Source organism: Melospiza melodia, chromosome 3 (assembly GCF_035770615.1).
Source record: "Melospiza melodia melodia isolate bMelMel2 chromosome 3, bMelMel2.pri, whole genome shotgun sequence".
NCBI classification, from domain to species: Eukaryota; Metazoa; Chordata; class Aves; order Passeriformes; family Passerellidae; genus Melospiza; species Melospiza melodia.
This window is the reverse complement of record NC_086196.1, coordinates 6,776,849-6,905,490: the sequence shown is the minus strand read 5'-3', so window position 1 is coordinate 6,905,490 and position 128,642 is coordinate 6,776,849. Positions and strand designations below refer to the sequence as shown.

Here is a 128,642-nt window from a genome sequence, read left to right as displayed (position 1 = left end):
GCTCCAGGGGCTGCATGGTTCTCTTGTCCTGAGGAGCCCAGAAGTGGACACAGCACTCCAGACGTGGCTCACTGGGGCTGAGCACAGGGACAGGGTCACCTCCTGTGACCTGCTGGCAATGCTCTTCCTAATACACCCCAGGATATTATTTGCCTTCTTGGCCAGAGAGACACACTGCTGGCAAGTTCATAGTGCTTCTGTGATATGAATTACTGCATGGAAGGTAATGACAGGCAAATCTCAACTCTAGAAAAAACAGCACAATTCTTTTACACTAAATATAATAAAAAGTTAGAGAAAGGCACAAAGGCACACTGTTGGTAAGGTATCACTGCAAACTGTTTCTTTCACTGCTAATGTTTACCACGATCTATGTCTGTCTCTCCTCTCCAGGTGACTGTCCACTATTATGTCAACACATAGTTCCAATTTCCTTTTTACTTCATCGCCTTTTGAAATATCCTCAAAGAATCATTATCTTATTCAGATATCTGAAAAATTACAATTATATAAACATCTAAACCCCAAACTTGTTTTAATTATTTGGTTTTTTTCTGCTATGGTCACAGAAGTCCTGACTTCTTTGTGCTAGTAGGCTGCACTGCCAGGATAAAATCAGATACCTATTGTTTCTGCACTGCCAGAATACAATCAGAAAGCAATTGCAGTGAAATAGCAGTGGGAATGTGAAGTTTGAGGGTTAGTATGTGAGCACCATCAGAGGAACAAAATACTGTGGTTTTTTTAAATCTGAGAAGCCAGCAAAAATCTACTGTGTGGAAGGTAAAGCTAAGCAAATTTAAATAAAAAAGGCACATTGTTTTACATACAGTAAACAATTAAGAGTTGGAGAAAAGCATGAGCAATAAGTAAGGATTAATTCCTGGATACATCCAAATTAAGACCCATTTCCTTTTATAGTACAAGTACTTCAGCCAGCTGCTGTTTTAACCATATGTTTTATCAATTGTGTGGCATCACTGCACAAAAGTAGCCAACACTACTGAAGAGACTCTGAGGTATAAATAAGACAAGGATGACTATGACACTCTGGCCTCAAATTATATGTGTCCAGTCAAGAGTTCCTATACTATGCACTGGAAATTCCAGGCAGCTGATTTGGGTCCCTTTGTCAGGTAAAGAACAAGGATCTATGGCTCACAGAACTCACTGGGGTTCTAGGCAACCTCAGTGGTTTGTGATGTTGCTGTTGTCCTGTCATAAATACCCAGACATCTTGACGACCACACTCAGCTCAAGATTTTTTCGACTCCTGTGCTGCTGCAGTATTTGTGTCACTTGGGAAACAGTGCCAGTGGATGGGATTGGGTGCAAGTGTAATCAGAAAGGCCACGGAGGCAGGGAAGGAGGACAGCTGTCCTAAGCATTCAGAGCTTTACATTCTGTGCCGTTCTGATGTGACGTAAGCCTCAAGGTATTTATTAAGCTGGATGAAAGCCTGCTTTGGTCGTGCAGCTCTCTGAATCTGCCTAGCATTTATTTAGGATATGTTACAGTAGATACCAGATGCTGGTGGTACCTAATGCTGCCTAATTGCAGTAGAAAATCAGAGTAAAAGAGGTGGTGCAAAAATATTACTGCCATCTCAAGCTATCTGTGTATCTGGAATACATATCTATCTCAGATTAAATAGAAAAATAGTTTGATTCAGATATCAGTAAGGTAGAAATCAAAATATATGTACTTAGATCTGCAAGTTCTTCAATCAGTAATGTAAACATTACCTCGTGATTAAAATAAAGTTGCAGGCCAGTATGTGAAACAAGACCTAATCTGGATGAATGATGAAAAAAAGAGAACAAATTAAGAATAACTTTTCTAAGTTTTGTTTTAATGTGAACAGTGTTTGAGTGGGGAATCCTACAGTTTTTATTTGGGTAAAAGCACCCTTTGAAAGGAAATGAGTCTTTGACTCTAGGTCAAATGAGTCAAGGACAATAGTGGACGACTGATTTAGTGACAACTTAATGACAAAGAATGAGAAGATTAAACAATCAGTGAAATGGCATGGACAAAGAGTGTAGCAAAACCTGCCCATTAGGAATACTCACAGCTGTACAGGGGGAGCAGTAGCAGCAATAGAGAGAACTGGTGACCTCCAAAGGTAGCTTGACCTGAAGCACCATAATATGGACCATGGACAGAAACAGTAGTTGCAGATTGGGATGGATAATCAAGCAGGTCTCTTCCATAAGATGTAATGAAGTCCTGCTTTGTTTTTTATGCACTATGGCATTACTTTTGAAGATCTGGAGAAGCAACTACTGAGCAGTTGGAGAAGATTCAGCATGGTTCATTAAACATTCCTGCTAAACAGTTGTTTCTTTCTTGGTTCTTACTAAAAATATGCAAATCTATCAAAACAGTGTAAATTTGGGGCCTGCCTGAGACCATCAGTCTTAGCACACTTCTCGTTATATCTACCTATGGTAAACTCATTCTTTTGCTTATAGCAACTACAGAATCAAAGATATCCCACAATAGTGAGGAACAGGAATTAAGGGGTCCAGCTGATATAACTCCTTAATAAAATTGTTCCTGATCTGCATTCGCAATGGTTCTTGCCCATTTACAGTGAAATCTTGTCAGATCTTCATTCCTTGGAGCTGCTGTGGATGTAAGTCATTTAGTTCTGAAAGTAAAAAAACCAATTGTAATGCAAGTTACCTGCTTCCAGGAATACAGTAAAAGTTCATTATTCTAAAGTATAGTAATGATCATATAATGTCATTGTGTGACAGGGGACATCACATCACAGATATGTGCTTTCAGTGACATGAACTGTTGGAGATGCCAGAAAAAGTTCAATGACCTTGAACAGAAGGATATGCCTGAACTTGATACTGTTTGAGGCTTTCATGTCAGCTCTTACGTTGGACTCATAATCAGGCACTGCTGTGTGATGTGTGTATTCCTTCTCCTTTTCCTCTGTGAAACAGGAGCAGATGATTTCCACATTATCTGTGTAAGGATATGTGGAGTGTGAGAAGATTCTACCTGGACATGTTGAGATGGGGTATGCGAAGATCCTGAGCGCTGGACCAGAGGTGTGAGAATTGGTAGACCTGCATGAAGTGAAGAAGAAATGTTTAGGGGAAGAAATCAGAGGAACAAAAAGAGGATCAGCCAGAAAGGGCTATCAATGGGGCTGACTGTACTTTATAAAGTACACCTATCTGAATAAGCACTGTGCCTGGTCACCACAGTCTGTCCTAATTTATTCAAACCTTTCTTAACTATCTCACTCTTCATCCATGTGTGTGAGTACTGCGTGGAGTGGCTGCCAGCTAATGGTGTCAGACTGGGGGTTTTAGGTGCCCTTATAGTCTACATATCTGGGGGCACCCATGGTTATGGGGTGCCTGCAACATCAGCCATCATGAGAGTGTGCATCTGTTTGCAGCAAGCACTGACACAGAGAGAGAGGAGGTAACCAGACAGCGAATGTGTGAGTGCTTGTGAACCTGGAGGATGTCATGTCTGACCTTCAGCTCCTGCCAGCTCAAGAGGAGAAGGGGACAGAACCAGAGACAGTTCCAGTCAGAGACACAAACTCAAACACAGAGGTTATGAACATTAGAAAACTTTCCCCCCCTTCCGTGAGAGTACCCAAGAGCTGGCCCTGGTTGCCCAGAGAGGTTTTGTATTCTTGTCATGGTCTAACCCCAGCCAGCAGCCAAACCCCACACAGCTGCTTGCTCACTCCCAGCAGCAGGATCAGAGAACTGGAAGGGTAAAACATACTCCTGGGTTGAGATAAAGGTGGTTTACCAGGAAAAGCAAAAGCTGCACACACAAAGACAGCAAACCAAGGAATTCACTGCTTCCTATGGGCAGGCAGTTGTTCAGCCATCTCCAGGACAGCAGGGCCCCATCACACTCAGCAGTTACTTAGGAAGACAAATGTCAACACTTCAAATGTCCCCTCCTTCTCTCTATTTTATGTACTGAGCATGATACTGTATAGTCTGGAATATCCCTTTGGTCAGTTTGAGTCATCTCTCCTGGCTGCATCTCCTCCAAACCTCCCATGCACCCCCAGCTCCCTCACCAGCATGACAGCATGACAAGCAGAAAAGGCCTTGGCTCTGTATAAGCCCTGCTCAGCTATAACAAAAACATCTATTATCAACCCCATGTTCAGAAAAAATCCAAATCACAGTTCTATATCAGCCACTGGGAAGAAAAATAATCCCACCACAGCCAAAACTACCACAAGTCTTCATCTATGGAAATATTCAAAATCTGGATGTGACCCTGGACAACAGCTCCAAGTAGCTTTGTTGGAGAAATAGGCTGGATAAGATGACCCTCAGAGGTCCCTTCCAATCTCAAACTTTCTTTGATTCTGTGCTTCAGTTGTCTGTGCTTGTCTGATGTGAATTCTGTATGCAAATGCTGTTATGAGAAGTAATCCCCACAGCTGACAGCTACTGAAGCCTGAGCACATTAAAACAGGCATTGAATGGTGCTGCTTAATGGTGGATTTTGAATGGCAGCTTCCTTGCCTTCATTTCCAAGCGTGGTGAAGCCTCTGGACCACACCAGTGCAGTGTTAGTCCCTGTCTCTGCCTTCTCACAGCCTGTGCTTCTCTCCAGATTCAGTGTGCTGTGGGTGATACTGGGGTTAGTTGATAAAGATAACTGTGGCAGCAGCAGGTCCCTGCCAAGTGTGCTGTGTGACACTGGAATAAATACACCAGGATAACACAGACATCTTCATGGTCCTTGTCTTTGTACAGGTGTCATTGTGAAGGTAAATGAAGAGATGCCACTGAGCTGATATTAAATCAAGAAGGATATGAATCCGAGCTTTCCTGAGTCAGTAAACCTTAGCACTGACTCTGATGGCCTTTGCAGTACCTTCTTGGACAGCAGGGGGACACGTTACTGTTTAGGTATCTGAAAAAAATAATTGATTTGCTGTAACTCAGTGAGTTGTGGCTCAGTGGTTTGTTTGTCTTAGATATAAATGAGGATACTTACTAAGAGATTCATTTTGCCTTATGTTGCAGGGAAAAAAAATCCCAGCATTTTGTATGCTCAGGTATTTTAGCGTTTGTAAAAGATTTATGCTAAAATTGTTTGATGTTCTGGTTCAGATGAATTGCCGATTGAAAATCCTTGTCTAGGTGTTTAAAACATCTTGTATCTAATGTGGGGGTTTTGTAGTTGTTTTGTTTTCCTTCAGTCGCCATTGTCCTCTCTCCTGGGAGTTGTACACCCTTCCCTTAGTTGGAAGTGTATTTTCCTCCTCCTCTTCCAAATTACTTGACTCTTCTCTGGTCTCCTCTCCACACAGCACAGTCTCATTTCTGGAAAGGGTAGTTTAAGCTTTTGACAGTTTTCAGCTGCATGAAACCAGCCTTAAGATACTTGCAAGTTGGGCATTGAAAAAGAAAATCAGGAAGTTCTAGTACAATAAGAGAAAATGCATCAGGAAAACCAAGAAAATAAGCAGAAAAGAGGAACTAGAGAGATAAATGCTTAGGCTTCTTAGAAGTCAGTATGGGTTTGTTCTCTCCCCACTTGAAAGAAGCAGCAAGGTGTATTTCCCTTGGGGATTTGTGCTCCATTGCACATTTACATGCTGTCAGCAGTCAAGTGCATCTGTTACTGCTCTCTTGCTGGCTCATCTTCATGAACAGATGCAGTTCCTCCAAAACTGTTTTGAGTTCAGTCTTTCAGGTGCTGGCACTCTCCTCTGAATGAGACACATTCACACATTCTACTGGGTTCACATGAGGACCCCATGACCAATAAGCCTGAATTTCTGACCTCTTGTTATTATATTACAAAGGTTCCATTTTGCTAGAGTTTCACACCTCCTTGATGTTTCTTGCAGGCAGCTCCTCCAGGCACTGACTCTTCCTTGTCCTCAGAGCAGCCAACTGACTCCAGTTCCCTCAACCACCCAATCCACTCTTTTATAACACTTATTGGCTGCAGCTGTGGCCTGTTAACATCAGGCCAGCTCCTAATCCTTAATAATTAACCCAGCTGCAACTCTTTAGGGGGTAAGATTACTTTCTATGCCACCTTTGTTTACTTGTGTTCTGTCCCCCTACACTGACCAAAGGCATCAACAGAGCAAAGAACATGATTTATTTTTTATGGGGTTGAATTTGCATGCACTGTTTTGTCTTTCATTTGTAATACCAAGGGAGATCCTGGGACTTGGGTAACTGTGAAGAGAGACTGCTCTAAGATCACCAGTGCACAGCATCCATTGTTCCAGCATGGCTTTAGAAACCTCACCACAGGGCTGAGTGAGTAATTAGGACTGCTGCAGAGATGAGGAGCCTCATTGCTAGTTACCAATCTTTTAATTTATATGAAGCTATAAATATGCAACAAGCACTTGAGGAAATTAGCAGTTAACATATCAACAAAGCTGGCCTTCAGAAGCTGCCATAAAAAGATGCATTAGGCTTTCTTGGAACTGGAGAAAGATAAAAGCATAAGGCCACTATTAAGGCACCCTTATAGGCTAAAAACATACCTCTTCTAACACTATTACGTTTTATTTCATTAGTGTTTTGATGTTTAATCCAATGGCTAAAATGATAACACCTCTTTTTCCTGAGCTCCATTTCAGTTCATTGTCTTTCCCTTTGCTGGAGTAGCTGAGACATTACTTAGGCCTATATCAGTTAAGCAACCCACATCAAGGGACTGGCAGAAGATAAAGAAGTAATTCTGAAATACCAAATTCACAGAAGGATTTTAGCACATGCTTAGTTTACAATGCTTGAGTAATCCTTTTGATACCCTGTTAAATCTCTGCTTTAGAAAAGTTCTTAGGGAAGATCTTCTATTTGGGAAGTGGAAGGATCAGGAGAAGGCCCCTTCTCTGTTAGGAGAGAAGTAGGAATATAATGTAAATTATTTCATAGTTAAAATGATGGATAATTTTTTGTGCTCTGCTGCCTAAATTTCACCACCAGTGAATAACACAATATTGCAGTTTTCTCTTCTGTCTTATTTTGTAATGTCTGTGAAAAGAAGAAGAATTTATTTATTGTCTTTCCTGGAAACAACCTGGAGCTGGCCATCCTACCTAGCCTGTTCTTGCCTTTGGCATTTTCCCCACAGTCCTTAGGATGCACTTCCATATTTTTGTCATCCAGCCACACCCTGAAGAAAACTTAAAATAGAAGAGTGCTCAAGTGTAAAGGCAGACAGGGCAGGCTGTAAATGCCTCCATTTCTGTAGAGATAATAAATATAGAATGAGAAATGAAAAGTAGAGCGCAGTGAGAACTTTAAAGTCTTCCTGAAAAATGACCTTTTACCTCCCACAGGAAAATTCAATAGGAGAGAATAGATGGAGCTGGGTAAGTAAAGTGGGTTTGCTCTGGATTATTACATGCTAATTACTTTGACAGCTGCTTCTGAAGCAACATCTACATTCAGGGCATATGCAGTCATTCCACTCTGTCTGTCTCTGTAGATCTAATTCTGTCAGACTGAGTTATAATTCAAGATCAATGGGAGGAAGGAAGAAGTCTGTTTCAAGCAAATGGTAGCCCTAGATGATACAAAAGTAAGAAAGATCCTTACCAGAGCTATTTAGGAAACTTGGATGAACACTGCAGATGGGATAAGAATCAGTGATTTAAAGGCTTTTCCACCTCTTGCTCTGCTTCCCTACATGTATACATCAGAAGAATATATGACTTAAAAAGAATGTTGTTCATGTATCAGTCTCACATACCATGCAGTGGAAGAGATTGTCATTTAGTGACTTTGACAATGACTGGATTTCTGTATAAGTAAATTGAAAATAGATCTTTTTATTCTCAAATAATTTTAAGATCAATGAATTCCCTACTGTTTGTATGTTGCTGACTCACTGATTATTTGAGTCATTGTGGGCTAAGTCATGAGGTGTGATTAGTCTGCCATAAAGCCAGGTTTTCTTAGCCATGTTGTCCTATTTCCAGACAGAATAAGAAGAGGGTGATTAATTATTCATGCTTGTCACAAAGCCTTGTGAGAGGTCTTCCCTTCCCTTCCCTTCCCTTCCCTTCCCTTCCCTTCCCTTCCCTTCCCTTCCCTTCCCTTCCCTTCCCTTCCCTTCCCTTCCCTTCCCTTCCCTTCCCTTCCCTTCCCTTCCCTTCCCTTCCCTTCCCTTCCCTTCCCTTCCCTTCCCTTCCCTTCCCTTCCCTTCCCTTCCCTTCCCTTCTCTTTTCCCTTTTCCCTTCTCTTTCAGGATGGGGCAGAGTGACAGATCCCAAGCCTTCCCACTCTGCAGAGCCAGTGCTGCTCCCCTCTGCCATCTGGACATGTCAGAGCCACCACAGTGGTGCCTTCTGGACAGAAACCTGGGAGCCCTGCAGGCAGCAAGCATCCATTTTAGTCAGTAATAATCAGGAAGCATCAGGGACCACCGAGGTCTCACAGAGTGACTGCTCTGGCTGTATTTTTTCCTCTACATGCTTATGTCTCTATGCATATTAAATTCTTCCTACTTTACCTACAAGATGTAGAAAAATCTCTCTCCAATTGACTGGTGATGTATTAGAGATGGAAATAATAGGGGTTTTATACAACTGGTATGCCTTCATTTGTTGCAAACATTCTCACATCCAGGGAGCTCTTAAGGAAGCAATAGGGAGGCTCATTTTACAGCCTGAAGCACCGAGGGGATCTCATGTCTCTACTAATAATATTCGGGAGTTTATGTCTCCTCACTGGTCTTCTAAGTTATTGATTATTTTAAAACTTCAAACTTTTCTAAATAAAAAATTTAAACTGTTTTCTGGCATTCAGTTGCTTCCCATGTGCTTGGTGTTGCTGGGGAAAGAAACCCCACTTTTAACATAAGCAGCTGCTTTTTTAAAGAATGAGTTTGCCTTTTAATAAAATTCAGTATTAAACTCCATATAGGCTAATGCTTTTCTTTTGCCTTTATATCACTCCCTTATTACGTATTAGGCTGACCCCAGTTTTGGGAGAATCACTTGGTTGGTTCTAAATATAGCACTGCATCTGCCCTTAAATAGGAGTGCAGGGGCAGTAGCTTCAGAGAGGAGAATTATTTGTTTTCCTTAGGCAGTGTTTGCCAAGCTGGGAAAGGCTGGTCTTCCTCTCTGGTTTGCAGTTTTTCTATATCCTTAGGTAAGTCAATTTTCTATTCATGTTTTTCTTGTACAGAACAAATGAGAGCGCTTGTAGGAGGAGGTTGAGTGCTTTCCTGTGGAAAAAAAAATTACTTTATTCAGGAAAAACAAACGATAAGTAGGACACAAATTGATTCATGAAAAGCAAAACAAAAAAATAAAGTAAGATTGTTTTGTCCTGTCCAAAGTCACCTTGATTTTATTGTGCATTCCCTCTGTTTCTTTCTGCATATAAAGAACTACACTGCAGAAATCCATAGCTCTATTGGTATATGTGCTTTTCCAATTGCACAAATATTGGCAATGCCACATTCTTGTGTGCTTATACTGTATGATTTTTTCTGAAGTCTGTGTGTAAATAATTAAGTATAAAATCCTATAGTAGCTAGCAAAACAATTTGGCCTGCTGAAGAATGGGATGTAGGTAGGCAAAAAAATCTACTTTTATTTTGTGTCTGCCATGTTTTCAAGTACATGTTTCCAGAAGATATGTTTCTGGTGTCTGTATTACTCTAAAATAAGTGGTATGTTCTGTGCCACATGAAAATTCCAGCTAAATACCACTGATAGAGTCCTGGGAAATCAAGTTCATGCTCTTGAAATTGTACCTGTGTGTTGACAATTCCTATGAGCCAATAAAAATACCATAACAAAGGATAGTGAATGTTGGGATGGTGGGAAATGATTTTTATCATCTCACTGTCCAATGTTCTTAGCTGTCGAGTTGAAGGGATAGAATACACTTGCCAAGTTAAGGGAACTCTTCAAACTTCATCAGAACATGTTTGAACATTTGGAATGTTGGGGTGGCAAGGATCCAAGCCAATGTGGACAAATTTAGCCTCATTTATATCCCAGTCTTGTATGATCATGAATTCACAAGGTAACAACCACATTAGTACCCTACCTGGGATATATACTGTTCAGCTTCTACTACAGATATGGAAAGAAATTCAGTTTGGAAGCTTCCACTCCTCTCCTTCATGAGAGTCACAGAAAATACAAAATTACATTATTTTATAGACTCACTAAAACACAGGATCTGGTGCTTCCCTCCACAACAATTACCTTGCTGGAGGGAAGGGTACCCACGACCCTGCCTGCTGCTCACCTCCACAGAGCAAAGGTCCCTGTCCAGGGCTGGGATATGACTGTGACCACCCATTATATATTTCAAATTACCTCCACACTAACTGTCCTGGCTAGAGTGTGAAGCAAGCCATTCAGGGACTATTACAAAATCAAAGTGTTCAATCTAACTAATCATAGATGTGCTATAGTGAAATAATTGCATCAAATTTACTTATTCAGAACATATGAAATTAGGAAAAATTATAGACCTGTGATTAGTGAAAATGAAAGATCTGTGATGGCTGGTACTGTCAGCTGCTTAAAAATGTTGCTTTATCGGGTATTCAGATAAGTAGAAATAGAGAACTTTTTTTTTGTTGTTATTATGTTTAATAACAAAAGTAATGCATGCATTTTGGGGAATTATTTGAATCTGTTTAAAACAATTGGTGAAATGAGGAAAATAATATTTCCATGAAAATGAGGTGTGGTCAGTAAAACATAAAACTAAACATGATGTAGCTAAAGAAATCAAAAAGAAAAACACAAAAACTGTTCAAGTTCACTGAATGACGTCTGAAATTCAGCAGAGTAAGCAAGTGAGAATTCCATATGATTATTTTTTTTTAATGATGAGCATGTTTGTTCTATTGTCAAAAGAGCTAAAACTGAATTATTATGTGGTCTGAACAGGATCTTCAACAGAAGTCCTGAAACATTTTAAAATGACAGTATATTTGAGTAGGTTTTTCATTCACAAAACATAATTTTCTGTGGAAGATCTAAATATACACATGTGTACAGAGAAAAAAGACTGGAGAGACATATTAGAAATTTTGTCATATCATTTTTTATCAAATTAGTTTCTTATCAAAATGGAGAAGAATTACTCAGATCCTCTTTATACCATTCTGTTTAGACTGCAGTGTCTAGAGCTGCATAATGACTCATGATGGTTTTACAAGATTTACACTAAAGTCATTTTATGGGAGAAAATGATAATATGTTATTAAGTCTGCAATGTCTGCAGGATATAACCATCTGGAAAGGATTGCATATTTTTTGAGGCAATATGGTAATTTTTTATACTGGTAATTAGGAGCAATTAATAGAAGGTGGGGTTTTTTTTCTATCTTTCATTATGGTATGTAAGTGATATGGATTGAAATGTATTTTATCAGTTAAATATCAAGGGCTTTTATGCACCATAAAAGTATAAGTTGGCAGCTTCCTGAAAACATTTAACTTTGAGCAGTGTGGAGAACAGCTAGCAGAACAAGAGACAGACAGAGAAAAAAATGTCAAAGTCGTGGGAAAAACAGGACAAGCCCTCAAATCTGCAAATGGACAAAGAAATTTCTGTCTACGTGAGGACAGGCAAGAACACGTGAATAATTTTGGCACTTGTGCAGATGGCCAGGAACAGGGATGAGCTCAGAAGTGCATGTTGCAGGGTATAGCACAGGCAGGTCAGGCTGAGAAAATACATGCTGTACAGTGCATTGCTCATGACACGAGCCTCCTGAACCTGGGAGTGAAGTTATCTATCTATGGTGAGTGCAGCCATGTTCCTCTCACCATGGCATTTGTCAAGCCATCCATCAATTTAGCTGGATGTGTGCCTGCTCTCTGAGGCAATGTAAATGATCATGCTACAATTTACTGCTTGTCCTTTAAATCTTAAATTAACTCACTTATCTGACTAACAATGTTTATATCAGACCCTTGGCTTCTCTGCTCAAGAATGTGGCCCCTTGTCACGTGGTCCTAGATTATGGCTTTCTATTCAGATCAGTATTACTGTGTCACAAAACTATGCATATCCTGACCCGGGAGCCTGGCCTTTTACTCATGGTCAATAAAAATTGTTATATACATGCTACAAAACATGAAGAAATGTATGTTTTGTAAACTGACTTGAACAGTCTAATTCACCTGCGGTTGATGTCATTAATCCTTAAGGAGATTTTGGCTGAGGTAATATTTTTCTTTGTGTTTAATAATCTTCTGGACGGTTTATACAGCACTTAGATTAGTGCACTTTAGGTCCTTTTGATGTCCCCAGCATTTACAGTAATAGAAGAAACAAATAGGAATAATAATAATAAAAAGAAAGGAGTGCAATGATGCTACATTGCACTAACAATGTAAAGGTCAGATGAGACACCAAATGTTTTAGGATCATCTTTTTCCTGTAATTCTAGGTTTTTTTCTTGAAGTCCAGGGTTGTTAATAGGATGTGCATGGATGTAATTCATGGATTGTTTGTGACACACAGGCCATGTATTTCAGCAACGCCTCCAAAATTCTTGTGGTAGAACTTGGTAAATAAGACTTGAGATTTCCTTTTTAATTTGTTGTAATCATTCAGATAATTAATTTGCCTTTCTCTGGACTTATGCTTTTTTGTCGTTGTTGTTATTGGACCGCTTCCCTCATCTCACTTTTGAGTCAGTTCTACCAATTCACCTGCCAATATAACTAGGTCTCCAGACACTGTCATTAATAAATTTGGTTCATCTAAATCAATAAATTCACTGGGGTTAAGCTGTCATCAGCATATAATGTTCTCTGTCTTAGTGGTAGGTTGTCTAAATATTAGAATATATTTCAAAAATCTCATATAAATGCGTATCAGTGGAAAACTGGTAAAACAGTCAACATATTGTTCCTAGGAATACAGTATAAGCTTCTTTTTTCAGGAGCTCAATACCCTATATGCTGTTTGACAGTGGGACTTTGATTTTACTCTTCTGATACTTGTCTTTGCAGCACTATTAAGTATTAAATACATACTCTGAAAATGTTGTTGCAATTAACTGATGATTATTATTACATTTGCAATTGTTGCCAGGCAGCTCCCCTCTGTGTTAACAGAAGGCAAAGTGAGTCTGGCTGCTAAAAAGCTCTCTTAATTACTTGCATGAAGGATGTGAGTGGATGGCTACCCTTGTTTCTATACTAAAGGTGTTTGGGTAAATTGAAAAATATATGAACCAAAATTTGAGGAGTCCTGGGTGCTGACAAATAGAAGAAAATACACTAATTAAAAAGTAAATTTTACATTTAGTGAAAAGGCTGGACTGTAAGTGACAATGGTATTTTCTCCTCTCTCAAAAATGAAAATAACTTAGACTGATCTATCTGGATAAGTGGACATTACTCTGTAATCCTTATAAACTGGATCTCAGTGTGAATTATATACGTAGCAACATTTACATTGCATGTTGATAAATTCACAGAATTATTTAACTTGGCCACATGTGAACATGAGTAACGCTTAACAGTGGAGTGAGCTTAATCTGTGTTTGACTTTTGCACTTTCATTTAGGCAAAAAGGCTAATTAAAAAGAGAGAAAAGGGAAAATTATGCCATTCATTGTCCAGTTAACATAAGAACTAATGTGGAAATCCAGTGTAATACACACAGTCACACAGTTAGCAGGAAGAAAAGCAGTGTTCAATATCTGCAGATGTAGAATCACATGATGTGCAGATCAAAACTAGAAGAAGCCAAGGCTGCTCGTGGGTCTGTGCAATTCTGCTCATGTAACCAAAACATTTTGTCATGAGATGGGTTAATAGGTCCATGAGGGGTCCATGTCAGCTCAGCATTGTACGAGGTCATCTTACTGAGCCAGCATCTCTGTGAGGTACTGAACTAACTTGGGTCATGCTAACTTTCATCTTTCTCGATAAATATGGCAATATTTAATGCCCCATAGTAATGTTGTCAACCTGTCTAATTTTTGTTTTGCAGTGTCTTGTGCTTTGCCTAAAGCTCTCATTACTGAATCTGTGACTGGTCATTCTTACATCTTGGAAAAGAACTGAAAAGGTAACTGTAAGTTATGCAGAAGCTGCAGCTATGAGGGGATAAATTGTAAAAATCTCTTTCGATCTCCGAACATTATAAAATAAGAAGTGACTTCTATTAAGTATACCTACTGTTTGCTCCTTAATTTTTCTTGGAAAAGTAAAAGTAGCTGATATGAGAATATCATAATTTGGGAGCACCTAGCTCTGCCTTTGACTATCTGCAAGTAACAATCAGACACAATTACAGTTTTTTACTCTTCTTAACCAATGACTATCATTTCCTTTTTTTGATAAATACTATGTGCTGGAAATATGGTACATATTAACTGTCATTTTAACTTGTTAAATGTTTTAATGAGTTTATAATATTTCTTTTCAAATCCCTTTGAGCTTTCATTTGATATACATCATGACACTGCTTATTTATGTGACTTTTTATTAAAAATTTGAAAATTTGGACTTTTGGTGCGGATCCAAGGCAGGTTCTTCTTGCATGGTCTAGATCCAGGCAGGGCCAGGCTGGGGGGAGTTGGAGTTGTGTTGTGTCATTTCTGGGGCAGAAACTGATGGCCCTGGGGACTGACATAGGGTCCTGGGCTGTGGGCAGGGGAGGCTGGGCTGGGACACTCAGGTCCATTGCTGTCCTCAAGACCCTGACACACTCCTAATATGTGTTCCCTGGGTGAGCTGGTGCTGCTTCCATTGCCATGGATGCCCTGAGGTGGATCCCAGGCTGTGCCTCAGCCTGTCCCTTGGGTGCTGGCATGGAGCTGGCAGCCTGCACCCAACAGGGAGCATAACAGCAGGGATGCTCCTGTCAGCTTTTAGTAGGGTATTGCATGTTACTGCAGTAATTTACTTGAGTAAATCTTCATCTGCTTTATGGACTTATACTGGGAGCTTGCTTCTGTTGTCGCTGAAGTGTAGGTGCCTTGTGGGGGAGGTTTTGGCTGTTCAGTTGGGATCCCTCACCACTGTTGGGACAAATGACCCAGGAGTAGAGAACCTCATATCCCACTGAGACTGCAGTTACACAAGCTGGCACCTACTCACAACATGGCTCGTGATATTCCCCACTTTTGCAAAAAGCTGTAATCATATTTCTAATGAGCACAAAGGGATGTAGGTAACTCCATGTTCTTTCAATAATGTGGTTGGTAGTCTGCTTAAATGTAACTCAGTGGGAAACGTGGTTTTGTCCCCCACACTGCTTCTAGGGGCACCTAGAATGTTTCTTAGACCCTTCTGTCCAAATATTGATCAAAAACTATGCCATGCTTTGGAGAAAGTCCACAAGAAGGAACCCAGAATGATTTATAGTCCAGAAAAAATAATCCACAAGGGAAGATTGCATAAGCCAGCTTTGTTGAGTTTAAACAAGAGAGCAGGAAAGAAAAGTAAAGAAAATCTTCAACAGGCTGCTACAAAAGTGAGAGAATATTGTCTATTTGTTGTCATGGTGAATTGAACAAAACGCAGTGAGCATAAATTGCCAAAGTGGAAAAAGTGAAAGGTTTGAAGAATAGAGAGCTGAACTGTCTAACAATGGCCAAAAAGCTGTCAAATTTCCATCCCTGAAAATTTCTCTGGAGGCGGTAAATGACATCTGCAAAGAAGGAGAAATATGATCTGCTGGAATATCTTTCATGCTATCATCTGTGATTCCATAGCTCACACTGCACGACTGATAAGATACAGCCTGAGGTGTGTGACTGATGGCTCTATTTGTCACAAATTGGTGCAATTTTATACATTTGGACCTATTCATACACATGTCTACATATCAAAAAATATCAAACCAGAGTCTGGAATATATGGCTAAATGTGTGCATGGCTAAAGGTATGGCTAACTCCACTCTCTGCAGAAATTACTGGCTGTCACAGAGGAAGCATGTCTTCAGTAGCAGTGCCGTTTTACCAGAGGAGGCACAAGCACTTTGATCAGTCCTATCGCAACATTCAGACAAGATATGTTCTTGAGGAATATGCAGCAAGAAAGTAAGTGCTGTGTACTTGAGCATAAGCAGGTCTCTGTTTTGGGTAGTCAGTACTTAGAATCAAGATACTTACCTTTCCCCTCCACCCCAAAGACTGTGATTTATACAGAATGATAGTTTCCCACTTCCTTCCATTGGCATGCTCCTTGTCTGCAGCCTCCCACCAGCACAGCTAAACTTCCTAGCAGCATTACAAGATACCTACACAGGCCTTTTAGCTTAGGATCTGTCCTGTTTGGTACCTCTAAACTTAAAATTATTCTTTGTAGGCTAAAATTGAAACTCTGACTTAAGAAAAATTGCCGTGAAATTTATTGTAACTCATAGAAACAACTTTTACCCCTTTTTCTGTATGACATGATGATATTCCTTCTCCTGAAGTTGGCTATAACTAATAATAGATTTTGTGATTTAATTTCATTTTTAAACTTAAATGAAAGCTTAATGCTTCATTAAGCTCTCAAAATCTCTCAGAGTTTTAACCAGGAAAAACACATTCTTTGTATCTCAAAGCCTGAAACTTTGTATTGTGGTTGCTTCAGAATCGCCATTCTCCCTACTTAGTAATTAACATGCTTACCTAATTGTCTAGCTGGTCCAGTTTCCCTTATGAAAGAGGAAAGTTGCAGAAAGATCTGTGAAATACAGAAAAGCAGGAACACTTTGAAACACACAATGCTCTGGGGAATCTTTAGAATCTTTATGATTTGTGTATTAGACAGTCTGGTACCCTTGGAGTTCACTGAAATGCTATCATCACACCTGAATGATTGAAGACTGAAATAAATATAAATTTAATAGAATGAAATAAAAATGCCTAATGACCCCAGTGACAGATGATGGGCATTAAGCCCTGGAAGGACAAGTGACAATCACCACTTAGTGCAGTCAGTGAGAATGCAAAGGTTTCTCGCTGAACAGTGCTCAGTCACGGTGTTCAGCTCATTGAGCTCAAAGTAATTTCTTTGACATTTGTGAGTTCATGTTTTACCTGAATTGCTGGGTTATAACAATGTCTTTTATATTTGAAGGGCTGCTTCCAGACAGGCTGCTTATTATGAATCGACTGGCTTGGGCAAAACCACATGCAGACTCTGTGCCAGGAGGGCACGCACCTTGGCGCATGAAGCAATGCAGGAATCCAGGAAAAGGTAAAGCTCTCTTGGTCCACTCTGACCTGTGTAGTGGCTCTGGTCCCAACTCTTTTGCCAGGGCTCTTTCCAGAGTTGACAAGATTGGAGGCTTCTCTGTCACTGTTCTTCACTAATCTATTTTGGCTGGAACACTAAATGACTGAGTGTCACTTTCAGTCTCATATTTCAACCAGAGTTGTTCCCCTGGCCCCCACTCTGACCCTTGAAAACAGCTTTAAACCAAAAATAAATTAGAATCCACCTAGTACCCAGAACTCATTTTGAACAGAGCTACTCTACTATTCCTAAATTTCTAATTTGGATCCATTTAAATGTTTTAAATTCTTTCCTGAATATCAAAAGGGTTTACTGTCATGTCTTAGTTACTGCCTTGATAAGATGTCCCAAAGTAACCATGCTGATGGCAATATTCCCCTTAGTGAATTTCACTGTTTCTGCTCTGCTATGCTCTGCAGTTACTGCACCAAAGACATAGAGGATTTATGTTATGAGAAGGAATTCTGTCTTATTTGTAGAAAATATGTTGTGCAAATCATACACATCCATATGGTTCTGGTACTTGGATCAGTTTGAAATATATAACCTCAGAACAGAAATCTCTAGGAAAATCAAATGATTTCGTATGCTTTAATTTAGGTTTTAAAAACTGTTTTAAAATTCAACAATATAAAAAAATGGCAAGACATGGCTGGTATTTAAAGTACATTGAAATGGTAGGTACAAATATTTTTTTTTTTAAGTATCAGACAAAAAATTTCTTGATTCACTGAATTTTGTGGAAGTTTTCTTATTTGGGTTATGCTTTTAGAGTCATGCCATATGTTGACTATATTGACAGACATGTTAGAAATATCTGATATTCACTACCTTCTTTTGTCCTGGGAAAGAAAAGAGAATCAGCATGTTTACTGAATCAGCATGAATGAAGGAAACTGAGCTAGCTCCTCCTAAAAACACTTATGAGTTGGGGTATTTTTAGGAATTCTGGAAAATCTGTGGAATTAGGTTTTCAGGGAACAACTCACAATTTTTCCCAAACTTTATATTTTTCCTGGTAGTTTCTATAATATTTCCTGCTCATCCTTGTCAAGGGACAGCTTTTTTTGCATGCAACTCTTCATCAAATCCTTGTGAACTCCTTGGTCTGTATCTTTTAGGCAAGGTCAGATGATACAGCCCATGGGGTTACAAGAGCTCCCAGGTTCTAAAGCTTCTAAAGCTCAGGGTACTATGTGAGCTAGGCACAACTTTTAAAAGGTTGTGAACAGGCACAGAACTTGCCTTCAGTTCTCTGCCTTCTTGTGCCCACGGGAAGGAAAATCAGGGGCCAGAAGGAGGCTAGGCAGGTTCTTGATCTTGATTACCGGAGGACTGTGGGGAACCATGTCAATGTGACCATAGCAGAATTCAAGACTTAGAGATATGGCCCCACAAATACAGAGAGAAAGAATATGAAGAAAGTTCACATGGTTTTGCATGCTCAGTATATGCACATAGATGCAAAGAATGATTCCAAACCTAAATTTTACATCCTACTGATACGGTTTCATAGCCCTTGGTGCCCTGAAGTGTATGAGTGACAAACTTAAACCTTCACAATGGTTACCTGATTTTTTTTCTTGTCCCACAGGACTCATGAGCAAAAGTCTCATGTAAGTGATGAGAAAAGAATCCGTTTTGCCAGTGAGTTGTCTGCTTTGGAAAAAGAGATTCACACTGCCAGGCACCGAGCTCGAGAACATCTGGATAGACTTGCTGTGCAAAGAATGGTACCTGCTGAATCTTTTTGCTCCTATGCAAAAATAATTACAAGGTGTACTGAAATTTAGGCCTGTGCTTCAAATATGAGTAATGATTAAACATCTTTTTGTGAATTTAAGGTTGGATCTCCTACCTTATTTGAGTCTGGTGCCAGATGCTTCTTTTCTTTTCCCATGTTTAATAGGTAGAAGAAAACATGGCTCTGGAAAGACATATCATTGAAGAAAGAATAAGTCGAGCCCCTGAAATTCTAGTGCGCCTGAGGTCTCACACCATCTGGGAAAAGATGTCCGTGAGCCTCTGCTTCACTGTGCAAGGATTTCCAACGCCTGTTGTACAATGGTAAGAGACTGGCCTTTCCTAGCCCTCTAAAAATGTTGTTAAGCTTTTTTCATTTGAAAGTTATGCCATAACTGATAAGTGTCATGTGTATAATGGCTTTGTTAAATCCCCTTTATAATCCTCCTAGATGTGCTGGATCGTAGCAGTTGATACTGCAGTGGAAGGAGTGGGAGGAAAACTTGCTGAGTGGCCCCGTGCAATGTGAGAGACAAACTCAAGCACTTCAGAAGGCAGACAGTGGAAGGCATTCCAGTCTTTCTGGCCATTGAGTTTCCTGAACACAAAGTAGCAAGTGGCAAAATACACAGCACTCACAGGCTACTTTCTAAGCCTGGGTTAATGTGCACAGCAGCACTGTTGTCACAGGCTGAATCTGTGGTCATTGAGGACACAAAGGTTCTTTCAGCTGCCCTCCTCCCTGGACAGGTGCTGTCCTATAAATATGAAAGCCTCAGGCTGGACTATAAAGACCTGACATGAGGCATAATTCTGTTGCTGCTCCCCTTTATTTGTGCTGAAGATAAAGTTTGCTTCCCATCTTGTGTCAGGGTTAGTGGATTTGAAAGTTCAAGCCCCACGCCATCTTCTCTTCACTTCTTTTTCTCATCTTCTAGATTGAATGCACATCTTCTCTTTCCACTTCCTTGCTGCTATGATGGTCCTGCTTTACCTTCATGGCCCAATATTTACCTATCTACACATACTGGAAAATACTCTGTGCAAGCAGAGAGAGTTAGAGAGTTCAGATAATAGTAAATTATATGTTGATCCAAAGATCTACCATGTTAAGGAATAGTTGCTGATATTAATGAGTTTTATTTTTTTCTTGATTGTCAGGTACAAAAATGAGGAATTGATTTCTCCTGCAAGTGATCCAACAAAGTACAGAATTGAAAGCAAATATGGAGTACATGTGTTACATATAAACAGGTAAATCTTTCTGGAGAATAAACCAGCTTTTTTATACTCTATACAGAGTATTTTATATCAAATAAAATTAAAAATTCACACAAGGGCTGTAAGAGAATTGTTAAATTCAGCACACTTTTCTGTTGGCACTCACTTTTAGGCTGGGGAAGGTTCACTGAGTACCTGAATATTAGATTATGAAAATGAAATGGTAAATTAGATATTTGTATTCATTAACTTCAGCAATCTATGAGATATAAAAAGAAGAGGCAGGTAGCTGAAAAAATGGTAGTTCCTTTTTATTAGAATTATATATTCTCAGCATTTGAAGTGGAAAATTATATGTTCTTGTCATCATGAAGCTCTTTTAGGTAAACAAAATTACAGCTGGGCAGGGCAGGGATACATGGCTGTATTTGTTTTACTGTATGCTAGGTCCTGCTTAATTTTTCAACTTCCTTTTTTTTCTTCTTCTGCAAAGTAAGGAAGTGTAAATAACTTTTTTAAAAGGTTCTAATGAAAGTAATTTTATTTTTTCAAAATGTTAACTTTGTGATATAGAACATGTTTGAGTATAACAGCTTCCCATAAACTAATCCCATGCTTTCTGAAACGATTAAAATGTTACATGACTTCGTGTGTGCTTTTTAAAAAAATAAAAAACCGAATAAAAATGAAGAAATTACTACAATATTTAAATAGAAAATTAATATCTAGAGCAGAGACAGAAACCTCTTCTTTAATTTCTCCAGAGCATGAACATCAGCTGCGCTGGAATATTTGTGGCTAACACTTGGCTGGCCAAACATTTAATCTATCCTGTCTCCATCTGTCAGCAGTGGAAGCAGCCCTGAGCACAGCCTTGTGGCATTAGTACAGAAAATAAGTGCATCATTTCTTCTGTCTTTGGGAAAGACTACTTGCCTTTGTCATCCTGCAGCCAAGTCCAGCCCAACTCTCAACCTTTTCGTAGCTCAGGATGGGAGAAACACACCCCTGTAGAGAACCTGGCAGCAAGAATCACCAGATTGTTGCTTCCTAAGATGCTTCAAAGGCACTCAGTCCTCTACCCCCAGGCCATGCTTGCTAACTGCTCTCTGTACCCATGGAATCTGTTCATACCACTGCTTCTTCCTGCCAAGATCACTTCTGAAAACAATAGCAGGAGGTTAAAATATAAAACCAGCTTGTCCTTTCTCACTCCTCTCCCTTTTAGCAGGGAAATGGAAAAGTCTCCCCTTTGTCTGGATATGTGTGAGTGCCAGTCAGGAGATGAAACTTTGGTCACTTCCTGATGGTGAGTGGCTGTGACTGTTTATTTCCCTTGGTAGCGCTCCTGAGGAGCTGCTTGGAGACTCCAGATGCCAGTTATGTAGTAGTAGGTCCCCTTGTGACATTTTGGGAGTAAATAGCTTTTAGAAGAAATGAGAATCGGTGCTGATGCTACTTTCTGAACACCTGTAATCATGAGGCTGAAGGATAATAATGGCTTCCATCCCCATGGTGATTTTTATCTTTTCTCTGCTGGTTATCAGTCATGTAGACATAACCAGCTTTGGGAGTGTGCAGACGCAGCTGTATTTCAGGCAAGTTCAGACATACCACAGAGTCATTTATGGGCACCCACTCAGGTTTCCCCACCCGTGTCTGCTAGTCCCAGACCTGTATGTCCTCATGCAGGCTCCCTCACATTCAGCCAAGCTGCCACCTTCAGAAACTCTTGCTCCATTTCTCTTTCATTCTGTCTGGCAGTGTGGTCTTTTTGCCACCTAAAGATTCCTAGCTGCTCTCCCACAGATTTCCCTTCTACACTTAATACTGAGGGACGGTTATGATTGATAGACCTTATTAAATTAAAATTTCTAATTAATTTTTTTCTTTGTTACTAATTCATTTTATTACAAAACTTGATAATCAGCTGTATTTTCTGTCCTAAAAACACAGAAGATGGACATGCAGGAAATGGAAGAAAATTTTGTTAGAGCATAATTAAGCATATCTTGCATTGAAAGAAATAGATGGATAGATAATGTTTTAATTTTAAGTTATTAATGCTTTTATACAAACATATAGATTAATTCTGTATCTTCCATTAATATCTTTGTGCACCTACATTTTGTATTTTATGAATAATTTGTTTCTCTGGGAGGTGGAGCCATCAGGAGTTTCTTCCTATCCACTTCGTGCTCTTCTCAGCTGTTCATACTAAAGTGCTGAGCTGAATGTAATCTTATCCACAGTCGCTCAGAACGGCCTTGGAATTTCTTGGCTACTTTTCTAGCACTTCAGCGAAGCCCAGGGAGTGAACTTTTTCCTTCTGATGCAAGTGTGTTATTTATTCCTGTGAGTATTCCCTGAGCCCAGTGGAAACATTCTTGAGGCACCAAAACCTTACCGTCACCTTGTTGTCTTAAAGTAGTAACTGGACACAATTTCATCCCTCCCATTTGCTGTTCCCCAGAACCTATAAGCCTATACAGTAACCAGATAATTTTCATTTCTCTGTCTCATATTTTTTATGATGCTATGTTCTCACATTTTTTGCATGCATTCAGAGCTATCATGATCATATAGTAATTCTTTCTTGCTCTTTTTAAACTTCTTCAAATTGGAGTGTGAGCTCAAGATCTCCCTTGAGCAGTGAAGAAAAGGAGTTTAGAGTTTAATTCTGTTCTTTGCAGATCTCATAATGATTGCAGAAGTGATATGCACTGGGGTAGTGGTTCATCCCATCTTTCAACTCACATCTGATAGGTTATTAGGAGGAGACTGTGAGGAATACTTGGAGGGAAAGCTCCTGGTAGTTCAAATAAATCATACGTGTCTGAGAATATGTGGGTTTGTTTAAAATGTATTTTTTTATCTCACATAATTTAACTATGGATAGGCACATAGTAAAAGAAAAGATTTCTGTATCAGTGGTAGTCAAGATGAGGGCGGCCATTGCTTTATGAAATAGCTGAAAAATATTTTCTAAGTGAATGTCTTAGAAATTCAAAGTTGTAACATTTTAAACTTCTTGGTCGCTAATACTCGTTTAGCAACAGAGTTGGGCTTTTGTGTTTGTTTACTGTGAAGACTTATTAAATGGATCACCTGGTTTTATTTAGCTGTGATTGACTGTGTTATACTCCCAGCTACATTGGCTGGTGTGTAGAGAAGACGACAGGATGCTCCTCCCTGGCGGCATTCCTGACTCCCACCCCTCAGCGAGCAGGAGGATGAGCTGAGCTGGGCAGGGAACATTACACATTCCAGGGCACTGCCCGTGTGGTGTGGCCACACTGATTCCCATATACAACTAATTCATATATATACGGCTCAAGGTCTGACAGCATTTTGCCTTTCCTTAGGCCCCTCTCCCTTTCCTGTTTGATGAAGTCCCAGCCCAAGCAGTGGCAGAGGAGCAGGTTTGGAGCTGCAGCAGCAGCAGCAGCAGCGTGCGGCAGAGCTGGCAGAGTGCAGTGTGACTCCTGCCTGCAGCAAACAGAGTGCAGAGTAATGCAGTGTAACTCCTGCCTGCAGCAGGCAAAGTGCAGTGTGACTCCTGCTGGCACAGGCAGGGCCTGCAGAGTGCAGTGTATTGCAGTGTAACTCCAGCCTGCAGAGTGCACTGTAACTCTGCCAGCACAGGCAGGGCCTGCAGAGTGCAGTGTAATGCAGTGTAACTCCTGCCTGCAGAGTGCACTGTAACTCTGCCGGCACAGGCAGGGCCTGCAGAGTGCAGAGTAATGCACTGTAACTCTGCCGGCACAGGCAGGGCCTGCAGAGTGCAGTGTAATGCAGTGTAACTCCTGCCTGCAGAGTGCACTGTAACTCTGCCGGCACAGGCAGGGCCTGCAGAGTGCAGTGTAATGCAGTGTAACTCCTGCCTGCAGAGTGCACTGTAACTCTGCCGGCACAGGCAGGGCCTGCAGAGTGCAGTGTAATGCAGGTAACTCCTGCCTGCAGCAGGCAGAGCCGGCAGAGTGCAGTGTAACTCCTGCCTGCAGAGTGCACTGTAATTCAGCCGGCACAGGCAGGGCCTGCAGAGTGCATTGTAATGCAGTGTAACTCCTGCCTGCAGAGTGCACTGTAATGCAGTGTAACTCCAGCCTGCAGAGTGCACTGTAATGCAGTGTAACTCCAGCCTGCAGAGTGCACTGTAACTCTGCCGGCACAGGCAGGGCCTGCAGAGTGCAGTGTAATGCAGTTTAACTCCAGCCTGCAGAGTGCACTGTAACTCTGCCAGCATAGGCAGGGCCTGCAGAGTGCAGTGTAATGCAGTGTAACTCTGCCGGCACAGGCAGGGCCTGCAGAGTGCAGAGTAATGCAGTGTAACTCTGCCGGCACAGGCAGGGCCTGCAGAGTGCAGTGTAATGCAGGTAACTCCTGCCTGCAGAGTGCACTGTAATTCTGCCGGCACAGGCAGGGCCTGCAGAGTGCAGTGTAATGCAGTTTAACTCCAGCCTGCAGAGTGCACTGTAACTCTGCCGGCACAGGCAAGGCCTGCAGAGTGCAGTGTAATGCAGTGTAACTCCAGCCTGCAGAGTGCACTGTAACTCTGCCGGCACAGGCAAGGCCAGCCTCTCTCTGCGCCGGCGCCCCCGCACTCAGCAATACCCGCGCCGCCTCAAAAAAAGGAATGCTTAAAAATTGAATGAACCTTCTCTTCTAGCTATTCTCATTTAACAAATGACCCTGTGCGGTCAGTAGAGTGCTATTTTAGTTTGATTAGGCACGAAAGGCTTGAGATGATTGAATCGGGAGAGCTGGAGAGCGCGGCGCGCCCTTTCTCCGCCGGAGGGGGAGCAGGGCAGGGCAGAGGTGCTGAGACAAAGGCGATCCTCCGGCAGAGCCCGCAGAGCATTTGGCTGTGCCGGGTGGGTGGGTGACACACTGCAGCTCCCTGGGTTTTGCAGGAATGCAGTATCAGTGGCTGTGCAGGCAGCAAAATGGTGTACTGCTCTCCTTTCCTTGCTGAAAGGCAAACAGCCCCCAAACCCGTGATCTGCTGGTTTGTCAGTCACTGTCCCCTATAAGCTGCTGTAGCTGGGGGCTTCAGGAAATGGGGAAATGAGGTCCCTCTTCCCTAAACATGAAATCCAACCAAACAAAAAGAATCAGTCAGATTCATTCTGACTGGAGAATCAGGGCAGGATATGGCAATTCTGCAGAGTGTTTCCACAATTGATGTCACATAGCGCTGAAAATTTTGTCATTTGAATTCAAAGGAGTAATTTTTAACTCTGTAATTTACTCTGAACTGCTTCGTGTTCCTTACATGCACTGAATTGTGTTCTAATTCAGGCAAAGATGCTATTTCACTCTTAACTCTTGTGTTTAAATGTACACTAGGCAGTTGGATGAATATATGCATTTTAAATAGATATATCTGCCTGGGGAATATTCCCCACACAAGTATTAGCACTTCAGAACCTCATGTGGATTCAGAGCAATTTAATATTTGCAAAAAAGTATTAGTACCTTGGGACAGATACAGTTCTGCAGTCACATTTTATGCTATCTAAATGTACTCTATGCATATTTTATCTGACCTTTGTAAAGGCTGAAAAACACATTCTCCATCATAAAACAAGAATAACTGTTAGACCACACCTTGCCTCCTGAGTACTACAAATGTAGATTCTAGCAGGTCTTGACTCAGTGCACTTTACAGGGCAATTTAGGAAATATAAGATTTTTTTAGCATACAAGGAAATAGATAATTTTCAGGATAATCCTCTATCTGAGCATTATCTGGCACAAAAGAAAAGTCAGAACATTATGTAACTTACCATCCTGTCCAACTTTCTTCATAGTGAATATGAAACAAAAGTGCTGTCTAGCTCCTAGCCACTAAAACCCTACATTTCCAATATAAGATTTAAAGGGATCTCAGTGAGTACTAGGCTGTCTAAGATTATTTCTCTTCTGGACAGTCAGAGGAGTGATCGTAGCAAAGACATATAAATTGCTTTCAAAGCAGTAAGCTACAGAAAATGGGTAGAGTTGTTTTGACCTCTTAAATAGCAAGAAGTGCCTGGCCTGTGGAATTATGTGTTTGTAATAACTGTAAGAGCCTCCTTTCTCTTTATAAAAAAAAAAAAACAAAACAAAGGATGCTGTAAGAATGTGGTCAGCTATTTGGTCAGTTACTTCTAATGTTCTTCCTGAGAAAATTAATTATAACTCTATCACTAACTTTTGTGAAATATTTACTTTTAGATTTTGAGCTTCATTAGGCTAAAGATATGACCCTTTTATGAATCTTCTGTCTGTTCTAGAGACATTTAAGATTATATTCTGTTTTCTCTACCTTGGACACCATCACAAACAGAGCTCATCAAAAGATGTGTTTTGCTGTTTCTTAGGAGAGCAAAACTATGGGGAGAGGATTTAGATGAGCACAGATATATATCCATTTGAAAGGTTAATCAGATATCTGCCATTCTTCTTCATTTTTGGGAGACAACTTTGCAGTTCTTACACCTTTACATTTCTGACACTTTGAGTGGTTTAGCACAGTTTGGGACCCCAAGTTAGTCCACAGTACATGTTTCTTTATTTTCTGGATTACTTTTAGGCCACCTGTTTTTTAAAAATAAATCTCTCTTTAGATCCTAGGTCCTGTGTAATTCTTACAGATATTGGTCCCTATTTAACAATTTTATCTGGTGTTCTACTGGAAAATGAAGTCAACACTGAGAGCAGATGATGACTGGTTTAAAGTGAGATTTAATCAGAGTTAACCACAGTCAAGCCATGCTGTTTTTTTATCTTTGTTGTCAGCACTCTATAGGAACAACAAAATGTTAGAGAGCAGTTAAGTTGGATTTAAGAGAAGTGAAGCAGCCTGAAGTAATGCTTTGTTTATGTGAGGGAATGGCCTAGTGCAGCAGTGCTGGTGAAATGTTCATCACTCGTTTATGAGCTGGGTGCTCATAAATGTGTGCTGTCTAAAGCATGCCCAGGCCAGGTCAGCACACACAGGATGGCTCTCCCAGCAGTGTCCTGCCAGGACAGGTCAGTGTGCACCATCCTTTGGGAGGGTCTGGCTCATCCAGGGGAAACCTGGGCTTGCAGGTGGTAGGAGGACACTGTGCACCTCTGTGGGTCTTTGGCAGGATGTGGGTTGGGCTGTGGCTTGAAGGGCAGGAAGCCTTTGTAGGGCAGGTACCTGGGGACAAGGACTGCAGGGCATGCTGTGACATATTCCTGCCACCAGTGCCTAGGAAATGCACTCCTGGGCTCTGCCTGCACAGCAAATTAAAGACATGCTCTGCCACAGTGACCTCCTGGTGTGAGATCGACTCATTTTCTCACCCTTCAGGACAGGGCTGCCAGACATCCAGACTGCTTTCTGGAAAAGGTCCTTCACTGTCTCCTGAGCTGTGTGTGGGAATCCTTTTGGTGAGCTGGAGCACACCAAGGCTTGGCAAGGCGTGTTTAAACCATCAACATAAGGGCAATCAAGATCCAGTTTCTGGGGATGAATGCTGTTTAATTTGCTAATTTGTAATATATGTTATTAAATATACTACCTACTATATTTACACTATTTACTGTATGTGCTAAATGTATAGATTCTTAAGTTAGTGATATAGCAGAGTGACAAAAATGCCTTAAAGCTACAGAACAGTTAATTCTGCAATGCCCCTTGTAAGAAATTTTTGAGCTTCTTCATTTGTTGTTAACTTGCTATAGTAAGATACTGTACGAGGCTGTGATAAATGCACGGACTATGCACATTTCAGTATAGAGGCATAACATGCCTTAGGAAATTGTCCTTTACTGCAGTTTTATATTACTTTTTGGCATTTTATTACACAAGTGTTAAGCAGTGTGAAACTGGGATAGTGAAAAAAATGTTCTGCTTTTAAAAATTCATTGCGAAGAAGTGCTGTCGAGTCTGACATCTCTCAAACAAGTCCAGAATCAGTTAAGCTTTATATAGCTCTGGGAACAGGTATTGTAATTTCCTTAAAATGCTTAATGGAAGCAAACTGTTAAATAACATCCAGCTCAGAGAATGGTGATGAATGAGATTACATCCAGCTGGTGCCAGTCACAAGTGGTGATCCCCAATGCTCAGTGCTGGAGCAAGAATTCTGATACTGTCATCAGTGATGTGGATGAGGGGAACAGGTGCAGCCTCAGTCGGTCTGCAGATGTCACCAAGTTGGGTGGGGGTGCTTATCTGTTGGAGGGTGGGAGGGGTCTGCAGAGGGATCTGGACAGGCTGGATCAATGGGCTGAGGCCAGCTGTGTGTGGTTCAACAAGGCAAAATTATGAATCCTGCCCTTGGACCAAAACAACCCCAAGCAAGCTACAAGTTGGGCACAGAGTGTCTGGAAAGCTGCCCAGTGGAAAAGGCCCTGGGGTTGCTGGTTGACAGCAGCTGAACATGAGCCAGAGTTGCCCAGGTGGCCAGGAGGGCCAATGGCCATCCTGGTATGAGCAATAGTGTGGCCAGCAGGAGCAGGGCAGGGATTGACCCCCTGTACTTGGCACTGCTGAGGCCACGCCTGGAGTCCTGTGTTCAGTTCTGGGCCCCTCGCTGCAAGAAAAACACTGAAGTGCTGCAGTGTGTCCAGAGATAGGCAATGGAGCTGGCGAAGGGTCTGGAACACAAGTCCTGTGAGGAGCAGCTGAGGGAAGTGGAGGTGTTTAGCCTGCAGAAAAAAAGAGGCTCAGAGGGACCTTATTGCTCCTACAGCTGCCTCCAAAGGAGGTTGTTGCCAGGTGGGGCCAGGCTCTTTGCCCAAGTAACAAGTGACAAGACAAGAGAAAATTGCCTCAACTGCACCAGGGAGGTTTAGTTTTTAGATATTAAGAAAAATTTCTTTACTGAAAGGGTTGCCAAGCATTGGACCAGGCTGCTCAGGGAAGTGGTTGAGTCCCCATTCCTGGAAGTTTTCAAAAATCCTGCAGCTCTGGCCCATGAAGTCATGGTTTAATGGTTTAACATGGTGGTAGTGCTGGGTTTACAGTTGGACTTGATGATCTTAGAGGTCTTTTCCAAACTTAACAATTCTGTGATTTCAATTCTTTTAAATTGTTTTTCAGTCTCACTATGCCTGTCCAGACTGTACTAGGGTTTCCTACCCAACTGCAGGCTTTTTGGTTAAGACTGTAGTCTAGTCTTAGGACTTACTCTTATGTCTTTGATAATTAATTGTATGATAGACTTTGCAATTGATTTCTTGATTTTGTGAAATATGTGGCTGTAGGGTTGCCTCCAGGAGGAGCTGTTAGACCTGTAAATTTAGAGATAAATTGCAATTTAACGGGATTTTCATCTAGTTGTGCTTTAGCCATCACAGTACTGATAGTACCATTTTATGATATGACACTGTCCAGAACATATGCAAGAAGTGAAAAATAGGTGTCTGATGTCTCTGTGACAGCTGCTATATACTCCAAAATTGGCATCCTGTTTTGCAATTTCCATAAAACCCCCTCACATATTCCCTCTCCCGCATCTGGGATACATGACCTTTTAGAGGACAAGTACAATCAGAATTTCATCACTTGGCAGTTTCCAAGAAGACACAAATTTGTTCTTCTGAGAAGAAACTAAATGGATGCATTCACACTATTGTATCTCATAACTGAAAACTTTTGAGTGGCCTCCATTAAATTTATTACTAAATAAACTATTCATGATGGACTCCATTTTAAATAAGAGAAGAACTGGGGCATCAAGGTTTGTACCTATACCTTAACTGGTCACATATGTGCTCATGGAACTTCAAGGAAGGATGTATTGAGACAATCTGTCAGTGTTTTGTACCAAGTAATTATTTTTTGCTTTATATTTGTTTGTACTGTCCTTGCAAAATGAATTTTTTTCTCACTAAAATATCAAACAAACCAAACCATATATGCACATAAACAATTTTGAGCAGTGTTCCTGAGTTTTTATCATTTTCCTGGATTGAGATATAAGAGAGCAAAAAATACCAGTGTCTGCCAGATGGGAATAGCCACAGAAGGCACAATTTTAGCAAGAATGACATGTACTTTTATTCTATGTCTCTTTTCTAAAATATGGCAGAAAGGCAAGATGGATTGAAGAAGGTTACATACAGAAAGGGAATAGTCAGACTGGCATTGTCCAGCTGTCTCCTTTTGATCATTCTCTAAAGGTCATTTCCAGTTTGCTAAAGTTAATGCAGCCTGCACACTAAACTGAGGTAAAACTGCAGTTAAAAACAGTTGCAGCTTCCTGATTGTCTTTCATGGATTTCTTGCACTGTGTAGACAGCAAAGAGCTTTCTACACTTTTCCTACCAGTAAAGAGCTTTATACACTTTCCTGATGGTTGACATAGTTTAGCTTGTCATATCAAGCATTAAGAGAATTTTTCTTTGCATAAAGAGACATCTGTTTTTCTCCTTCCCCTTTTCAGAGCTGACTTTGATGATTCTGCAACCTATTCAGCAGTTGCAACAAACGTCCACGGTCAGGCATCAACTAATTGTGCTGTGATTGTGCGAAGTAAGTCCTACTTCATATTTAGAACAATAAATAAATATAATGCTCATGTCATTGAATGTTTCTTCTATGTTTATTCATAGGGTTCAGAGAGGAGGAAGAGCCTCACCCAGCTGCGCTAATGCCCTTCCACTGTAAGCCTTTTTTTTCTATTTGCTTAGATAATTTATGTCCTCTTGTCAGGGCAATGTTTTACAGATGAGAAAACTGGATACAACTTGCTTCTTCTGACTTTGCTTTCTAAGCATTGAGTTACAGTAGGAGCTGTCCAGATACTCCTGCTATCCTGGTTAAATTTCTAGATCAGCATACAATATAACAGAAAACTCCATCTCCTGCTCAGATCAGACACTAATCTGTGCCAAGTGCAATTTACTCGTACTCAAGAACCCTTTCATTTTCTCATGCATAGTGCCCCTGTCACATGATGTTTGCTTCACCCACATTGATGTCCAGTTTCTGGAGAAGTTTGGAGTCACTTTTGCAACTGAAGGTGAAACACTGACCTTGAAGTGTTCTATGTTGATCACTCCAGAGTTGAAAAGGCTACGACCTCGTGCTGAGTGGTATAGAGATGGTAAGTTATTACACTGGATAGAATCTACCTGAAAAATGCTGGAGGAGACATTGAGGATGCAGGTGAGGTTTAGAGCGTTATATTATCAGAATTAAATTTGGGATAGAGAAAAAAAATATCTTTAGTTAGAATTTATAGTCCTGCACTCTCAATTAAGTGACTTGGTCAACATTTTTTTGAGCACACATTAATAGCAGCAGGAGGTAACCTCATATTGTGATAGTACAATAGTTAGAACATTTACTTGGAAGAGATCCAAAGCCAGTTCTTAGATTTCAAAATGACTCATAGTTGAATACTGTGACCACTGAGCTGAAGGGTACTCACAGGGCAGTAAATTAAAGTTTGAAGTACTGAGGTATGGCTCTCCACTTTAATCTTGCTCCAGCATTTCTTGTGAATTTTATATTAAAATCGTATTAAATCAGTTAGGCAATACTTATAGAAGCCAGGCCTGATACACATATGTTTGCTCTGCTTTTTATGTGCCATCTTAATGGGTTTCTTCCTTGTCTCTTTTGTCTGTGAAAACCTGTGTCATGCCAGGTGAAACAGTCTTACCTTGAAGCACTCAGAACAACATTGCTAAACTTATCATATACTGGGGTGACTGGTACACAAACCCTGGATGAGTACTGTTTGTTCACTGCAGCAAAGAAGGGTTTTGAAATATAAAATTAACTACTTAGAGCTTAGGATAGCAGCCTGTTGTCGATATTTAACCCACCACTTTTCACCAACCACAACCTGTGTAGGATTGTAAAATAATTATTCTACCTGAAGATTTAAGGAAAGCCTTGGCTATTTTTGAGTGGTTAGACCTTTCCCTAGATGGACCACATTTGAGAATGGTGGACTTCCAAGACTGGTGTTCAGACTGGTCCCAAAAAAATTGGCCGAAATTTCCATAGTGGATAAAATGTGATGAATAAACTAAGAAATTACAGTAAGATTAATAAGGCAGTCAAGAAAATTCAAGATTACAAAAATCAGAAGAAGAACCATTTTGTTACTGCTTTTTGTGCCTTTTGTTTCATGTACATTATGGTTTTACACAGATTCACATCTGACTCTTCAGGGAAAAACTGCTACTGAATTTTTCATTCCTATTTTTCTATCATTGTGGATGCTTCCTTGTGATGAGCTATTAGATGTCACTAAAGTAAAAAATATGAGATAATGAAAATTACTTTTTCTGTTTGAATAACCTAAAATCTAAGGCTGATACTTTAATTCAGATTCTGTTCCTACTGAAAGATACAGGAATTTTGCTATATGCTTCAGGATTTTTAAAAATAATCTCTTCACTCTCAGATGAACCATCAGATGATGGTTCATCATTTTCAAGGGTACCTTTGCTTTGTGTCTTACTGGGTGCAGTTTCACAAAGTGCCAAATCTCTCAAATTCTAGATCTGAAACTTCAGCTAAGAAGAACTTCTAATTTTCAAGGAATGCGTAGTACTGTTCCACTTTTCATTGGACATGAAATTTTCTTGCACTATGAACCAAAGCTCATGACTCTTTTTCTTTGTTCTTTCATAATGACAAGATAATTCCTTGATATGTAACAGTACTATGATCTTTTTTTCTCCCCTTATTTAACTTAATAAGTCCTTATTTGTGAAAACTTGAGATGAAAACTTGTTCTGTTTTAAGCCAATAGATTTTTGGTAGGGAGTCAGATAGGTGTTCATCCCATTATTCTACTTCTGTGAAATAAGACGTTACATACAAGCTCAGATTTTTCCTTCATTCCAAGTACGTGGATCACAATATTTCCAAGAGGTATACAGATGCATTAACTGGCAGAACTTTTTCCAAAACTCAGCAGGAATTCATGCATTACAAACCTTTGTTATGTGCTACAGTTCCTTGTGTTGAGTCCCTTGAGAGCTGGAAGCAATGCATAAATATGAGCAATGAGAAGTTAATAACTTGTCCAACCTCATGTGCTTAAGACATTCTGGTTCTTTACAGAGATAATATTTAATTCTGCTCTTGCATTAAGACTGTACTCTGTTGAATTATGAGTGGGTCTTGAGTCTTCAAAGAGACAGGAGCTGTTGTTGTGAAGTTGTTTATTGCATGAATACAGCAGCCTCGAAGGCGAAGAGTTGAGAGTATCCAGGTCTGTGCTAAAAGCTTTCTGGCATTGAGTCCCGATGTTCCAAGCAGAAGCAGCAGAAGCAGTAGCAGTTAGCAGAAGTTACTGCCACCTCGTTTGCATCCCAATACAGGGGGATTTTATTCATGAATCATCCAATCGGCTGAAAACACGATTCTAAAGCATTCTTCCTACACCTCTCCGACCTTAATTCTAACGTGTGGAAGTAGTGTCAATTCTTACACAAAATCTGTGCACGTAGTTCTATCTGTTCATGCAAATCTGTTCTATCTAGAAATGCAAGCAATGTTCTGCTATGTTTTCCTTATGTCTGGAGCTAAATTAATTTTCTGAAAGGTAACACTTCTGAACTTTAAAGTAGGCTTCAGGGCTTTTTGCTAGCTAACACAGTCTCGTAAGGCACTTAAGATATGTTTCTACTCACTTAAAACTGAAACTTACACTCCTACTTCATGTCTGTGTGGTTTAATATATTCCAGTTTCTCTAAAGGTTCCAATTCAATCACTGCCCTCCTTTCTCTCTCTGAGGGACTCAGAGAGGCTTCTGTTTCATGCATTCTAACAGTACTCTTCCTAAAATTTTTTAGTTTGTGTTAATCAAATAATAGCAACTAAAGCCCTGAGATGGATATGTATGATTTACTTATAATTATACACAGGAGAGGTATGTGTTTATCTAGTATAAATAATGTTCACACTAGTGAGTCTTACTGAGGGTATCTAGTAGACTCCTAGGGGCATATAAGTCAGCTCAGTGAAATCCTCTGAATTGATTTGGGATTTCACAAACATGAATATGATGTCTATTATTCATGGCCCACTTAGAACAATTTAGGATACTGAAAGAACCAGTCAAGATACTGAAAGAACAAAATCAAAATAATGCCTCAGGAATGTATATCTAATCTGGACATGACTTCAGCTGATAACAGGAATTTTCCATTATTGATCTCTAATGTAATATAAACACTATAAAGCTTTGTGTACCAGCATTCTGCAGCCATTTATATTGTAATATAGAATAAAATAATTGATTTCAGAAGGAAAAATCATGGAGTGAAGAATCTAGCTAAAATTTCAGCAGAACAAAAAAATAAATGATGAAAATAAATTTCAGTATATAGTAGTTGCCCGCTCTTTGTATGAATTTTAATCAAAGTCATGTATTAGGAAAATTATCTTACATATTATAAACAGCCTCTGAGGTTTGAGACACACTGTTTCTGAGGATTAGTCTTCTGCAAGTAAATTCTGGGAAAAATAACAGAGCACAACACATGAATAGACTGTGAAGAGTGAGAACTTGTATTTGTGATATTATTATGGCAGGCTTATGGATACTTGTTCTATTAGAACTTTTAAATATGTCCAAACTTTATTCTAATTGTCTTGCCTACAAAGTCATTCATCCAGACTGCATTAAAAAAGCAGGCTTCTGTTAATTTCTGGTGAATCTTTGGCCTTGTGTGGGGAAGAGAAGTTTTTCTGCCCTTACCAAACACAACTGCCTCCTCAATTTCTGCTATCAGGTACACTTAAAGAATGGAAATGGGTCATTCTGGCCTTAGTAGCATTACAGGCTTGCCTATATTTCTATATACTCAAACAATGCTGGCTACCAATCCACTGAAACTTTGAGTCTAAATAAGTGACCAGCTTTTCAGAGATGCTGGTTAATCAATATTTTTATGCTTAGGATTTTCTGCAGAGCTCGTGCATTGGTTAAAGTTTCTAGATGAAGATATTTTCTGATTTAATTTAAAGTACATCATGTCTCTCTGCACAAGTCTGAGTACCACTGTGGCAGGCATGACAGAAAGGGGACACTCAGGTTTTCTGGGTAAGGATCTCATGGGAAGGAATGTGATGGAATTTAGTTTGTATGCTTCTCATAAAACCACTACATGCTTAGCTGATTATGCAATTTACTGCTGCAAGATTAAGTAGCTTGTGTCTTGCACATGCTTTGTTATTGAAATGTGTGTCATGTTTTACACCTGCTTATGAAACTCAGCTGGTAGGTGAGAGCACTGATTCCTTTGCAAATGTTTGAGTGTCAGCTCCAAAATCTATTTAAGCTATAGAATAATGAACATTCATAGATATTCAGATCTTTTAAATACAGTTCTGCTGCATTGATTACAATAAATTTGTATGTGATTGGCCTTAGGGAGTTAAAAAATCAAAAATAATCCAATCAGTTATTTAAAAGGATGACATGAGAAAGCCCCTTGCCTAGCATAAAGCATCCTGTTCACTTTTTGCTCTGGTTTCACTAGGTAATCAGATTAATGTGCATTAATCATGGGTCACCACCTCTCACCTTTGAGAGGTTTAAATTTAATTTAATTCAATGCTTAACAGGCATGCCTTGAAGATCAAAGTTTGGTGTATATTTATAGCAGTTTTCAGATTAAATTGAAATCTATTTTTTTAAATTTGGAAGAAAAAATTGAGTAAACTGGAATTTGACCTGAACAGCAAGCAAAACTTATTAAAAATGAAACAAGGTCCCACCCTGCATTCATTATAGGGTATGGCAGGTTTTCATGTTAGTATTTCTAAATGTGAGTAACATTTTTGTCTCTTAGTGTATTCAAAAGAATAGCGATAGAAATTTTGTGGTTGGCACTGCATAGTATATTACTAGACCTCATGTTCTCTAAAAGTCACTGATCAAATAATTTTAGAGAGATGCAACTTACTCTCTGTAGAGTTTCCATGGCATCCAAAGCACTATAATTCTGAATAAAACTGGCATAAATATTAGTTTGTGTCCCTGGTTGGCAGAGAACTGCACTAGGATGAAGGTTGTTCTAGCAGCACAGTAACGTGTCTGATGGGTCTTCTCTTCCAGATGTGCTGCTAAAGGACTCCAAGTGGACACAGCTGTATTTTGGAGAAGGCCAGGCAGCTCTTTCCTTTTCTCATCTGAACAAAGATGATGAAGGTTTATACACCCTGCGCATGGTTTCAAGAGGTGGAATCAGTGAATGCAGTGCATTCCTGTTTGTAAGAGGTAAACTTTTAATCTGGTTCTTGAGGAGAAATTAAAAAACATTATACAGTTTAGTTTAATGAAAAAGACCCGTGTAATAACTGAAGTATGAAAGAAATTTAGCCCTGTGGAATTTCATAGTAATTTCATTTGTATATAGTAGTCTGTACTAAAAACCAGTCACCTCACATGAATGGGGAGCTTCAAGAGGAGCATGCTCCTGATGACATGTTGTTTCCTGGAGAAGCAGAGAAACAGTACTTGTGAAGAAACAACTCATTTCTTTATTTTTCATCTCCTTTCCTGGTAGGAAATAAACATCTTTGCATACAATCAGTTCTCACTGTAATGGTTTTGGCATTAGAGATTAGACATTGGGAATGAGCCTTGTTGGGCATTCTTGTATCTTGTGCCTGGTCTTAGGGATATGTGTAGGAGAAAGCCAAAGAAATATTCCCACCACTATACCAGTCATAGTCATGTCATTAACCAGTAAGAAACTAGCTGACTGAAGAAATACAGTTTTCAAAAGAGACATAGATAAAAGGAGGTAAACGTATTAAAATAGAATAAAGGTTAGAATTTTTCATCACATTTCCATGCACAGCTCTCAGTGAAGTAAAAATGAACTTCTACATGTACCTGTGAGCAGAACTTAGTATTCAATTTTATATTTTTTCATTGAAAGATAAAAATATTTCTGGTTGAGCAGTTCTTTCACTCTCTTAAATGCATTGGACAACATCCTTGATGTGGGCAAACTAGAACTGCCCCACTGAGGCCACTGTAGCTGTATTAATTTTAAACCTTGTTCTTCTTGGAAACATATTAGAGCATATGTGCCTTGTGAGAGTGTCATCCAGACAGTTTGTGTGCGGTACAGGTAGTGAATGTCTTTTTCAGAGGTCTGAAATCCAACTGCCTCACAGGAGTAGTGCAAGGGCTTCATCAGCTTTGCAGTATGTCTTGAACAAGCCACTCTGGCATCCTGATCTCATTAGGAAAATGAGATCAATTTGCTAAAGCTATTTCTGTCCAGGTTACATTCCACAAAATACATTATTCTGGTGAAAAACACCCACTAATATATAAAAAAAATTCTTAGAAGTTTTTGTTGTAGTGATGGCTATATTTTAGGCATCTCTCTTGTCTATTTTATACTATATGTGATGCCTTTGCATGCCCAGGACCCTGGCCTTGTGCCATGTCCTCTGGAGTCTCTAGTGTTGTCTGTTGGCCATTCTCTTGCCTTTTTTCATAAGGGCTGTGATCTGATACTGAGCATGAACTAATTCACAACTGATTTGGTTTAGACTCTATAAATTTAGACTCTCTACAGGGTATTTTTTTGTTATAGAAATCTTCCTTTGAAGGGAGAGAACTTTACCTGTTAAGAGATTTCGTTAGGAGTTGTGGGTCCAGATTAGTCAATATCTCTCAAAATGAAGCCACAAAAAGGTATCTTAAAGGTGGTATTTAGGACTATAAATAAAACATAGCGTTATAAATGTTCCAGGAGTTTGCAAATTCTTCATTCTTAAAGAGATTTTTTTCCTAATCTGCATGTTTTTTATTGAGTACCTTGGTCTGATTGGTAACACACTGAGTCACAGCTTTCAGTGTGACAGAGCATCAAAAACACATGGGTGGGTTAAGCTTTTAATTCTCATGAAAAACAAGATGTTTTTGGTTCCTAAAAAGCTTTTCTGTTCTCAAAAATATCCTTGAACATTTTGTCTGTATAAGAATATAGACATTATGGTTCTGAATCATTTTTGCAGCGAATTAGTACATCATGAAATGTTTGGGCTTCCATTCATATAAACAAGTAGCACAATGAACTGAAAATATTCTCTTTGACTTTTTGATGTGTATCAGAGGAGTTGAAGTCAAAACCAATTTATTTTAATTTGTGGTCCAGATGCTGATGCATTGATCGCAGGAGCACCAGGGGCACCAATGGATGTTAAATGCCACGATGCTAACAGAGACTATGTTATTGTTACCTGGAAACCACCGAATACAACCAGTGAGAGCCCTGTTATTGGATATTTTGTTGACAAGTATGTAAATATTAGCATTTATTTGATTTTGTTAATTGCCAGAAATATGTATATACTGAAGAGAAAAAAATACCATTATATCATTTCAATGTGTGTGTTCTCTGGATGTATTTTTACAGACACTTGGCACTGAAACTCAGTTACACACTGCGTTAAATTACGAGATTGTTCCCTGGCAAACTTTTGGCCCAGATGATTTAGTACTTTCACAGGCAATTCTGGGCATAGTCTGGGAATTAGCAGGGGCTGGAGGCCCTTCCAAGTAATATTTGCAGGCAGACACATTTTATCATATGCTTAAAACGTTCAATAGTATGGATATGGGCACATCAGAGAATGAGCCCTGACAGTATTTAATTTATAAAAGCTAGAATTCATGGGCATCTTGAATTAGATTTAGCCTCTTTAATCTCTATACTGCAAAAGCTGAAACCTAGGAGTTATTACATTATGTTTTTATTTCTTTCTTAAATGTAGTACATCAGGAGTTCAAGGCCTGGACTCCTGGGAGTTGGTAGTTTAAATCAGACTGGCAGGCTTCTGTCCCTCAGTGAGCTTTGCATTTTGCTGGGGGTTTAGTTCAGTGCAGGCAGCTGGTGAGCAGGGGATCCAAGCACTGTTTTTTATGTTCTGTTCTTGCTCCTTGTAGCCAGAGCAGATCATCTGATCCTTAGTGTCTGAAACTGTCAGTCAGCAAAGCCTTACTGAAATGATTTCATCATGTATACTGCTGTGCACTTAAAAGCAACATTTGCAGCTCATTGCTATTTGCTTCCCTGTCATTTGGTGTAATTCAAAGACAACTGTCTGGGAATAACTGGAAAAATAGAGGTTTATGAATGGCAGTCAGTATGAGGAAATTAACTTGAGACCTGGGGACTCTACCATCTATATCCAATTTATGCAGTACATAGATCATAGGAGTATTTCACCTATATTGTGTATAATCTAGTCAGATGTGCCATTTGACAGGTTGCTTGTATCACTGCGGTACCAAGGAGCTCTTGATCATGACATGACGGTTTTCTGGTACAGTCAGGGCAACAGAGAATTTTCTACGCAAAAGTTTATATTAGTAGGACACAAACTGTATATGTACACACAAAGGACTCAGTATGAGAATATCACTCTTCTTCTTGATGACTCCTATACTCTGTGGCCCAATCATTTTGGGAGGGAAAGACACAAAGAAGTTTGCTTGAAAGTATGACAAAGAAGAAATGAAAACCATTAGGTGCATCTTGCAAATTCATCGTGTTCTGTGGAGATGAATATTAAAAATGAAAGTGAATAATTTATTCTTTATATGACAAGGAAAAAAACCAAACAGAAGGGAAGCAGATAGATTTGAAAAGGCCAAAACCCATGGAAGAAAAGTGATCTTTGCATTATGAAAAAAATATGAACAGAGTGGGGCTGACCAGAGAAGAGTGTATAAAGTGTGTGACTTTCATTAATGAGGTATATGGTTTATCTCCTCAGTCTAGCAAAGGTGACTTCTGTGGTTCTGACCTGGTGTGGGTATCATGGGGCATATTTATTGTGAGGTGATACTAACAAAGTCTGCCTTCTGCTATTCCAAGATGTGAAGTAGGTCTGGAGAACTGGGTCCAGTGCAATGATGCTCCTGTAAAAGTCTGCAAGTATCCTGTGACTGGTCTTCAAGAGGGACGGTCGTACGTGTTCCGCGTGAGGGCAGTGAACAGTGCCGGCATTAGCCGGCCTTCTCGAGCCTCCGAACCAGTTGCAGCACTTGACCCCCTTGACCTGGAGAGAACACAAAGTAGGTTATTCAAGGCTTCTTTAAAAAAAAAAACAAACTAAATTAGGATTCTGTTTTCCCAGTTAACCTAAGGAGAAGAGTTTATTTCTTCCTTTGATTGAATATCTCACTGCAGTCTGCAAAGTAGCATTATAAGAGCTTCTTCATGAATAGAGCAAGCCAGCTTACCCTGGGGAGTAGTTTTGTTGATTTAGCCTTGTCCTAAACCCCTGTGCAGATTCTGTATATCAGGTACTGGCACATCTTCTGTTTCATGTGCTTCTTTTGGTCAGAGGGGAATTAAAGTAATTATGAATACCTTAAAGCACTGCCCCAGTGTTGCCTGTAAAATCTGAGCTGAATATGCTCAGATTTCCTTTACATGTGTTTTATGTATGTGTGTGTGCTTTATGATTAATTCCTATAAAAAAAGTGAACTTCATGACACAATTGATTACTAATCTGCCTCAAATCCATCTACTGTGACTATGACTCTTGCTATTTAGCACATCTTTGAATAGTACTGTCCTATCATGCCCTGCTTTCCTATGAAAGTGAAAAAACCAGTATATGACTTCAAGTTGACTCTATCTGGGGAAAGATTTAATAACAACATTATAGAAACAGAGGTATACAGGCTTTTGAACACATGAAAAACAATAATTTGCAAAATTTGTAAATATATTGAACTAGTTTGAGAAACTAATTGAATATTTTGATTAACAGTTGTTCATGTGGATGAAGGGAGAAAGATTGTGATCAGTAAGGATGACCTTGAAGGTATGTAGAATTTCTGCAATTTCACTACATCTGCTTATTCACCAGGAATTTTGCATCATAGCTAGAAATATAACTTGAAAAGAAATCCATGTAGTGATAAAGTGATATTAAGAAATACATCCACATTATGACTTGCAAAGTTGAAAGAACACAAGAGAGGAGTGATGTCTAAAAAGATAGAGAACATCACATTCTCAACAGCAAAACTTTTATATGTCAACAGCATTTTGTCACTTTTTTGCTTTTACTAGTGCTAAGCTGACTTAAATGGCTGAACATTTAAATGCCCATTTGATTGGGCATTTGATTGCTCATATTTCCTCTCTTTCATACTTAGCTTTCTGGGAGCTAAGTATAGTTTTTAAACTGATTTTGACTATTTGAGCAAGTTATTGCCATTCTCATAAAAACTTGCACAATCCATCTCAATTCTTTAAATAATATATATCTACCTGAATACGGAGGTTATTCTTAAGGTTAAAAGTATAGACTAAATAGTGTTTTTCCTCAGGAGAATTGGAGAGATCCCTGGCAACTTTTGAGACAAAGTTTGAATTTTTTCTGGTTTTGGTTGTTTCTCTATGGAATGATTTGTCTTTTATACTTGAATAATGACTTTCTTTACACTTAAACTGTTAAAATTATTAACTACATTGGATCAAAATTAAAAAAAAAAAGTGTCTGAGAACAAATGTGACTGGAAGGAGAATCAGACATTAAATGGCTTTCCTGGAGCATGGACAGGACAGATGAAGTTTCTCTATTTTTATAATAGTACCCTAAATTAATTGATATGGGTATTACAGGATCAGAGGCACATCACAATATCAGATTGTAATTGTCTTCTTTGGCTTCACAGATCATTCTTCTGCTCTCAGGATTGCCTTAGAATGATCAGGTCCAGTAAACGGCCACTCTGGAATAGTCATAAATAATGATATTTGGATTTCTGTCACATGAATATTCATATTTAATAGAGTATAAATATTGAAATGTAATTTTTTATGTAAATCACTACTTTCATCTGCAAGATTGGAGACTATTTCTGAAAGAGCAATCTCACAGATCACAGGTGGTTTTCCTTTTTAGTGCAGCCTGATATCCCATTCTGGCAACCGTTCTCTACTGCCATGTTATATCATTACAAAGTATGGAAGTTTTTGGTTTTTCAAGAATGAAAGAAAACATGTTGAGATTTTATTACCTGGAATCACTTGGAAGCCTTTTGTCTTAATGCTGTGAAGGATTATTTTAATTTTCTTGACTATATGTCATCAATTTCATCTTAAACTCAGCTGATTCATGTATCTTTCTGAAAGAAAAAAATAGATTTGTAGGAAATCAAATATAGAAAGCATTGTGAGAAATAAATTTTCATTGGATATGTCAGTTTGCTTTAAAAAAGGTTTGGTTTTGATTTGGTAACTATATATGATGAAATAGTACTAGTGTAAATTTTGAGTCTGGTTCATTCTACAGATATATATAATAGTTTAAAATATCACTGCCATGATTTAGAGATTATTACTGAAATATTTTTCTCTTTTTTAAAGACAAACATTTAGAGGATATATGCTCTTTTCTGAGCCTGAGAAGTTGAAAAATTTACCTTCAAAGAACAAAGATTTTTTCTTTTTCTATCACAAGCCACAAAGAAAAAAATTTTAGTTGTCTGCTGAGTTGCTACTTCTGACCTACTACCAAGTCAAAGCTTCTTCAGGGCTGTGTAGAGGTCCATCACAGGACCATCACAGGTCACTCTCCCATCTGGTGCTGTTTTACCCCATTGCAATCCCTTGGATAGCAGAACCAGCTTTTGCTCATATTGCAGTCAGTGAGCAGGACCATGAAAGGAGCTGGCCCAGGGTAGGCAGGTTGGTTCTAACCCTGCTGGTGACTCTGCAGAGTGAGTGGGGAGAGGGGTTTGATCAGGCCACACTATGTGGTAGGGCCATCAGAGGGCTGGTGACATATTTTTGTGTCTCTGATTCACAGATTTTAGAAATGCTTTAGACTATACAGCTGATAATGCCATTATGTTATAGGATATATTGCTCATAGGTTCTGCTCCTTTTCCCACTTTTCTATTTGTTTTAAAGCTTCTTTTCTGATTGTACTTCTCTTCCAGCTATTTTTAAAATTCTAATTTCTCATAATAAGTCTTTAGACTTCTGTCTTTGATCAAAAAATGTTGGTATATAGTGAGTAGGGTTTTACTAGGAGATTGAAGTAATTAAAATGTGATCAAAGAAAAAAGTATGACAAATGCACAAGAGTTTCAGGGAGCACATTTGACCTTTACTGAAAGAGTAAGTAACTAGCTATTAATACTGAAGTTTTATTTATCAAAATTTAATTGAAGTGATCAGGTGAACTGCACAGATGATATCACAGCCCCTAATAGCTGAGCATTGCAAAGTTGAATCAGAAAGATGAGCTGTACCCTGAATGCTGACCTAGGAGTTAATCTGCTGTTTAACACTTGCTGCATTTATTAATCTTACAGGGGATGTTCAGATTCCAAGCCCTCCCACCAATGTACATGCTTCAGAAATCAGCAAAACATATGTTGTACTCAGCTGGGATCCACCTGTTCCCCGTGGCAGGGAGCCACTGACGTATTTCATTGAGAAGGTACTGCAATGTATAATGGTGTTCTGTTGAAAGGTGCTTCATTGCTGTGGGCAGTCACACTCAAAGCATTTTCAGATCTGCGGAATGGGCAATAAAACTGTGGTCTTCCAGGATTTGGAAGTGGGATATTAGAGAAGCATGGATAATCAAATGTCTTACTGCAAGTTTTAATGAGCATTGAAGTTCAAGGACCAGAGAAAAGTACTCCCCTATGCTATTTGCTTACTGCTGTCGAAATGGGAACAAATAATTATGTATGTAGCAGTTAAAAAAGAAAATAAATAAAAGAAACATCTATAGTTTTCACAATCCTGTAGGCACAATTGTAAGTTTTCAATCTCTCTGTAAAAAAGGGAAGTTTCTGTTAGTTCTGTGATAGAACAAGGAATAAACAGTAACTCATAATTTGATCCTCACTTTATGCAGGCTAATGGCAGCATCTACCATACACTGACATTTCCAATTTATCCCCTGTAAGGTCAGCAAAGAGGCAGATGCCTGTCTCAGGTTCACTGGTCCCTGGTACTCTTTGTGGCTGCCTTCCTCCTCTCTTTGAATTGAAAGGGGACTTCAGTGTTCACAGTAGGAGAAGTTTGTTCTTCATCCACCTAAGTGAATAAAATGTAGATAAATCTCTCCCTGAACCATGTTTCTAAATTATATTGGGTTGGAGCAACTTGTTACAAAGCTTTCCTCGTAGGTAAAATGGGCCTAATACCTGACCTCTAAAACTCAGGTCAAGCTATACTTAGTTTTTATGAATTATGCCTCTAGCACATGCCCCCTCTTACCAGTCCACAAACACTAAACCTCTTCATAAAACTGCCACACGTTCAATTTGCACCATGAATATTGTAACAGCCTTTTCTCAGGCCCTTACTATGCCAATTTTTTTCTTTGCACATCTAAAATTCTGCACATCCCTCCACAATTTATTCCCCAGCTGTCCTGTTCATGTCACTTGTTTTTTTGCAGCCCCTCAGCTTGTCTTTTCCCTCTCAGACAGACAAAAAACCCCTCCACTTCAAAAGAACTCCATAGGCCATTTCTACACTCTTCATCATCATTACTTGCTGGATGTTGAAAAAATTGATATAAAGTGAACACCATTCACTGGTTAAATTTTCCAGCAAGTGTGACCATTTCTCCCACTCTGTCATATAGATTCAAAAGAAGTAATGAAAATTTTCATAGAAATAAGTATCTAGTTTTTCTTTCTATGTAATAAAATATAATCCTTTATTGCATTTATTTCCACTTACATATCTCTTTGCTTATCTATACATTTCAGGAATATCGATGTAAGGATTTTGAACCAGCTCTTGTCATGGAAACACCTTATTAGTTCCAGAATATGCAGAAATAGCCCAAATAAAAAGCTCAGAGGTTTCCATTGAGTGGACACCTACATCTGGTTGGATGATTTCATTCTAAGAATTAATTAGAAAAGATACAGTATCTGCTTGTTTTATACAAATAAATTTATATAGCTCCAGAAACAGTACACAATAAATGACAATGGTGAAAAAAATGTCTCATTTAAACATGAGACTTACTGAAGGAAAGTGAGAATAGGGACAGAAAGGCTATTATTAGAAAAAAGAGCTTTGTTGTACTAATTAATACCTGAATCTAAAATATTTTTGCATAAATAACTGGTATCTATGAACAGCTTAGTCAGTTCATAGGTGAATGTTTGTTTTTTGCTTTCCACTGTCATCTGTTAATTTGCAACAGTTTCTAACCATTTTATTTTAAATAAAGAAGATTCCATCCTGAAGAATAAAAATGTATTTGTAAAGCCTTCAAGAGACATAAAAAGAAATTAATTTTCTATGTTCTCCTGAAATACTTTTTTGATAGATAAATCAAATCAAACCGCAGAACAAAATGCGATGCTGATTCTTTGTGAAAAGAAGAAATTTATGTTTTTCATGGCAAGAAGTAAAGTGTATGGCAAAATAATATTTATTTCATATTTTAAAGCTTTTTATTCTGAAGAAAATTGATGTAATATTTCTTTTTTTTTTTTTTGAGAACCGTAGGTGGGTTAGTACCTATGAGAAAGATTTTGATATATGAACTCCAGCTGTTTACATTATTATTATTATTATTTGTCTATTGTAGGTGTCATTATATAAAGGGTAGTTTCCAAGCACCCATGAAACACTGTTCCTCCTCTAAGAAATTCACACAGTCTATCAGATTTTGCTCCCAGACTTTAAGTTCCAAAATTTTATAAACATATAATTTCTATGCACCTATCTACGTGCCAAGGAAATTTTCTTCAATCTATTTATTAGGCACTTGAGTTTTACTGAAATTTCTGAAAGATTCCATGACTAATTTTTGGTTAGAGTAAACAGTTTATGTGGGAAATCAAATGGACAGCAGACTTTTCTCAGAGTACTGATTTTCTGGCTCTCCTCCATTTGCAGTTGTGGTGATGATAAGCTCAGCTGCTGCACTGAGAATACACAAAAGTAATTACTTTATTTGATGAATGCTTTTAGGGGACATGACCTTACCCAACAGAATAAATAAAGTTGTGAGTAAAGTAACATTTCCCTCCCTACCTTTCTACAGAGTTTGGATTAGGGCTTGTTTGTTTGACTCCAAACCTTTAGGTGTTCATGTGAGTTTTGCAGGACATGTAAGTAAATCTTTGGGGCCAATCACAGTTGACAGTCACAGCCCTGAAAGAAAGCTGGCTGTATGTACAAGTGTGCACGTATTGAAGTCGAGACAGGCAAGGAGACAGTGAGCTATTCAGATCTTTTTGTAGAGTAATGGAATGCAGCAGCAATGAGAATTTGCATATGTTTAAGTCAGGCATTTGAGAGTGATCCTTCTCTCATAGCTCTCAAATAAATTCATGACAGGATGCAATACAGCAATATGTTCAATTTTTGACAGTTCACAGAAATGATTCATGGCTTTTTTGTTGTTTTTTGTAGTCCATGGTTGGCAGTGGAAGTTGGCAAAGAGTCAATGCACAGGTTGCAGTAAAATCTCCTCGCTATGCAGTGTTTGACCTTGCAGAAGGAAAACCATATGTTTTCCGAGTGTTGTCAGCAAATAAAAATGGCATCAGTGATCCATCTGAAATCACAGAACCTATTCAACCACAAGATACTATTGGTAAGGTATTAATTGCAAGACATTAATATTAAAAACAATAGATATTTTGCAAACTGGAAATGGACAACTCTCATTAGAGTATAACTATAATAATAGTAGTTGACTTTATTTGTGTTCAGTTCTGTGAAGGATTTAAAAAAGCCAAGATGCTAAATTTTAGAGACTTCCCTGAATTTTCCTAGTAATCACAAGCCTTGCCACTGAAAACAATAATCAGTATAATTATTTTTAGTTATTCGCTCTTTAGTGTTCTATTAATGTGACATCAAAAAATAGGTTAATCACTAACTTTGATAATTATATTTGCTGGCTCAAGTAATTACATACTACCTTATTCCCTACAGTTTCATCTAGATAAGGTAACCTTTCATTTCTTTCTTAGTATTCTGAGCTGCAAATTGCTGCTAGTGCACTATTCCTCTGTCATACAGATGAGCAGACTTCAGGGAAAGATACAACTACATATTCAGTGGTGATTTTCCAAATGAAAATGAAGTGTCTATCTTGGGGTCACATTCAAAAACACAAATGAAAATTTAGGGAGTGGCTATTAATCTTGTTTTTGAAATATTTGTTTTGTTTTTGCAGTTTTACAGAAGCCACACACAACAGCTTGATGTATTAATTACTGTCACCTTAAGTGCACATATCTTACTAGTGCACTTTCTAGTAATATATAAAATACTTACAGTATCTGATATACCACAGTTAAAAATATAATCCATACTTTCAGCTTGGTCTGTGACTACATGACAAAGAAAAGCATTTTTTGCTTTCATATATTCTTGATTTGATGTCTCATTAATGCATATAAATTATTTAAACTGTTCAACATTCCCCAAGGTAGGGAAGAAAAACACTGTATTTATTGCACTTAGTACAGAAAATAAGCTATCCCTTAGGGGTTAACACAACACCTTCTGCATGACTCACAGCTTTAAATTAGGCACAATGTAGAAGAATCCATTTTAAAGAGAAATTTCAGCACTATTTTCAGAGACAGAGTTTGCTCTGAGCTAAAATATATCAGAAACACTTGGCTCCTTTTAGTTGCCAGCACTTAGTGTCATTTGATATTCTTAAGGGTGACAGGGACACCTTCATGGGGACAGAAATCATTACACAGTGACTGTTGGTACCTTATGAGCAGAAACTAAAGAATGGTTGGGACATCCTAGGCCATCCTAAATGATACTTAAAATCATGCAATTTAATTGAGTGGTAAAGGAATATTCAGTTTGTGGTTAAAATCTCAATTTAGGTGTTTCCATGTAGGTATCTACAGGTGCAGTAGATGCTTCTGCTCTGACTGTGGCTACTGGAGCCTGGAATATAAGCTGGCTGATGTTGTCATAAGTTGCCCGACATCACCCAGCTGTACAGTGTCTGTTTTGGGGTGAGATGAATAATTTTCAGGACCCTACCAAGCACTGATTTGGCTCAGTTTAACTGGCCAAAGTGACATCTTTTTCAAATGCTTTCAGTTTGCCATTCCAGAGGACTGTAGGTACTATCTCCCGAGTCATGTCTGACAACTCCATGAAGAAGTGACAGATGGTCCAAAATGGCCCTCAATTATTTGTGCAACTGAGTCAAGCCCTAGCTCTTTGACTACAGAGGCAGCTCAAGAATATGTGCTTGTAGACACACATAAAAGCCTAAATGTAGGTACATTTATCAGACTGAATCCATTTGATCTTACAAGTTTATTGCATAAAGTATTTAAGTATTATTTTTTTTTTAATATTGAAAGACTAAGTGGAAGACATGCTGCCTTTCTTTTGTTTCATGATGCATGCAGTTTTCTGCAGTATCAATCTGAGGAAACTAAAATATCTTCAAAAGGCAAGTACTGGGTGCTTGTCTTAACCTGATGTGTTAGGCTGAGACCTTGCTTTATTTCTTGCATTGTGAAAGTTCAGACAGATATTTTATAGTGTACAGACTCTGTGCTGGTTCTTACTAAGATTTTTTTTTCCACTTGGATCTCAATATTTCTGGTTCTTTTTATGCACATTCATCTGTTTAGATCGGTGTAAACTGACAATGAACTTTCTTTGCATGTAAAGTAAACTGCATACTACAGTACATTGAGAGAGCTATAGTCAACAGATTGGAGGAAGCTTTATCCTCTTTTACTTGGTGGTGTTGAAGTTGGTCCTGGAGTGCTGTTTCCCAGTTCTGACTTCCTTAGTCAACAGGGATTGTTGTAAATTGGAGAGGTCCTCTGTATGGCAACCAAGATGATCGAGGGATTAGAGAATATGAATGATTAGAGAGGTGTTTATTTAGTTTGAAGACTTACAAAGATGATGGTGTCAAACTTCTCAGCATTGTCAAATGGCAAATAGAGGCAAGAGCCAAAAATTGTAGCTTAGTAAATTCATTCTAGGCATACTCTTTTAACGAGAAAGGTGCAAGAGTGCAGTGCTGGAAAAGGTTGTGCAGGTAAGCTGTGAAATCTCCATTGTCAGAAGGTTTCAAGACTCATACAAATCTGTGACTGACACACTGGTTTAGTGTTGGTGAGGATCCCACTCAGTGATGGGCTAGAGGGACTAAGTGATCCCCAGAGATCCCTTCCAACCAGTGTTCCTATGCTTCTATGACATTCATCTAGCTACTTTTAGATAAACTTTTGACATTCAAATATATGCTTAAAGTTATCCTGAAAAGCTCATATTTTTGGAATTGGGGCTGTCATTAGTTAACTGGAAGACAGTATTTCTTAATCCTCATGATATCATATCTCTATAGTTTATGTTCATTTCTTACTGGCACAGTAATGCTAAAGGGACATAGGCTATACATCAACCTCTTATTTGAGAGAGAAATTAGGGAGTGAAGATTTTCATGTCTGTATGCTTTTATCCACACTCATATTTGAAAATATGTGGTCCTATAATTGGCTGTCATAAAACCTGTATAAAATCATATGGGTAAGGAGCCTCAGAGAGCATTCTGAGAAAAAAATAGAACAAAGTATATTTGTATACACACATATATATAGGTATGCAGACTTAAAGAAATATATTAAAATGCATATCATATAACAATATTAACATGATAGGAATAGTTACAGCTGTAGTGATTAAATACAATCAAATTATACAGTGTTTCATCTAGTTCAAATAACATTTATTTTTATGTATTTTTTAATATGTATATGTTTTATTTCTTTTTCTTAGTTTTACCATCTGCACCTGGTCAGGTGGTGGCCACAAGGAATACAAAAACATCAGTTGTAGTTCAATGGGATAAACCAAAACATGAAGAGGATTTATATGGCTACTACATTGAGTATTCTGTGGTGGGATCAAACCGCTGGGAACCCAGTAACCATAAACCTATTAAATATAACAGGTATTGATAACATTCCTGTCTTTTTGGGAAGTTTGAAAACTGCAGGATATTTTAAAGACAATTTATGTGCTAAGCAATAGGATTATAATTGAAGGAGAATGTTGAATGAATGGGAAGAAAAACAGTCTGCAGACTCTCAGAGCCAAGATTTCTGAATTGCAGGGCCATTCTCCTCACCTTTTGATTTTTTTAATATATTTTTCTATTCCCTGACTTTGAGTTTTAAAAGCAAACTCTAGAGACATTATTCTGAGTGTCTTGGACACGGGAAAGTGCAAAATACACCCTTTTAAAGTATGAGTTATGTTGTGGGGTAAACAGACCTAATGAGGAAGAGTATGAGAAAGGAGGGAGAATTCTAAAGCTTTATCATAGTCCATGAATAACAGAGCAAAAGGTCAGGCCATTTCTGCTATAAATATGGTGACAAAAGTGCTTGGCAGCTGACACTATTGTGCAGGAAAGCCAAGTGTCCCATTCCAGAAACATAACAGCTCCCTGATCTGTTACATCTCTGGATAAAGAACAGTGGACCCTGTTTCTGATTCCTTTGTCATGACACTAGCACTCTTTCAATTTCTGATGATTTCTTATTCCCTCCTGAAGATATCAAACTTCATTACAAGATTCTTCAAGCAATTTCCTCTGTGAAAATCATATTTATTTTTATTGAAATCAATCACCAAATACAAAAATTAGATTTTTAGTTTGTATTTTCTATAAAAAGCACATCATACTGTTTAGTGTATTATGTCAGTCATTAGCTGACATTTGTATTCTGATGAGTCCTTTTTTCAAGTAGTCAAGAAATATGATTAAAAACAGGAGAGACTAATTCTTGGTCAAAGGGGGTTGAGAAAGCACAAAAATAAGAAAAAAACATTTTATTTCTTCATACTTGATCATATAGCGCAATAGCATAGTTCTGAGTATTTTATTTAGTACAGTAATTACCTAAGAAACTCAGATCAAAACTGAAAACTATTTTTGACAATGACAATAAAACTACAGTGAAAAATACAGTTCCTTCCCAGAATAGATTAGAATTTAGCAAGACAAAGTTCAGAGGGAATATAATATATTTTATCTGACTTCACCTGCCAGATCAGTACTAACAATCTGATGAGTATTGTGATTTTTGCTACAGTGTCCCTTCCACTTATATTGTACTACATCGTGCCTTTTATTGCAGTTTCCTTCTTGGAAATATTTTCCTTTGTGAAGCACTCATGAAGTTGAGCTTTTTAATTGATACAACAATATCATGTTACAGCATAGAATGATTTCTGTAAAATGTACACTAATGTGTGATGCTATCTTTTTTAACCCAGGTTTGTTGTTCATGGTTTGGAAACTGGAGAGCAGTATGTCTTCCGTGTGAAAGCTGCGAATGCTTTAGGATTGAGTGAGAACTCGCAGGAGTCGGAGGCTGTAACAGTGCAGGCAGCCCTCAGTAAGTGTGATTCTGTGCAGTTCAGCTTCTTCTTTCCCAAATGAGTGACATATCTTCAGCAATCACCAACTTTGGTCTGATTTACTACAATAATATACAATAATATAATATCATGCACATGGGTTTAATGATGTCTATTCTCTGGCATGTGGCTGTTCTAGAGAAAAGACATTGTTTTATAAAAAAAAGTTATTTATAATGACTGTTAGAAATATTGAATAAGATGAACTTTAATGGCCAGATTGCCTTTTGCTCCTAGGCTATATCAAAGAAATATAAATACTGAGTAAGTTAGACAATTAGTTTCTGAGTGACTTAGACACTCAGAAACATTTTAGCACAGTATCTGCTCCATTTAGAAGAGTTCCAGTAAGCTTTATTACTGTGTAACTTAACCAAACAGAAAATCCCCTTTGTTTGCTCCAGGTTGGAGCACAGTCTGCCTCCTCTGGTGTCCCACAAACAAAATTTCTGTGTAAGGTCAGTCGTGCAGCCGTTAGTGGGAACGGTACATGTTGAGTGAAGGGTTATATAAATATTTGCAACAAAGAATACACAGGCCTAGGCTATCATGGTTCAATTTGAATTAAGGGACAGTGTCAGCTCCATACTGAAAAATTTTAAATAGGGCACGTTTTCCCCAGCAGAGTGCCTTCAACCTCTTGGAGAAAAGCAGTAGACATATTTGTGAGAAATAATGCTCTAAAAGATTTATAATTCAGTGTAGTCAATAGAAAGTAAATTTGTATATTACTGACAAAGTTACTCTATTTGACTTTTTTAGGAGGAAGTGTGTCTCATATGGGTAGGTGGTGCATGGACACTTGCACATCTATCACCACAGTGTTGTAAATGCACTTGCACCTATTTGTCACTGTGTGCTTTGGAGATGAGGGTTGCATGGGGTATATCATCAAACACAGAGCACGTGGATCTTACACACACTTCTGGGATGTGGACAGCTTTTATCCATTTTTGTAGCCTTTACAGGAATTTAGCCGGGCTATTTATAGATGACCTAGCATTAGCATGGCCAGAATCTTTCTGTAGAATTACTTTAAGATTATTTAAAGAAATTTGCTACAGTCATTCTTATTTACCAAGAAGTGGCAGTAAATACAAAGGCCACATTTTGTGACCTCTGAGTATAGCGCCATATCTGAAAAAAAAGTATGAAAGGGCAGCTCTACTGATTACCATTGGTTTTCATGGTGACCACTAGTACAGCTACAAGATCAGGGACTGTACTACTGTATTCTCTTCTGAATGAGGTAAGTTACATTCTCTCAAGTTATACTGGTAATTCAACTGAAGGTATCAGATCAGCTTTAGGGACAGGTGTTTAGCTGTACTGATTGAAGCACTCCAGTGTCAAGAAAGGGCTATCTTTGAGCAGACTTTCAAGTATGGATGACAAATGCAAAACTACTTGCTACAAGGGGTGCTTGCCAGTAGGAGGGGATTAAAAAGCTCAGAAAAAGGGTTTTATTCATCTCTAAGAAGGTGCCTTGGTGACATTTCTGCTTCTGCTACAGAAGGGAGTAAACCCATGCAAGGAACCTCATGAAGGACATTACTGTTCTGCCTCAACAAAGGCAGAAAAGTTAACTTACTGAAAATCTAAATATCTTCTTTCTGGGTGAAAAAGCAGTCACAGTCTGAATAAAGCATATAATATCAGGACAGTACAGGAAAACTGTGGTGGCCGTAGATCAGTCAGTCGCATGACTTAATTTCATTCAAGTTTATAGACTTTTTTCTTTTTTTACTGGATGATTTTTACTGTATTCCATAATGACTTGAGCAGCTTTTTTTTTTTCTTCCTAGGAAGAGGTCTTCTGACCTATTTAAATATTTTAGCATAATTTTTGGTTTGGAGACACTGGCATTATCTAAAGATCATCTATTCTTCCTTGCTACCTTCTGAGAGGGCAAAACATTAGGCAGATGTTTTAAAACCTTCTCTGTTTATGACTGGTCATAAAATGAATGTTGGTTAGCAACTACTTTGCTCTCATTGTGCAGCTGAGAGCAGTATGCTGCAGAAAACAGAAGCAATATCAAAAATGCTAAGCAGCTTCTACACTGCAGTGCTTTAGACTTTGTCCTAACTCTCAGGTTGCTTATTTCCTTGTAGCTTGTCCTTCATATCCTCATGGTATCACTCTTCTGAACTGTGATGGGCATTCAATGACCCTTGGCTGGAAAGCACCAAGATACAGTGGAGGCTCACCAATCCTTGGTTATTATATAGATAAAAGGGAAGCTAACCATCAAAACTGGCATGAAGTCAACTCTTCCCTTATTACCCGGACGATTTATATGGTTAGTATTTTCTGCTCATTATATTCTTGTAGTTGAACTTTTTTCTTCAGCTTTTTTTAACAGAGAAATTCTTTAAATAATTACTTCAACAAAACTAGGCGCTTCCATTTGGAGTGCAGCAGTGTTACACCTGGGTAAAAGATCATTGCCATCCCCTACTGTGAAATTCTAATACAAATAAGAGCACTGAGATAAGTAAATTTTGGAGGGAAAAGTGTGAAGCACATTTTTCACAAGGAATAAGAGGAATGAGCTATAAAATGTTCCCCAAGCTATTTTCGTTAATGATCACTGTATACATCACCACTGTAACAACATACAGAGAAAGGATGGAAGCAGTTAGCAGGACAGATAACTGCTCTCTGTAGGACTGAGGACTTGCAAAAAAAATGGAGATGAGTTGAGAAAAAATATAACTGTCTCTGTTCTTACTCTCAAAATCTGCCTTCAGCTGAAAAAGCATGTTTATTAATGAAGTCAGCATTATGTCTCGTCACCTTCTTCACAGAGTACTGTTTTGAAATAAATTACTTCTACTTGCACCTGCAACTCATGTAATGTTTCTTAAAATAGGGAAATTTGGATGTGAACTTCCATGGAGAAAAGTCAGAGAGGTAGGATATAGCAAGTAATCAATCAATGTGATGCCTTTTAAATTAAGTTAAACAATCCTATTTTACTCACAAATACTTAAAATTTTATTTCTGCAAGTCAGCAAATTTCCTGTAAACCTTAGGACAGAAGTAAGTCTTGCAGGTATTTGACACTTAAGTAGAAGATAATAATGCAGATGAGCTGAGGAAGAATGTTGCATGCACAGAAGGCAGGAAGCAATACTCAGATGCATGTGTGCTTGTGACTGATTCTATGAGTGGCATCTCCGACACAGCTGATCGACCCTGGATGGTGAGAAATAAAAAAGGACAGGTAGGATAGGCATGAAAGGGCAATACTAAACAATGCTTTCCACATATTTTTATTTTTAATGCATTTGTAAACATATGAGTAATGTAAATTATGGCTTACCACAGGGAATTTAACTAGGTATTTAAGTGTCAGTCCTGCCAGTAACTGTATTTGTTCCTAAAGGTGCTTCTTTGTACATTAGTTTGAATGGCTAGAATGTGAAATACTGATGGTAAACAAAACCAAGACAGCTTTTAGTAGCACAGAATATTTTATGACATATTGCAAACAGAGAATGCCTGAGATATTCAGTACAGCACTGGGAAATCACTAAAGGTTTAATCTTCTCTGATAAAATAATTCTATAGGAGCCCCACAAATATTCTTTCCCTTAATAACCTGGGATTTCAAAGTCATATTTACAGACTGATCTATTTTTCCATCTTTTGGGTCAAACTATATAGCTCCTTGTCTTCAGGAAAGTATGTCTAAATTATTTTAGTGCCTGACTTTTCTGTGTTATCTTGTTTGCTTTGGTCTTGTATTTGATAACACCCCATATGTTTGTTACCATCACATATTTTTTATCATTAAAAAAATCACACCAAAATCCTTTTTTTATCTCACATTTTCAAAGACAACTATTTATTCATGAAAATCTAAAACTCTTTGGCATCTCCACTAGGAGTACCACTCTTAGCTGTCTCTCTTGAGACATATGATTAAATATAACTGCAGGAAAATTATTCAGAAGAATCAGGTGTAGAAGACTTGGTTTTTTGTATTTAGGTGTTCTGGAAGAAGAAGGATGGAAGAGGGCTGCTGCCGTGAGGTGTTCTGGGTGTCAAGACATTCATGCCTTTCAGTCCTCTACTTTGATCTCAAAATCTGAGATGCTGCTGTGGGGATGGGCTCATTAGATGAATCAGTGTTAATTTACCAGGGATGTTTGCAGAGGATTATTATGGATTCTGCTCATCCTATTACCAGTAGTGGTAATGTAACATCACTTTGTAGTGGTAGGTAACATCAAGAGAAAGATTCATACAAGTCACAAAATACTACTGAGAGGCTCTTTCCTGAGTTACACCAGAACATTGTGGAACTAATTGGATTGTTTTTTCTTTTATTTTCCTATAATTTCCTTTTCTTCCTAGATCAGTCCTTTGTGACCTTTTTAAGCAAAACACAAAATTAAGTCTTGCTTAAGTGAATGGCTTCTGAACAGCCATTCACAAGCAATTCAAGAAGGTATTTAATTTTAGAACACTCACCTGTAAGTACCTGCTAGTGGTCATTCATTGACTGGGCTCCTTGAATCTTTGCTCTGAACTCTTGCAACTTTTCATGCCAAAATATGTGTGCTGTTATTGAGAGGATTATGTGACTGAAACGTGGACACATAATATGGAACTCGCCAGTGTGTTTGTTTTAAGAGTAAAGTCTTCAAATTAGACTCTTCCACACAGCACTAAGGCCTGATAATCAATTAACTAATGTTTATATCCAAGTATTTATTAAATGAATGTAAACAATGGCTTTTGATATATTGAATTGTTTTCTCAAATGAAAAAAGGTAGAGGATTTGACTGAAGATGCCTTCTATGAATTCAAAGTTGCTGCTGCAAATCTGGTTGGAATAGGTCAACCTTCAGATCCCAGTGAGCATTTTAAGTGCAAAGCCTGGACTATGCCAGAACCTGGTAAGTATATAAGTTCTGCCTGAATCTCAAAGTCCTTAAAACACAGCCACGGAGTTCCAGCCAAACTCTGCAGGTTATATTTTGCTTAATTTCTTCCATAGTTCCTGTTGAGATTGCCCTTGCTTCTGAAATCTGTTAAACGTTACCGCCATAACTCTAATGATGGCGTCTCTTTACTGGGGAGCAGATGACCTTTTCTTAGCATGTTGAGTGTCCTTTTCATTCCCTGCTCTCACCAGCTCAGAAGAACATTGAGCCTTCAGTCTATGCTTGTATCTCTATCACCTCTTCAAGCCCTACAAGCTCCACCTCACACTCACCACCTGGACAATATCTCTGCACCAAAAATGCCGACTGTTAAGGATATTCCTGGAGTTTCAGACTCCAAAACTACATTAGCTTACAGTCATAAATAACACATGAGAGGGGTCTGTTTCTTCTGTTTCTTGATGTAGGGACAAGTGGCACAGCTAGTCTTATATTCTCCTATAGTGTGCCCATGTAAGTGTGTTTCCCCTGGATTGTACCTAGATGTTACCTGAGAGATTATTATTAGCCAGGTGTTAGAAAAATGTGCTAACAGACCTACAGTGGTAGTGGCAGTGCACAAAGGGGAAACCCTATTCCAAATAAGTATTTTTCAATGCTGAGTAGAGCACCTGTAACTCTAATTTCTGCAGGTCATTTGCCTGCTTACAAATCCCTCTCTTTTTGCCCTCTAAAACAAAAACAACACTGTTAAGTTCCAAGTAGTTCCTTTATATGCCCATATTCTTTGCTGAAAAGGTGTTTGTCTTTATGTTTTCTAGTTAAATTCTTCAGAATTCAAAAATCTTACCAAATGGATTTAATGACATGACCAAAATGTCAATAGCAAAAGGGTTAATCTCCTGACCTTTACTCACTTTAATTATATTTTCTTATAATCTTGTGATATTTAGTGTAAATGGATCATCATTTGAACAATTATTTTTTAAAGGAATTAGCTACAATTTATGCTCTCTACATTTTTTTCAAAACAAAATTGAAATTATGCAGTGTGTAAAGAAGTGAAAATTATCCTTCATTTTAAATGACAGATAAAGAAATGAAATGAAATGAAATGAAATGAAATGAAATGTATTTTAAGGAAATGGAAAGAGTGAAATTTCCATAATGAACAATCTGACCTTTTAGTGTTTGGGTGATTACACTGTTCTCATTATGCTATGAGTTGAATAGACAGTATTGCTTTCCTCCTGCTTAAAAAAACGCACTACAAGCAAAGAACATTGCCCACCCTGCAAAAACCCTCAAATCTCTGAACCTGTTAAATATTTCACAAGCCTTTTTCAAAATATATTTTTAAACAATGGTTCAGCAATAATGAAAATAAATAATGAAGACTGGGAAAAAGAGCCTGACCCTCTTCCCAGACTTACTAAAGGTACTGAGGATTAGTGCAATGTGACTGCAATATATTCCTAGTGTCAACAAAATATTCTTCCACCTTTTGATATGGAAGGAAGGTTTCCTTAGAAAGGCCAAAACCTTTTGCAGGATTTCCAGCATAAGTGATGGATTCTTTTCCCAGAGTCCATAATTATTTCATCCTTCCACAGAACTTCAGTCTTAGGTGTCTCTGTGAGTTTCTGTGTCTTAGTAATGATAGTTAATGGATTATCTTACATTGCTTTAAATAAAAAAAAAATGTCTGGGGTCTCAGAATCCTCAGAATAGAATGTACTTCATTACACTTTTCCTTCTACTCTCTAGATTTCTACCAGGTCCATTTGTCAATGTATTTTTAATTATTTGTGGATATATGGACATTCAGATTGGGATTTTTAAAGAACCCTGAGGGAATACTGTAGGTTCCTTGAAAATGGCATTCTTTCCATGAGAAAACTAATATTTATCCTTATAAGGTCTGAAACAGGTATTTAACATGATTATTTTCTGAAATGTGTTTATCCACTTTGGAGAAAAACTTTTCTAATTTTTTTTCTTTCCCCCAATGTATTTCCTGAATTTCGTCCTTTACAAATTTTATGTTCATTCATCATTGGTTAAAATCATGTAGGCTGGAATGGCAATTAGATTTATTTGTAAGGCTTTCTACTCCTTTTTTTGTGATTATTTTAAATGGTAAGATGTGTTGTAGGGAAAATTAGTATATTGAAAACTGAGGAAATCCTTAAGTCTCAAGTTAATTCTTAAATCTTCAGCTTTCTAGATCTAAAGCACAAGAAAAAAGCAATATAACTTGACCATGGTAGGAAGCTTATATAATTATGCCTTTACATTTTTATTTATTTGGTAGTGTAAATAAATATCAAGAGTATAGTAAAAATAACTGCTAATAGTTAGACTGAATGGCACTTCAACAGGTAGGCAAAGGAGAAGCAAAGTATAGTAGGAACATAACCTGGTAGTTGCAAACATAAGCTCTCACTTATTTGTAGAGTATCAGGATATTTTTGGTTTAAATATTTCTTCTAACAGATATCATTCATCCTGAGAAGTTCCTCTCAGCTGTCCACTTCACAATAAAAATTCTTATGTCAGGGAACAAGAAGCCTGATCCGAAGTCCCTTGGTGCCACTGGATTTGGGAATACTTTGAAAGATCATGGCTCATGTATAGTAATGAAAAGATAAAAAACCTGATGTTAAATTATGAACCTGAATCAGGCTCAGTGAAGAAACTTTGATGTGAGGCTGGTGAGTTAAATAATAGACAAGAAGCCTCTCTTTCTTGCTGGAAAATCTTAAACTGAATGGATTTTCCACATGATTAGCTTAACCTTAAAATAGAGTTACTGAGATCTAGCTAAGCAAGTATGCTTCAGAATACTAATGTCACTCACTGTTTGAGGCAGGTATTGCTGTTCATAGCCATGAGGGGGAAATGGCCTAAATATCACCTGTACCAAGTGTATTGTAAAGGATGAGATTTTTGAAAGCTGATACAATCAAAATTATAGTGATACATTTCAGCCTTTACTGGAGCAGCTTGCAAAACTTTATTATGTTGAAGTGAATTTCCAATATCTGAAATATTTTAGGTCCTGCCTATGATCTCATGATATGTGAAGTTAGAAATACATCACTAGTTCTTCTGTGGAAAGCTCCTGTGTATGAAGGCAAAAGCCCTATTACTGGGTATTTAGTGGACTATAAAGAAGTGGATACAGAAGACTGGATCACTGCTAATGAAAAACCTACTTCAAAGCGCTACTTTAAGGTAATGTTTTCATTGAATAATATTAATATAAAACTGAGTACTAGAAGTTCTGATTGAGTATAAAAAAGATATACATTTGAACTTCAGCTTCTACTAATATCTTCACATGAGTAAACAAAATAGTTGTGATTTTTTTTTTTAATTGGCTTTTCCCTTTATCTTGTTTAAGGTCACTGATTTACATGAGGGTCATACCTATGTTTTCAAAGTTCGTGCAGTGAATGATGCTGGGGTAGGCAAGTCATCTGAAATATCTGAACCAGTGCTTGTTGAGGAACGGCCAGGTAAAATGAACAGTTTCATCTCCTCTGTTTGTAAAATGCTTGGAATTGCATTTCATCAACCTAATTTGATATTATATCACATATAAGTATTTAAAGAATTAAGAATCTCTTAGCCTTAAAACTTCAATCATGTGGATATGGAGACAGCGATTAGAATTTTTTCCTTTACTTAGTTCAGGAGTTATTTGATAATCAATTGTTCTGGTTTTTATTCTAACAGAGGTGCTATTTATTGTGAAACACATTATTAAAACTTCAGGAATGATAATAAAATTGGTTTAACATTCATGTCTTCTCATATTCAGTTATATCTTATTCATTTATTTCTCAATAAGCATTTATTAGTATTATCATTCATTTCTTGCCTGTAGAGTAAGAAACTTAATAGCATGTAATGCTGAGCCAGCATATGACATAAACCTGCTTTCAGATCTGCTAATAAAATCAGTATCTTTTAGGACAAAATAGATCTGGGCTTTAGTAATTTATGAATTGCACCTTGGCAGGAAAATGCAGTCTTGACATAAGAGTTGATTCCTATTTTTCAGGAACAAAAGAGATCTATTCAGGTGTGGATGATGAGGGTAATATTTACCTGGCTTTTGACTGCAAAGAAGCAACAGATGCATCTCATTTTGCATGGGGTAAATCTTATGAGGAGATTGATGATTCTCATAAGTTTAAGATTGAAACAGAAGGAAATCAGTAAGTCATGCCAATCTACCAAAGGAAATCAGTAAGTCATGTTAAAATTGTGATACACAGCTAATGGTATTATTTTTAATTGGTGTTTTTAGTTCTAAGCTGTACTTCAAAAATCCTGATAAATCAGACTTGGGAACTTACTCTATCTCAGTTAGTGACACAGATGGGATTTCCTCCAGCTTTGTTATGGATGATCAAGGTAAGGTCCTTACAATTTCAAATCTCTCTTCACTATATCACCTCAACTGCACTAAAAATTGCCCCAGGAAAAAACAGAATAGAACCCTACAACTCTCACATTTCCTATGCATTAAAGAAAAACAAAACAGGCTCAACAGGCTTTGTGTGATTACTTATTTTTCTGATTATCATAATAATGAAAGTTGGGGTATTTTCAGGCAACATTTTCTAGATAAAGATAAAAAATATGGCAAATTAGAATTGTCTTCGTTATGCTGGGATTGTAATGATGTTTGTAAATATCCCTTACACTTTCAGTTGTGCTTGAGGCTCTAGATGCAGTTTCTCATAACTGAGATGCAGGAAATAAGTGAGAAAAATGATGATGCTTTAACAAGGTCTAAATTATTGGGTCAAATTATCATTAAGCTTGCATATCTATTAGTTTTGCTTTATTTCATTGTAGCTATTTTTTTTCCATTGGATTCACAATTAATGTGCTTCAGTCTCACTTTGTTCTATCATTGAGAAATGCTGGCATAAAAGACAAAGACAAAAATTTGCTGCTTTCCCAGTTCTCAGCTGTAATTGCTCTGCCCAGTTCCCCAAGTATTAAAATCCCTCTGCTTCTCAACCCTCTAAGCCATTTAAGGAATCACAGTAAGAAACATGTCAAACCACCCTTTCCAAATAGGTGTTGAGAAGAAATCCATGTTCAAGGGGAAAAAAAAAAGTTCTCCAGGACATGGAAGAGTTATGAGCCATTATCATGAGCACTGCCCTTTAGCTAAGTTTTGAAGCATCACTCTGAAATCTTTCTGTAGATCTTGTCATCATCTGCTCTAGCTTTGAATTTTAATTTTTTTTAATAAAGCACTGAAGCTGTTTCCCATGCCATACTTCCCCTAAGTCTTTTCTGATCATATATCACTGAAAATTCCAATTTTGTTTACACTGGATCCCTGCACAAGTATCAGATTTTTCATCTTAACACTGAAAACCCTAATTTTACTGCCCATTTACTCTCTCAAAAGCTATAACTTCTCCTGTAATTTTGCTAAATCCTCTATCATGTCATAAATCCATGCTAATTTTCTCTGGTCTTTACGTTGTCTGCAAAATTTGGAATTGGCAGTAATGTTAATTTTCCAAATCTTTATTGGTAATGACTATGATAAATAGGATTAGTATGAAAATCTAAAAAACTAAATTCAGGACTCTCACACAGCCTTCATGAGGATTTGGGGCATTAACTAAAACTTTCTGTACTGATTTCAGACTAACCTGCACTCAATTTTTTTTCCTGACACAATAAAACAAAATTTTCAGGAACAGTCTGAGAAAGGAAGTCAGTGCATAAAGGAACCTTATGCACTTCTTAGAAGCTGTGGTTTCCAATCTTCCTTTTATATTGCTAGTTTTAAAGTATAAAATAGTTTTTGGCCTTTGTTTAGATTCCCTTGCATAAGAGAATGTGTACTAAAATGCATGCAGTAGGAACATTTGCTAAATCCATGTATAAGAAGTTAAGTTTCCTAAACCTTTTTTTTTAGTAATTTTTTAAAGAGTTGTGTATTCATATACAAGCTTCAAGGAGACAACTTTGCTGATGCTGATATTTATTTCCATCAACACCCATTTGCTGTCTATATTTTTTGGAATAAATTAAAACGTGAACATTTTTCTTATTTTCAGAGCTTGAACGTTTGATGGCATTAAGCTATGAAATAAAGAATCCAAGTAAGTTGAAGATCTGAATCTATTAGACACTTCCAGAAGGAATGTAATTACATACTAATGACTGGAGTTCCAGAAAGATTCTTCCTGAGACAATGGCAACTTCATTTTTCATGGCAGTTTCACTGAGCATGGAACACATTGCTTCCTCATCTTTTACTTTCTTTAGAAGAATATTAATTGACATCAAATAAGATCATCGTTCCTAAATGTCTCAAGTTTAACTTTGACAATACATTATAGATTGTTACTAGCAAAATCTTTACACAATGTACAAACAGTAAGATGTACATTCTCTTCTCCCTTTGAGAAATTAATTTAAAAATCAGCCAAAGACTGCATTAGTGGACTTTTCCCTGTGTTTAATTTGATACCCAGAAATCCATAAATAATAGGGAATTGCTAGTATTTACTATGATATTCCTGTTTCTCACAAGGTTTCATGAACTACTGATTTTTGATTATTTTCTTTTTGTAGCAATACCACTGAAATCAGAGTTAGCTTATGAGGTTCTTGATAAAGGAGAAGTTCGTTTCTGGATTCAGGCTGAAAGCTTATCTCCAGATTCTACTTTCAGATTTGTCATTAATGATAAAGAAGTCGAAAACAGTGATGTAAGTATATAATGAGTACTGTATGTAAGTGATTTTGTTTAAGAAACCTGCAGGTTTCTATTGTTATCACAGAATCATAGAGTTATTTCAGTTGGAAAAGACCTTTAAGATTATGGAATCCAATAGTTAACATGACACTGCCAAGTCCACCACTAAACCATGTCCCTAAATGCCACATCTACTTGTCTTTTAAATACCTCCAGTGATGGTGACCCAACCACTTCCCTGGGCAGCCTTCTTCTTTCAGTTAAGAAATTTTTCCCAATATCCAATCTAAACTCCCTTGATGCAACTTGAGGCCTTTTCTTCTTGTCCTATTGCTTGTTACTTGCGAGAAAGGACTGATCTCAACCTGGGTACAGCCTCCTACATGCAGTTGTAGAGAACATTAATGGTCCCCCCTGAGCCTCTGTTTCTCTAGGCTAAACAACCCCACCTCCCCCAAATGCTTCTCACAGGACTTGTGCTCCCAACCCTTCACCAACTCTGCTGTCCTCTGGCACACTCCAGCACCTCAATGTCTGTCTTGCAGTGATGAGCCCAGAACTGAGCACAGGATTTGAGATGTGGCCTCCCCAGTGCCGAGTACAATCCCTGCTGTGGTGCTGCTGGCCACCCTGTTGCTGATACAGGACAGGATGCCACTGGCCTTCTTGACCTCCTGGTCACATGCTGATGGCTCATGCTCAACCAGCTGTTGACCAGCCCCTCCAGGTCCTTTCCCACTGGGCCACTTTCCAGCAATTCCTCCCCAGGCCTTATTTTGACCCAAGGGCAGAACCTGACACTTGGCTTTGTTGAACCTCATCCAATTGGTCTCAAGCCACCTATTCAACTTGTTGAGATATCTCTGCAGAGTCTTCCTGCCTTCCAGCAGATCAACACTCCCACTCAACTTGATCCTTTTCTCTAGATCATTATTAAATATGAAACAATATCAAGCAGGGCTGACCCCACTGCTGAGCCCTGGAGAACATAATTTGTGATATCTACCAACTGGATTTAACTCCATTCACCACCACTTTGCCCTTGGCCATCCAGCCAGGAGCTACTGTTTGTATCCAAGCTATGAGCAGCCAGTTTCTCCAGGAGAAAGCTGTGGGAAACAGTATCAAAGTCTTGGCTTAATTCTCAGTAGGCAACATCTGCAGCCCTTCCTTCATCCACTAAGTGGGTCGCCTTGTCACTGAAGGTTATCAGGTCAGTAAAGCAGGACTTGCCTTTCACGAGTCTGTCCTGGCTGAAGACTAGACTCATGCCCTAGTCTTCCTGAGCTTGGTGTCTCTCAAGATGTAGCCACCTCTTTATATTCCCTAGCACTGAGGTCAGGCTGACAGGCCTGTAGTTCCCTGGATCCCATAGCTTCTTAATGTCATGTTATTAAGGTGTGATAATACCTGAAAAGAAGGCCAATCTATAACTCAAATATTTTTTTCAGTGTAGAATTCTTGTTGCAGAGTGAGCCTATTCATACTGGAAAAAGAGTTGGACTCTGTCTATTCATAAGGAGAGTTTACACACAGACCAGTGTTAAGCACAAATATTTTAGAAAAATAGCTCAAGAAAATGGCTGCTTCAGTTTTGGATTTCAAACCAACAAGACATGCTGCTCCCAAAGACTTTCTGAGGCTGATATTAATAGTTTTATGTATAATGTGGGAGGCACTTGACAATGCAGCAGCCTTCATAGACTTAAAAATTTTATATGCTATCACTTTCTATTTTGTTTTTTAAATTTTGGAGTAGAAACTGTGCATTGAGCAGCTACATAGAGATGAGAGGGTAGGCCACCAGCTTCCCACATTTTTATAGCTCTAGGAAGACCTCTCATATGAAGGGGCATAAAAAGGATGGGCTGAGAAGAAAGTAAGGTCATGCCTTTGCAGGGCACGTACATGGTTCATCTACAGGCCATAAGCCCAGCACTGGAAATACTTTCCTGTGAAGACTTCATCTTCATTGCAGCTGTTTGAAAGATTTGGTTCATTCCTGAGAATGCAAATCCTGGCTTGGGTCAGAGAAGCTTTATCAGCATTTTTATACCATAGAAAGGCAAAGAGCATTTACTTTAATTACATATTGACGAGTGGAAGAAGAAGTATTTCTGAGTAAAATAATTATCTGTTTATCTTTCTTTAAGAAGTAATAAACCATAGCACTGAAAACCTGAATATTTGTGCCTAGGATGTATTGAAATGACAATACGTTGGTTTGGCAATGTTTGTGAGACAGAATGAGCTATTTTTAGTTTGCATATGTTCTGGAAGTGTTGACATCAGAAAAAGTCTTGAAATGAAGCTGCATTATTTCACCTCTTTAATTAGTAACCCACAGGTGACATTTATGTTTGGAGACAGATGATATTTTTGTGGAAAGTCACATAAAAGCCTAATATTTATGATGCCCATAAAATCATTGAACTTCATCTTGCTGCATAATGGCAATAGTTAGAAGCCTAATTGCACTCTAAAACCTGTCTGGAGACTGGGCTACAGTCACTGAACATGTTCAATAGACCATTATGCTGGGGAATTGGGGCCTGATTCATGACATTGGCTAAAGTGATAAATTTTTCCTGCTAGGTCCTAACAGGGAGATTTTTTGGTAAGATTTCAAAATAAGCTTAAAATGGAATGAATTGAGCCCCATTTACTCACATTTTATTTTAATATTTTAATATTTTTTAAAACAAAACGAGAGAATAAAAAGAAAAGTGTCATAAAGAATCAGATTAAAACATACATCTTGCTTTTTTTTTTTAAATTTTCTGCTTCTGGCAAAATTTAATTTAATGTTCTGCCAGGGAACTCTTGAAGTAAATGCCAGTGTGGTCCTTGACCTCTGAGGGGAAGAGGCTGTAAGCAAGAGTTTGACTTTTGCACATTGAAATTAGAACTTACTGATAGTTTAGGTAAGTTTATTAATGCTCTTTTTAACCTCCCTCACCTATCACCGTAACTCTCACAGATGAACTCTAACACAAGTAGATTTTGTACTTAGTTTCCCAATTAATTTTATCTTGTCATTCTTTGACAATGTATCTTTCTTTGCAGTATGTATGGGAAATCCTGTATCCAAGTTAACATGCGTATCCCTTAAAAAATTATTATTCTGATCAATCTGTTAGCTGACTGCTTTGTCAATTCCACATATTTTCTTTTTCATCGCTCTTCCATTACCCCATTACCTCCATTAAGATTTAAAATATTTGCATATTTGAAAATGCCAGTACTGAATGCTAAATACCTTGACTGTGTGACGCTGTTCTTCCAGACTTGTTATCCATACAACAGTGAGTCTGTTTCTGAGGCTGGCCAAGATGCATTCCTCACAGCTAAAGCAGATATATCTGTGGGGTCATTCTTACTATTTTTGGATCTTAGAGGACTTAGAGGTTCTTCCATTTCAATAAGATTCTAGAGAGCTTAATAATTGGCATTTTTACTAGCTTTTTTAACATTTCTTCTTTCTTCTCCTTCCTCAAACTTTATCTATCCCTTACTTTAGTACCATTTTTTACTTTTGGAGACCAATAAAGAGGTTTATCAAAGGATTCTATTTGTAAGACATCATGTCTCCTTTTAACAGTGTGTATAGTAAATTTAAAAGTAACAGGGTCTATAGTAATTCACTGCATATAACTCCTAGATAGTGACATTTACTGTTCTGTGCAATCGTGACTGGAAGTTAGTGTGCAATACCCTTGGCCACATTGTTTACCTATAAGTATTCACCAAGAAACTTCTATGGGTTATCTTTGCGTAGCTTTAGGTGTTTGTTAGTTGAGATTCAAAAAACATCACTGTCAGCTGGGGACATTGTCTTCATAGTAACTCACTGAATAAAAGAGGATATAAGTAAAACATGGTTGTATCTAAAACACTACCTGAAAATTCTAAAGCCATATTCTGCAAAGGTTGTGCAATACTAGCTTGTAATTTTCTGTTTCCACGATGATGCTTGCCAATAATTTATCTTTCTGGAATATTTAATAAAAAGCAAACACATAAAGGACACAAACAGTGAAAAGCATATTTGACTTTGAATTCAAGTCAATACTTGGTGTTTTGTGTATTCTGCGAACACTTAAGTGAGTAACTATATATCCTGAGAGAATTATACCTCTCTTTTGCTGAATTTGGTCAATCCCTTTTGGGTCCCAGAAACTCTGTGGAGTTTGCACAAGTTACTTTTCTCATGGTTGTTTGCTTAAAGTGTACTTTGAAAATTACACCTAACATTAAATAAGAAAATATTTTTTTCCTATGAGAAAATAAGATACACTATTGACTGCTATATATATCTCAGATATTTAGTAGGGATGACCTTTTAGATTTGGTGTGATCTTATTTGAAGACCCATATTTAATATTTCCATTTGTTTCTGGACTCTGCAAGGAATAATCCTTCTGCCTAGCAAACTCCCATGTTTAACTGTAAGCTGTAATGCAGCTAAAGGCTGGCTGTTAGGCTCTTCAAATATGCACAGTGCCATAAACAATTGTTTTCAAATACAAACCAGCTATATTATGATGACTTGAGGATTCCCAATGCAGCTGCACACAGAGGTTTCTGTCACCACTGGCATCCTTTTGCGCAAGAGTAAATAAAAGCAAAGTTTTCTTCTCTTAGTTTACAATTAAAAGGAGATGAAAGGTTGACTGTGGGGGAAGGAATATAACTCATAATTTATTCAATAGGAATCATAAGTAATTTGCACTATGCTAAAGTACTTATTTGTTTATTTCAGAGGCATAAAATAAATTGTGACCGTTCAAATGGCATTATAGAAATGGTGATGGAAAAATTTACAATTGACAATGAAGGTACCTACACAGTACAGATTCAGGATGGAAAGGCCAAAAACCAGTCTTCACTAGTTCTCATTGGAGATGGTATGTTCACTGAAACACTGAAGTACTGAAACTTTGATGACAAAGTGAACTTCAATTATTCTTGGAGTAATTTTGTGACTAACTCATATTTCATTCACCTCTTCTAAAATTTAGCATTCAAGGGAGTATTGGCTGAGTCTGAGCTCCAACGAAAGGAATATCTCAGAAAACAAGGTAAGATGGAGCAGATTGGTGACTTCAGGCCTGGTTTGCAGCTGATGATTCATCCCTGGGGAATGCTAAACACTTACAGCTTCCGTTCTTTATTAGAAGATATTGTTCAATCTTAGGAGACACTTGAAACCCTGGTGGATCTTATTTTCCAACACTGTCAATTTGTGACAGAACCTTCACTAAGCAGAGAAAAAATGACTTCTCACAAGAGGTTATCTTTGCTCAATATTCATGAGAAGTGTGCCTACTGTAGGCTCCAGTCCAACAAAACATTTAATTACATTTAGTTTAAGCATACAAGTTGTCTGCTCAATATAATTGACAGAAGAGTAGACAGACAAGTAGTGCCAGATAAGGAAGATTAAAAGCTTGACCCAATCGTTTCAATTGAGGCAAAATTCCAGGAACTAAATGTATATTTGTTGCATAGTTGCTATACAGTTGTAGAGTTTATTACATACTCGTTATCAATATTGCTTGCAGCTGAATGAGAAAATTCCAGTTGGATATCTAATTCAGAATTCTATCCCTGTGAAATCCTTGAAAATTTGAACTTGAGCTCTAGTTTGTAAATTTCATTTGTAAGCAGATGGCTTTCCAGATGAAAGTAACAATAATAATTTAAAACTTTTTTTCCTAAATATCTTCAGTATTTCCTAAATATAATCTTAGTAAGATTCTATACAGAAGGAATGTAATTCTATTTTTTTAAGGCTGCTTAAAATTGATTTAGGAAAGAAATAATACCACTTACAGCATAAACTGACAAAATCTTTCAATACTGAATTATTTAAGTCAAAGTCTTGGACTTTCCAACTTCCCAGGTTTGGGTATCAGAATTAAGGCCCCTGATCCTGCCATCACAAAGACATGTACATTTATTGAGACAAGTAAACACAATAATTTAAAAAAGGCACGTGTGTCAGCAAATTTTCATCAGGATGTATTTCTTTGTAGTTTGGGACCTTCATGGGGAAAAGGAATATTTTCTGTTCTGCCTGTAATATTTAACATGTTTTTAAGCTTTACATTATTTGGGCAAACAATGTTTATTGTGTTGTTTTTACATGAAATACATTATTTGGATGCTTGTTTGTAGCTACTTTGTTTCTTTCCTCTGCTTAGTTGGCAATTTGACAGAAAGATATTCAATAAAGTAATTTTTCTCACTCACCATTTTATATTTTGGAAAATTACTTGATTCATACAGATTCAGAGATGAGATTCATGTTCCTAAGCTGTAATGTAGATGCTGGGTAATTATGATAACAACTTGCAGGGTTTTCCTTCTAGTGCATGGGTAATTCAGGTGTTCCCTCTTGTTCTTGTGTAAGGATGTTGAAATTGTCATCTTTTTTTCTTTCTTTCATTGTTTTTCCTGCTACTCTTCATTCTACAACATTGCTTTAAGATTGTTTTGTTTCTTAGGTCCCCACTTCTCAGAGTTTTTGTATTGGAACGTTACAGAGGAATGTGAAGTTTTGCTTTCTTGTAAGGTAAGGAAATATACTTGGAATTAGTTTTTAGAATATGTTGAGGAAGAATTGAGGTAGAAAAAATGTAAAAAATTACTTAGATACCTTTAAAACTGAAAGTTTCATATGAAAACTATTTTTTATTATTTGGAAAATTTGAATATGAAAATTTCTGACTTACTATTCTTCAGCAATAGTGTTAATGAAAAAAAAAATTATAGGAAATTTCTAAATGTATTATTAGGTGGTCCAATTGTTTATAAAAATTATGAGCCATAAGAATAATTTACACAAAATACATGTCCCTTAAGATGTATCCCTTCTCTTCTTCCTTAAAAATGGCTAAAAAAAGCCAGAGTTCAAAATCTTTCTTTACTGTTTTCTTATTTCTCTAATAAAGAGTCTGTTATTTAATCAGCTGTAATCAAATGTGCTACAAAGACTTCTAGAACTAAGGTTATAAAAGTTGATTTTTAAATTATTTTTGGCTAATGACTTTTGAGTCTTAAGTAATGATAATGTGTATTGATTTCAGTGTACCTTCTGCTACTAACATCTTTAAATGCCTTTCTGAACAGATAAATTTTCATTTGTTTTGCTCTTCTAGAGTGACTAATTAGAGGTCTGAAAAACTAAGTAAATTGAATTCAGGCATCAAACTCTTCTTCATTCTCTTTTCCTCTAATATGGATTATTTTGTATCAATTTTCTCCTCTTCTTTTGAAAAACTTTTGACTTATAATTAGACTAACTTGAATCATTCTTTATGAGCAATTTGCATGCACATTTGTGAGATTTCTTTTTTTTTCCTACTCATTAACTAGGACACCCTTAACCTCAATTCCCAGCAGAACTGACCTGGTACTGAAGCTGCCATTCCATGTGCTCACATTTTAGGGCTCAACACTCATTAGTTAACACAGTACCTTTGCTGGACTGCTTTATAATCTCCACATGCATGTGCCTCAGGCATGAACCCTGCTTATCCTTTCATTCACATGGGGAATTAAATGTTGCTGAACCAGTTATGCTAGTGTTAATTCTCTACAAATTAATCTGAAATTATCCTTCTTTCATTGACTGTCAAGCCTGTTTATAGCACTGAAGCTGTGAAAGGCTGAGCATCTGATTATTTGCTTTTCACCAGTGTGCTTTTTGTTCACAAGGTCAGAACATTTTATGTAAATGAAATCTAGGATGTGGGCTGCTTGTACACTTATCATTTTAACTATGATATTGACCTTATAATGTTTGTTACTGTTAGTATGTGACTGGCTGTTAGGTTCACATGGAACTGTTGTTTATGGATGTTTAACTTGTATTTATACACAGGAAGAGTTTGAAAAACAAACCCTGGGTTTGTCCTTCAAACTCCAGACACCTGACAAACAAGCCAGAAGTGTGGCCACTCCACGCTATTTCTGTGGTAATAAAAACAATCAAGGAATAATCTCTGCCATCTCAGGCCTATCATACTACTGGACCCAGGTCTCTTCCAGGCACTGTTTACAGCACCTCTGCAAAAAAAATTGTCAAGGGAGTTTTTGCCTCTTCTAAGAGCCTGGGATAATGTGAAGGAAGTATCTGTAAGAGAGGACATTTTACCTTGGCTATTTTAAAAGCCATTTCATGGCATAGGGAAGCCAGGAAATCATGTCAACTGGAAGCCTGCGTAGGACAAGGGGCTGACTGTATAATCCAGGCCCATAACAGAAATGATGTAAAAATAGGGATGGTGTTATAAAAGAGTATACCAAATATTACCTCATATATTCCTTATTTTCTATATGATTGGATCTGACTTTGGATTGACTTAGTATTTAATTCTGAATTAACTGGGATTGATGACCAAGTTCTTGGTATTGTAGCCCCTCAATGTCAGTGGAACACAGCTGTCCATTTGAAAGATAATTTGATGGTGTTTGCTTTTTGTTTTTTGTTTTGTGTTTTTCTTCATATGCTAGCAACTACTGTCATTTTACTTCTAGTAATTCTGAATTTCAGAACATTCAGAAGCTACTTGCTCTTGCACAGCTTTGGCCCTTATTTGGCCCTTATTACTGTGTCTGTTAAAAGCAAGATTTTTGGTGTGTGGCTAAACAGTGAAAAACATAACATTTCATAGTAAATGCCAACATGAAATAACTTCAGCACTGCAAATTGCATGTGTCTGAAGCTCAGTCTATTTATTGTCAGATTGAGTGCTAACAGTCTTTGATGAAAAATTGTTGAAAAGCATTAAAGGCTTGTTCCTTCGGGCTTTGTTCAAATAAAATTGCCACTCATGTCATAGGACTACAGGAACAGCCACTTTGTAGTTACTGGTAAATGTAAAATGCTGCTCACTTTTCTTCAGCAAGTCATTGCTTTGGGCCAGGTGGTGATCTCAAATACTGCCAGAGATCCATAGCAACCATGCTGGCTATTAAGCAAGAATAGATGTGATTAATTTGAGCATGTCTGATAGAGATGGCTAGGAATGAGTATAGAAGACCCTCTTATTTGTCACCTTTACAGAGAGCTTTCATAGAGCTGTTCCTCTATGAAATGACTTCTCTAATGTAAAAGGGTTAGAAATTGGTGCATGTTTTTTTCCTTCAAGCAAGCCACTTGAAAACTATTGCAGACCTGTATTAAGTTCCTGGCTGCCCTCTAGTAATTTGTTCTGTTTTTTGCCTTTTCTTTAAGGAGCCTTTTTAAAACAACTGCCTGGGGACTGAGAAATATCTTGCCAGCTCTGTCTTTCTACCAAAGCTGCAATGACTGGGAATTCAGGCTACACATGAAAATACCATTGCACTTTTATGACTTTTAGAAGGGTATGGGGATAGTGATGTCAAATAAACAACAGTGTTTTTGAAAGTGAGGGTTAAAATATATGGGGTTTCTAAAAAGACCTGCACTTTTATCTTTCTTGAATTCACAGTTTGAGGTAGTTTATCCAGCAATACTTCAAGTGTATCCAATATACATTTTTTATATCAAAATTAGAACAGTACTTAAATAGCCAATCTGTAGTCTATTTAAGTATTGTTTCAATGAATGGCTGCTACTACAGCAAAATTCTTGCTTTCAAACAACTGCTCTGCATATGCACTATGTTGTTAAGCCCATTTTTGTTGGGAGACACTGCAATTTGTAAGATTCTTCAGGTCTTTGTCTGTCCCATAGGACTCAATGTAGAAGGTAAAATAAAAAAGGATTTTTGGTGCAGGTCACAATTTTGAAGTCTTGGATGCTTTCAGAATAATGATTTCAGTTTCTTCCTGCAACTTATCCACAGGAGACATTGCTTAGGTAGCTGGGATAAATCTCCAAATTGGCCAAAGACTAAGATAGGGCCTAAGTTCTATGTTACAACTCTCTGGAGTCACAGGGCAAACACAAAAAGATAAAGGAGAGTTCAGAAGCTCTAGTTTGAAAGATACTTCTTCCACAGCTATCTCTAGACAAACTAAAAGCACAGAGCAAGGATGGAAAACCATTTAAGGGAAGAGATTGCCAGGATTTTCTTTAAGGATTTTACAGGGCTCTGAAGTTGTAACCTGTATACTGTGCTGCAAAGAAACACTGTAGGACTAAGACTTGCTTAGTAGGACTTGGTTGAAATTGGTTTTTTACTTAGCTTTATTTGACATGTGTTATAAAAAAAATGGTTTCATATGTTGAAAGTACCTGTGTGGCTTCCCACAGTGCAGTACATTTCCTCAGGACATAGCTAGGCTTACGTGCCTTTTCTGTTGTACAGGTTGCAAACACAAAGAAGGAGACTGATTTTAAGTGGTATAAGGATGGTTCTGGGGTGGATGTTGAGGAGCTGCCTGATCTTCAGAAGGGAGAATGTCACCTCAGTATTCCCAAGGTACTGTATCGCCTGCCGGTTAGAAATGACAGCTTCTGCTTGACACACTGTAGATTTGCCACACAAAGCAGCAAGCCAGCTATCATGATTTTCATGAACAGTTGTAAGAAAAGACATATTTTCTACTCTTCAATTAGCTGGTGAATAACTATTGCTAGCAAAAAGTATCTGTTTTTTTAATCAGCTCAGAGTTCATGCTTAAGCTGCTTCAGAGTCCTTGGGTGGCCTGTACCTCATTCTTTATTATTACTCCTTAATTTTTCAACTTGTTCAAGCACCTCATTTTTAACAGTGTTTCAGTTTTATTGCCTAAAATAAATAAGTTTGAAGCTTATGGCTTCTTAAGATTTATCTTTATGCAAACATGATAACCCAATAACCCAACTTCTATCTGAAACCTTAACTTGCATAGTTGCTGCCTTTGTAAGTGACAAAACCTACCAGAATGAGATTTTCTGCTTTCAGTAATGTGCATTACATCTAAATAGTTTATTTATTGCCTTCATATTCTTCTAATTTCCTTCCCTCATTTCCCTTGAAAGAGGATACTGACTTACTTCATTTTTCTTGAGTAGACTTTCTTGGGGAGGGTGGTTTCTACTTGTCTTGGATTGCTCTTGTTGCTCGTCATTAAATTTTATGATATTTCTGCTACAGTTTATGTGCTTCTGAATTTGTATAAGTCTAAGCATTAAGTCATCTCCAATCTGTATATAAATGTTTGTATATTTTCCTTCAGGTTTTAAAAGAAATTAAAGCAAACCCAGAAAACCTAAAAATCCTTACTGCCTTTAACGCAATATCCCTGTGATAGATTTCAGAATATAAACTCTGAATTAATTATTTAGAATAGTTATAATTTGACTACAGTTGCTGCTTGAATGCAAGCAGCATGAAGGAGCTGATGTTACAGGATATAGATTTGCTGTTATGATTTACAGAATTCAAAAACTAATCATTTTTGTTGAAGAAAAATTAGATTTCTAAAGTTTGTGTAGGTTGCAGTTATGCCTTGTTATATCTTACTACAGAGCTTGTAATTTCTACTGACCAAGATCAATCCTGTCTTTTTGGAACAAGTCAAAAAACCTCATGGTTTCTAGAGGAAATTGAACTGAAATCAGAATAAGTTTTAGGCTTAAGAACTAAATGCATCTCCATTTTAAAAAGTATGAAACAGCAGTTCATAGCTTCCATCTCCTCTCTGGTAAGATTATTTATCCAGAAGACAGTACAATTTCTGTTGTTTTATTTAGAAAATTGTGCAGGTGTTGAGCAAATTGAGTACTATGCAGTATTATCAAGTTTTTCAGTAAATATCTTGTGTTTTCCTTGCAGCTGTCTCGCAAAGATGAAGGAGTTTATAAGGCGACACTATCAGATGATAGAGGTCATGATGTATCTTCTCTTGAATTATCAGGAAAAGGTAACATTCAATCTACTGTAATGGAATAATGATCTCCACATGTTCTCCAGAGGTGTCAAAGATCTGTCCATGCAAATGGCAAATTTGCATGTATTTTTAGCATTCTTTGAATTTCATTTCTCTTATGTTATAGAGACCTGAGCTGCAGATCAGCACTTTAGGAGGCGTGATACATACTGGGCATTTTTGTGATTAATCTCAAGCATTTTGACAGGCAGGAGATGAAGTATGTTTCTAACCAGACAGACAGTCCATTTTATAGGAGAGCACTCTCTCTCAGGTTTGTTAAGCTTTAATATCTACAAAAAACCCTAAGCAACGAAGTGCTTTGTTCATGTGGTGCTCTCAGTGGGGACCGAGTGTGCTTTTGATTCTAGATTATAAAACTGTTCTGTGGGTTACTGTCAGCTGGCATCTCAGCCCCACACAGCCTCTTGCTCACTCTCTTTCAGTGAGATGGGGGAGAGAATTGGAAGAAGAAAAGAGAAAAAATCCTGGGTTGAGCTAAAGATGGTTTAATAGGTAGAGAAAAGCTGTGCATACAAGCAAAGCAAAACAAAGAATTCATTCACTGTTTCCCATGGGCAGGTAGGTGTTCAGCCACTCTCGTAAAGCTGAGTTCCATCACATGTAACAGTGACTTGGGTAGATAAACACCATGACTTTAAATGCTCCTCACTTTCTCCTTCTTCTCTGAGCTTTTTATACTGGGTATGATATCATATTGTATGAAATGTCTTTTGGGTCACTTGAGGTCAACTGTTCTTGGCTGTGTCTTCTCCTGACTTCTTGTGCACCCTCAGCCTCCTCTTGGTGAGGAGAAGAAATAAAAGATTTCCACATTGCACAAGCACTTCTCAGGAATAGCTAAAGCCTCCCTGTGTTACCAACACTGGTTTAGTCACAAATCCAAAACACAGCACTGTAAAGCTGCTGTGAAGAAAATTAACTTTATTCCAGCCAAAACCAGTACAATTTCTGTCCCTTATTCCATACTATTTATGTCACACTCAGGTCCCACACTTTGCAGTATATTCTCATTAATCACCTCCTCCCTTCCTGCCCTTTGATATATACACAGATATTCCCTTAGTCTATGGATTTGTGTGTGTGTATCCTGACCACTGGAATAAGCAAAAGGTTCAGCAGGTCTCCCTCATATGGTCAGGGCTCCCAGTGACTGTACTCCAGGTATGGCAAACTGTGTTGTACACCTTGAAATGTACAGTGAAATGCCTGTTTAGAGAATTCACAGTATCTAATTCTGTGGGTCCAGGCGGCTTTGAAAATGTCAACCTGCAAACCCATGAAAACTGCCCTATTAAACCAGAAAATGGCTCTCCTAAATGGTGGAGTTAGCCTTGAAACATAAAGGATAAAAAGAGCAGTCAAGCAGGAGCAGGGAAGACTGCTTATTCTATGGGGCAAGTTACTTCAAGCTCAGTATCTACTGACATTCAAATGAAGTTAAATGCAAATAAGAGACTATAATCTAAAATAGATGCATGATAGATATTTAGAAAAGGTTTTGTATAATATCAGACATCACGGTGAGATACAGCAATTCTATTTACATTTAATATTTTTCCACTTAAAAATGTCTGTTTACTTTGACCCTGAGATGATCTCAGTTAGTTAAAGCATAATTCTAATAATGCCAAGGTGGTGGGTTTGATCCCTGTATGGGCTATTCACCTAAGACTTGGGCTTCAAGATTCTTGTAGGTCACTTCCAATTCACAATATTCTGTGTGCATAACAAACACTGATCTGTTGCCAACATGAGTGAATTTTACTTAACTTTGGTGAAGAGTGCTTCCCTGGATATATTTCCTTAAGTCACACCAAACAGGCCAAAGTGAATCTGCATTCATCCTAACCACATGTAGACATTTGTCCTAAATAATGAACATTTTTTGCCCAGCTCCTAATAGGAGGAGAAAGATGTGTTAAAAAATTAACTCAATTTAACAGAAATCTTAACATTCCTTTTCAGCAGATGGAGGAAGTATCTGTAACAAGAGGAAAAGATGAGTATCAAGCTGAAGTTTTAAGCTGTGATTTATTGCAGAAGGCTGTATTATCAATTGAGAGTCTCTCAGGTGTTTTTCTTTTGCATAAATTCTGCCCATTATTTTCTCAGAAAAAAAACCTCCAGCCTCATTCAGACAGTATGGTTAACATAACCCTACCTTCTCAGACACCTGTAATGTAAGATATATATAATAAGCAATTCATGTCTTTATGTCAAGGTGTCAGTTGAAGCATACTGGAGATTGCAAAAAATTATGGATCTGTATCATGATTTTTTTAGCTGAGACAAAAATGTGCACATACAAATCAATACAGAACAAATATATATGTAGTATTTTCTGAACTTCACACGTTTCTCTGTCTACTATTTTTTTAAAAATTCACCAGTGTTGAGTAAGCATCCTTCAGACTTGGCTATACATTCTTTAGACTATAGTGGTGTCATTCAATATGATTCTTCTGCTATGAAAGGGTCTCTCACTCTCATGCCCTTGTCTCTGGGGTTCTCTCCTGCTGCAAACCCATCAGCTCTGTGATATTTCAAAAGCTTGATATGATACCTGCTGTATTTCACTTGCTATTAAAGGACTTCATTTCTGTCAAATGCCACCCTACAGCGAGAAGGTGAAACTGTTTTTGCCAAGAATGAGATAATTTTTTTTTAACTTGCACTCTCCTTTGAATGTGAACTATTCAGTTTTAATGACTTTTTTTCTTTTTGCTGGCCTAAGGGAGAGAGACAAAGATTTGGCGCCAGACAGCTGACTCCACAAAAGGCTGAGATACTGAGTGACATAGCACAGAATTCATATGCTGTACACAGACAGTTTCCAATTTCTCTTTTACACCTGTTGCAATTTAATGGTTTTCTTTGCTTAAGGATGTGAAGATTTCCCATATTGCTTTAATTAAACTGAACATAAAAGAAGATATATTCTGATTGAAATTTGATGGTACATTTTCTTCCTTTTTTTTTTTCTTTCTCTCTGCAGTTTATGATGATATAATGCTAGCATTGAGTGGAATGAGTGGTAAGTAAATGCTGTCTTAAATTTTTGTGTAGTTTTTTATTTTGAAGTCACGTGAGGCTGAGACAGAAAACTTTTATTTTAAGTGGGAAATCACTGAGAGTCCCAATGGTATATTATTATGGGCATTAATAATTTTCTGAACAGGCAGTTTTGACCTTGCTAATTGTCACTATTAAAAGGGAATAAAGTATTATTTCACCTGGCTTGTTTGGTTTAGATACTGTGAAATTATTGCAGCAATAATTTTCTTCCTACTTTCCATCAGTAAGTGAGCCTTGATAGAGAGAGAAGGAGGTTCTGAATCTGTTCCCCTAAAAGAACAGGGTTTTCACAAGAATAAAATTTTTATGCAAATAGAATCATTATACTACTCTTTCATGGAAATTACGTGATTAGATTATTATTTAACAATGGATCTTGCCAGTCATGATGCTTGTATATGGCAATAAACTCATAAACTTACACTGAACTTTCACCTGATATAAATCAGCAATGGCAATTGTCCCTGTGATACTTGAAAATCATGACCCAGGTCTTGAATTTTCTTTTGTCCAGACAGCACAAATAATCCACTTCTCCATTTCCTGTTCATTCCACTCTCTCTCTTATTTGATCCACATATTCTCTATTTAATCTAGGTAAGTCAGCCTCTCCACTGAAGATTCTTTGCACTGAGGAAGGAATAAGGCTCCAGTGTTTCTTGAAATACTACAATGAAGAAATGAAAGTCAGCTGGAGCCACAGGTAGATGAGAATATTTTTTCAATTTTATTTGAGAAAAAATGCTGTCTTTACAATTTAATATTTACTATTCCATGGCATTAATTCATGAATTGGAATACAATAATGAATTTCTCGTTCCAGAACAATATATTCTCTTTCAACATGGAAAGTACATAAGATAAAAGAAATATTAAAAGGCTTGTCCAGCACCCTCAGGAGGGGTGTAACAGACAGTAAAAAGGAATTTACTGTATTGTGTTCTCTTATTCAACACAGGGCTGTTTGTCTTCTATTGTATTATCTGACTGGTTAAAAAATAGCAAAATATTTGGGCAAAGTTTCTGATTCAAGGCTGCCCTTTCTCTAAAGTGAATGAAACTCTCATCCAGTTCTAGGTGAATACCAAGGATCTGCACTCACAGTTTAATAAAAGCTTGTATTAGAATTATTTTTTTCCAAACTGATACAGTCTTAAGTAACCAAAAATATTTTAATTTTGATAATCTTCTTGGAAAAGATATTCAATGGGCGCAGGATACCTTGAGAATAATCCTCAGAGCTGAGATTATGGCTGAAAATGAGCTTTAAAGTTGCTAATAGTTTTCCACTCTCATGTTACATTAATCTTTGACTTTGGAGACAGTCAAATAATCTATTTACAGGTAAATATGTGTTCAAATGTTTTGTTATGTCAAGCCCTCAGTTGTTTGAAACTGCAGTTAATATTTGAAAGGATTTTAAAACATTTCAAGAAGTTTCACCTTCCACATTCTTCAGTGAACTGGTCTGACTCAGACAGGAATAGTCTGGCTTATCAATGTGTTGTCCTAGATTTGCAATGCTTTCTATGAAGACAGGAACACAATCAAGGCATCAATTATCACATTCAGGGAGCTCAAGAACGCTTCTGCAAGGCTGTGCAACTGTATTTATATCTCAGACTATGTATTTACAAAGTTGTTCTTCTTTCATAATAGTGATATGAGTGTGATGACAAGGAAAAGAAAAAACATTTGCTTCTGCCTTTTACTGTATCTGCTTGAGTTTTAAAAGTGACAGGCTATTTTACTATCCATTTCATAGAAGTATAAAAGTAAAGAATGCTACATGGCTAAAATGGAAATATAATATTATTATAAATAGTATATTTATATTATTTACATTTACATTTACATTTACATTTACATTTACATTTGCATTGACATTTACATTTGCATTTACATTTACATAGAGAACCCCCTGATTATTTGAGATTTTATAATGTCTTACACTTTGATTGTCTTGGAGATCATTGAACAGAGATTCTGAAAGAATAAAATTTCAATTCTTACATGAATGCAATGACTATAATCAGAGCTGTTAAAGGTAAAAGACCAAAACCAACCAACCAAATGACCAATCCATCTGTCCCAACCTCCAATCTCCTTTAAATGGAGTTATAGCAAATTTTTTTTCCTGGAATAATTAAAATGCTACACAACCCATTATTTTAATTTTTTTCCCACCATGTAAATTTCTCATTAGCATTTAATTATCCACTGTTCTGCGTAGCATGAAATACAATACAAGTCCTAGACCTAGTATTCATCATCTACTCAGGGCATGGTGAGAAACTTTACATGTAATATTTTCTAATATATAGCCATTTCTATCCAGAAATCTAATTTGGTAGGCTGAACTCAATGAAGTTGTCTTAAAGAAAGGAAAATGGTAAAAATACTTTTTCACCATCAAAATAATTCTAGCTATGAAGTCAAATCACTTCTGTGTAGTCAAATAAAATGAGTGATCAAGAAAAAGCTAAAACTGACCTAATTTATAAAAAATTCCAGCTAAAGATGCTTGGGGAGGAAGAATGGAAAGAAGTATTTCAGTAGGTAATGAGTGAAAGAAGGAAGTTCTCCTTGAGCCATTGAAAATGGTGTGGTTTATATGCTCTCATTAAATAGCTTCTTCTATTTCCTCTGTTCCTGACAGATTGTGGACAAGGAGACCACTTGATCTGAATCTGCAGAGCTTTTCCTTTTTCCTTAACTAGGAAGTGATGATAAGTCAAGCTAATGTCATTGTTTTTTAAAAGTTTTTATTACTTATCTACAGTTAATAAATTTTTTCTTGTTTTTTTAAAAACCAAAAACATACTTTAACTTCGTGCAAGAGTAATTTTACACAAACCTTTTTTAAATTGATTTTTGAAGTTAATGAAATACATCTTTCCTTCCTTAGCTCTGTGTGAGGAGGGTAGGAGAATGAGAAAAGGGTGAACAGATGAATCTTAGAAATGAAAACTCAAGCTAATATTTTCAAAGTGTTAGATACTCCCTCCCGGAAGCAAAGAGTATTCTGGAAAAATGAGCCCATTAGTTGCAATCTATCTATAGCTTAGGAATACAAATGTTATCATTTGTGACTTTTTTATAGATGGTTTCCTATGGACAACATACAGGAAAAGACTCAAATTCATCTCTACAAACCTTTTTTTTTTTACCCCCCAGGGAATCTAAGATTTCTTCTGGTGAAAAGATGAAGATTGGAGGTGGAGAAGATGTTGCCTGGTTGCAGATAAGTGAACCCACTGAAAAGGATAAGGGGAACTACACCTTTGAAATCTTTGGCGGCAAGGAAACCTTCAAACGCACACTTGATCTGTCTGGGCAAGGTATATTTATAAGATCAGATTTGTTGTGCCTTTTCATAGATTATGCAGATTTTATTGGAAATAGAAGAATTACTATAAAAACAGTGAGTCTTTGATCAAAACCAGTCATAGGTAAGTTTTGTAACTGTTATTATCTTTTTAGTCTTGTATCTGTTTTCAACACCTGCTGCATTAGTTTTCAAGGGTCTGGTTTCTAATTGTGCTACTGTGTGACACTGTACAGGTTTTAAAAGGGATTTTAGCATGGGAATGTGTTTAAATGTTTATTGAGCCCCAATGCAAGTTATGTTCATGAAAAAAAACTCTCTCAATTGTTTGGTTACAGCTTTTGATGAAGCATATGAAGAGTTCCAGCGACTCAAGTAAGTGCTGCATCTTTTGTATTTTAATGCCGTACCATCAGTGTCAGCTGTGTCAAAATATATTTTATTATTAATTTCATCAATAACATTGTATGTTTCTCTTTTTTTCTCAACAACTTTAGGGCAGCTGCTTTTGCTGAGAAGAGTAAGTTTATTTTACATTTTATCATAGGTGTTTTACAATGTGATCTAGTGTTCTTTTTAAAGCATTCATCATGATATGCTGCCATAACTTACTGAGTTCTGTGGCTGCAGAAATTCTGTGTTAGCACAATATATTGCAATAACAATAGTAATTTGTGGATTTAGTTGTCTTTAATTGAGATGGAAATGCACTAAACACTTCACATATTTTGTAAGCCTCCACTGTATCTTCTTGTGTCTGCAGAGATTTGGTGAAATGTGAATTGTGTGTTGTACAAGGAGGTGTTGAGTCTGAAAGCTTCTGAGAATACTGAATATTGGGATCTATCTATTAAGTGAAAAATTGCCTGCTGCTGCCTGTTCTGCACTGCTTGCTGAGGCCCACACTGTGGGGAAGCTCATTACAGTTAGGGACTGTAGGAGTACTGGAAATTATATCAATTCCCTGGTGGTGACATGATGCTTCTGCCCACAAAGTCTGTGGCAGAACAAATTTTTCTTGGACTTTGGATACCACTAAGATGCTAAAAGCACCCTCCTTACTTTGCTCTGGGCCCAAAACATAAACTGTCAAGCTCAGCAGTACCTTCAAGGTTGTTATGTGTATCAGTTTAGAATGCTGTAGCAAAATCTTGGCCAAAAAAATCTAAAGGGACTGACTGTGCAACATATTAAACCCCTCCCAGAATATCACAAAAATTGTTTTTTTTTAAAGATTAAAAAAAAAGGCAGAAAAAAAGCCATGAGTCATGACTCCAAAATCATTAAGAAATGAGTAATTTTGAGGTCTAAACTTCATATGAATACCATATTTTTCTTTAACCCCTAGATCGTGGTAAAGTCATTGGTGGTTTGCCTGATGTCGTTACCATAATGGATGGGAAGGTAAGGACAGCTTTTGTTATGCTGAGCAGTGAGAGGTGTTCTTTGATATCAAGAGGTGAGGGAATGCAAATGGTTTCATGAAACTGAAAGCAGGAGAATAATTTTATTTTTAGTTCAAATCTATAATTTCATAAGTAGAATAGACCCAAATTATCTAAAATGACTGTGGAATATATCTGATAAGTTTTTAATACCGACCTACTGAGACTTGATTAATTATTATGATTTAATTGTTAATTTCTCTTAAATGACATGACTTTTGAAAGCAATAGTAATTTAATGTTGCTTATGTTCCAAAAAGGACTGAAAGAATAAAACTCACTCTATTAGACACAAGGTTATTTTCCCAAAATTTTGGTTTTGTGTTTGCCTCATCAGTCCTTTAAATATTTTATAGTAAGTCTAGTTCCTGTATGCTATTAGTTAACTTTGCCTCCTACACAATATCACTTCAAGAATGCCCACTGACTTAGCTTGCCACTACATTGTACCCCTAGTATGTAAATCTTCCTTCAGCATTCTGACTTCAGATGCATGAATTGTCAAAGACCACTTCTATTTGTTAACATATGTGGCTTTTGATCACTGAAAACTTCTTCCTGTTTTATTTTTACTCTGAGTTATATCACACCTATTCAGTCATTGTCAATCAAGAAAAACATTCCTCAAGTATGTTCATTCCCTGAAAGGGAACGTGGAGAGAATATAAGGAACAATTCTGGTAGAAATTGTCAGTTTGGGGTTGTTAACGGCAGGGTTTTTCTTTGTTTTATTTTTTCCTGTTTTCTTTTCTAACACAATGCCACATATGTTGAATTCTTAAGGTGACTTTATCTAGGGCCAAATTTTGTGCAGTGAGTTTTAAGATGTTTCTTCCCTTTTTTTTTCTGTGATCACCGTACCTAAATACATGAAGTTTACACACACACATTTAGAGGGTGGTCAAAATTGGGTTCAGCAGTATATCTATAAAAATTTGGAAGAATCCTCATGAAAATTTTACAAGCTCCTCAAATCTCAGTTCAGTCATTGAGAAATGCCAGGATGGTCCATTCAATAATGTCAGCTATTTTCTGAATACGCTTCACATGCATGTAACACATGGCCAGGTTGGACAGGACTGTGAGCAACCCCGTCTAGTGAAAGGTGTCCCTGCCTGTGGAAGATGTCCCTCCCCATGGCAGGGGGATGGCAAGCAGATGATATTTAGGGTCCCTTCTAACCCAAACCATTCTATGATTTTAAGAGCATTTTACCAGTATTTATGTATTATTTATTCTTCATAAAGTATTTCTACTTTTCCAGTCAGCCACACCTGGAATCGATGTCCAGTGATTCATGTTATGTATTCTATTTTTAAGTGAATTTTTTTTTTAATCATCTCAAGCAATAACCTCAGGAGGCCTTGGTCAGAAAAGATTTGCTCAGTTCTCCTCCCTGCTGTGTACAGGGAAGCTTCAAGGATGTTTTTAAAACTATCATTGCCTGAACCTCATGTCAGACTAATGGGTTGTCAGGAGTCTCCTGCAGGCAGGACTGCAATGACAGTCCAGCTTACCATCTTCAGACACTGCAACCCTGAGGCTATTACTGTATCACAGTTACTGGTGAGATGGTGGAAAGTCTGAATCAAGGGAAGAATACATATTAGGGACTTTACTTTTCAGTCCTCAAGAATATGATATCATGTCTTAGTTTAATTAGCTAAGAATAAAAAATGCCTAAAAATAATACAGAGGTTAAACAAGTACTGATCTCAAACTTCTGTTTATCTCCCTCAGACACTGAATCTGACCTGTACTGTATTTGGAAATCCTGACCCTGAAGTGGTTTGGTTCAAGAATGACAAGGCCTTTGAAATTGATGAGCACTATGCATATTCACTGGAACAGGGGAAATATGCCAGTTTAACCATCAAGGGGGTGACTTCAGAAGATTCAGGCAAATACAGCATCCATGTCAAGAACAAGTATGGTGGGGAAACAGTGGATGTCACTGTAAGTGTGTACAGACATGGTGAAAAAATGCCTGAAATTAAGCCTGGCCAACTTGCTAAACCTAGGCCAATACCACCATCAGAAGAAGTCCTCAAACCTGAGGGCAAATGAAGATTCTGTAACAAGTGAAGCTTCATTCTATGTTTGACAAATGTATAGAACACATGAGCTGTATTTGAGCTATTGCCACACAAAATTAGTTGGTAATGTCCAAAGGGAAACTGAGTTTTTAAGTTTGCTTAGGGAGGTAGCTGTGCAGTGGTGCTGTACACATCTGCAACAATCTCATTTTGAATGCATATAATTCAGTAAGACTTACAAACAGTGAAAAGACAAATTCCTGCCAGGGGTTCCCATATGAAATGGCAAGTTCCAAAACCTACAAACCTGCAGTAAACTTTTATTTTCACACTTGTCAATCCTCTGCAAAAAACCCCAAAGTCCAGGCAATCCAACAAGCCTCTGAGAACAAATGTCCTGCCAGTAAAGGTGGTGAACTGCAGTTAGATAGATATTCAGAGATGGTCCTTTGGGCTTTGAAGCCCTTAGTGTCCTGTAAGTTTAGTGTATAGTCTTGCTTCAGTAGTGATACTCTTGTTCTATCAATTGTGTGACTTTAGTAGATGTGACTTTAGTAGACTTTTACAAATGTTCACTCTTTACTCACTGAACCATAGATCACATGGTTGTATTTTGTATTCCTGCTCTGTGCTAATAAAACTTTAAAAGTCACCTTTGCTACTCACTACTCCAAATCATGCCTAACTAGTTCTATTTACTCTTCTTCATTGTTTAATTATTGCTTATTGCACAATTTCACAGCTGGTAGCATGCAGACTATCGACTTTCAATAAAGAATGCAAATTATGGTTAATCACAGTCACTGAGTGGCACTTGCAACATTAATTTTACTTTTTACAATACAGGTCAAGCTTAAACTGGCACTAGAAGATATATATACAATTCAGTCACTTAAAATAATTATGTCTTTGATTCTCCTCTCAGTGAAAAGAACAAGGGAGCTCTTCCATGTGTGAAGTGATGCTCTTCTAGGCAAAATTTCCAACACATTTTTATTGTGAAACATTCAAATAGGATGGGCATCAATTGCTCACATATCTCTCACATGATACATAATTGAGTGTTTGCAGGGATGGCTTTTTTGCATCAGGTTCTCTGTTCAATAGAAACCACCTCTGTACCTAGAAGAAGTTTTGTTCCTTGCTAAGCAGCTTCCAGCAGAGAGTTCTGATGGTAAGTAACATTAATGATAGGCATTGAAGGCAGCCCTCCTCTCTTGTGACTTCTTCCAGTCTCTAGGATAAATGAGATGAAAAGGGAGAATTGTGGGAGATGGGAGCTTGGATGAGGGGTCACATGAAGAATTGGCACTGCAAAATCTTCACTGAAGAAACTGAATGAAAGAGTTCGGCACAAGTGACCAGATTAGAAATTTGTGTTTCAGGGTCACTGCTGAAAGTTGATGTTGAGTCTTTCACTCTGAGTTTCAGCTTCTGATCGTAAGTGTGGGAAATATAGAAACAATTGTTCTGACTTCTCCCTCCCTCCCACCCCAGCAGACAAACTGAAAAAATCCCAAGGAAATTGACAGTTTTGGAACAAATTTAATTTCAGGGTTTCCTTTATTTAATTTTTTTTCAATTTTTGTCTCACTGACACAGACCTTTCATTGCTTTGTCTGGAACCCAATTCACTTGAACCACTATGGTTTTTGTTTTGGAGAAAGATGAAAAGCAGATGAAATGAGAAACCAACTTACCATATGTCAGATGCAGTAGGTTGGAGCACACATCTGAAAGACAGAAGAAAAAGAGACTAGACCTAGGCATCCTGACTCTCACATGAGCTTGTTAAATGCTAGATTTGAGAAGTTCTCTCCCTTTCTTAAATTTTATCCTAATTTTCAGTAGTCAAGGAGGGATTGAGGGCATGGTAGTATAAACTAGTTAGGAACTTGATGGTTTGAACAAGTAATGACGAGAATGGATTCACTGTACTTTCAAATTCTCCAAGGACTGCAAACTTCCTTTGCAAGTCGCTGATATCTGTAAGTAGTCATGATACAAAACTACAGGCCAGCTCTGGAAAGGAAATAGCCTTTGATTACACTTTATTAAAAGATTATTTGATTTTAAATAAAAATATTTTTGAAATATTTTTGTACCCAGAGCCAATGAACAGTGAGTTTATATTTAAATACAGTTTAAACATTCAGAAATTATACTGAATGGTGATAAAAAATAATTTTTTGGGGTGAAAACTGGTTTGGTACCCACGTTCTGCATCTGGTCATTGAATGAAAGTGTCCAAGATGTTTAATGACTGAAGAACATGGTACTAATATGAAGTAGTTAAATTAGGAGATTTTAGGACACAAAGAAAAGTAAGGATTTACCATCTTTGTATCTGTCAAAATAAGAAAATATATTTTCATAGCAATCCGTCATCACAAGAACTTCAGCAAGTCTCAACAAAATAAACCATATTTTCTTCTTTTCTATTCTAATTTTTTATTAAAGGTATTTAAGATTTTCAAAATCTTATTATGGCAGGCTCACAAAACATCAGAACCAGTCTCCATAGCATACAAAGTGAGTATCAGCAGGAATTTAATATTATTCTTATCTCCTTCTACAGTACACAGGTTAATTTTAGCTGACACTATCAAATTACTGCATGTTATGGCAGCTTTTCAGAGGTATCCTTGGGCACAGGAGACAAGGTTAGTCTCATCTCTGCTGTACCTTTTGCTGGCCTTCTTAGTTAAGGAAGTTTCACTTATTTCCTTCCAGGCAAACAGAAATAATTTATTATGACAGCTAATCCTCTGCTGAAGTACAGAAATTATCATTCACAGGAACATTGTATTCTAAAGGCTAAGGACTTCCTAGAAACTCTTTCCCATATTTCAGTGTTCAGTGTACATTTGGTTCCTTTGTACACATTTAAAAATCTTGTTATCAGTTCCAGGAAATGAATTGGTTCAACTGTGTTTAAAAGGAACTGTCTTTTCAGAGTCAACGTGCTCTTGGTTGCCAGGAGGGGCTATAAAATCGGATGGATATCAAAGGGACAAAAAGGATGCTCTGGTAATGCATTCAGATGAAATACATGGTGAGGTACATTAGCATTTGCACCTGCCCTCCACAGACCTGGTGCTAGCATTAGTTTAATGAATAAACATTTGAAGGGGCAAAGCAAGAAGGTGAGATTTCCTTGAGAAGGTCTGATGCCAAATTAACCTATTCACACTGAGGTCAAGGGAGATGGACTCATTTATACTGCATGTGAATCTATTATTTTTACAAAGCCAGGAGCCCATTGTGGTGAACTGGCTGTTTCTGTTACCTTTAAGAAGAAATGTTTGTATTAGAATGATTTTCTGTCTCACTGGTGAGTTTTGTGTTGTGTGAGTTCTGTGTTGTGCCGTTCTGGGCAATGCTAGCGTGAAATGGAGCATCACTGCCGTGTCACGGGAGGCACAGAAGATGCCAGCCAGTTGTGCTGACAGGCCAAAGTCCCGGCTGTGCCTGTCGTGTTGGCATCCTGCTGCAAGGCTGGCCAGGCTGCCTTTTCTTCAAGCACCTGCTTACTTTGAGGCTGCTTTGATGTGTTACTGTTTATTTGCTGAAAAACAGGTTTTATGAAAATTACTCCTAAGGCCAATTTACAGGTGCTTTTTATGAGGAATTTTTTTTTTTTTTTATGACAGTGTTTGCCTCTAGTATAAATATCACTTCAGCCCATAAGACTCACTTGCATCCCACAGCTCAACAGCTTGTGCACACTTCATTAATCTGCTCTTGTATGGAGACAGAGGTTCAGTGATAATAGCACCTTAAGTGATGTTAAGGTGCAGACAATTTTTAAAGGCAACTTTGCAATATAATAAAGCACTTTATTCTCTTTTTTTTAAATCTAAGAATAAAACCTCTAGATGGCAGCAGAGGAACAAGATAGAAATAAGTAGCTCTTAAAAAGTTTTGCCAGCTATAGCATATCCATCATTTTGATTCAAACACATCACTTAGGCAATGGGAGATTATTAAAAGCATTATACTTATGCCAGTGACAAGGACAGGTCCAGCAGATGACTGTTTCCTGGAAATAGCAGGTGATTTTGCAAGCAATAACACTGCCTCTTAATCTTTTCATGACACACATTAAGAGGTTAAGCATGCCTTGTAAAATATTGCAAGACTCATTTTAGATCAAGTGTTCTCCTTAGGATATGAAAATCCCAGAGTATCAACCATATTTATGAAGGAAGATTTGAGTTCCAGCTCTGAATGCAAGCCTCTCACACTTAGCATCTTCCACAACCTTGTTTCCAATACTGTAAGGCCCATGCCCTACAATTTTTATTCAGTTTTTACGGAGGGATTATTCCATTTAAAATTAACGTGAGATGTGTGAGCAAGGAGCACAGATCTAGCTCTCAGTACTGTCTCTGCAAGATTCAGTGATGTCAAGACCTGTAAGAAACTACCACTAGCCTTCTAGATTAATATTTAATTCCTCATTAGAATGTGTCTGTAACTCTCAGTACTAGCTTTGTCCTCAGGTAGCTCAAGGTTTATCAGACTGTTGTGTTTTAAAAATAGTGCACTTGTCTTCACGTAATTTTGTTTGTGAACATTTCAACTTCCTGTGGGTGCAGTAAAGGACTGTTAACTTGTAATAAACATGTGCCATATTTTTGGTTAATGTAACTTCTTTTTATGTTATTGTTTCTCCTCTGTTACATTCATATAGTACAGCTGACATCTGATAGGTAAAAGAGATTTAGACACTCTACTGCAGTTAGAAGTGATATGGTTAATAGCTGCAGCTAAAGCCTTCCACATGGTATTCTAAAATATCCAGCAAGGTTACCCAATGCAGATTTCACAAGACACCATCACATCCTGAGAGTGAATCTGCCCTCCACCCTGCTGAGGGCCTCTGTGGGAAGCCATTACCCATCCAATGACATTGGTGCACACAACATGGAGAAGAGAGGCAGATGGAAAGAACTACAGCTTCTGTTAAAGACTGAGCCAGTGCAGCTCTTTACCATTTTAAATCACAGTTCAAATGGTGATCAAAATTTTAGTGTGCTGGCTTGGTGACCTCCACTGCACCATTTTGAATAAAGAAGTGCACTAAAAGCCAATCCAACAATTGTAAATCAACCCAAAGCTAGTCCTCCTGATTGCAAGGTAGTATGTGAAAAAGAACCCCATATAGTCATGTGCCACTTTAGCTGCCTGGGAAAAAAATTCCTTCCACATATGAAAATGGCAATCAACCTCCTGCACAGTGCTTAATGGGAGGTAAAACACAAGACAACTCCCTGGCTGGGAGTTATGAGGCCACATGCAGATGTCTCCATCTGAGCTAATCACTGAAACTCCCGTCTTGGAAGTGGAGAGAAACAAGTACCAGTAGGGCACAAGCCATGCCATTCTAAAACAGGTCTCTCAAATAAGTGAGATGAATCATATATTTTTTCCACTGTCTGTAAAGGGAGCTTTGTATAAACTGCTTGGATGGGAGACATTGCATTGGCTGATGTTTGAAGTCAGGTGTGATAAATTCTGCACCATCTTTGTCTAATTTAGGTCCTTAGTTGAAGAATCTATTTAGAGATTTCTTTCTTAATACCAGAATTATTGGTGTGTTTTTACAGGCCATCGTCCTCTACTGAACTCTTGTAATTTTCTGCCTTCTTTGTGGTATCCATCTTATTTCAGTCTCTGGAAGCATTTGTGTTTTCCATCAGTCACTTGGTCCTAACTTATAGCTGATTCTCATCACTTGGCCTTCATGAAGACATTGCATTCAATTCAAGCCTTTTAAATATGTAGGTCTTCATCCCACTCTTTTATTGTTTGTGATGCTGCTGTTAGTGTAGGAATTGTTTCTACTTTTGCTCATCTCCTCTCTGTGGCAGCTTCTCAACCAATGGATGCCATAAGCCTTTCATGGTCTGTTTGTGTCCTTTAGCTAAGCCCATAAGATGTGCCTTGTGCAGTTTCTCTGTTGTGCTGGCAAAACACACCCTCTGGCTGGAGAAGCACCATTCTGTGGTTCTGATAAGTCCAAGTTCCTCTGCCCAAGGCAGCTCAGTAACTGGCAAAAGCTCTGAATACTCCTGCTTCTGGGCCAGAATCTGTCTGCCTTGGTGTTCTCTTTGACTAGTTCCAGTTGTCCTTCTGTTCAGCTCTGTTACTCTCTAGGTTTTGTGATTTCTTGATATGATCTTTCTTCCTCTGTCATTTAATCCTGCCTTAGTGGCAGAAACTGTCCCAAGAAATAAGCCTTGCTTTCAAGACTTACTTTTCTATTCCCTAGACCAACACCCTGTACATACCACATTTACCTCTTCTAGTGCCCACCACAAACTTCAGTATCATCTTAAGTGAAGACAGTACTTACCCAAGATAACTTCAGATCAAGAGCTGTTTAGGAGTGTGTGAGCTAACCTGCACCAAAACTTTGCTAAGGTCAGTCCAAACAAATAAAAGTATTAACTGATTAAGTTCAGTGCTGATGCCTTAGCACTGGTTAATTTTCTCAGAGTTTGTAACTGAGATGTCCGAGCACCAGTAGCCACATGAAATCTGTATGTGATAATATAATTTCCTGTTTGTGATGCTTTTTTATTATCATTAACCAATGATTATCTTTCCACTAATTTTTGGATAACTTAGGGGAAAATGTGTTATGATTAATTGGCACATTTGTACTTGAACTCATCTGCGGGATAACTGAACTTTTCAGGCTTAAACCTTAAACTTCCTAATTTTCTTGGATTTTGGATAGACCACCAGGTCACGTACAGTAAACACCTGTGTCAGCTTTGGCTGTTAAAGGTTATGTTCTGACCTTTCAGGAACAGGTTGGGCTCTTGTGTGTTCTTTTTGCTTATCTTGGTGCATATCCCCTGCTGCTGCGGTCTGGCATTTATGACTCGTCAATGGGATTCCAATTTTTCTCAGATGCACCTTTTCCTCTAAGCATGGCATGCAAACCATGCTTAGAGGAAACCATGTTTCACTCTGAGATCTTAAACCTGCTTTTGTGCTCTCTTTAAACACAATCGAGTTTTACATGCACAGCCCTCTTATTAGAAAGGCAGTTAAATTCCTATGAATCTTATTTCTCCAGGCTTACTCACATGACAGGAGTCTGTGTCCCATCCTTTTGTGACTGCCTGAAGTGTCCTGCCACAAATCAGAGAATATCTCTTGCAGACCTCTCTGACTTCTACATCATTAAGTGCCATGGTTTAGCACCAGCTGGCAACTAAGCACCATAGAGCTGCTTGCTCACATCCCCCAGCTCTTCACCCTTGGGGGGAGGAGAATGGGAAAGAAAAGGCAAACTTTGGGTGTTGATATCATCACAGTTTAATCATTAAAAATAAAAAAATACCACTACTACTACTAATAATTGTAGTACTAATGAAAAAATGTACTACTAATGAAAAGGGGTGAGAGCAAGAGAGGGGAATAAAATTCAAGAGAAACAATTGGTGCCCAATACAATTATTCACCCCATACTGACACCAATGTTCAGACCTTTTCTGGGCAACAATCAGCAACCCCCAGCTAATTGCCTCCAGTTTTGTAAGCTGAGCATGACATTCTCTGGTGTGGAATATCCCTTTGTCCAGCTCAGGTTAGCTTTCCTAGCTACACTCCCTCCCAGCTTTTTGTACACCTGCTGGCAAGGCATGAGACATTGAAAAGTCCTTTATTTAGAGTAAGTACTATAGGAACTAAAACATCAGTGTGTTATCAAGATTATTCTCAAACTAAATCCAAAACACAGAACTTTATAAGCTATTAAGAAGAAAATTAACTTTATCCCAGCTGGAATCAGGATATCAAATCACCTGTATTGTAACCCATTTAATTAGCCATGATTTCCCTTCTCAGAAACTTATCCTTACCTGCTAGTAGTAAGATTCAGAAACATCACTTTCCAAGCTCTGCACAATACATTCTGATGGGCTCTGATCAGGCCTCATGTCCATTTGATGCCAAAATATATGACTATTTCATTCCAAAGAACATAGCTAGTAATTCCCTTTCCATCAGAGCACATCTCGTTGGGCCTGACAAGCTTTAATTGAAAATGCCATGGGCTAATGACTTTACAGTAACTGTGCTCCCAAGTCTCCTCCTGAGGCCTCAAACTGTAATTAAAGATGCTCCACAGGCATTTCAGGATTGGCAGCTTCCTTATATCTGTCTTTATTCTTTCACATATCTTGTATTTTTATGTTAAAGAGACAGGGACATTCTGAGTGGCCAAAGAGACCTTTGTCTTTAGTCTGAACAGTTAAACAAGTTGAGCCTCTAAGGGTTAATCCATCCAGAAAAATGCAACCAAGACTCATACTGCTTTTCCCTTTCAGGAATGAATCTGGGAATAACACCAGCACACATTCCCTAGAGATTGGGCTAACCTTTGGAGGATTGCTTATCCTTCTTGCTGGAGCAATCATTTTCAGCGTAAGCTGAATCTGGTTCACATGGTAACAAGCTTGACCCACAGTGTGGAGACCCTTACATAATATTGACAGCCTAAATGAGCATTCTTTGAGCTCTCCCTGCTTAGCAGCATGGCTACATGATGGTGATCTCCCCTGGAGTTGGGAAACCTCTCCAGGTTTCTACTTGTGACAGAGAGAGCTTTTACCAGTGACTGATCTTTGGTAGCAACCAATATTGTGCATAAACTTGCAATATGATAACTTTGATTTGAATTACTAGCTCAGACTTTTGTCTTGATAAGTTTTGAATCAGTGCTCAAATTGATTTTGGATAGACCACCAGCTCATGTACAGTAAACACCTGTGGCAGTAAAAAATTGAACTTTGTCATGGAACTTTGTTACACCACAGCTTTACAGCATCATATTAAAATTGCTTTTGCTAATACCTTTGACAGCAATTCTTTTGAGTGATCTAAATTCATGACAGATTGAATGGAGAAGGAGCCGGAAAAGGGATCTGAGGAAGAAAGTTGTCTCTCTCTGTCCTCTTCAAAACCTGTGTAAATGTGGCCAAGTTGGTAAATTTTAGTTTGCACATGAGTAGAGATTTCCTAGTGGTAAAAGTGTCTGATGGTTCTGTGCACACAGATCAAGCTCTAGCCAACCCTTGCTGTCCCCTTCTCAGGATCTCTGAGCAGCACTGGACCTGCTAAACTTAATACGTAGGGTGACCTGAACCTGCTATTCATTGTGAAAAGTGGGACACTCTCTTCTGTCTGAGGAGGTGCTAGCTGGGAATTGTTCAGTTTGAAGAGTTTCTTCTCTATACCAGCTGTTCAGATACCAATAAAAGAGCTCCCAAAAATAAAGATTGTGTTTGGGCTACATAACCTGATTAAATGTTCATTTCTGGTAGACTGGCAGTGGGATGGATATCATATAAGGCAGAGCCGGAGCTGCACAGCTATCAGCATTCTCTCTGCAGTGATTTCATCTGTCAAGCTGCATACAGATTTTTGCTTTGGTTTTATAGAGCCAAAATCTTTAACAGAAAAAACAATAAGGGATCCTGCGACCTGCCAGTTTCACTGATGTGTCCCTGGTTCTCTGTACCCCGATTCAGTGACTCATTGTGGCCATAACCTCAGTGTTTACGTCTCTTTTGCTTTTATGACATGGTACAAAACAAACCTCCAGAATCTAGAATATGTTTTTCTTACCCCTAGAAGTACTTTGCTCTCAAACTTCTCTTTTGTTTTCATTACCTTGCCTTTGGGGCCATAAGTTATTTTGTGAAGAGCTGCAACTTCACCTTTGAAACAAAACAAAAAAACCACCAACAAACAAACAAAAAAACCAACCAAACAAAAAAGGTGCATATTTTAACTGTTATTTTCTGATTATTAAGTTCTACTCTGTTTTCTTTACTTTTCTGAATTATAATAAATGATTTGGTGATTAACCTACATCTAATTTGAAAGACAAAGAGAAGCTATTTCACATAGCTCTTATTTTCCTTTTTATAAATTCTATTTTATTTTGATGGCTAATTTCAGGTGGGATATAATTATTCCATTTTTTTTACCAGTATTTGATTGAGTGCATAAACTCTTGTGCAGTATGAATCATATTGGAGAAACTTGGTAATTACTGCTGCATTATTCCTATTCAACCCAGAGTGGCAAAACCTTAGCTATCATTTACTAAAAGTGCATTTTATAGTAAAAAACTTTAATAGATCAGTCTTCAAATTCTTCACAGAAAAGCAAAATTATGGGGATAGGATAGCAGAGAAAAGATATTGCACTTCAGGTGTAAGAAACGTCATGAAAGAAATGTCCTGGGTAGCTGAAGCTCTTGAAAAATTGAGGTTGTGACCTGGAGTAAAATTAGCATGTTGGAATGTAGGAAACTCTGAAAAAACAGCTTGGAAAAAATAGATGTCTTGTAACTTGTCCCATCTGTTTCTCTTTACAACTACCTAGAAAGAAGTTGTAGCAAGGTGGGGATTTTCCTCTTCTTCCAGAGAATATGGCCTCAAGCAGAACAAAGGGAGGCTTAGGTTGGACCACAGGAAGAATTTCTTCGTGGTAAGGTTTACAAAGCATTGGAATGGGCTGTCTAGGGAAATGGTGGAGTCACCATTCCTGTAAGCTTTCAAGAAATATCTGGATATGACATTCAGTGCCGTGGTCTAGTTTAAAGTGTGGTGATTGATAAAAGATTGGACTTGATGAACTTGAAGATATGCTCCAATCTAACTGATCCTGTGCCTCTGTCAAAATTTAAAGAAATTACAATGAAAAAATTAAAGAGAATGTGAGTACTTCTACACAGTGACTAATCCACCATAAAAATCTCAATTTTTGTCAGGGATATCCTTCCCTAGAGAGATACATTTTTCAGAGGGTCTACAGCACATATACCTTTACAGACAGATAAATCTTTGTGTTATGTGATGTACTATGCATGAAAGCGTGTAAAAAAAAATATGTGAAAATATGCACACTGCTACAGTCCAGCCATCCTTCTGTTGCTTGATAAATGACTAATGGATAAACATTCAACACCAGGTATTATGAGGAAGCAACCCTCCTTAAGGGCAACAGAATTCAAAATGGAAGCAACTTGCTAATTTTCAACAGTGAGATTCAATTAACATGTGGGACATAACTTCAATAGCAGCTGAGAGACAGGTCTTTCTGAATAGATACAGGTTAGTTAAATCACAAGTTATTTAATGCTAGCTAGTCAACTGCATTTTTGTTTGTTTTGGTTTTGTCTAGGAGAGGAGGGGTGGCTTGCAGCTCTTTTGTCCAGGCTGGACACTGATTTTTCTTCCTGCTGTAAAAATCTTCAAGGCTATTGCAGTAGTCCCATGTAGTGTGGCCACATGAAGGGATACCTTAATTCTTTCTCCAGAGCATGGATTTAGGGACAAGGTCTTGAATAAAAGAATGAGACCCTGTCATGTTGAAGTGTGTACAACTCAACAGCAATGAGGCCTCTCCTCCCTTACTGGTGAGGCAAAATGAAGCTTTTGTCCCTGTAAAAGATATGTGACAAGTACAGTTGTATTTGCATTCAGAAATGGGGATCATTAAGGACCTTGAGCTGGATGCAGCCCTTTGTATATCATCAGGCTGAAATTTTGAGTCTCAGGCTTGTCATATCATTGAAACAAATGGGGTCATACGAAGTGACATGTTGTTGGGCGCTGGAAAGGTTTGGTCCCCAAGGACTTTATTCGCCTGTGCTAAAATCTGCTTATCAGTCAACTGGGCATTCACATTTAATCCTGGTGCTGAAACATTCTTGCAGGTGAATCTTAATTTGTGAGCTCTTTGCATTCTCTTGAGTCAAGAAGTTAAACTAATTTGATATTGCACTCCCTTGATAATGAAAAAGGCTGACAAGAACAAGACAGAGTTTACAGTACTGTGTCTCATTAAATCATTTTGCATTTCAGTAGCAGGATGATTTATCTTTCAAGTGGTGTTTGCGATAAGGATGGATAAAAATTGTTCAAAAATCATAGTAAAAATAAAAATGTTAATTATTTTTTATTACAATAAAATTCAAATTTCTGCTAAAAATCATGGCTGAATGGTACCAGAAGATGTACAAAAAGCCTCGTATCCATCGATGAGATGTAACATTGCCAATGGCCAGAATTTCCACTGCATCCCCTCATAATTTAGACTTGGAAGTCCTAGACTGATGCTAGTATCTCAGGTTTTATTTAAAACATAGAGAATTCAATTCTAATCCGGTGGTTGTTGCACAGAAAAGCTAAAGAACCTGAACCAGAAGAGGCAGCAAATAGAAAAGTTTGCCCTTCAGGGCCAGGGAAAGCCAAGAGCATTTAATAATTCTCAAGAGAACTGGACTTATTCTGTCCACTTCAACCACATCATTCACAAGTGTGATCTCCCCAGACGCACCCAAAGAAGAACATCCTGGAGTTGGTTGCTGCCCCTGGAGCAACTTGGCAAATTATCTGAGCAGCTTGGCAAGCTATCTGCTATGGAACCCCTTTCTTTGGAGGTGTCAGGAAAGAGTCAGAAAAGACTGGCTACAGGAACTGTGCTTGTTAGAACTGCAATCTGCTCCCCACCACCATTTTCCCTTGTGATTGTTCCTTCATGACATGACCGAAGAAAATCAATTTATTAGAATCAACCCTACTCTTGATTGCTGCTGAACTGGTTGAAGAGAAAGCAGCTGTACACTGGATTCTTCTTTCTGATGGGCTGCAGAAAGTCCCACTGGGTGTGAGGTGAGCATCCCTGGGTTGTAATTTTATCATCAACCTGAGGAATGATAGTCAATAATTTATGAACACAATAAGATTACTTTAATGTCATTTGTAATTAAAATGGTGTGAGAATCAAGATTTTTTAGAAAAGGAGCTGCTTGAAACCAACCCCAAAACAATCATTCATATGGGAGTTTGATTTCCACAATGTCCTCATCTGTGCTGGAAGCCTTCTTGGTCATGCTCACATAATAGTCTACTTACTGCAATATACAATATTGCAATGTAAGCTTAACATGGCAGAACTGTTATCTTTAGCTGTAAACTCATAAATAAATTCTTTATACAAACAAATATGCTGTTCTTGCCATAATGGCAGCTTGCTACTCTAAAGAAAAATTTTATATGCTTATTAACATAATTGTCACATAATACTGCTGCTCTTGACAAGAGCAATACAAGCCATTCTTTTTCATAGCTTTTGAATAGAAAACCAATGTTCTTGAAGTACTTTAATAAAAAAGAAGATTTTTCCAGAATTCAATTCACATTGATCTTTAGTATTTACTGTTTAGAGGGGGAATCTAAGATCTAGGAAGTACCTAGTTCTGCATGTGCTGATTAGAAAGATGCACAAATCAAGCAGTTTAACTCATGCACAGGTAGAAACCCAAACTCATCATCTAAAATGATCATTTATAACTTCATGAAACAAATGTTTTAGGTAAAGGGTGAAGACAAAAGGGAGAAAAAGGAGCTGATTTCTTATCAGAATAAGAGTAGAAACACACTCATGATGCCAAGAGATGTGCTAAATGTTATCCATAATGACAAAATGCAGGTCATATACACAGGTGCCTAAATCCAGGCTAATGAATATTTGGCCATGTGTATCCTCTGTGCAGTTCTGCAGTGTTCATGAATCAAATAATGGCTGCATCTTTGGAAAATGCTGAATCCTAGAAATGCTAATGAGGCAGTATGCAGAAGTCATAACTATTGCCACTGTCAAGGGGCCATGAAAATTATTATCTGTTAAGATATTGGAGGCAGAGCTATTCTACTATCCTCTAAATTCTCATGGAACTTACCTGATTTACTAACTAGTCCTTGCATCAAGATTGTTAGTTTGTCATGGCAACCTGGAAAAAGAGAGGAGTAGGATGCCATCAGGCAGCAGTCATAATGCAAGCATATGTTAAATCCCTCTGAAGTTAATGATGCAAACTCTTCATTGCAGCTGCAGGGCACACAGTGTGACCTGGGGGAGGTGCACAGATGCTGTAAATTACTTTGGATGCCAGCACCATGACCCCGGGCCAGCTGTGTATCAGACCAGACTGGTGGCATAAGTTACAATAATGTAACTGCTGCTGTGAGTGATCCTGAGTGGCTGCTCTGGCAGATGTAATGTCACTGTCACACATAAGTCCCTTTTTTTTTCTTTTCCTTCCTTATTCTGGCTGTAGGGTTGAGGGCAACCTGGGACCTGCTGCATTTTTTCTGCCCCACTAGGGAATTATCCCACCCTAAATAATCTTTCCCTTATAATTCAGTTGAATGCTGTAAGTCGTCTTGAACACGAGTCAAGCCAAGGCAATATACTTTTCCTTGCTTTGCATATTTCTCTATTTTACATTATATTTTATTGTAATAGCACGGACACTCATTTTGCTTTAATTGTAAATCTTGGATCCAAGAAAATGCTTTTAACAATATCAAATGACTATTCAGCTGGATAAAAATGGTAAATGAAAAGCAATGTTATTGACAAAATTATCTGTCAGAGCAACAGCATCCTCTCTACAGCTTTCACAGTGTGATGTTATTAGTGCATGTGAAAGCTGCCTGGCTGCTCTGCTGCCTGCTTTTTAGTGATAAGTTTTATCTATTATGTTGCAGGAACTTTTGGTCAAAGCCTTGTGTATTTTGCAGTTTCCTGAATATATCTCAAGATCTTCAAGTTTTATCATCTGCAGATAATTGCTGCAAACAAACAGATATTATTCAAGTGGAAGAACAGGAAGAAACATCTGCAGCCAGGAGCACTGGCAAACAGAAGTTTAGAGGTAGCAAATGAATCATGTGGAACTAGGACAGACCTAGCAAGGAACAGACACTGTTCATCTGTGCAGTAAAACCCACTTACATTAAGCCACAGCTGTCAAATTAATGGAGTTTTGGTAAGCTGCCACTCCCTGGGGATAATAGTAAGTATATGTGTCTTATGAATGTAAGATTTCTTACATTGTCCTTTCCTTATCCTGGTAACCTAGGTTGCTGAAGTCTGTTATACACTGCCCTCTTCTCCTTTTTTTTTTTTTTTTTTCCCCATGGAATATGTCAAGATCTCTCATAAAGCAGTCACTATATTAGGAGACAGAAACTCACAAAGCCTGGGTAAATGTCAGCACCATGGAACAACTTTCACCCCTGAAAGGTCACAGACTGCAGTTCCAGCATATTGTGGTCCAGTCAGCAAGAAACCAGCCAAGCATATCAGTTCAGCATAATACCACATTATTACATTTATCTGGCCAGCATTAAATGCACTGCAGCCTCACGCTTTGTTTTCCTTGACTTTGAATGAATGAAGCAGCTTTTGTAGGCCATCCTAAAGCTGTTCATTCAAAGATTAGGAAAAGGCCATGTTGTCTGATGGGGAATTTAGGCTGAGTGGAAACACCTAACACCAAACCCATGATCCTTAAATGCTCATCCAGCTTCTCCCTAATCTTCACCATTTACATTTGCTTCAATAACTAGAATAGAATGCTATGGTTACCTGGTAGCACTGCAGCCCTGGTGGGAGCAGGGAGCTCCTGGGCCAAGCTTGCCTCTGTCAAACTCTGACTTTTTTCTTGTGTCCTCAGAAAGCATTTGCAGTGAGCTGATTCTTATCTTAAGAAAATTTCACCTACAAAAAGCTGTTACTTGAGAGAACTTGCTTGATTGGTTTGTTTTGAGGGTAGAGGGAAATGGGTTGAAGAACTCTCCAAATTGCAAATCCCAAATGGAAGCCTGTGCTGCCTGGTACTAGTGGGCACCTACTAAGGTTAAACCCTTTCTCCAGGATCTCTCCCCCTTAGGCTGCTCTGTGCTTGGCATAGTGTTTCTTGTGAGTCTAGTTGTCCTGCATTGGGATGCCTAAAGGCTAGGTACAGCACTGCTTAACAGTTTGATTCCTAAATTCTTGCTGTGCACACAGGAAACACTTTGGAAGTCTTAATTTTCTTATCTGTTTATCAAATTTGTCAATTTGTCAACTGAATTTGAAAAACACATGCCAGGGACAGGTGTTTACTTTGCTACAATTTGCACATATATATATATATGTGTGTATGTATATATGCACATATATTTTTTTTAACCAGACAGCAGCACTAGGAAGACAGCAGGGTTGTATGTTACTAGACCCTCTACATGCTTATTGATTACACATTACATTACAGCAGAGATTTTATATTGATTCCATAGCATTTTTAATGACGTTTTCATGACCATCATGACTGATTTTTAGAAGGTTAGTGATAAATTACTCATCTGATGATTGCTCAGTGCTAACGACTTCCTTTCCTTGGGTGATTATTGTGTAGAAGATTACTGTACAACCTATGAAAGTTTCTAAAGCTGTTTTGTGTGGGTGAGCCAACACTCCATTGAAGGGCCTGCATGTTACAACTTCGCTGTTTCCTAGGGCAGGCTGCCGATCTCTGCCTTCATTTTTCTGAACATTATCAGAACATCTAATTTCTATTCCGCTTTAGGGTCATGCTAAGTTACCAATTTTAAACAGTTTCTGTGATGTTGACAGTTTTAATTTGTTCCACTTGGTATGTTAGCAGGCCTATTGTTTTTTCAAAGTAGATTTTTGTGTTTCCGAAAGAGACAGTTCCTGTGTTCTCTCAATGCAATGCAATTTGTACCCATATTGCGGCTCCAGACATCTCCTTAAGGGCAAGTCTAATTGAAGTTGCTTGATTTCTGCTACCAATCAGAGTTTTTTTAAACTGGGTTCCTTTTCAACTGTAATGCTTTAAGCTTCTCCTGTATTAGCAGGCTCACTCAGGTGTAACATTTTCTCTGGATCTCTCTGCTTGACCACAGCCCTCTGGTTCACTTTAGTCAGTCTTCCAACTAAAATTTAAAGAGCGCCTGATGAGCTCTGAGACTGATTAATACTTATGAGAATTTACTGGTCCTTTCTTAAAATGATTGCATCTAAATTAAGCCATAAATCTAGCTCTGACTCACCTTTCAGCCAGCTGTGCCTGATCTGGACTCCCAGCAGAGCAGGACAGGATTCAGGGTGGATACAAGGGCCACAGTCTATAACTCTGTCATTCAATAGTCATTTAAGGGTCCTTCCACTAGTCATTTAGGATAATATTTCAACAGTTCCTAAGCAAGTCACTTTACTGGGCCTATGTCCCTTTTTTCTTGGGACAAGAGGAATTTGCTGTTGGTTTCAACTGGGCAGTATGTTATGCAAGGGGAAAGGTAACTCTATATGTCCTTGCATTGAAATGAATAGTTTGTAAAAGAGAGGAGGAAGGTGGAGAATTTCATGGTTTGTGTTATTTGAGGCTTTTACTTCCTCTTTGATTTCAGCAAAATGGTAATTGCTTGACATTCATGTATCTCTTCTCTATCCAAGCATAAACAAAACTTTGATAAATTTGAATATCTCATTGACAATGTAATAATCTGTGGCTTTTTGGACCTTCGTGTAATGTAAATTTTAAATATCTTTGTTTGTGATGAATTTATATTAGCCTTTTATTGTAGGTGTATATCAAAATGACTTTTTCTTTCTAAGTAAATCACTAATCATGCAAAGCTTTCTTTTTCTCAGGAATCAGTAAGCTCTTTTCTCCATTTGGTTTTCCAAGCACACATGAGACTTATTCTCCCTCCATTTCCTCTTTCAACATTTTAATATTTTGCATTTTGGTTGAATTTGGATGTGTGTTTACTGAACAGCTGTCAGGAAGAGATACATGACAGCAGAGAGGCAAGAGAGACCGATGGCTGGACCAGGAAATGTGCACCAGTGTCTTCAGCTTCCCCACCATGAGCAGTCCTTGCAGCTGGGGAAACATCTGCCCCTGGCTCCCCTTTTCTTCCCCCAAAGCCATTTTTTTCCCATTAGGAAAGGCACTTAATGAAGAATGCAGGCAAAGAAATTGGGTCACACAGAAGAAGGGGGAGGATGGAACCAAGGACAGAGATGGTCGGGGTGGTTGTCAGCATTGTTGCTTGCAATCTCAGTGTGGTGGTTTGTTCTAGCTGCAGAATCCTATCGGAACAAACCAATATTTAATTCTTACAACAAAATTTCAGTCCAATAGGTGGAGAATTTATGGGTCCTCTCTGTCACGCAGTTTCTGTATGCTGAACTCTTGGCTACTGAGTGTGTAAGGTAGTAGCAGACTGAAAGTTTTCCACAAATTGTACAAGATCTGCTACCCTTTTTGATTTGAAGACAGGGAAATCAAACAGAAGAATTTTTATTTTGGGAACCAAAAGCCCACCGTCCAGTTTTATCTTCAGCTCATTTCTGCTTTGTTGTGTCACTTCATACAGAGACTCAAAAATTAATTTCTTTTGTGAAAAAAATTGAGGATATTTTTTCAGACCTTTACTAAATGAATATAGATGCTGTGAAGGCAAAGTCTTCACAAATATTTCAGGGAGGCTAAGCAGCAGCTAAATCATTGATGATGAATTATCTGATACTTAGACATTGTATAAAAGGTCTAGACCCAGGCCGAGAGCCAACACAGACCCACACAATTCCATTGAAACCACACTCCCTGATAAAGTTCAGCATATTTCATATTAAGTAGTAATATACACTAGGTAGAGTATTTCTGAAATTACAGTATAGGTAATATGAACAAAACTGCACTTCTATATTTTTAGTTCTTAATAAAAAATAATATGCATAATCCATTTATTTTATCCAATTGATCACCACAAAGAATGTTCTCTTTTGAAAGTATTTTTTGGAGTGCAGTATTTTTAAAATTTTGTTATAAAATTTTCCAATTGTTATAAATGTTATAAAGTGTTATAAAATTTATATGTTATAAAATTGTTATAAAATTTTATACATTTTATAAATTTGTTATAAATGTTATAAAATTTTCCAATTAAATAAAATTATACAAACAAAATTTTTACACAAGATTTAAACAGACAATAGTAAAAAAGACAAAGACAGAGAAATGCTACTATTTTTTCTCCCTGTAAATATAAAGTTATATAAGGAAAACTTTGCCCCACAGGGTTGATGAACTTTGAATGTATTATTATGGGAAAGAGAATTCCTCAATAGAAAATGAGTATTCAAGATAAGTTCCCGAGGATGCATTTGAATTCTGGCACATTTTTGCTGATAAAATTCTATATATCATGTTTTTATTCAAAATAATGATGCCTTGTTTCAGTTCCAAGCTGTTCACTAAATCTGTGTGTGCTAGAAATGCATGGCACTGATGCAGTTTACTAAATCATGCTATGAAAGATTAGAATTTTTCTGTGTAAGCCTCGGGAGACCTGGGGTAGTTCATGAAGCTTTCATTAAGCATTTTCTACTGAATTTGTCATCCATTAACTGATAAAATAGATGTACCAACAGACTACCAGCTGTGTTAGAACCTCTCAAATCCATTATGATGTGAGGGAAAACAGTTGTACACTTATTTTCTTGACAGAAAAATTTTCAGGAGGTCCAGCTTTCTCATTTGCATTAACTTCTAGCAGAGAAGAATACTTTCATAGTGAGTATTTTATATTTCAATACATTGTAGCTATATACTACAATATATAGTACAATACTACTACTGCCAATGTCATGAACAGTGAGAATACAGAGCATCATTCCTCAAATGACACTGAAAAGTATAGATATCTTTTCTTCCATTCAGCAGACATGAGTAAATTTTTACTAGAAAGGCTCTTTGCCATTAATACATAGTTCACCTGAAGTACATCTCTTAAGCCTACAAAACTATTTATGACACATTTATTCATTGCTTTGTGATAATGAGCAAGGCTTTATTGGGTCAGCACATGAAATTGCAATGTATATTTCTTTGTTTACTTTTAAGAGAGATTGGAATGGAGATAGTATAGTCAGATATACTAATGATAACATAATTTATTGGCATTTACATCAGATGTTGACATTTTAAATCCATAGTCCAAATTTATTAATTTTGACCAGCAGCAGAGCATTATATTCAGCTTGCTGCTGACTCCTAGAATTTATTGCAAAATGGTCTTGTTGAGGCTTATGTATCAGAATCAGTTTGCAGAAAGCTTTTGTGCTGCAGAGGTATCGCTATTAAATTTGTACCACAAATTAAAAGAAAAGAAAATGTTTAAAATGTCATTAAAATTGAGTAGTAAATCTTTCAATTTAAAAAAGAGAGGAGGAGGAGAACTAATTTCTCATTTCTCATCAAAGGTAGGCAACTAATTAGTCTCACTCCAATTAATACTTGGGTTATATAAAAGATGATTGATTCTGTCTAGGTTTTTTATCCTTTGAACATGTGGCAACAAGGAACACAGAAAGTTTTAATCTGTCATATTTGTGCTTGTATCTTAAAGTATGAATATATGGCTATGCACAGGCAGTGGTCTGGTATTTTGGCTGCAGAGATAAGTGCATGCTATTCAATCATTTTTATTTCCACTGTTTACAGCTGATAAAGAACAGATCTTGGCCATGCAGAAAGCGTGTTGATCACCTATATTGTGTACAGATGGCTTCTGAAAGTGTATCCAGACTGGTCTCTCCAGAGCAGAGCTGAGAATATAACAAAAATGGCGACATGTAAAATTTAGTTTCATGGTAAGATGCAGAGCCTGGACACAAACTGGCCCTCCAAAAAAACCATCTAGCTTGTCTCAATTTCCTACAGCCAGTCCCATGCTGCTGCCCACTCACTGCACCCTTCCCTCCCCCTTGCCCAGATCCCGCTTTCCTCCCTTTTTTTAAATCTGCTGTTTGAATTTCCCCTCCCATGCACAAAGGGACCCCAGCCCAAGTTCAGCCAGGGAAGGCTTTGGCACTCCAACCTTTCTCACACAGGAAAAGGTTCCATGTGCTCTGCCCAAGAAATTGCTTGCCCAAGACGAGCTTGTCTGGAGTTGTATGAAAGCAGACCCGAGGGAAATGGGTGGAACAAAAGCCCTTGCTGAAGATGGCACACAGGATGATGCAGAAGGGTAATGGTCAAGCTCAGAAGCCCAGGAACATGGACTTTTTCCCAATGTCTTGGACTGCTCATTCCTAAAGCACAGCCTGCCATGGGTAGGAGCAGTGCCAGAGAAAGTTATGCAGTAAAGTTGTTACTTGTGCTGTTTCTAACAGACCAATTATGAGTCTCCCCATTTTGGAGAAAATTTTACTCATCTTGTTATCCTCTCAGCCCCTCATTTCACAGGTGGTGATTTAGAAAAGGAGTTTGCTAATATGAGTATAAATTTACCTTAAAAAAAAGTAAAAGACATTAAATATGGGCAGCTTGAACAGGTGGATATTTTAAGCTCTGTCATGTTTAATATGGGTGAAAATTGCTCCTGCTTGCAGAGCTTCTGCAGGAATAGAGGAAAGATCTTTGTCAAGAAAGACGCACAACTAAATTCTCTAATTAAATGAATGTTGACCTTAGCATACTGTCCTCTATCACTTTCATTTGCTTTTTATGAGCTCTCTGCCTTGGTCTCTCTCTGCTTCCTTTATATATTTACCTTCTTTTCTTCTTCTTTTTTATTTTTATTTCTTTTTTTTTTTCCCTACCAAAAAAAAAGCATAAATGATGAGAGCATTTGCCAAGGACTGGGTAGATCAAGTGCAAATTTTTATATATGGAAGGGCTAGAAGGTGAGGAGATGCAGACAAAGGCAAGTTTCTCAGTGTCACAGAACACTGGTCCACTGCAGACTGCTACAAGCACCGTGTCAACCACCCCAGTGGTTCTCTGCGCTTCTGCTGTTCAGAATTATTTGCTGGCACAGCTCACAGCAGCACATACTGCAGCTCTTCACTGACTGCCTCTGTACTGGCCTGCTGCAAAGGGAAAATATTGCTGAGATGTTGACTTACCTCAGCTAGCCTTCTCTCTTCTGCATATTTTTCTCTTCCACATGTATGTGCCATGCAGAGGTAGTATAAAGGTAGGCTTTTATTAAAAAAAGCTGCTCCTTGAGCCAGCAAAACTGCTGTTAGGCGCTATTACTAATTAGTGACCTCCTGCTCAATGCCATCTCCAAGATCTAACGTGTGTCAAAATATCCTTTCTAGCACTATGATGTTAAGAATGCACAGAAAATGAGGCAAAAGTAATTAACTCATCCTGAAAAAATTATACACTGACAATATGAGCAGTATATAATTGATCAATGTTACTTCTGTAAGCATTTTTTGGCCCTGCCTTGTAAATTAAATCAATTCCTGATAAAGAAGTAGAAATCCAATATCATTACTTCACTTTTTATATAATTTACTAGAAAATTATTTTTTCTGTAACAAAGCATATTTTCTGCACTGTTAAACAACATCCATCTTAATGGGATCTGCCTCTTTCAGGTTTGTATGTTTTCTTGACTGGGTGGCTTGCCTGCTTGAGAAAGGGAGTTTTTGAATTATGAAAATGAGAAAATCTCATCTCCACAAACTGCTCTCTATGATATTCACCGTATGATATACATGTTAACAGAAGAATTATTAATTTTCAAACATAATTATTCATGTTTTTGCTTTCTCAGAGTCTTATAAACTAGCAGTAAACACTATGTTGTTCTGGTCATTACCCTGAATCTGGGAACAGAGTATTTCAGTGAACTGGATATGAAACCATAGTCCTTTCTATTTTTCCAGCATTTCCAAAGTACTTCTGCTTTTGCAAACTGCACCTTGAATGGCACCAACTGTGAGCAGTTTGTTGCTCTGTGATGAGGCACTTTGCTTTCTTGGACTGAAAGGGAGCTTCAGGAGCCAGATCCTCAGCTGGTGTGAATTTATGAATATATGAATAGTGTAGAAGTAAATACATTGCCATTTAGGCTGCCTGCTGATGTTCTCTTTCATTTCCTTAGAGTGATGTGTGTCATCCCACTCACATAAACCTAACCACGGCTGATGTTATTCAAGATGTTATTTGCAAAGCAGAAGGGCTTTGCTCTCTGTAAGGAAAAAGGAGCAGTGGCCTTCCATCCCCTTCATTCTCTCCTCCACTAAAAAGCTGTTCACAGGCTATTGGCTCAAGAAAATCACCACAATATTTACTTTTAGAGTAGAAAGCAATAAGCTGCTTCTCAAGGACACATAAGCAAACAGCAATAAATGGAATGATGTTAGTTTACTCTGTTTTTACGGGTATATTTTTAACACTTGACCAAGATGTGATTTTCCTTACACTATTGAAAATAGCTTGTGTTCCTGGTGCCCACCAATTAAGTTCAGGCTTCATTGTGTATCATTCATAGCACTGTACTGGCCCTTGGACACAGGAGTCCAGGGCATTTGCCGTAGCTTGGCCCATCATCCTGAATTGGGAGGAGCTGTTGACTCCCTTGAGGAGAGAGAGGTCCTGGGTAACAAGGTCTGGGTGACCTTCTAAAGCCTCTTCCAACCTCAAATATTCTGTGTTAGTAAACAATGCATTCAATGACAGGGACAAATGCGTGACACCATTTTACAGAACAAAACACCACCACCTTTGTGTCTTCTTGTTGCTAGGGATGTAGAAATGTTCCAAAGACTAAAGTGACAGCAATCACAGCGTGCATTTATATCACAGGTGTAGAAACAAATGTCAACAATTAATTATATTTTCCTGTCTGAAGGCCAAGTTAAATGAATATCCAAGAGTATAAAAAAGCCTTGGGTTACAAGTAGTGATTGTACATAAATGATAAATGTGATAAAAATAAACCCAGCTTTTTTACATCTTGTTTTTTCTTCTAAGCTTTTTGTTTGTGTAGCTAATAACATGTTGAAAAGGTATTAGAAGTTTAATGGAGTTTACTATCAGTTAGAATCAGACTTTTTTTTCCTAAAGGATAGTTAAAATAATTTGAATTATTCTCTTCACTAAAGATGTCTAAAATTAAATTAAAGAAAGCATATGAACATTCTTTCAAGGCTCCATTCAGATATAATATTTGTTCAATGAAACAGAACCCTCGCTTTAAAAAAAACACAGCATAATTCTTTTGGATTATGCAATATTTCTATTGGTATAGTTAGGGGAATAATTGTTTTAATTTTTAAACTGATTGGTAGATACTGCATCTATATGAATTGCTTGATGGAGAATACCCCCTGGAGCTAACTAAAAGAGACAAAATAACCCAACAAGAAACCTATTTTAATCTCAATTGTTTTAAAAGGGTTTGGACTCTGGTAAAAAATCTCAGTAAAATTTAACACATAAACCTACTACATAAATTGGCCACAGAAAAAGCAGGTTTCTGTAAAACAGAACTTGTAACAGTATCAAACGTAAATCTGGAGATTTGTAGAGGTATGGAAAATACAGTTCTATTTTAACAAAACCCCCATAATAATGTCTACCTTCTGTGAAACTCTTGAAAGAAGAAAATCTTTGCAATACGCCATGTTATAAAGAAAAACTGTTTTTCTGCTGTAATAGATTCATATTGTAATACAGAGGAATCAAATGCATGAAATGGACACTATGTGCAAATAGGGCACAGAACAGAAGACCTTAAACTGCAGAATTGAAAATTTGGAGGCAGCAGAGAGACAGGAAAAGCTGAAAGTGTAGAAGATTGTGAGAGAACCCCAGCTAACCCTGAACATAAATAGGTGTAATGTGCTCTAGGTTCTTGTAGCCATGGGGGCAAAGAAAACCTTTAAAGAATATTTGAAGGAACATAATACAGGTATGAGGATGACTTTTGAGCCATTTCCTATTCTGATTTCAATGAATCCTGGCAAGCTCAACTCTCAGCTCAGTGTTTTCCTCTCCTCCAGGACTGTGAACCAATATCACAGGAAAATAATGTTCATACTCCTCAGTATTTCATGCCAAAATCATGTTATTGCCAGGTGTTCCCCCAGATCACTAATTTTCCTGAGGGCTTAATTTCAGAAATATATTTGTTCCTGTGTATTTGTGTATCTGTATACACAAGTGTATACTGCACATTCTTGTCCCTGCAGCTTATCCTTTAAACAACCAGGCAGATTTTTTAAAAGTTGCAAGCCCCAAATTTCCAGCATGTACAAATCTGCTGTGATTCTGTCTGTGGGGGATGGTTATGGTTCCTGTGGTACCAGTGGGTTCCACAAATTTACCTTTCTTTGGTCTCACTGTCATGCTCTGTAGGCTCCAAATCTGGTCCTCTCATCATTCTAGTTTGTGATCCAGCAAGCCCTCTTGCCTGGTGCCAGCGCCCACCTTGGCTGCTCTGTGGGTATCTGTCATCAAACAAACCTTTTCATGGTCAATTTGCAGCACAGCAACAGAGCAGAAGGACTGCTGAAAGGTTTACAGGACAACTGCTCTTTAATTTTAATGGCATAAATGATGTGTAGGTCTGTACAAAAGAAGTAAACCATGTCTGTATATTGCTCGTTATACCCAACCCTTAGAAATAATCTCTGGAATATGGATTCCATATTTCTGGAGTGTCTTTTCCTAAATGTGCCCTCTTTTTCTGTTATAAATTCACAGAGTGCCTCCTCTTCCCCTCTTTTTTTCCTATTTGTCCCCTTGTGTTTGTTCATTCCCAGCTAAATGAATAATAAAAGCAAATTCTCTCCGCCACAAGAGCAGGCTCTTAAAGTTCCTTTCCTAGTTCTGTGCTTTCAAAGTCTGCACTCATGTGTAATTTTTATGGGATGTCTAAATTGTGAGATTTAGTAGAGATAAAACAAACTGCTTGGAAGTGGTTTGGCAGCACAACACATCACTAAATGAGGGCTAATTTACTCAAATGAGAAGGAGAGTATGTTAGTACACAGATGCAATATGTGTTGTGGATTATCTGTGAGCTTAATTTTACCACAGCTCATCTGCTTTCTAATCTTTTAATCAAATTTAGACAAGAACAGTAGTATTGGCATTACTTATTTTGTATATACTAGTTTTACTCAGATAGGCATATTGAAAAATATGCAAGTCCTCACAATCTCCTTGGCCAAAACAGAAATGATGACATGATGAACAAACATGTGCATGCTATTTGGCACTTGCAGGCAGAGTCTGTTGAAACAAATTATTTATTTAGAGTCACTTATCCCACAGCATCAAATTAAACAGGCAAACCAAGTCTCTATACCTCATAGCTGCAATACAGAACTACTCACTATTTCCACAATGCTTTTAAATATATGATGACCTTTCATGGTTTATTCTGTCTGCTCTAAGCAACATCTGAGATTTAGTGTTATTTTTGTGGTAGAATGTATTTTTTAATAGGAGTATTTTGGATAAACATATGTCTGTCTTTTTAGCTTTACTAAGACAGTTGGACAGGTCTGGTTATGAATTATTTATTCTCTAGCACTTTTTGTTTATAGTCATTATTTCAGTTATATATTACCCTCTTCATGCACTTAACTGCTTTTGTGTTTTTGCCTTGTGACAAAGCCCTGTGAAATACTTTTGTTGACATTAATTAGAGAAAGAGCTGAGTAAGTTTGGATGTTTATGATAAAATATTCAGAAGACAATGGGAACTTGGCCTTAAGTGCTGTAGTTTTTAAACATCCACATCTTAGGATGACCAGATGTTCTCATTCCAAATGGAGTGTTCATTATTTGTTACTGCCACTTTTTTGATTTGATTAGCTGTTTTATTGAATGTATTTCCAAATCAGCAGCTGTCAATAAGCCTTAAAAGAGTTATTTCTGTGGAAGGAATCTTAACATTTTTGAAGACAGTAGGTCTTGGAACCTTTGAGACCTCACTGTTTTTCAACAATGTTTCTCTCTCAGGAATACTGTGTAAATTTGAGGACCAGAATATTGTACTTCTTCTGAAATCCAATGAAATACAAGTGACAAACAATAACAGCAGCGACTTCCCTGAAAATGCACTGCAAAACAAAGAAGGCAAACCTTTCCATTCAAAGTACTTCAGTAAAAAAAGCTCTTGAGCATTACCAAGGCTGCAATGCATACTAATTTTTGCACTCAAGCAAAAGGTCAGCTTTAAGCCCAGACCCACAGGCAATCTCCAAGAGCTTCTGAGCTTAACCCATGCGTGCAGTTCAGGGAGATGATGCAAAGACCATGGTTGAGAGCAAGGCTGTGCCTCCAAGCCATCCAGCCCCACTCCTTAAATTCTAAGCACTACAATGCTAAGTGACAAACAGCAGATCTCTTGTTCCTGGTTTCTTGCCCTTTATGGACCATGATTATTTGATTGGTTAAAAGTAGAATGCTGATCCTTAGAATGGTACTGTGGGAAGAAAAGGGGCCAATGTTTATAGAAAAGATATATACATAAATTAGGTGTAATTAGGGAAGCTTCACTGAACCTCTCTCTACTGCTTCTGTGCATCAGGATTAGCTAGATATCTACCAAGCCAGATCTCTCCAGTTGGTTGTGTGTGCTAGCACGCACTACACTGTCAAAAGGCAACACCAGCTGGAGTTTTTATATTCTCTTTAGAATAAATTTCCTATACTGAAACAGACGCTGAAAATAGCTCCACATAAAATAGCAGCATCTCTCAACAGTGTTCCTGATACTTTTCCCAACAAACTGTAGTGATCACACAGTCAAATCACTGACCAAGTGCCTTTGTGGCACACTTGGGAGATCTGAGGTTTCAGGGTTCTAGATTCATATCAGGAGCCGCTGGTCTGCGGCAGACTGGCCTCTGCTGACAGCCAAGGCCCTGTGCAGCCCCTCCTCTCCCTCCCTGCCCTCCATGGGACAGAGGAGCAAATGGGTGAAAGAAGAGTGAGAAAATCCATGGGTTGAGATAGTGACAGGGACATAATTTACATTGGTAAACCCTTGTGGGGAAAAAAAAAACCAACCTTGACTTGGGAAAATTAATTTCACTTGTTGCCAATTGATATGAATACTTAATTATTAATTTACGTATTGAAAATTAGCAACGAGACAAAAATGCAAACATTAAAACAGTGAGGGAAAACACACAACTCTTCTTTCCCCAGGTTCAAAAGACACCTCCTCTTCTCCCCCTTTTTATTGCAACAGGCACTCTGTTCCTCCCTTGACAGAATAGGGTTTGCATAATGGTCTGTAGTCTGGATATTTTAGGGCCTTTTTGCCACTTCATACTTCTCAAATTTTTTTGTGTGTTTTTGCCTTATGAAAAAGCCCTTTGAAGTACTTTTGCTGGCATTCATTACAAAAAGACCTAAAGAAGTTTGGGTGTTTATGATAAATCTGTGCTGCCCTGGAGGTCTTCCATGGTGGCAGTGCCTTTGGCAATACCTGCTCCTTCTCTCTTTTTCCTCCTGTCCCCATCCCACAGGGCTGTTTCTCTGACTTTCCCCCCTCAATCCTCACTACCTCTGTATCATTTTTACCCTTTCTTACATGCACTTTGCCAGAAGTGCTCCCACCCATCCGTGGGGCCTAGCTGTGTCCTGTAGTGGGTTGGTTGGAGCAGGCTGGAATGGGCTGGAATCTCTGGCTCAAGGCAGGCCTGGCCTCCTCTCACAGAGCTCCCCTGCACCCTCTGCTGCTGCTGCAGCTTGGGCATGCAATATACACACACATATACATGCACACAAAGTCATCTTAAGAGTTAGTGGGGCAGTCTCCTGTTTGCATTTCAGTTGAGGACAATGAGATGCTGAGTATCCTATGAATGACCTTCTAGTCCAGTTTTAAAAATAGAAATGCATACAAGTTGAATGCTTTGGTGTTTACCAGTCATCTTGAAATCACTCTACTACGTCTGCAGGTGAAGTTGTGTCTCAATGCACTGAGATCAGAGCTGAACTTCAGAGTGAATGTTATCAAATGGCATTGCAGCGTTCCAAGCTTGAAGCCAGTGCTTTAAAAGTGTATTAACTCTGGTATAACGTAAGTTTTAAACATGAGGAAATTCAGATATGCTGAGCAACTTGTCTCCTACTTATTGTGTTGTTTCTTGACGGTCTTTCCTCTAGTCTTCCCAGTCTAGCTTTTGCCAATGCCAATGGCTTTTTTTTTTTTGTAATACCAAAAGGTATGTGGATGTATGTGGATTTTAAGAAAATATTCTTTCCATCACCTCAGAGCCTTGGATGTTAACCCCTGCTGCTGGCAGTATTCAATCAGTCAATCTGTCATCTTCTCTGAAAATAGAATAGATAAGCTATATATAATTGCTCTTATTGGCTAAAAAGAGAAAGATTCAAGGAAATATTAGAGACTGATAGACTAAAGACTACTAAAATGGTACAACATTTTTATGGAAGCATAGAAGCACAGAACAATTGAGGCTGGAGAGGTCTACTGGAGATAATGCTCTCCAAGCTCAAGCAGGGCCAAAGCAGGTTATCCAGGACCATGTCCAGCTGGGCTTAAGAACTGGGACTCTGCAACTTCCCTGGCCAACCTGTTCTGCTGTTTGACCATCCTTGCAGTAAAAAGGAGTTTTGCTGTGCCTGGATGTATTCTCAGGTGTTTCAGTTTCTGCCCATTTTCTTTCTTCCTGCCAGTGGAAATTATTGAGAAGAGTTTTTGCTCCTTCTCATCAGGTATTTATGAACAACGATAAGATCTCTCCTGAGTTCTCAGATCCCTCTGGGATCCCTCTCAGCATTCCCAGATCTCTAAGCCTCTCCCTATATGTCAGATGCTCCTTGTACGACAGATGCTTCAATCATTTAATCACCTTCATGACTCTGAGGTACTTAGTCTATCATGTCCATACCTTCCTTATTTTTTTCCCACCCCTGCTCAATCAAACATCTCAATATTTCATGCAGACCTGGTGTCTTTTCTTGATTTCCTGTTTCACTGAGCCTTAGTAAAGAAATTTAGTGTTTAAAAATATTGTTATAACCCTATAGTAAGAACTGCTTTTGGATGCATTGCACTTATTTATTATTTATATTGTGTGGTATAATGTGGTAACCAATGTCAAAATAATAAAAAAATTTGACCTTAGAAATAACAGTTCTATCAAATGAATTAGAGGCTTGTCTACTGCAAATCTCTTAATTTATTTTTTTATTTTTTGCAAATAACAAAAGTCTACCCTTGGTTTATCATTTTAGTACTTATTTATGTAACATTTTTCTTTAAGATCATGAAGCAATTTACCAGGAAATTGCAGCCATGACAAAACTATTGATGGAAAAATAAGCAATGAGGACTGCATATTCTCATGCAGAAATAGAACTACCAGGGTAAGTGTTCGGATGCCCCAAAAAAGGCACTTAAATGCTGAAAAATAAGTTAGTATAGGTAAGAAATGAAGGCAGTCTGCAGGGGAAGAATGTAAATCTTGGAAAATGAGGCTTTAAGATACCCAGAATATCCAGCTCCTTGTGTCTTCCACAGTGTAATGCTGGGGGCAAGAAGAAGAAATGTGATCCTTGTATAGGTAAGGAGTAGATATGGGGTCATGAGCTTGCCTCTAGCTGCACTGCTGTTGAGGCTGAAATGATAATCCATTGCATCTGCCTCTGTAATTCAAGGAGGGTGTATAGAGACAGCTTGAAGGAAGGCACTCACAGTGATCTATGAATTGCAAAACAATGTGAGACTTACAGCACTCAACCCTTCGAGCTTGTTGAAAAGCAGCTTGAAAGATCATTTCACACATAAGTGAATCTGATGGGTGGAAACTTTATAACATTCTTAGAAAAAGTCAGAGCAGGATTCAGTGACTGGTGGTTAATGTTAGAAAAAATTAGCCTTAAGGTAAGATGAATTTCACTTGCTGTGCAGATAATCAAACATTGGGGAGGTGCTGGACTCACCATAGTTCAGAGAAATAAAAATTAGTTTGGAGAATAAAAAAAGGGAAAAAAAAGAAAGAAAGAAGCTCTACTTCACCTTTTGAGAGCATTTATATTGCCAAAGGAGGGTAACTCAGCGTTAGGACACATGGTATTAGAGAACACCACTTCTAATATTTTCTCCAGGATCCGCAGGAAAGTTTTCCTCTAGACACAATCAAGGAAGTTTTTTGCTTATTTGTTTATGTTTTTGTCTTTTAGTTTTCCTTTTTTTCTGTGGAATTTTTTTTGTATGTTGAGATTGGGGGATTTTTGTGTTTGCTTTTGTGTGGTATTTTAGTTGTTTAGGAGGTTTTGGGTTTTTTTGCTGTTTGTGGCTTTTTTTTTAACTTTATTTTTATTTTGTTTTGCTCACTCTTACCTCAGAGGTGACCAAGACAGTGTAAGGCAGTGCCCTGAGGCCAACCATGTCACTTGGCTGGGCAATAAAACAATCATTTGTGTAAAGAAAAATACAAGCTGAGCAACTGTCAGGACTAGAAGTGGAAAGAAGTATTTCTGCCATTCATATTCACAGGGCTGCAGAGTTCCTTCTTTTTTTCCTCCTTGGCAACCCGAAGCAGAGAGTATCCTGCAGAATTATTGAAGTGTATATCCTTTATTTTGTTCTCTGCTGCTGTGGGGCTCTGAAGTGATACTGAGCTTCTCTGCTTCATTGCAGTGCTATGCAACAGTCTCAGTCTCTATGAAGTGAAATGCTTTAACATAAAACATTTTGGATTTTTTTTTGTACTAATAAAAGGGTTGCTGGGTGAAAATAAATGGTCTGTGTTATCCAGGAAATCAGTCTTGATGAAGATCCCTGAAGCCTCAAACTCCATGGAGCGATGGGAGGTTAATCAAAGCACTACATAAAAGCACAATAAGACCCATTCCTTTAAAATGGTTATGACTCATGGGATCCAAATATAAATTCTGAAGAGCTGTTGTTCCTCCTCTCCCATTAGAGGGCAATGTTTATGCAGGCAAAATTTCCATTAAAGCCATCACCATCCATTTGCATATATATTCAGGGGATTAAAAACTAGTTTTGAGTTTATCTGTTTAAATCATCAATCCATGTCTGCTTAATGTTTTCTCAAATGATATTGGAATAAAGGAGCTTGTATAAGAACAGGCATCAGTGATATTAATAATGACTTCTCCCACACCAGTAGATACAATTGTAGAGAAAGTTGTGTTGTTTGGTGTTTCTCAATGAACTGGGAGTTCACTGTAAGTCAAAAATGCCAATAAGTTTACTGATGTTTCAAATTAAATGTTTACTTTGTTTGCCTTGGGCTTTGAAAAGAGATAAGAAGCTGCTTCATGCTGATAAACAAATATGCATACAACACAAGGGGACGATGATATCACTAACTGCTTTGCAATATGTGGAATTATTACTTTTTCACTTCATTTTAATAAGAATTATAATACTTAACAGAATGTCTGCTTATACAGGTCTAGGGCATGTTCAAGGTTACACTGATGAAAATTGAAATCAAAGTTGATAAGATGGTCTGTTTGTTGCTTGGCAAGTTGTGACAGATAATCACTACCATATTTTTAGATGTAAATTATTGTAAATCCCTCAGTTTCACGAGTAGTACAGGTGATGTATGTGTACAAGTTTTGTAAAGACCTCAGCTGAGAAGTCCCTTGTTTTACAAGCTTGCTCTCTTCTCATTAGTACTACCTTTTCATGTGATTTTCCTCATTTTACTTCTTCCTTATTGCAGTCTTCTATGGGTTGTCTTGAGGACTTATTTACAAGAGTATAGGCTTTATGTCTATATGCTGAAGTTTGTATTTCCTTTACAGCAAAATTAAAAATTGGAAACATTCCAGAGCTACTTGGTGCTGGATCTTTCTCTTTGTGTTTTTGACTGTATTTGGCATTGATTTTGGAGAGCTAAAGCTTACAGTCCCCAAGTGAAATTATGTAAGACTTGCAAACACCCAGTGTCTTTTTTTTTGTTGAGAAGTGTGGTTCAGCAATGGAAAAGAAAACAAGAACAAAAGTCAAACACTGAATAAAAACCATAACTTTGTTCTTTTATTTATGTTGCTTTAGGCAATCACTAATGTTTTTTTCAGCTCAGTTTGATCCAAGAAACTATTTCTCTTGAATAATTTGCACATTATAAAGCTACACAGAAAACAGAATATGTAACTGGAGCATATTATTTTGCTTCCCGTCTTTCTCCATGCCTACAGATGACCTGTTTGGGGAGGGAAGTTTTAAAGCATGTGAATTTATCTATAAGGCTGGTAATTGAACATCAGAAAAAAGAATCAATTCATTTCATCTGTTTCCTTTCCTTGTCTAGTGAAAGGTTATGGTATCAAAGTGTGATGAAAGAATATATCAGGGAAAAGATAAAACAAGTGGAATTTGATGCAACCCTTCTACTCTGCTCTGATGACACCCCACCTGAAGTGGTGTGTCCCCAACACAAGAACAGCATGGACCTGTTAAAGCACTCCAGAGGAGGCCACAAATACGAGCAGAGGGCTGGAGCACCTCTCCTATGAGGATAGGCTGGGAGAGCTGGGGCTGCTTCACCTGGGGAAGACAAGGTTCTGAGGGGACCCTAGAGCAGCCTTTAGTGCTTATTCAGTACCTAAAGGGACTTAAAGAGAGCTGGAGAAGGACTTTGTACAAACACATGTAAGTGACAGGACAAGGGGGGAATGGCTCTAAACTGAAAGAGGGTAGGTTTAGATTTGCTGTTTGGAAGAAATTTACTATGGGGGTGATGAGGCACTTGCACAGGTTGCCCAGAGAAGCTGTGCATGCCTAATCTCTGTCACAGTTAGCTTGGAGGGGTTATGAGCAACCTGTTCTAGTGGAAAGTGACCTTGCCTATGGTAGGGTGGCTGGAGCTAGATGATTTTTTAGGTCCTTTCCAACACAAACATGGTTCAGGCTGAATTTTCAGAGCGTATTTCAACTCACACCAATCGTATCTTGCTCCTCACACAATACATCTGCAGTTACCAGTTTCTTTTGAAGTTCCTCCAAATCAATATCTTTCCCTTCTCAGCTTCTGCGTTCCTGCCCATGCTCTACGTGACAGTACTTGAACCATGAGAAAATGGCCTTTTCTAGGTAGAAAAACATTGCTGTCTTTCCACTGAATTGCACTTTCTACAATGATGTGCAAATGTGGTAATGACATTTGCCAGATAAGACCATACGAGAGTAAGCATGACTTTGTAAGGAATAAAATTCCTTTTAGATGGCTGAGGTGTCTCCTTTTCTGTGCTCACAACATTATTCCTAACCCTATGTAGCATCAAAAACAGATTCAGAAATGAGATACAGAGCAGGAAACTTTGACCAGTCTGAGGTTCAGGCCAACATTACTGACATTGTTGTCAAACCTAGCTCTTTTTGGTAACACACTTAAGCAAACTCGTCTCTACCTGATGTCTCACTGCATATTGACTGTGTGTCCTTACAGTCAGATACCTCCTGAGATGCTTAATCCTTCTCTGAGACCATTAGAAAATAACAGCTGACTAAACAAACATGAATCCTGCTGAAAGGCATAAAAGTTGTACAGTTTAACCACATCTTTTTGCTGCTTTGCTAGTAAACATGATAATGTCAAGGAATATTTCTGCATGCTGGAACTTAATTTTGTGAGTTGCCAGAGCAGCTCATGACATGCTTTTAGATCTCACACTTTCTCAAAAGATTTTTTGGCATGGTTCAGGATTAGCATGGGCCATGGACCACTCTCACTGGACAACTTGCACTTAGCTATCTTATATATTGGAGCATAATTTAATAGAATATATCAAAGTGCTTTGCCTAGACAGGTCATTTTGAAGATTGCTGCTTGGCACTTCCTGTGTACTGGTAAAGTCATGATCTCAAATGTTCTCTGGGTCTCTCCCTGCTCTCAGCCAGGGGCTGCAATATTCTTCTTCCAAGGTAAATTCTTATTCAGTGGAAAAGAAGTCAAAGAGACGATCACTAGCTATTTGGAAGCTCCAAACACAAAACCAGACTCCCCTAAGCAGGGTAAATCTGGCTGCTAGTCCTTATTATGCCTTCCTCTAGAAGTGAGGCAAAGCCCTTCATTACCTCTCTGCTGGTTTTTGGTTGTTCAAATCAGATGAATGAAATAAATTCCTGTTTTATCCTATAAACATAACGACTGGGAACTTTTTAACAGCTTCCTCCTTATTTCAGTTTCTTTGTTATAGATGCACATCTGGTACCAAGAAAACTTGGGAATATCTGGATTTAAAAATCATTTTGCTTAGTTTACACATAGATGTGGGCTTTCTTTTATTGTTCCAAGACTTTTCTTGTCAAATGTCAAGGGTTTATTGCAAACCAAAGGTATTAAATTCATTCTAAAATGTTTAAATAATGGTGACAAAGTATTTGTTTTGCTCACTGTACTTAAAAGTTGTTGAAGTGTTTTCACCTGTGACACACAAAAATGCCTTGGGCAGAAAGCAGAGCCAGAAAAATGACTTTATGAAAGTTTGAAATTTGGTAAATTTGAGTGTATGTATAAACAAATAATTTTCTAATATAAACCCATGTAGCCGTAGGTAATGAGGCTGCTACATAATGCAGTTTCAGTAATAGGTGAAATTGTCAAAGATATTATATTTTGCTAATTTTTAAGCTAATCTTAGCCTAGATGGATCCTAAGCAATAGAGGCTCATATCTGTTTTATTGCAAACAGAAGAAGGTGCTTTCATTGCTAGTAGAATGACTAGAAGCTATCAACGGGGTCTAATTATGAAAAGACAGATGTTATCATGGACATCATCACTGTGATGCTTCTTTCCAGGAAAGGTAAAGAAGTATTAATAATGTCAAAGGTACTCTTAAAATGAATTCAATGAAGATGATTCTAGAATTCTGAGATGGTAAAAAAAGGATGAAGAATATATTTTATGAAAAGAAGGTAATAAAGAAAAATTATTCATGTTTCAACAATATTGAAACTTGAAAGTGTTGTTTAACACTGCTGATTTTTCCCTCCAGTCCACATAGAGAAGAAGGCAGTGATTTAGCTCAGTCAGTATCCTCTGGGTTCATAATCTGTGAAGAAGGATTAAAGGACTCATGAGTAGAATCTTCCCCAACAACTCTTCTTACACAAGCTGCTTACTAAGTGCAGGCTTTCTAACATGAAGAAGAATATTGGTGTTGCAGTGAATGCCAAAACAGATTTCACAACTTACAAACAATGTATACCTATACATAAAAAGAAACTGATAACTACACAGCAAAGACATAAATTTGATGGAACAAATCCAGAGGAGAGCTACTGAATTGATCAGAGGGCTGGAGCACCTCTGGTATGAAGACAGGCAGAAGGAAGAGGGCTGTTCCGCCCGGAGAAGGAGAGGTTCTGTGCAGACCTTAGAGCACCTGCCTGTACCTAAAGGGGGCCTGCAAAAGAGCTGGAGAGGAATTTTTCACAAGGGTGTGTAGTGACAGCACAGTGGGGAATAGCCTTAAACTGAAGGAGAGTAGAAGGAAGGCTTTGAGTAGATACTAGGAAGAAATTCTTTACTATGCAGGTTGTGAAGAACTAGAAAAGGTTTCCCACGGAGGTGGAACTCCCATCCCTGGACATGTTAAGACTAGGCTGGGTAAGGCTGGCTCTGAGTAGCCCGGTCTCATGGAAGGTTCCCATTTATGGTGGGGTGATTAGAACTAGATGGTCTTTAAGGTACCTTGCAGCCCAAACTATTCTATGATTCTATAAACTACAAGAAATTGGAAAATTACCAATATTCAGAACTGAGGCATGCCCATGGTAATTTCTCTCCTCAGAGTAAGAGATGATCCTGCCCTGTGTTCCTCTAAATGCTCTTAAGCCAAAACTACAACTCTTAGAACTTACAGTGTCTCATTTATCCATATAACCAGCATTACTTTTCAAGGCAGGGGAAGGTCTGAAAAAAGAGAATCTGGCTTGGATTTGTGGACTCTGAATGTACAGTGTCGATAACCAAAAGGCAGAGCACATGGCAACTCTGTGGTGTGGAGGGAAAGGGAATGTGCACAGGAGGCATCAGATATCATGTGTGGTGTGAGTCAGATTGGACTCCAGGATCTTGATGGTACTGTCTAGCTGCACACATTTTTTTCCTACCTGTTGTATCAAAGAGTTGCAATGCTAGAAAATTTCTTCTGCTCAGAAAACTAAAAGCAGGCATTTAATCTGCAGCATGAAGCAGGCTTTCTGGATGCTTGGCTGGGGTGTCAATCTGCCTGGAGCCCTTTCCGCTCCTGACAATGAGGGTGAGGCTTCCTTTAGTGATATTATTGAGAATCCTCCAAAGTTTAAGGAGATTTTAACATTTTTTCTCAGCTGTGTGCCTTTCTTTTTGACAAGACTTCAGGTGCTTTTGGTTGTAACTTGGTCTTCCAGGTAAATGAGAGGGCTAGTCATCTTATGGCGTGAAGGCAAGCAAATGCTGGTGTGTGACCTACAGACACAGAATATGCTTGGGATTTAATGACTGTGGTCCTTTCCCTGCTTGAGAAAGTGCTGGGAGGCCAGCTTAAAGCTGGGCATTGCTGAGTTTGGCTCTTCTGCAGCATAAACACTATTGTGCTGATCTTGAGAACAGGCAAGAACCATGCAGTCAGGAGTTAAGGTCCTGGAGCACAGCCAAGACTGTTCTTATGAGTCCAAGCGCGCCCTACAAGCCTGATAAACACTTCTGCAAAGCTGCAGAGTTTGCCAGAAAGAGTCTGCATCTCCTCACTGCACCACAGCCTTTTCTCAGCTCAGGTCAAATCTCAGAACCTGAAGCATCAAATTTTGTTCTTTTAAACCTGCTGTTTTCACTCCTCCAACAAAATAAATTGAAAATGCATCTAAAACTAATTATAAGAAAAAGAAAGAATTTTATCTGGTCTGCAAGACAAAGTGTTCCTTGTTGTTTTCAGGGTCTTGTAAAATTTTACTAGCTGTATGGGAATTTTTCCTTATGTTTTGTGTTTCAAACAAAAGAAATTTATGTTTTTCCCAAAATAAAAGTTTAATTTGCTGCATTTCTCAAAATTATATGTACTTGTTAAAAGTTATGCTTCCTAATTTTGATATACAGTTATAGCTGTTAGCAACCAATTTCTGACTTTTATTTTAACCTTTACTAAGGATAATATCTTTTGTAAAGATAATCTCTGCTGACACCAAGAATGTAGACCATTTGCTTTTGTATGAGAATGTCTTGCTTCTGAAATCCTTCTCCTCACTTCATCTTTTCATTAAATAGAGGAGACTGTTCAGTTCCAGTCCCAAACTGTAAGAACTGTTTTGTATTTCAGTGCAGTAAAAACTAGCTGTGCAATTTCTATATTCTGTTTACAGCTAGGTACACACATTTAGAATCAGAAATAGCAGTAATAGCTCAAGGTACAACTGTAAATTAACTGCAGATCCATATTTATTTTAATTATGTTTACTGAAATTACTGTAATGACAGGAAATTAACATGTGTGTTTACATAATGCAGGAATTAAAATTGATCACAAGGTGCTGAATGTTGACATTTGTCACTCTCTGAAAATGGCTTGTAGTTTTTGGATTTTTTTCTTCTTTGCACTAAAAGCATAAATTACAGACTGACCTGGAATGCTCCATATGATGGACTAGCATATGACCATTTCATCAATAATGTCTGTATCACTTGTTCAATAAGAGGAGAAGAGAAAAAAGTGAATCCTCTGCAGGTTTGATAAATTGGAACGTTACTAATTCAATGGCATTTCAGTTCTAAACTCCCTGTCAGAGCTGTCTGAGAGAAGTGGAAATTTCCTCCAAGCCAGTGTATAGATTGCAGTCCATGGCCCCAGTGGCAGGATTCTGCTGGAGATTATTCTGAAGCTACTGCAGTAGTCTAATAACTAACTAAAGCTCATTAAATTAAAGCTCATTACCTAAAGCTCATTTGTGAATATGATAGATTTCTCTTATTTTTTCCTTCTTTTCCTTCTTTTTTAAAAATATATTTTGGAAAGAATCTCTAATGTCCCCTTATCACTATAACTAAAGAAAAATCAAAACCAAACTCTGAACAATGCAACCAAGACTACTAAAAATGTTTAAATAAAAGTTGCTTGTTATGTAATTCAGTTAATGGCTGTTTGGCACTTTATTGTGCACTTGGGAGAGATTTTTATTAGTGCATGTGACAGGAGACAATGGTGACTACTGATCAATCATCATGTAATTAGAACACAAAAGTTGAATGTTAATTAGGTTTCCCCTCTTTTAAAATCCTTAATGAACCTATTTTCAAATTTTAATATTCTTTTGTAACCAGATCATTCCCTTATGCCCTGACAGTCTCTATTAATGTGATAGGAAATAGATTATTATATGTGAGAAAATATAATATTATTTTTCATAATTGCATCCATTTTCCCTCAAAAGGTTCCTATTAGGAAAAGATAAAGACCATTTTTAAGTAAAAATTACTTTGCATATTAAAACAGCCATGAGATATTTTAACAGTCAGGTTATTGTATAATATGTGTGTATTATGTCCTTTTCCCAGAATTTGAGCAAGTTTAGAAGGAAAATAAATGTTTTTTATATTGTGGCTATTGGTCTAATATTTATTGATAAATATTATTTTACTCAAGGTGTTTCTGGATAACAGAATCATGGGATGGATCAGGTCAGAAAGAACCTTAAGAATCATCCAGTTCCAAGCCCCCTGCAATGGGCAGGGGCACCTTCCACTGGACCAGGTTACTCAGAAGCCCCATCCAACCTGGTCTTGAAGAGAAGAGCTTGAACACATTGGAGTAAAGTAGGTGTTGACTATGTTATTGCTCTGAATCTACTTATATCACCTAAATCTATGACCAGAGCACCTTGTGGTCCCTTACAGATTGCCTTCTCTTGCCTAAGGCCTGGAAACTTAGAAAAGTATGTTACATCTTGCTTCTCTCAAAAGAAAAGCATAATTTTATTGTGTGTTCTTTTATTTGGGTTTATTAATTGCCCACATTGAGCCACACCATCAAAATCATCATCTCTGCAGCTGTGAGGATGAAGGTTTACAGCAGCAGAGCACCTCCACCCACGGGGAGCTGGCTAACAATGCAACAGGTGGGACACAGCACACACCCTGCCCACCGCTGAGAATCAGGGATCTGCGGGTCACTGCATCAGAGAACTATTTGGGCTTTAAGTCCAAAATATTGGACACAATGTCTTTGATTATGGTTAAAACATATGGTAGCAATTATGTTAGAGCAAAAAAATCCCCTCAGTGTCGGCAATATTTATTTTATTTGAAATAAAATGAAGAGAGATGCAAAATACTTTACATCCTATCATTCATATTTATCAAAAAATTCCTCTGTAGCAGATAACTGGCATGCTGTTATTCAAAGTCTGATACTTAAGATACTGGAAATATTCTTGTTCAATATTTAAATTTAAACATTTGGATTTTTTTTTACCTCAACTACTCAACTGAAAGAACATGTTTATAGATACTATTGAATTATAGTATCAATTTATACTTGTTGGGAGCTTTCTTTCTAGATCAGATATCTCTTCATCTTAATAATTTTTCGATAAAGGTTAGATTTCCTTAAGTTCAATTCCACTTTGGTCATTGTATCAGAGAATTATATCTCATTGCATGACTTCAATGTCTTTCCAAAGATTTCTTTCATATTAACATAAAAGCTTTAGTTTGTTTTTTTTTTTTTGACAAGCATTTTAGGAGTTTTATGATAAATGAAATAATTGTAAAGGTTATTTAAATGTGCCTTTCAAAGTTTTTCTCCTTTGGGATTTTACATAGGTTATAAAACAAGGTAAGAATTTCTGGTTGGCCTTATGACAGGTAGAATAAACAAATAATAATAATAATAACTCCACAAATAATCTCTCTCTTAAAAAATCTGGCAATGGAGAATTAAATCTAATATTGTGTGTCATAGCAAAAAAAAAATTAAAAATAAATAGAAGGCCAAAAATTTAATAGGAAATTTATTTTAAGTTCAATATAGTGCCTTGCATCAATACTATTGTTAGGAACTGCAAAGTAATCAGATGTAGCAAATGCTGCAAAAAACCCGAAATCAGACATTGTTGCATCTTTTTCAAGATTTTTTTTACAAATTGGTCCCACTTCTTTACTTGCTTAACTCTTGAGATCTCAGTAGACAAATATTTTAACTGACAGTCAGGAATTTTTGCTGCTAAATGGTAAAGAACAGGAATGAGAAGAGCTGTACTGACATGGTATGTTTAACTAGTATTGCTATTCAGATAAAATTATATGCCCTTATCTGCAAGATTTTATAATACAATCTTAGAGCTTGCTGCTGCATTAAAATGCTCCACAAAGCATAATGTGGGTAAATTTGCTTTCATTGAGGATGTGCAAATGTACTGGTCAGTGACCTGATTTAAAAGCCATTGGACTAAAATGAAAAATAGATCAAAATCAAATAGCATACCCAAGTTTTGAGAAAGAGTACAGTCTCATTAAACTGAAATTAATAGTCCAAGATGTTATTTACAAGAATTATATATTTTTTCCCCATAATTATAGTCAAAGTATTTAAGACTGAATGAAAGCAAAGTTAAAAAAATAATATGTACTGTTTGCAAGGAATGCAGCTGGGTAGTGCTTGAAGTGTTGCACTGACAATAGGTCTATACCTATTGTCAGTCAAATGTTCCTCAGGAACAAATGTTCCTCTGTTTCTTATTTGCATCAGAATATTCCTGCACACTCATAGCTTCTGAGGCAGGTAACAGCTATTGACTGAGAAGATAAGTATCAAAATGTCTTTGATGCTAGCATTGATTTGAGGAATGCTGCATGTAAGCATGTTGTATGATCAGAGGACAGGGCAGATACAGTCAAATGACTGGTGCTGAGAGCCTGACTTCCACACTGCTCTTTTGAGAGTTTTATTCTTCAGCAGCTCAGGAGTGCTCCTGTGGACTGCAAGCACATTAGCAACTGGAAAATGTTATGTGTGCTCAGGAGATTTAGTTCCATCCAAAAGTAATTGAGTTTATATGCTCCAGGACTTCTCTCAGAACATGAAAAAAACTATAGCAAGTGGAGGAAATGGAGAAATTGGGTTTGAAAGCTTGTTCAGTCTCTTAGATAAAAAAATGTATTCCATCCTAGAGATGATTATTGTTAAAATAATGGTGATAGTCTCTTAGAGATATAATGAGGTGAATTTTTCAGGGATCAAAAGGCTTGTTCTCTCTCAATCAACTTTATTTTTTTTAGTCTTTATTTTACATGTAGCTGACTGGAGAGTGAAAAATCATTATTCAGAAAAAAACTACTTATGAAATGTCTTCCTGTTAGCCACACTTTTACTGAAAATATGAAACAAATTGTCACAACTTAAAAAGCCTCCAATATGTCGCTGCTGCTTTCTTTACTTGGTTCTGGATTCTTACTGCTGTGAGGTAACATTACAAAATAATTGGGAATTATGAAACTCAAAATTTTAACTTGTGAAAGCTTTGATTTTTATCTTCTGCATCCTGTGGGCTCAAACCTATTTATCATTCAGCCTCTTGCAGTGGTCAGTGCACATACAGCAGGATAGTCTGCTTAGCTCTGGTGGTGGTTTTTGTCTTCAGCATTTATTTAGCAGCAAAACATTCTAGTTTTTCCTTCTTTAACTGGGAGAATATGAGCCTAACATCACCAAACACCTCACACTAACATTAATAGACACCTCCAGCTTTGCCTTAATAGATATTCTTAACTTCAGGTCTGAATGTTTGCAGATTTTCAGGGTACAGGTGTTGGGTAAAATGCCAGAGGTGGGGCCACCTGCCCTCTGCACTGTGCCCAGGTGCTGTCAAAGGCCCAGGGAATTGGACCCTCCCCAGACCATGTGTCAATACCCAGTGACTGAAGTTCTTGGAAATGCCTCTGCCTGAATTAAGGTGCAAACAAGACCCTATGTCAGTGACAAGAGTATGGGTTTTATTTGATAGCAAATATTAGAGGGAGAGAGAGAGAGAAAGAAAGAAAGAAATAGAAAGTATGTAGGGGGGACAGAAAGAGAGTGACAGAATAAGGAAAATATCACCACTCTGTGGACCCCAACAACGCTCTGTTGATTCTTCCCAGCTCATCTTCTTGGCAGTGAATTCAATGGGTGAATATATGCACAGGCTAGGTAGGAAAACCCAGGCATCTCCCTGTGGGGGGAGTTTGCCATTGTCTCCTACAACCCTGGGTTTGTTGAATCACACGCAGTCCTGTGGTGCAAGGCTTCAGGAATGACTCTGGGGGGGCACTGCAGAGGCTCTTTGCTGGATTATGGCACCCTCTCTCAGTGGCCTCTCACGTGAATATCCCACGGATGTCACCTGTGGGGTTGGGGGCTCCGCAGCTTGGCCAGTCTGTGTAAGGGAGGATGGGTGTTCACTGCCTCTGACCAGAGGTCACACCTGAAACCTCCTCCCCTTTCTTGTTTTGGGGGGGAGTAAGCCTGGTATCTGTGGGCTGTGGTCTCCCCGCCCCAAACTCAGCCAGGGAAGAATCTCTGCTGCATTTGGCTTTCACAACAAACCACTTGGGAATGCATTCCTCTGCCTCAGCCTTGCTTGACCTTCCCCAAGCTGGAATGATTGCACAGTAGCATCCTGTCTAGGTGGTTTAACTCACAGTCCAAAGTTCCAGTCAGGTATTTTTCAGGGAGGCTTCTTTGGTTGCATCTTCTTTACACGGTTTTTGTAACAATGGGCAAAACTTTTTTTATGTCAGTTTGAGTTCAGCCTCTGACACCATGGAGCTGATGGGTTTTCCTTGGCTCTAGCCTGAGAAGTCAATGGACCTGGGGCTGAGAAGGAAATTCAGGGAGGCTGGATAGGAACTAACTATGTGCCTGTTTGTGGAGAACTTTTGATTTTTTCATTAGTTTCTCACAAAAGTGTTCTTACTATAAATACTAGCTTGATCTCACTGTGCTGCATAT

At 37.9% G+C, this 128,642-nt stretch overlaps 1 protein-coding gene across 2 annotated transcripts; it reads left to right on the top strand.

Moving 5' to 3' along the window:
- Positions 1–9,032: 9,032 nt before the first annotated feature.
- On the top strand, positions 9,033–85,800 carry MYOM2 (myomesin 2). 2 transcript variants are annotated; one of them, XM_063150719.1, is made up of 39 exons: positions 9,033–9,143; positions 13,977–14,054; positions 15,901–16,033; positions 17,064–17,183; positions 18,817–18,955; positions 19,132–19,289; positions 20,127–20,219; positions 30,593–30,681; positions 30,762–30,812; positions 31,091–31,255; positions 36,240–36,401; positions 38,302–38,443; positions 40,027–40,226; positions 40,932–40,985; positions 43,492–43,619; positions 46,577–46,760; positions 49,949–50,123; positions 51,455–51,576; positions 52,361–52,381; positions 53,714–53,901; positions 56,384–56,510; positions 59,557–59,735; positions 59,905–60,019; positions 60,568–60,724; positions 60,817–60,923; positions 62,600–62,644; positions 63,120–63,256; positions 68,006–68,150; positions 68,265–68,324; positions 69,753–69,820; positions 73,548–73,661; positions 75,000–75,087; positions 78,113–78,151; positions 78,790–78,895; positions 81,370–81,533; positions 81,859–81,895; positions 82,018–82,040; positions 82,869–82,924; positions 84,706–85,800. In XM_063150719.1, exons 3-39 carry the CDS (start codon positions 15,927–15,929, stop codon positions 85,030–85,032), a joined length of 4,392 nt encoding a protein of 1,463 aa, XP_063006789.1. In that variant the 5' UTR covers positions 9,033–9,143; positions 13,977–14,054; positions 15,901–15,926; the 3' UTR covers positions 85,033–85,800. The 2 variants fall into 2 exon arrangements, with proteins under 2 accessions (XP_063006789.1, XP_063006790.1); XM_063150720.1 differs by lacking the exon at positions 52,361–52,381.
- Positions 85,801–128,642: the final 42,842 nt, after the last annotated feature.

Coding starts and splice junctions, on each gene's coding strand:
- MYOM2 (XM_063150719.1), top strand. CDS start 15,927: ATGTCTTCAGTAGCAGTGCCGTTTTACCAGAGGAGGCACAAGCACTTT. Junction 31,256..36,239: donor TGCTGAGTGGTATAGAGATG/GTAAGTTATTAC, acceptor CTTCTCTTCCAG/ATGTGCTGCTAAAGGACTCC. Junction 78,896..81,369: donor AAAGTCAGCTGGAGCCACAG/GTAGATGAGAAT, acceptor TTTACCCCCCAG/GGAATCTAAGATTTCTTCTG.